This window comes from Thalassophryne amazonica, chromosome 3, assembly GCF_902500255.1.
Source record: "Thalassophryne amazonica chromosome 3, fThaAma1.1, whole genome shotgun sequence".
Classification (NCBI taxonomy): Eukaryota; Metazoa; Chordata; class Actinopteri; order Batrachoidiformes; family Batrachoididae; genus Thalassophryne; species Thalassophryne amazonica.
Window position 1 is genome coordinate 96,505,982 of NC_047105.1, and position 144,179 is coordinate 96,650,160.

At 41.8% G+C, this 144,179-nt stretch overlaps 2 protein-coding genes across 2 annotated transcripts; both read left to right on the forward strand.

Moving 5' to 3' along the window:
- The first annotated feature begins 21,833 nt into the window (after positions 1-21,833).
- On the forward strand, positions 21,834-84,593 carry LOC117507304 (synaptoporin-like). Its single transcript, XM_034167148.1, is given in 8 exon segments — positions 21,834-21,903; positions 22,049-22,114; positions 79,610-79,734; positions 82,434-82,612; positions 82,615-82,631; positions 84,018-84,209; positions 84,308-84,338; positions 84,341-84,593. Coding segments are annotated over 8 exon segments (846 nt in total). The 5' UTR covers positions 21,834-21,885; the 3' UTR covers positions 84,559-84,593.
- A 36,053-nt stretch (positions 84,594-120,646) lies between these two features.
- LOC117507305 (synaptoporin-like) lies at positions 120,647-125,977 on the forward strand. The gene is made up of 4 exons (XM_034167149.1): positions 120,647-121,064; positions 123,770-123,968; positions 125,355-125,546; positions 125,645-125,977. The coding sequence occupies exons 1-4, from the start codon at positions 120,883-120,885 to the stop codon at positions 125,894-125,896; spliced, it is 825 nt and encodes a 274-aa protein (XP_034023040.1). The 5' UTR covers positions 120,647-120,882; the 3' UTR covers positions 125,897-125,977.
- The last annotated feature ends 18,202 nt before the right edge of the window (positions 125,978-144,179 follow it).

Genomic DNA, 144,179 nt, shown 5'->3' on the forward strand with positions numbered 1-144,179 from the left:
ATAGCCTAAACTCACCTGTTTGAGAAGAACTAGGATTGTATGCTGCAATCTCCACGCTCGCTTTGGATTGCATCACGTACCAGCACTTCTCACACTCGTCGCTTGTGTGCAGTTACCAGCATGGAGAATAAACATAACAATAAGCCAGTCAACATAATAATCGGCATGTGAAGGAGGCACATTCAAACATTTTGGAAGCTGTGTAACAATTCTTTTTTTTTTTTTTTTTTTTTTGCTGAGTTTCATCATCATGATATTACATTTTTTTTCACAATTACACCTTTCTTAATACAGTTCAGGTTGTATGATCGGTTGATTTTACTGTCCATTCATAACTGGGAGCGCGGAATGCATTTGTTTTTTCTCCTTCCCTTTTTGTGACAACTAATGAGCAACAGGGTCAACCCCGCCTCCTCACAAAGATAAAAGTTTTTTATAACGGCTGAGTGGATCCTTGTCATTTGATTGGTTTTGTATGTCATGTAACAGATTTTTCATCCCATTTGTGTTGCGTTGCATTTAACATGCAAATATGGTTCCATTTACCATGCAGATTTGGTTACATACGTTTTGTACCATTGCCTGCTGCAAACCCTGCCCACGCTAAACATGGCGGAGTTTGTTTTCTGGACTGACGACGATTTGAATGAGCTAATTGACGGTGATAATTCCACTAACACACACACAAACAAATCCACTATGCCATAAGCCATCTGGAGGCACGAAAAGCTGTTAGGATGAAAATCTGGGCAAAATTCTGACGTGATTTTTTGTTGGATTGAGAAGTACACAAAGTCTTTTTTTTTTTTTTTTTTTGGAAGTATCACGGACTATCTAACTTTTTTCAAGTTGACTGAGAACAATTTTGGACTCCTATTTAAAGTTTGTGTTGGACTGTTGATCTCAAAGCACCACACCAAAATGTAAGTCTCTTTTCTGTTGTTTATAAATTAATATAATATCAAATAACAAGGATCAATTTTAGCCGTTATATAAAACAAATAATGAATGTTTTTACATTCATTATTTCCATCCATTTTCTTCCGCTTTATCCGGAGTCAGGTCGCGGGGGCAGCAGCTCAAGCAAAGCCACCCAGACCTCCCAATCCACACACACCTCCCCCAGCTCAGTGGTATGAATATTTCATGCAGTGAAAGCTGGAACATAACATTCAACTAGGAGAAGCCGAAGCCATTCTATAAAACAAATAATGAATGTTCCCATAGAAATAAGAAATGGGAACATTCATTATTTGTTTTATATAATGGCTTCGGCTTCTCCTAGTTGAATGTTATGTTCCAGCTTTCACTGCATGAAATATTCGTACCACTGAACTCATAAACATTCATTATTTGTATACGAGGTCTGTTAGAAAAGTAATGGACCTTTTTATTTTTTGCAAAAACCATATGGATTTGAATCACGTGTGATTGCATCAGCCAAGCTTGAACCTTCATGCGCATGCGTGAGTTTTTTCACGCCTGTCGGTTGCATCATTCGCCTGTGAGCACGCTTTGTGGGAGGAGTGGTCCAGCCCCCTCGGTGGATTTTTATTGTCAGGAAAATGGCTGAGCAACTGCTGCTTTGCTGCATCAAAATTTTTTCAGAAACTGTGAGAGACAGCCAGGTGGAAACCATTCGGAAAATTCAGATGGCTTTCGGTGAAGATCTTGTGGGTATCACGCAGATTAAGGAGCATTACAACCGGATTAAAGACGGCCCACAGCGGCTGAGGGCGCGCCGCGCTTCGAGCGGCCATCGACAGGCTGAAACAACCAGATCATTTCCAAAGTGAAGGCTGTGTTGATCCGGGACGTCGTCTGACTACCAGCGAAATGGCAAGAGAGGTGGACATAGCACTTTTTCAGCACATTACACTGTTACAGGAGATTTTGTAATGAAAGACGTTCAGCGGAATTCGCGCATCAGGACGGAACCGCTAATGGCGCAGAACAAAAAGCACCTCCGTGTTGGAAGTCTCACGGGACATGCCCAGCTCTTCCACCATTCAGAAGATTCAGATGGCTTTGGGTGGCTTTTCAGTCGAGTGAGTATCCAAGAAATTGTTGAAGAGCTGAGCATGTCACATGTCCTGTGAGACCAACACGGAGGTGCTTTCGTTCCGCGCCATTAGCGGCTCCGTGGCGAATTCCTCCGCTCCTGTTTTCATGACAAGATCTCCTTTAACAGTGGAATGTGCCGGGAAAGTGCTATGTCCACCTTTTCTGCCATTTCTCTGATAGTCAGACGTCCCGGATCAACACAGCATTCAGTTTAAGCTAAGTTGGGAGCTCTCTGAGATGGCTCTGAGATTGGTTGTGAATATGGGCCCTATGGCACAAATTCTGCACCTTCACCATGGCATTCCAACTACAGTGTGCTTGACCGCACCTCATTTTAGATAAATGCCCATGGGTGCACAGACAATGCTTGCTATTTAAAAGAGCGTAGTCGACACACATGAAACTCATAACTGCTTCAGCTGGAGACTAGAAATGATGATTGTTACACTGTGCATTCCTTTGCTGCAGGTAGAAGAGACTAGGGCCAATTGTGTTTTGTTCCATATAAGTACGACAGTGTTTGTGTCACCATGATGAGTGACTTTTGAGGTTGCATTCTCGCTTTACAAGGTCCTCCATCTCACTCCCTTTCACTCACTCACTCACTCACTCACTCACACACACAAACACACTGTCTCTCCCCATAAAGCTACAGTTAATCCTGATTATGCACGCTGTCGTACTGCAGCAGAATGAGACCAGGGCTAATGGCGTTTTACCCCAAAACATGTCCAAAGCTCGTCTTTTGTTTTGGTATCTAACAATGTTTCTTTGCTTTATTCACTCACATGAATGGAAGGATAGCTTTAATAATGTAAGTGTGAAATATATGAATGCAACCAAAGTCAGTCATATTGCTGTTTTATTAGGGCTCTGAGACCTTAATAAATCAATGCATCCCTCCATGATCCTGTCATACCTTTAACAAAATGCTCTCCTTGATATTGATGAATTGGATTCAATTCTGTAGGATTTTTATTAGATTTTTTTTAAAGGTGAAATCACCCCACATGATGTGGATGTGTCGTGGCAGTGTTTCCAGCCAATCAGCAATTGCTTTGGAGTTGTGGTGAGTTTCTGTGTTGGTGAGATGAATGTGGCTGACCTAGTCTGTGTTCTATAATTCCTTTTGTGTGTTGCAGTATGAAAGAGGCTTAAACGGAGGAGAAGAATGGTGATTCTTCCGACTGTTGCTTTGCTGTCTTTTTTCTACTCCCTCTCTAATCCCCCTTCTCTTTCCACAGATTGTACCTGCTGAGGCCCCACTGGTGATAATTCCCCTGAAGATACCGCATACACAGCAAACAACCACATGGTGTCACCAAATTAAAGTCTTTGCCACCCTTTGCAAAGGTGTTTTATCACACCGATCTGAGTGTTGAGCAGAGACTAGCTGCAATGCTAAAATAAAATGCATGTTGGGTAAACAGCGGAATTGCTCTTGGGTATGTTACATGTGCACAATGTGAACACTGGCTCTCAGCTGCTGTACCCAGGTGTGCTGTTCTCTTGCTCTGCAGTACTCGTTCAGCTTCTTGAAATGCGTTCAGACACCTGTCAGTATTGGTGACAGTGTTGGGAAGGTGTCGTAGCACGGACCCACAACAGGGGGCGCAAATGAACAGACAATGAGTAAGCCAAAAAGTAACAATTTAATGTTGTCATAATACACAACTAAATGTACAGAAATTTGCACAGTCAATAAACACCAGGTTATGTGTGGGCAGGCTCAAAGATAGAAGACCCCCGACGAGAGAGAAGCCGCGTCCCACACGGCCTCCACCACCAACGGTCTGAAGAACACCTGAGCCGCCAAGTCCCGAGTCCCCAGGTGGCCTCTGTCTTCGGCTGTCGACCCTGGTACTGCTGGCAGAAAGCAGAGATAAGATGTATGAGTGTGAGTCCGCACACTCAGTAATCCACAGTCCAAACACAGTTAGGAGGGAGCACCTCCACCTCCAATCACACACTCGTACAGCTCCTGGTTTAACCACTTATCTGAGTTGGGATGTGAGGCGAAGCCGTCGCTGTCACACCAAACGCCAATCCCTCAGACAAGGAAACACTCCAGGAAAATGGCTGTAACAGAAGTTCAGGTTAAACACTCAAAGTGTCTGTCAGCAGAGAAATTACGTTTTTAATGGTAGTCGATTTCTCGGCGGGGAGGTGGAGTTGCAGTCCGGCTTAAGTAGTGGTGTAGATGAGTGACAGCTGGTGTGATGAGTGACAGCTGTCACTTCCTCTGGGTCTGGCACCCTCTCGTGCTTGGAGCCCGCACTCCAAGCAGGGCGCCCTCTGGTGGTAGTGGGCCAGCAGTACCTCCTCTTCAGCGGCCCACATAACAGGACCCCCCCCTCAACGGGCGCCTCCTGGCTTGTCCGGGTGTCTTCTGTAGAAATCGACCAGGAGGGCCGGGTCCAGGATGAAGCTCCTCTTCACCCAGGAGCGTTCTTCAGGTCCATACCCCTCCCAGTCCACCAGATATTGGAACCCCCGGCCCTTACGACGGACGTCCAGGAGCCTGCGGACTGTCCAAGCAGGCTCCCCGTCGATGAGCCGGGCAGGAGGCGGCGTAGGTCCAGGTGCACAGAGAGGCGAGGTGTGGTGTGGCTTGATACGGGACACGTGGAATACAGGGTGGATCCGCAGTGAAGCTGGGAGTTGGAGCTTCACTGCGGCCGGGTTGATGATTTTGAGGATTGTGAATGGTCCGATGTATCTGTCTTTTAACTTGGGGGAGTCCACACAGAGGGGGATGTCCTTTGTTGAGAGCCACACCTCCTGCCCGGGCTGGTATGTGGGGGCCGGGGAACGCCGGCGGTCCGCATGGGTCTTGGCCCTCGCCCGGGCCTTCAACAGGGCAGAGCGGGCGGCCTGCCACACCCGGCGGCACCTCCTGAGGTGGGCCTGGACCGAGGGCACACCGACCTCTCCCTCCACCAGCGGGAACAATGGGGGCTGGTACCCCAAACATGCCTCAAAAGGGGAGAGGCCGGTAGCAGACGAAACTTGGCTGTTATGGGCATACTCGATCCAGGCCAGATGGTGACTCCAGGCCGCCGGGTGCACGGAGGTGACGCATCGAAGGACCTGCTCCAGCTCCTGGTTGGCCCGCTCTGCCTGGCCGTTTGTCTGGGGGTGGTACCCAGACGAGAGACTCACGGTGGCCCCCAGCTCCTTACAGAAACTCTTCCACACCTGCGAAGAGAACTGGGGACCACGATCTGAAACGATGTCCGATGGTATCCCATGCAGCCGCATGACGTGGTGGACCAGGAGGTCTGCCGTCTCCTGGGCCGTCGGGAGCTTTGGGAGGGCCACGAAGTGGGCCGCCTTGGAGAACCGGTCCACTACCGTGAGAATTACAGTGTTGCCCTGGGACGGCGGGAGGCCCGTGATGAAGTCCAGGCCGATGTGAGACCAGGGGCGATGAGGCACCGGCAGGGGTTGGAGGAGTCCCGAAGTCCCCCGATGGTCTGCCTTGCCCCTGGCGCAGATGGTACAGGCCTGGACGTAGTCCCGGACGTCGGTTTCCAGGGACGCCCACCAGAAGTGCTGCTGGACTACTGCCACGGTCCTACGCACTCCGTGATGACAGGAGAGCTTGGACCCGTGACAGAAGTCCAATACGGCAGCTCTTGCCTCTGGTGGGACGTACAGTCTGTTCTTGGGGCCGGTCCCCGGGTCCGGGCTCCTTGTCAGGGCCTCCCGGACGGCCTTCTCCACGTCCCAGGTGAGGGTGGCCACGACAGTGGACTCGCGGATGATGGTCTCGATGGGGTTCGACAGCCCCGCTTTGGCTTCTTCTTCGTGCACCCGGGACAATGCATCTGATTTTTGGTTCTTGGTCCCGGGGCGGTACGTGATCTGGAAGTCAAAGCGCCCGAAGAACAGAGACCAGCGGGCTTGCCTGGGGTTCAGCCGCTTGGCGATCCGGATGTACTCCAGGTTCCGATGGTCCGTGAAAACCTTGAAGGGCAACGATGCCCCCTCCAGCAGGTGTCTCCACTCTTCAAGAGCCTCCTTCACCGCAAGGAGCTCCCGATTGCCGACGTCATAGTTCCGTTCAGCTGGGGTCAACCTGCGGGAAAACAAGGCACAAGGATGGAGAACTTTATCAGCCTCCATGCTCTGGGACAGCACGGCTCCTATCCCTGAGTCAGAGGCATCCACTTCTACTATGTACTGGCGATCAGGATCAGGCTGCACCAGAACTGGTGCAGTCGAGAACCGGCGTTTCAACTCCTGGAACGCGGCTTCGCACCGATCCGACCAGGCGAAGGGGACCTTGGTGGAGGTCAGGGCAGTCAGGGGGCTAACTACCTGACTGTAACCTTTAATGAACCTCCTGTAGAAATTTGCAAAGCTGAGGAACTGCTGTAGTTTCCTGCGGCTTGTTGGTTGGGGCCAATCTCTCACCGCCGCAACCTTGGCCGGATCAGGGGCGACGGAGTTGGAGGAGATGATGAACCCCAGGAAGGACAAAGAAGTGCGGTGGAACTCGCACTTCTCGCCCTTCACAAACAGCCGGTTCTCCAACAACCGCTGTAGGACCTGACGTACATGCTGGACATGGGTCTCAGGGTCCGGGGAAAAGATGAGTATATCGTCCAGATATACGAAGACGAACCGATGCAGGAAGTCCCGCAAGACGTCATTTACCAAAGCTTGGAACGTCGCGGGGGCGTTAGTGAGGCCGAACGGCATGACCAGGTACTCAAAGTGACCTAACGGGGTATTGAATGCCGTCTTCCATTCGTCTCCCTTCCGGATCCGAACCAGGTGTTACGCGTTTCTAAGATCCAATTTCGTGAAAATTTGGGCTCCATGCAGGGGCGTGAACACTGAATCCAACAGAGGTAACGGGTATCGGTTGCAAACCGTGATCTCGTTCAGCCCTCTGTAATCAATGCATGGACGGAGTCCGCCGTCCTTTTTACCCACAAAAAAGAAACTGTTAAGGATTTTATATATATATATATATATATATATGTTATCACTGTTAAACATTTGTAGCTTTGTCTTCTTTCTCATGAGAACGGTGTTGTGCTGTTTTGCACTTCACCCTGAGAACGTACGTGTTATTCAACCTTGTTTTAGCTTTGTCTTCTTTCTCATGAGAACGGAGATGTGCTGTTTTGCACCTGTCTTAATGCAATCCTGAGAATTCAATTTTGTTTTAGCACTCTGGGGTCAATCTGAACTGGGAATGAAGGACTGGATGTACTTATTGTTATAACATAACTTTGTTTTCGTAGCCGCTAACGACTGGGAGTAAAAGAACTGAAGGTTGAATTTTGACTGATTGTGATGCTTAGTGTTCCAGGCAGATGCAAAACAGCTGATAACTGCAACAGACGAACGAGATGTGCTGACCTGAAGTGTTCTTCCTTACAGCTGCACTTGACGTATGCGTTTATGTTATGGGAAGAAACTTGTCTTGCGTCATTACCCCCACCCTTAGGACAAGTTTCTTGTTTATGTGATGAGGGCGTCTCTTAATAAAAAGAGCGGAAAAGCAGGCCAGACTTTAGTGTAGCCTTGGTGTACAGCCTGGCCGCACTCCGCGCGTAATATTTGACTTTCTGTCTCACTGGTGTTTCTTGACTCTGTTTGTCTTGTTAAAGGTTTAAAAATGTTTGGAGGAGAAAATACCCAACAGAAACCAGCACCCATCGGGGAGGTGGAGTTCCGGATCAGCCCGGCAGCTAAGGAGTCCCGGATGTAGGTCTCCATTGATTCGCGTTCCGGACGTGAGAGGTTGTACAACCTACTGGACGGGTACTCAGCGCCCGGGACCAAATCGATGGCACAATCGTACGGTCGGTGCGGGGGAAGAGTGAGCGCCAGATCTTTGCTGAAAACGTCATCTAACCGAGCCGTGAAAGCGGTTAAGATCTGCTGCAGCTCACTCAACACGCCTCCCGCTGACGCCTGCGCTCCTGGCTCTTCCATTGGCCGTTCAAGCTCGGGTTGACGCCCCTCGGAATCCATGACGATGGCCGAGAAATCCTGTTGGGAAGGTGTCGTAGCACGGACCCACAACAGGGGGCGCAAATGAATGGAAAATGAGTAAGCCAAAAAGTAACAATTTAATGTTGTCATAATACACAACTAAATGTACAGAAATTTGCACAGTCAATAAACACCAGGTGACGTGTGGGCAGGCTCGAAGATAGAAGACCCCCGACGAGAGAGAAGCCGTGTCCCACACGGCCTCCACCACCAACGGTCTGAAGAACACCGGAGCCGCCAAGTCCCGAGTCCCCAGGTGGCCTCTGTCTTCGGCTGTCGACCCTGGTACTGCTGACAGAAAGCAGAGATAAGATGTATGAGTGTGAGTCCGCACACTCAGTAATCCACAGTCCAAACACAGTTAGGAGGGAGCACCTCCACCTCCAATCACACACTCGTACAGCTCCTGGTTTAACCACTTATCTGAGTTGGGATGTGAGGCGAAGCCGTCGCTGTCACACGCCAATCCCTCAGACAAGGAAACACTCCAGGAAAACGGCTGTAACAGAAGTTCAGGTTAAACACTCAAAGTGTCTGTCAGCAGAGAAATTACCTTTTTAATGGTAGTCGATTTCTCGGCGGGGAGGTGGAGTTGCAGTCCGGCTTAAGTAGTGGTGTAGATGAGTGACAGCTGGTGTGATGAGTGACAGCTGTCACTTCCTCTGGGTCTGGCGCCCTCTGGTGGTAGTGGGCCAGCAGTACCTCCTCTTCAGCGGCCCACATAACAGACAGGTTATATAGTCTGTTTCCCCCTCAAGCAGGGGAATGAGGTTGTTTCAGCACATACAGTAGTCTCAGGACAAGAAGGAACAGAGTGTGTCTCTGCTAAGGCTGCAGCAGGCTGTCCACATTTATGGAACTGGTTATGTTGTGAAATTGTGCTCTGACAGGGGATCACTTGGGTATGATTGGCTAATCTGTGATAGCATCAGGTATTTATTTCCGAGAATGCTTATAGATGGCCCCAAAGCATTGTAACTTCATAAGATTTAAAAGTATAAAAATAAGATATACTAAAAACCATAACAACTCAGAAAAAACAACCCATTAGTGAAACATCCATAAAACAATCCACATAAACCACATTCATTTAAGTGCCACTTCAAAAGTCTAAACTCCTGAGGGTAAAAACTGTCTGAGGTGGGAGGTCAGAGCTCTGATGTACAAAAAAAGCTTCCCTGTAGGGTGATATGAGAAAAGGCTATGTGCTAGGTGACTTGTGTCCTCCATAATGCACAGTGCTTTCATCCTGCAGCGGGTGGTGGAGATATCTGGTAGTGTCACAATGGTAATCCCATGACTTCATAAGCAATTTGTACTGTCCTCATCAGGAGCTTGTGGACATTTATGTTGCCAAATCACACCAGTATACATCCAGTATTGTGGACTGGTAAAAGTTGATGACTGTTTGAGTGGACACACCATGTTTCTTCAAACACCTTCATACAGTGGGATAAAAAAGTATTTAATCAGTCCTTGATTGTGCAAGTTCTCCTACTTAGAAAGATGAGAGCGGTCTGTAATTTTCATCATAGATACACTTCAACTGTGAGAGACAAAATGAGAAAAAAATTCCAGGAAATCACATTGTAGGATTTTTAAAGAATTTATTTGTAAATTATGGTGGAAAATAAGTATCTGGTCAATAACAACATTTCAACTCAGTATTTTGTAACATAATCTTTGTTGGTAATGACAGAGGTCAAACGTTTCCTGTAAGTCTTCACCAGGTTTGCACACACTGTAGCTGGTATTTTGGCCCATACCTCCACGCAGATCTCCTCTAGAGCAGTGATGTTTTGGGGCTGTCGCTGGGCAACATGGACTTTCAACTCCCTCCACAAATTTTCTATGGGGTTGAGGTCTGGAGACTGGCTTGGCCACTCCAGGACCTTGAAATGGTTTTTACGGAGCCACTCCTGAGCGGTGTGTTTGGGATTATTGTCATGCTGGAAGACCCAGACACATTGCATCTTCAATGCTCTCACTGATGGAAGGAGGTTTTGGCTTAAAATCTCATGATACATGGCCCTGTTCATTCTTCCCTTAACATGGATCAGTCGACCTGTCTTCTTTGCAGAAAAACAGCCCCAAAGCATGATGTTTCCACCCCCATGCTTCACAGTAGGTATGGTGTTCTTGGAATGCAACTCAGCATTCTTCTTCCCCCAAACACGATGAGTTGAGTTTTTACTAAAAAGTTCTATTTTGGGCTCATCTGACCACATGATATTCTCCCAATCCTCTTCTGGATCATCCATATGCTCTCTGGCAAACTTCAGATGGGCCTGGACATGTACTGGCTTAAGCAGGGGGACACGTCTGGCACTGCAGGATTTGAGTCCCTCTCTGCATAGTGTGTAGCCTTTGTTACTTTGGTCCCAGCTCTCTGCAGGTCATTCATCAAGTCCCTTCGTGTAGTTCTGGGATTTTTGTTCACTGTTCTCATGATCATTTTGACCCCACGGGATGACATCTTGCGTGGAGCCCCAGATCGAGGGAGATTATCAATGGTCTTGTATGTCTTCCATTTTCTTACAGTTGCTCCCACAGTTGATTTATTCGCACCAACCTGCTTGCCTATTGTAGATTCACTCTTCCCAGCCTGGTGCACATCTACAATTTTCTTCCTGGTGTCCTTCGACACCTCTTTGGTCTTGGCCATGGTTGAGTTTGGAGTCTGACTGTTTAAGGCTGTGGACAGGTGTCTTTTATACAGATAATGAGTTCCAACAGATGCCATTAATACAGGTAACAGGTGGAGAACAGAAGAGCTTCTTAAAGAAGTTGTTACAGGTTTGTGAGAGCCAGAAATCTTGCTTGTTTGTTATTGACCAAATACTTATTTTCCACCATAATTTACAAATAAATTCTTTAAAAATCCTACAATGTAATTTCCAAGATTTTTTTTCTCATTTTGTGTCTCACAATTGAAGTGTACTTATGTTGAAAATTACAGACCTCTCTTATCTTTCTGAGTAGGAGAACTTGCACAATTAGGGACTGACTAAATACTTTTTTACCCCACTGTAAATATAGTTGCTATTGTGTCCTTTTCCTAACATAAGACAGGCATGACCTGGGTGGGAAGCCTGAACACAAACCTATCACCAAGTTACCAAGCTAGCTAAGACTGACAGGTTAGATCATCTGGGTTTGGGTGATTGATTAATGCATGTTTTTGCAGGTGGGTGGTGTTTCTCATAACTGGTGGACTGTGGTAATAAAAACTATGATCAGCATGTCACCTCAATACCTGTGAGACCATCAGTAGGGTTGTCTACACCGATGTCACTGCTGATGTGAGGGGGGTACTACTGTATGTCTTTATGGCGAAAGCAAAAAAAACACATGTGCCACCATGTTCTGGAACATCGTGCACTGTGAAAAGAGCATTACAGTTATTGAGGCAAGAAATAACCATTGCCTGTCCCAGGACCAGGGTGCCAGACTGAGTTAGGTTAAAGCTAATTTTCCTTCTGCGAAACAGAGCAAACTGGAGCGACTGAGAAAAGAGGCCACGTGGTCAAAGGCTAGTTGGTCATCAACCATGACACAGGTCTCAGCAACAGAGGATGACATCTGGGTTCAATGACAAGCTGCCTGGGGAAACCATGAGTAGGTATGGCCCATACAATTTGAAACAGATCTTAAATAAAGGGATGACCTACACATATCACAGACTGTTCTTCAGATCCTTTCAAGTTGCCAGTGTTGAAAATATTAGCCAATTGGATCCAACAGTTTCCTAATCACATGGACAGAGGCCTTCAGGCAGTGAGAGTATGCGCACACACAGTGAGGGGAAAAGACAGAGCAAGAGAATAGCAAAGAGTAAAAGCAAAGGAATGATGGGAAGAGATGTAGGAAAAATTATCCACGCTGTCAGAGCAGTTATCATTTGGCTCTACAAGAAGTGTCAGCCCTCCCCAAACACACACACACACACACATACACACACACACACACCATCTCTGTCTGGGCTTGGACAGTTTAACAAACACATTTCTGCCATTCTTCCAGTAAGACTAAAACAAGCAACAAAACTGAGAGTTTTGGGAAATGTAAAATTACTTCTGTAAGCATGTACAGTAGTGTTCAGAAAAATAGTAGTGCTATGTGACTAAAAAGATTAATCCAGGTTTTGAGTATATTTCTTATTGTTACATGGGAAACAAGGTACCAGTAGATTGAGTAGATTCTCACACATCCAACAAGACCAAGCATTCATGATATGCACACTCTTAAGGCTATGAAATTGGGCTATTAGTAAAAAAAAGTAGAAAAGGGGGTGTTCACAGTAATAGTAGCATCTGCTGTTTACACTACAAACTCAAAACTATTACGTTCAAGCTGCTTTTTTTTAGCAATCCCGTGAATCACTAAACTAGTATTTAGTTGTATAACCACAGTTTTTCATGATTTCTTCACATCTGCGAGGCATTAATTTTGTTGGTTTGGAACCATGATTTTGCTCATTTACTAGTGTGTTTGGGGTCATTGTCTTGTTGAAACACCCATTTCAAGGGCATGTCCTCTTCAGTATAAGGCAACATGACCTCTTCAAGTATTTTGACATATCCAAACTGATCCATGATACCTGGTGTGCGATATATAGGCCCAACACCATAGTAGGAGAAACATGCCCATATCATGATGCTTGCACCACCATGTTTCACTGTCTTCACTGTGAACTGTGGCTTGAATTCAGAGTTTGGGGGTCGTCTCACAAACTGTCTGTGGCCCTTGGATCCAAAAAGAACAATTTTACTCTCATCAGTCTACAAAATATTCCTCCATTTCTCTTTAGGCCAGTTGATGTGTTCTTCAGCAAATTGTAACCTCTTCTGCACGTCTTTTATTTAACAGAGGGACTCTGCGGGAGATTCTTGCAAATAAATTAGCTTCACACAGGCGTCTTCTAACTGTCACAGCACTTACAGTTATCTCCAGACTGTCTTTGATCATCCTGGAGCTGATCAATGGGTGAGCCTTTGCCATTCTGGTTATTCTTCTATCCATTTTGATGGTTGTATTTTGTTTTCTTCCACCCATGTCTGTTTTGTTTTTGTCCATTTTAAAGCATTGGAGATCATTGTAGATGAACAGCCTGTAATGTTTTGCACCTGCATATAAGTTTTTCCCCTCTCCAATCAACTTTTTAATCAAACTACACTGTTCTTCTGAACAATGTCTTGAACGTCCCATTTTCCTCAGGCTTTCAAAGAGAAAAGCATGTTCAACAGGTGCTGGCTTCATCCTTACATAGGGGACACCTGATTCACACCTGTTTATTCCACAAAACTGACAAACTCACTGACTGAATGCCACACTACTATTATTGTGAACACCCCCTTTTCTACTTTTTTTTTTTTTTTTTTACTAATAGCCCAATTTCATAGCCTTAAGAGTGTGCATATCATGAATGCTTGGTCTTGTTGGATTTGTGAGAATCTACTGGTACCTTGTTTCCCATGTAACAATAAGAAATATACTCAAAACCTGGATTAATATTTTTAGTCACATAGCACTACTATTATTCTGAACACTACTGTATCTGAACACCTTTTGGATGCTGAGCTGCACAAGGTTTTTTGTTATTTTTAATAAATGTAGTACTGCTACTGCTGGGCCATCCCAGTGGGCTTCTTAGTCTCCATGTTTGGTGTTTCATTTCAAAGATCCTTAAAGTGCCACAATTTTATGGTTGCTGGAAGCAAAATTTAGTCATGAAATGGTTCTTTAGCACACAGGAAAGTCAACAGCAACACCCATGTTCAATCTGTGAAACATGCCCGCTGAGCTGCTCTGTGCTCTTTGGCGCACCCACATGCCTCCTGCTCCACTCTCACTTCAGTGCAAGGTATTACAAATAACAGTTCCTTTGCATTTAAAATGACAGGTACAAAAGAAAAAATTCTTAAAGAAATTTTAATTAATTGCCCAAGGATTAACCTCATTGTTTGTCATGGAGGGCAGCACAGTGGCTTAGTGGTTAGCACTATTGCCTCAGAGCGAGAAGGTCATGGGTTCGATTCCCACCTGTGGCCTTTCTGTGTGGAGTTTGCATGTTCTCCCCATGTTTGCGTGGATTCTCTTCCGGTGCTCTGGCTTCCTCCTACATCCAAAGACATGCAGGTTAGGTGTGAATGTGTTTTTTTTTTGGTCTATATGTGGCCCTGTGACAGACTGGCATGCCGTACAGGGTGTACCCTGCCTCGCATTCTATGACTGCTGGCATAGGCTCCAGCCCCCCACGACCCTTGATTGGACCAAGCAGTTGAACATGATTGTGTGTTTGTGTGTGTCTGTCATGGAATTTGAGTGCAGATGATTTGTAGGATATGAAGTGATGGTCAAGTGGTAGCCTTGAAACCAGAGGATCCTTTGTTCAAATCCCCTTTCAGACCAGAAAATCACACCTAACATGGCAGCACCATGACATCGGTGTATGGGTGAATGTGAGGCATCACTGTAAAGTGCTATATAAACAAAGTGCATTGTGGTCTATTTAAGTGTCATATAAAACAAATCATGGATGTTTTCCATTCCTGTAATGAAAACAATATTTTCCATTCATTGTAAAATAGATTTTACATTCACCTTATGAAAACATTCTCACCATTGTACTCATGAACATTCAATGTTCATGAACATTCAGTGTACATGTCTGTAAAACATCTGGGTAAAGGCAATAGAAGCCTTAATTTAAGGTGATGCTCTAGTGGGTAGGTGTTGGGCTTCAGACCCAGAGAATCCTTGAATCAAAACCCAGCCAGAATGGAAAATCAATAAGGGCCCTTGGGCAAAGTCCTTAATCTCTAGTTGCTCCCAGTGTGTAGTGAGTGCCTTGCATGGCAACACCCTGACATCGCTGTGTGAGTATGAATGAGTGAATGCTCGGCATAATTGTAGAACGCTTTGAGCTTCTGATGCAGATAAATGTAGTCCATTTTTACTATTTAAAATAACTATCTAAACTACATATAAGCTATATAATCCCATGCTGGTAGTTCATTGTTGCCGGATTCTTGGTTGGTTTTCCTGCCCAGAGGCCAGATTCTACGCGAACGATCCATGAGCCTTTCCAAATGCTTCCATGATCCCCGACCCATGATCCAGACGTCCTTGATCTGAGGACCAAGCCTGATTCCTCTCTGTGACCTTGACCGTGTCTTCCTGCTGCTTCCAAGCGCCTAAGGCGACAGAGCTTCCCGCAGCTAAACTCAAGATAACCTGGCCAACTTTCTAATTCCTGTATTAGAGTGAACTGTCTTTCCTGGTGTTCCAGATGCTATCCTGTGCGACTCCCATGCTGCCCTGGTCCCTGCACAGCAAGTCACTCTGGAACTCTACGGCTCTCAGCTCAGTGCGCAGCTCTGCTTCACACCAGTTAAGTTCCTTCTCATCTCAATGGGATTCTGCTCTCACTCATTCCTGCCTGTAACTGTGCTTGATAAAGAACTGTTTCAAGAACTCTTCTTAAGAACTGTATGAACTCTGATATTGAATCACTAAGAACTCTCCAAGTCATTTCTATGTCAAGTCCGGCTTAATTGGAACTGCGTCACAAGACTTGCAGCGCTTGACCATTGACCTCTGAAGATCACTCATGTACTGAGAACGATTCCTGAACAGCAGATCTTACACTCAACAAAAATATAAACGCAACACTTTTGTTTTTGCTCCCATTTTGTATGAGATGAACTCAAAGATCTAAAACTTTTTCCACATACACAATATCACCATTTCCCTCAAATATTGTTCACAAACCAGTCGAAATCTGTGATAGTGAGCACTTCTCCTTTGCTGAGATAATCCATCCCACCTCACAGGTGTGCCATACCAAGATGCTGATTAGACACCATGATTAGTGCACAGGTGTGCCGTAGACTGTCCACAATAAAAGGCCACTCTGAAAGGTGCAGTTTTAAAACACAGCACAATGCCACAGATGTCGCAAGATTTGAGGGAGCGTGCAATTGGCATGCTGACAGCAGGAATGTCAACCAGAGCTGTTGCTCGTGTATTGAATGTTCATTTCTCTACCATAAGCCGTCTCCAAAGGCGTTTCAGAGAATTTGGCAGTACATCCAACCAGCCTCACAACCGAAGACCACGTGTAACCACACCAGCCCAGGACCTCCACATCCAGCATGTTCACCTCCAAGATCGTCTGAGACCAGCCACTCGGACAGCTGCTGAAACAATCGGTTTGCATAACCAAAGAATTTCTGCACAAACTGTCAGAAATCGTCTCAGGGAAGCTCATCTGCATGCTCGTCGTCCTCATCGGGGTCTCGACCTGACTCCAGTTCATCGTCGGAACTTCGCACAGCCATTGAAGAGGAGTGGACCAACATTCCACAGGCCACAATTGACAACCTGATCAACTCTATGCGAAGGAGATGTGTTGCACTGCATGAGGCAAATGGTGGTCACACCAGATACTGACTGGTATCCCCCCCCCCCCAATAAAACAAAACTGTACCTTTCAGAGTGGCCTTTTATTGTGGACAGTCTAAGGCACACCTGTGCACTAATCATGGTGTCTAATCAGCATCTTGGTATGGCACACCTGTGAGGTGGGATGGATTATCTCAGCAAAGGAGAAGTGCTCACTATCACAGATTTAGACTGGTTTGTGAACAATATTTGAGGGAAATGGTGATATTGTGTATGTGGAAAAAGTTTTAGATGTTTGAGTTCATCTCATACAAAATGGGAGCAAAACCAAAAGTGTTGCGTTTATATTTTTGTTGAGTATATTTCCTAAACTGTAAACAATATTTCCAGAACTGTGAACATGCCTCTGTTGAGCCTTCAGTGAACTGTGAATTGTTTAAGGCTTTCGGTGTTGCCAGTGCAGTCACTCACCTCTCCTCTCTTTCGTCCCTCTAGCTCCTGTCCTTGGCTCTGTGCGTCCCCACCTGGTCCTGGTCCCAGAATCGTTCACAACAATGCAGAAGGCTCTGCGTGGCTATGGAGTTGCAGATACCGAATAGCATAAATTTGACTTTAGTGTCCACTGTTGCTTAATTCTTTTTGACTATGTGTATGACAAAGAAAAAATGATTTAAATTTAATTACATGTTGTCATCATGGCAATCCTTCTGTGGTGAGGAAGATGGTCTCTTGGTCGATTCCTTGAAGGGATGGTGAACACAGAGAAAACTGAACAGGCCCAGTCTTGACGTGCACTGTTTTGACAGGCGCAGGTTGCTGCAGGAAGATTCTGACTGTCTGGGTCTTGCTCTCTCTCCTTCCTTTCTCCTCTGTGTTGTTCGTTTGCATTTTTTTCAAAGACTTCCACTCCTGTGTGGATAATTGTTTGCTAGCTGGTCCGGTACCTTACTTGTTCTTCCCAGGTCTTCCAGTCCAGTTGATGGAGCAGCTCTTGATTTTGTTCTTCAGGAGGTCCTTGTAGTGTTTCTTCTACCCTCCTCTGGACCCAGGCCCACTGCAACAAGGCAAGCAAACCAATCAATTGCTTGGGACCCCGAACCTGGCCTGGGGCCCCCAGACAACGACTGGTTATGAATTTTATGCGACAAACTGTGTGAGCGCCCCTTTAAATTCTGTGACAGTCAGTGCAGGAAAGTGCAGCAACACTGTTATCGGAATCCCCCTTAAATGGTAAAATGGTAAATGGACTGCATTTATATAGCACTTTTCCATCTGCATCAGACACTCAAAGCACTTTACAATTATGTCTCACATTCACCCCGATGTCAGGGTGCTGCCATACAAGACGCTCACTACACACCGGGAGCAATAGGGGATTAAGGACCATGTCCAAGGGCCCTTAGTGATTTTCCAGTCAGGCGCAGATTTGAACCGAGGATCTTCTGGTCTCAAGCCCAACACCTTAACCACTAGACCATCACCTCACACCGTAGCCCCTTAAGTGGACCCCTCCCACAGTAGCCAGCCACGTGACATAGCTCAACTCGATGGGTGAGGTGTAATGTCTGGGGTAGAGTGAGATGCTCATGAGCAGTGCAGTTGTGCAGTAGCGCTCATCTCAACGGGTACTACAACCCCAATTCCAATTAAGTTGGGACGTTGTGTAAAATGTAAATAAAAACAGAATGCAATGATTTGCAAATCCTCTTCAACCTATATTCACTTGAATACACCACAAAGACAAGATATTTAATGTTCAAACTGATAGACGTTTTTGTTTTTGTGCAAATATTTGATCATTTTGCAATGAATGCCTGCCACACATTTCAAAAAAGTTGGGGTGGGGCAACAAAAGACTGGGAAAGTTGATGAATGCTCAAAGAACACCTAATTGGAAACAGGTGAGTGTCATGATTGGGTACAAAAGAAGCATCCCCAAAAGGCTCAGCCATTCACAAGCAAAGATGGGGTGAGGATCAGCACTTTGTGAACAACTGTGTGAAAAAATAGTCCAACAGTTTAAAAACAATGTTTCTCAACGTTCAATTGCAAGGAATTTAAGGATTCCATCATCTACAGTCCATGATATAATCTGAAGATTCAGAGAATCTGGAGAACTTTCTACACATAAGCGGCAAGGCTGAAAACTAACATTGAATGCCCGTGACCTTCGATCCCTCAGGTGGTACTGCATTAAAAACAGACATCATTGTGTAAAGGATCTTACTATGTGGGCTCAGGAACACTTCAGAAAACCATTGTCAGTTAACACAGTTCGTCGCTACATCGACAAGTGCAAGTTAAAACTCTACCATACAAAGCAAAAGCCATACATCAACAACATCCAGAAACACCACCACCTTCTCTGGGCCCGAGCTCATTTGAAATGGACAGATGCAAAGTGGAAAAGTGTGCTGTGGTCTGATGAGTCCATATTTCAAATTGTTTTTGGAAATCATGGACGTCATGTCCTCTGGACAAAAGAGGAAAAAGACGATCCAGATTTTTTCCAGTGCAAAGTTCAAAAGCCAGCATTTGTGATGGTATGGGGGTGTGTTAGTGCCCATGGCATTGGCAACTTACACATCTGTGATGGCACCATTAATGCTGAAAGGTACATCCAGATTTTGGAGCAACACATGCTGCCATCCAAGCAACATCTTTTTCAGGGACGTCCCTGCTTATTTCAGCAAGCCACATTCTGCACATGTTACAACAGCGTGGCTTTGTAGTAAAAGAGTGCAGGTACTAGACTGGCCTGCCTGCAGTCCAGACCTGTCACCCACTGAAAATGTGTTGCGCATTATGAAGCGTAAAATACGAGGTCTGTTAGAAAAGTATCCGACCTTATTATTTTTTTTGAAAACCATATGGATTTGAATCACGTGTGATTACATCAGCCAAGCTTGAACCCTCGTGGGCATGCGAGAGTTTTTTCACGCCTGTCGGTGACATCATTCGCCTGTGAGCACGCCTTGTGGAAGGAGTGGTCCAGCCCCCTCGTCGGAATTCCTTTGTCTGAGAAGTTGCTGAGAGACTGGCGCTGTGCTTGATCAAAATTTTTTCAAAAACTGTGAGGCACATCCGAGTGGACATCATTCGAGAAATTCAGCTGGTTTTCTGTGAAAATTTTAACGGCTGATGACAGATTTTGGATTGTTTCTATCGCTGTAAGGACTTTCCACGGAGCAGGACGTCGCACAGCGCTCCGAGGCGACGTCGTCACCTCCATTGGAAGCCTTAAGGACAAGTTGGAACATGCCCTGCTGTTAAACAATTTCTCACTCACTCAACTGAAAGCCACCAAAAGCCGCCTGGATTTTACAAATGGTTATCAACACGGAGTTATTTTTCCTGTAGCGGGCGCGCCGCGCCAGCTGCGAACCAATGCGCTAATCCGTCCGCACATCTTTCATTTAAAAAATCTCCTTTAACAGTGGAATGTCCGGATAAACTGCTGATTCCGACCTCTTCTGAAAGTTCTCTGTTCTCTCACGACGTCCTGGGTCTACAGAGCCTTAAATTTGGAGGTTTTCAGCTTGAAACAGGATGACGACATCACCTTGGAGTGCTGCGTGACGTCCCGCTCTGTGGGAAGTCCTTACAGCGATAGAAACAATCCAAAATCTCTCATCAGCCGTTAAAATTTTCACAGAAAACCAGCTTAATTTCTCGAATGGTGTCCACTCGGATGTGCCTCACAGTTTTTGAAAAAATTTAGATCAAGCACAGCGCCAGTCTCTCAGCAACTTCTCAGACAATGAAAATCTGACGAGGGGGCTGGACCACTCCTTCCACAAGGCATTCTCACAGGCGAATGACATCACCGACAGGCGTGAAAAAACTCACGCATGCGCACGAGGGTTCAAGTTTGGCTGATGTAATCACACGTGATTCAAATCCATATAGTTTTAAAAAAAAAATAAAACTGTCGGTTTCTTTTCTAATAGACCTCGTACGACGATGGAGACCCCGGACTGTTGAACAACTGAAGTCGTACATCAAGCAAGAATGCAAAAGAATTCCACCTACAAAGCTTCAACAATTAGTGTCCTCAGTTCCCAAACGCTAATTGAGTGTTGTTAGAAGGAAAGGTAATGTAACACAGTGGTAAACATACCACTGTCCCAGCTTTTTTTGAAACGTGTTGCAGGCATCCATTTCAAAATGAGCAAATATTTGCACAAAAAACAATAAAGTTTATCAGTTTGAACATTAAATATCTTGTCTTTGTGGTGTATTCAATTGAATATAGGTTGATGAAGATTTGCAAATCATTGTGTTCTGTTTTTATTTATATTTTACACGATGTCCCAACTTCATTGGAATTGGGGTTGTAGTTCATTTCGATGGGACTCGGGACACTGTCAAAATATAAAACTTCAGCAATCATGCAGCAGGGGTGTCTATCAGGAAGCCAGAAAAGAATGAAGAGAAAGGAAGAGGAAGAAAAGAAAAAACAGGACAGTGGTAAGTGATAGTTTACATTGCATAAATGTGGCCTCTGCGTCACCAAAATATTATCGCCTGGCTGTGTTATATTAACAGTGTTGCATCTTCATAAATGATTAATGTCCACTCTTGAATGAGAAAAAGTAATCTACTAAACCACACTCAGACAACTTCCTTGGTCTCACATCACCCTCTGTTGGACACCTGTGAGCATAACACCCAAGGACTCATATGTAGACATACAAACATAATATCTATGATACCACATCTCCTCTCCCTTAACAGCTTATACCTGTTCACATTTAAATATTACTTTTGTTAATAACTTATTTTTAATAACTTTTTAAAAGTATGTTTGATTTAGTTACTGTGCATATTTTTTGAAGTATTTTGGATTTTGTAGTTACTATACAATTTGCACTTTCTTTATATGTTAGTTATTATGAGATGGTGGTGGGGATTTTACAAATGTTCAATTGCACTGTCAAAGGTATATTTTATTGATATAAAGTGTGAGCTTAAATGGTGTGTCTATGCCGTGCTTCGTGTAGGCTTTGGGCAGATGGGGCGGGGTGGTGAGGCATAGGGGGGCATCCAAGTCCATTTTGCTTAGGGCTCCCAAATGCCTTGAAACGGCCCTGTCTGGACCATTTACCTTCGCTTAGCTGGGATAAAAATAAGAACTAAGAAGTTATACATTTGTCTCCCAGGGATTTTTTTCACCAATATAATTACGTTTTGTTTTACACCTATCAAACCGGTTCAGCGCATAACAGAGCCCGTGGTAAAAACGGGGGCGTGGCTCGCGAAGCCTAATTCGGCTTTTTCCGGCCAGAATCGGAAACAACAGCGAGCCGCTGAGACGCGCGCGACATCAGTCGCTTTATTTAGAGGTTGTTTGCAATCCACTGAAGAAGTCAAAAAGAAGAAAAGTACCTCACTGCAGAAATGGACACCGCTGACCAGGTTAGAAAAGAAAAAGCGACATTATTTAGAGCCGCAGACGTGAGTGAGCGTCTGTCAATATGTCGGTAATTGGTGACAGAGAACATTTTTGTTTTGATTTGTTTTTGTTTGTTTGTTTTTTAATTCTCTGTGTCCTTTTACACAGCTCACATCTACAGGGACATTTCAAGTACTCAAATTACCTCTGGGATTTATCCGGGTTCTGGAGTGGGTGAGTTGGAACTTTCATAATTGTGTATATTTTTTTCCACGCAACGTTATAGTAGCATAACCCATAAGGAGCGAACGAATTATATAATGTGTGTGTGTGTGTGTGTGTGTGTGTGTGCGCGCGCGCGTGTTATTTACAACACAGGTTCACTGTGAGGAAAAATCTGCTTTAAATTTAAAAATCCTCTGCTGAATCTTCAACTTTTTAATGTGTACTGTGTGTAAATGATTCAGCTTTTTTTGTGAAGCTGTGTATTTTTTGTAAGTCCTAAATGTACCATTTTATTACCCCAAGTCAGATGATATAACAGGAGACAGCAAAAACAAGTGGATGTCCTCAGTCATATTGCTTTGTTGCCTCTTTCATTCTGGGTGTTGGTTTGTAGTATATATTTATTTTACAGTGCAGAGGAGCCCAAAGGCAAAAAGATAATGATGAGTTTAGAGAAATTGCTGTAGCCCTGAGGGGATTCATCCCGTGCACGCGCGCGCGCGCGCGCGCACACACACACACACACAGAGAGAGAGGCTGTATGTGCACATCTGTGTAGGTTCTTGTGCTTCTTTTGCATCCAATATACAAAGAAACCTCAGCATCAATGCATGGATTTATGAGCCAGAAAATACCAAATCCAAAGAAGAGCTGATGTTTAAAGACTGAATCCACTTTCATCAGAAGGGTGACATTTTAGCTGAAATCAGACTGATGTTCAGGTGATGATCGGGTGTCACCATGAGCCTTTAAGGACCACCCACTTTCTCTGTACATTGTATGGACTGTCCCCCACCTGGGGCGTATTTTGTTTGTTTGTTTGGGATGGTTACTGTTGTCTCACAGTAAGAAGGTTCCATGTTTGCTACAGACCTGGTCCTTTCTGTATGGAGTTTGCATGTTCTGCCCATATTATGTAATTTTATTACATGACAAATTCCCATTTGCTTTTTTAGGTCATTTTAAATACAAACCTACCAAATAAACCTTACATGATGCATATTCATTACTGTAATAGAACCTATTTATTTGAAATGCATAATCCTTGCTTTATGTATTTAGTATTAATAAAATATAATTACTCTAAATCAATAATAATGACAGTATTTATTTAAAATACATAAAGTATATTGTTTGAATTGCATAATAATTATGTTACCTATACAAGATGAATGGCATAGGTAACATAATTATTAAGGTTAAATATTTGTGTGAGTGTGCATGGGTTGTCTCCAGGTGCTCTGGCTTCCTCCCACTTCCAAAGACATGCAGGTTAGGTGAATTGGTTACTCTGAATAGGCCATAGGTGTGAGGTGGTGCGTGAATGAGTTTGTCTGTCTACATTTGTCAGCCCTGCCAGTGGCCGGTCCAGAGTGTACCCCACCTCTCGTTCAATGTATGCTGAGATGGGCGTTAATAGGGACAGGGAGGAGGGGGCTTAAATGTCACTGGTTCCTGGGGTATGCCTACAAAGACTCATAGGTATATTGAGGGTGTATATCTGTGTATATGTGTTTAAGTGTACAGTTGTATGCAAAAGTTTGGGGCACCCCTGATAATTTTCATGATTTTCCTTTATAAATCATTGGTTGTTTGGATCAGCAGTTTCAGTTTTATATCATATAGCAGACAAACATAGTGGTATTTGAGAAGTGAAATGAAGTTTATAGGATTTACAGAAAGTGTGCAATAATTCTTGAAACAAAATTAGGCAGGTGCATAAATTTGGCCACCCCAACAGAAAACAATACATTAATATTTAGTAGATCCTCCTCTTGCAGAAATAACAGCCTCTAACACTTCCTATAGCTTCCAGTGAGAGTCTGGATTCTGGTTGAAGGTATTTTGGACCATTCTTCTCTACAAAAACATCTCAGGTTTGTTGGTATCTGAGCACAGACAACCCACTTAAAATCACACCACAGATTTCAATAATATTCAGGTCTGGGGACTGAGATGGCCATTCCAGAATGTTGTACTTGTTCTTCTGCATGAATGCCTTAGTAGAATTTGAGCAGTGTTTAAGGTCGTTGTCTTGTTGAAAGATCCAGCCCCGGTGCAACTTCAACTTTGTCACTGATTCATGAACACTGTTCTCAAGAATCTGCTGATATTGACTGGAATCTATGTGACCCTCAACTTTAACAAGATTCCCAGTACCTGCACTGGCCACACAGCCCCACAGCATGATGGATCAACCCAGTCTCACGGCAAGTCGTGATTCAGCAGCATGAAATATACATTAATCTGTTGGTTCATGATATTATGATGAAAAGCGCCTCATTTTCGTCACGGCAGCACAAATTCATTCTAATTCATTCCGTGATGGCTGCACAAAATTAAAAGTGAAGCAGGGGGGTCGATGGTCGTTATGGTTAGGGTGGGGGTATAAAAATACACACACACACTCGTGCACTTGTGTGTGTGTGTGTGTGTGTATATATATATATATATATATATATATATATATATATACATGCATATATGCACACCTACATACACATCACTGAAATGGAGCACGAAGCATGCACGATGATGATGTACTCATTGTGATTTTTATCACAACTGCATCCAAATAAACACAACTATCACAAGTTGTCATCACACAAAATCACACTTATGTAAACTCTGTAATCAATCTGCAGTTCACGTGTTCTGAACCATGGGGGTGGTCCGTAGGGATTACGGATTAACTGTCAGCTGTTACACCACAGTTTGATATGCATTCATTCCTGCATTTCAGGCCTTCAATACATTCCAAAAAAAATTTAAATTTTAAATGTTATTATTTCAAATATATTATTTCAAAGAAGTGATCTTTTAATCATTAGATACAAGAGCATCCACAAAGGGCTGAGGCTTTGAGGAGCAAAGATTTTCAGAGGATATCAAGTATGCCATCAAATGCATGACAAACAAGACCAATCAGAGATTTCTGACGTCCGCCAATCCGGATCCGGATCTGAATCACTTCATGGAGTCTTCTGTTTATTTGTGTGTTTATCGATTTTGTTATTTTGTTTTCTTTGCTATTTGTTTTGGTATTAAGTACAACCCTAATTCCAATGAAGTTGGGACATTGTGTGAAATGTAAATAAAAACAGAATACAATGATTTGCAAATCCTCTTCAACCTATATTCAATTGAATACACCACAAAGACAAGATATTTAATTTTCAAACTGATAAACGTTTTTGTTTTTGTACAAATATTTGCTCATTTTGAAATGGATACTTGCAGCACATTTCAAAAAAGTTGGGACGGGGCACCAAAGACTGGGAAAGTTGATGAATGCTCAAAGAACACCTAATTGGAAACAGGTGATTGTCATGATTGGGTATAAAAGGAGCATCCCCAAAAGGCTCAGCCATTCACAAGCAAAGATGGGGTGAAGATCTCCACTTTGTAAACAACTGCTTGAAAAAAATTGTCCAACAGTTTAAGAACAATGTTTCTCAATGTTCAATTGCAAGGAATTTAGGGATTCCATCATCTACAGTCCATAATATAATCAGAAGATTCAGAAAATCTGGAGAACTTTATACATGTAAGTGGCAAGACCGAAAACCAACTTTGAATACCCGTGACCTTTGATCCCTCAGGCGGCACTGCATTAAAAAAACCGACATCATTGTGTAAAGGATCTTACCGCGTGGGCTCAGCAGCACTTCAGAAGACCATTGGCAGTTAACACAGTTCATCACTATATCTACAATTGTAAGTTAATACTCTATCATGCAAAGCGAAAGCCATACATCAACAACATCCAGAAACACCGCCGCCTTCTCTGGGCCCGAGCTCATTTGAAATGGACAAATGCAAAGTGGAAAAGTGTGCTGTGGTCTGATGAGTCCATATTTCAAATTGTTTTTGGAAATCATGGACGTCGTGTCCTCTGGACAAAAGAGGAAAAAGACGATCCAGATTTTTTCCAGTGCAAAGTTCAAAAGCCAGCATTTGTGATGGTATGGGGGTGTGTTAATGCCCATGGCATGGGCAACTTACACATCTGAGATGGCACCATCAATGCTGAAAGGTACATCCAGGTTTTGGAGCAACACATGCTGCCATCCAAGCAACATCTTTTTCAGGGACATCCCTGCTTATTTCAGCAAGACATTGCCAAGCCACATTCTGCATGTGTTACAACAGCGTGGCTTCGTAGTAAAACAGTGCAGGTGCTAGACTGGCCTGCCTGCAGTCCAGACTTGTTGGCCATTGAAAATGTGTGGTGCATTATGAAGCGAAAAATAAGACAATGGAGACACCGGACTGTTGAACAACTGAAGTCGTACATCAAGCAAGAATGGGAAAGAATTCTACCTACAAAGCTTCAACAGTTAGTGTCTTCAGTTCCCAAACGCTTATTGAGGTTTAAAAGGAAAGGTGATGGTTTTTGGCCTTATGTGTCGAAGCCACGACCCATCTGTAACCCATCTGCAATTCTCTTACTGATGGAAGGAGGTTGTTTTACAAAATCTTGCGATATATGACCCTATTCATCCTCCCTTCAGTACGGTGCAGTTGTCCTGTCCCCTTTGCGGAAAAGCAACCCCTAAAATGATGTTTTCACCCCCATGTTTCATGGTTGGGATGGTGTTCTTAGAGTTGTTCTCATCCTCCAAACACGATGAGTGGAGCTGATACCACGAAGCTCTATTTTAGTCTCATCTGACCACATCTTATCCTCTGGATAATCCAGATTGTCACTGGTGAACCTCGAACGGGCCTGGACATGTGTAAGCAGGGGGACCTTGCTGCCCTGCAGGATTTTAAACCATGATAGCGTAGTGTTTTACTAATGTAATATTTAAGACTGTGGCCCAAGCTCTGTTCAGGTCATTGACCAGGTCCTCCAGTGTAGTTGTGGGGTTTCTCCAGATCATCCTTACCCCATGAGGCGAGTACTTGCATGGAGCCCCAGATCAAGGAAGATTGACAGTCATCTTGTGTTTCTAATAATTATGCCAGCAGTTGTTGCCTTCACACCAAGCTGCTTGCCTGTTGTGCTATAGCCCATCCTAGCCTTGTGCAGTTCTACAATTTTGTCCCTGGTGTCCTTAGGCAGTTCTTTGGTCTTGGGCATGGTGGATAGGTTGGATTGTGATTGACTGAGTGTATGGACAGGTGTCTTTTATTTAGGTAACAAGTTCAGTCAGGTACACTTAATACAGGGCAAGAGTGCAGAATAGGAGCGCTTCTTAAAGAAAAACTAACAGGTCTGTGAGAGCCAGAATTCTTGCTGTTTGGTAGATGATCAAATACTTATTTCATGCAATAAAATGCAAATTAATTATTTAAAAAAATCATTCAACGTGATTTTCTGATTTTTTTTTTTTTTTTTTTTTTTTAGATTCTGTCTCTTACAGTTGAAGTGTACCTACGATAAAAATTGCAGACCTCTCCATTCTTTGTCGGTGAGTAAACTTGTAAAATCGACAGTGGATCAAATACTTATTTGCCTCCCTGTATCTTTGGTGCAAGTTTGGTGAGAATCCATGAAATAGTTTTGATTTAATCCTTCAAAGCCTATAAAGTGAAATCCTGAGCCAGAATCCGGATCCGGATCACCTCCAAAATTTAAGAGTCTTTCATGGCCTAATATGTATCTGTGGTGCAAATTTGGTGAGAATCCATGAAAAACTTTTGATGTAATCCTTCAAAGCCTATATAAAATAAAATTGGATCCAGAATCTAGATCCGGATCCAGATCACCTCCAAAATTTTATGGAGTCTTCCATGGCCTAATCTGCCCTTTTCAGGTTTCAAATCCCGCAAAACCTCGAAGAGGTCGCCATGCTGCGAGATCTCAGTAACATTGAGAACTGCATTGAGACGCTCTGATCACGCTGCACTTTAACTGCTGCACATAGACAACAGCATTAACATTGCAGCATAAAACTATTTTTATATTGTGCCTAAAACTCTCGTAAATATATCATGTCGTTCTGGGGGAAAGTGAAGTTTGCTCTTTAACGTCTTGATTATTGTTCTTTCCAACACTGTTTGTCCTCTTTGTTCCAGACTAATATATATAATATGTCTGAAATTTGGTTTGCGCTTATTAAATTCCACGCAGATTAAACGTAGCAGACACGGATTACTTGTTAGAATTGTTTTAGCAACTTTACAGGGTATCATGCATGCAGTCTCTTATTAACGTGATGAAAAGCATAAAAATACATTTTTGTAGTATAATATTCATTTACAATTGTCATGTGGATTCTCTATGTTGTTTTGACTGCAGCGACTCTCTGGCGCACAAGGGATTATGGGATACATGAAAACCCTGGATATGTACCTGTGGTGAAAATTGTGTTAAAATATGTGGAGTAGTTATGACGTAACCCTGCTAACAGACAGATGGACAGACAAATAAATAAATGCCAATGATTTTGTTACGTCCTTGGTGGACATAATTATAGAAATGTTTAAAAACAGTGTTCCTCAGAGAAAGACTGGAAGGGAATAATAGCATTAAATGATTCAAGGAATCTTTCATTGCTTAAATAGCAAGGGTGCAAGCCTAAGCTGAACACCTATGATCTCTGATCCCTCAGACAGCACTGCATCAAGAACCATCATTCATCAGTAGCTGATATAACTACATTGGCAAGGAATTACTTTTGGAAACTTTTGCCAAGCGCTAGAATGCAGAGTTACATTCAGCAATGCCTTTAAAACTTTCCTCTGAAAAAACAAAGCCTTATGTTCACGGTGCTGGAGCTGTTGCCCCCACGACCCGATCCTGGATAAGTGGTTGAAGATGAGTCAGTGAGTGATGTTCACTTTGTCCAGAAGAGGCTTCAAATTCTTTGGCTCAGAGTCATCTGGCTTGGACCATCACATAGTGGAAATGTGTATTGTGGTCAGGCCACTCAGTATTCCAGATCTTTTCTGGAAGAAATGGATGTCGTATCCTCTGGACCAAAGAGGAAAAGGACATCCAGACTATTTTTAGTAAAAACCCCAAAAGCCAGGGTCTGTCATGTCTTGGAGTTGTGCCAGTGCGCTCGGCAAAGGTAATTTACACTTATGTGATGGCAGCATTAATGTAGAAAAGTACATTGAGGTTTTAGAGCAACATATGCAGCTTTCAAGATGACATCTTTTTCCAGGCACATCCATTTGTTTTCAACAAGACAATGCAAAACCATATTCTGTACACATTATCAAGACTTGAGTACGGTTACTGGACTAACCTGCCTGCAGTCCTGACCTGTCCCCATTAGAGAATGTGGAGAATTTTGAAACATGCAACAATGGCGACCCCGTACTATTACATACCTAAAGATGTGTTTGTAGAAGGAACAGGAAAAAAAATCACGCCTGACACATTTCATGGCTTGGAATCCTCAATGCCAAAACATCTTTTAAGTATTGTGTGAACGAATGGAAGCATTACATTCTGGTAAATGCTTTAGCATCCCAGCCTTTTTTTTGTTATATATTCCAGGCCTGTAATGCAGGAATGGATGTATAATAATAACAAATTAAATTAAATTGGCCACACAAAACATCAAATATGTTTGGTTCATATTGTGAGCAATTAATTGAAATTCTAAGGATGTGGAAGAATCACTGCAGTGGTTGTTTATTGGTATGGTAAATGGATAACATTTATATAGTGCTTTTCCATCTGAATCAGAAGCTCAGTGGACTTTGCAATGATGCCTCGCATTCATCCATTCATTCACACACATTGATGTCAGGGTTCTACCATTCAAGGCACTCAATTGCATAATGTGAGGGGATTAAGGACATTGCCCAAGGGACCAAGTGGTTTTCTCGTCTGGGAGGGGTTTGAACTAAGGATTCTCTGGTCTCAAGCCCACCGTTTAACAACTAGACCATCACCTCCCCCACATGTTCAACGATTCTATTTCAGCTGTGCTTCAGTCTCAGACAGACACATTGATAGGTCGATCGTTTAATGTATTTTTCCAGAGCACTATAGAAAACAATTCTAGATTCATGTTGTAATGTGTAGGCATACATACCATGAATCCAGATTTGCATTTTTTTCATGTGCACATTATTGTAGTATTTCTTTTTATGTAATATTGCATGTTCCATCATTAATTTCTGTTTGTCACTAGTGAAAGTCAGAGTGAAATGATTTCCTGAACTTTGTGGATCACATACGGTTAAGTGTTGCATGTAGTTTACAAACTGATCTTCCCAATGAATCCACAAATGCACAAGACAAGAAACAGACATCAGACACAGATCTGACACGAGGAGGGTTTTATTAAAAAGAACACCGGAAAGTTCATGAGAGATCTCCTGTATTCACGTGAGATCTCCTCTTTCTCTTATTTTAAATTTTCTTTTTTAATTTGAGACAAACAAAAAGTTACACAAAAACCTTACAAAGGATAAACATAGCAGTGCAAAAACAACATAATGGAAAAACAGGTAAATATCCTCTGCTGTAACTCCAAGAAGTGTTCAACATTTGATATTTCCTGTTTCATAGTGGGCCCAAAATTTGGCCCTTTCTGTTTCAGTGTCATCTTGCCACTGAATTAACGTGAGATCCCACCAGATTTCACGTATTGTCAATCCAGGATTGTCGATCCAAGAAGTGTTCAGCATTTGACATTCCTGTTTCAGGGTGGACTCAAAATTTGGCTCTTCCTGTTTGTGACCCAGTGTACCATGAGTGAGCTTTTTGCCGCTTTGCTCATATTATTGTTTCAGAAAAGTTCAACATTGTTTGTCCACACAAAGATGTGAAAGTAGCTTTTTCAGATTTATCTACTCTGGGACCTGTTTTCAAAAAGTATAGCTTTCAGACCAGTTCCATGTTGACAAAACACCAATATGATACAAAACATATGCGGATACGCCTTAACCTGTCTCCGTGTGGATGAGGCCTAAAACAGTTCCATGACATGTTAGATGTGTCACTGCACTACACTCCAGGATTTAGTTGACCCCAGGAGTTTGTGGAATACCAGAATAGCCCAATCCCCATCCCCGCCCTATCCAGGAGGCCTTGCCCCTGATTTCAGGAACTTTTGCTAAAGACTGTTGGAAACAGATACCCCCTTGTTCATTCCAATACTGTGTAATAACCAGAAACTTCAAGCATTTGCTTACTAACGATAAGAAGTTGTAGATTTCCTCCATACAGTAAACACTGGACATTAAGCTAATTTGTAATCACACATGTTTGTGGGAGGTTCAAGAGGATGGTTTAGTAGCCATGTCTCTGTGTGCATATGTGTGCATGTGTGCAGTCTCTTGCCCTGTTTGGCACACTGTTAGCGGCTGGCATATTCTGCTCCAAACAGCTGTAAGGTCCTCTTGTCTCCTCCATGGAGCCACTCATGCAGAAGCTGTCCTTTGAGATGTGCCCAAACTCTTCACTGCCTTTGCATTTTCATCTTCAAAGAGCAAAGCTTTACAGCTGACTGAGCACATGATGCAAATAATATTCATGCATTTTTCTTCCAGTCATGATCATCAACACATGCAAGGCAGTTTGACACATATTGTATCATCTCTGTTGCAGAAATATTTGAGCTAATGAGTCACCAAAAAAAAAGTCTATAATGAGCCTCTTTATGACTAAGTCCTCCCCTCAACCCAGGTCAGACCCACTGTCTGATGATGTCATCCTCCGAACTGTATGTCTGCTGAACCTGCCCTGCAGCAGAGTACAGTGCATGTTGCCTGTGTTCTACTTAAACCTGAGTCACAATCAACCATTATTTGTGACAAGGGTTTTCAAATTTTGCCTGGAATTTCCCCATATGAAAAGCTTTTAAAACAATATATTTTGAATATTGTTAATTGGACTAAAGAAAAAGACAGTGTTTGTCATTGTTTGCATTTTCCCCTGTGTTGGATAAATTTGATTTGTGTAAATAATAATAACGTTGCCTGTGGGGATCCACAGTCTCCCGAGTGGGTAGTGTTTATTAAATAGGTAGCTGACATTTTTCAAGGGTGGTACTTAGACCTCAACAGTTTTTAGAAGAACTCATCCCTTTTATTTCCTGATAATTCCATCATTTTTTCATGATAATTTACTCTCTTAATGTATTTAGAAATTGTTAAGGCTCTTGTTATCATATGCACATTATTATAATGATTATTATCATCATTATTATTATTATATTATTATTACTTCTATTTTGTCATTTGATTTTTAAATGGACCACAATGGAAATAAGTGTTTTCACTTTCTGGTAAAGGTAAGTTGCATTTTCATTCCTTCTCATGCGTTAGATAATGTATCTGTAAAGTTATGTTTATTATAGATTTAACATCTCTTCATTTCAGGTTCAGATGCCCTGCGTGCAATGACACACAGTGACATAGTAGAGAAGCTTGAATCTTCGACTGGACTGGGTTTCTTGACGTGAGGACGTTTCGCTTCAAATCACAGAAGCTTCCTCAGCTAAAATTCTTACTCTGGTAGTCTGACTTCTGTCTTGACTCTTGTAGAGAAGAATAAACCAGAAGCCAACAAAAGCTGGAGTTTTTAACCTAACCAGACCCCTCCTACCGAGAGGCCGACTGCTATAGGCTAGTGACTAAACAATAGCTCTAATTAGCACCTATTGTGCTGTAGTTATCACTCTCCTAATGATGGGAGTACCATTTCTTCTTCTCTCTGGCTAAGATTTTAAAATCTTAGCCAGAGAGAAGAAATGGTTTGAGAGAGGTGTCAAGGAAGCATTCTTTGTAAAACAGTTGAAACCCAGCCTTAACCGGGGGGCGGGTCTCAGACACGCTTTGTCCCCTGTTTACAATGGGGTACTCAGGTCAAAGCAATTTCAGTCTTTTGTTCATGGTAATGAGTCATTCACGTCATCAGGAGAGTCGTCAAGGGAGCCATCAGGGGAGGCTTCCATCCCATCATTAGGAGAGTGCTAACTAGAGCACAATAGGTGCTAATTAGAGCTATTGTTTAGTCACTAGCCTATAGCAGTCGGCCTCTCGGTAGGAGGGGTCTGGTTAGGTTAAAAACTCCAGCTTTTTTTGGCTTCTGGTTTATTCTTCTCTACAAGAGTCAAGACAGAAGTCAGACTACCAGAGCAAGAATTTTAGCTGAGGAAGCTTTGTGATTTGAAGCAAAACGTCCTTACGTCAAGCAACCCAGTCCAGTCGAAGATTCAAGCTTCTCTACTATGGAAACCACCTGGACAACTGAGAGCCTACACAGAAACACAGTGACATGCAGTGTTTTTGAAAAGGTTGCGCAGTGATCATACTAGTTCACTCAAGTGGAATTAATGTATGCCAGAAATTTTTAACATTTCAAACTTTTGCTCACTGGCACGCAGCTGCGCACAATTCATGCACCATTTACAACAATTTGTGATGGGTTTACTCATTGGCGTGCAATATTGCATGCCAGTGCTGGGATCAAATTCATGCAAGTGTCAAGGTGGCTTAAGTCATGAAGTGGACTGTGACTGGATACAGGTGGAGTGACTTTCAGACAGTGAATATTCAGCTTCTGAGGTTACGTCACTTTTATGGCTAAAAATAGGTCTGAATCTGTGTGCATTTTTCACATGCTGTGTGGCTAATTTTAGTTTTATCAGCTATATCAGTTAAAGAGTGGGAAGTAATGATTCATAATCTAGTTTGTAATTTTTTTTAAAAGAAAGCATTGATTGGAATGAGATATGCCCTTTAAATTCCATTGTGGCAGGGTACATAGACAAAGCTAAAAAAACTCACTGTCCAAATGCTTATGTACCCAACTGTATTTATTTTGCAATAGTATTTCAAAATATAATTTAATTATATATTGCAGTTGTATAATAAATTATTAAGATCCTGTTGTCTTACGTACAATTTGTACATGTTCAATAAAGTCCCTCTATCAATCAGTCAATCAGAAACATTATCATATACCTATAAATGATACGCCAATAACACTAAAGAATAAATAGCAATACACCCTTTTTGCTGACGGGTAATAGAGGAACTGTGAAATACTGGTGAGTCACTATTAATAATTTCTTACGTGTCCGACCTCGTAGGTTGGTCGTTAAAATTAAATTCATTAGTTCTAAAAGCCATCATAATTATTTATAGGAAAACGTTCTATGTTTTTTCTATTAAGGTTTGAACTTTGAGTGTTTACACAGGAGAGAAAAGTGAGAAAATGTTAATGCCTGTTTGAGAAACGTGTATAAAGTGTGTAGTGAGGGGTTTTACAACTTTAAAACATGTATAATAATTGTAAAAAAAAACACTGACTACTTCGCGAATTTCGCCTATTGCAGGTTATTTTTAGAACATAACTCCCGGGATAAACGAGGGACCACTGTATATGATAAAATCGTTATCAAGTTGTTCACCAATGAATATGGGTTTTTACACCCTTCAGAAAACCATACAACATTTATCATTTATAGGTATATGATAAATGATAAATGCCTCAGGGTGTATGGTTTTCTTCAGGGTGTATAAAGCCATATTCATTGGTGAACAACTTCATAACTGATAATATTTATGTTTTAACAGCGTCTGTAGGACGGCGTGCATCTGCGTGTACATGAGCTTTTGACAAGAGTGTAAGTTAGTGTGCATGCTGATGTCCGCAAAATGTCTTGTAAATGACTCCAGAGGTGTTATCAAGTTACAGCGATCACGGAGAATCTGGCCTTAGGACAGGAAAACCAACCAATAATCCGATAAAGAATGAGCTAAAACACTGGATTTATATAGCCCACTCCTCATCAGCCGCTCATGCACGGCAGGTGAGTGGCCATGATGAGCGGTGAAGCGCAGCAGGTGTGATACGGCTCTGAGTGCGCCATCTGGGAGAAAAAACTCCATACTACAAACAGGGTTAAAAACAGAACAGGGAGGTAGACCATGACAAAAACAGTGTTTTCAGTTGTAGAAGTGTAGAAGTATTTCTCGCTAGCTTTTACATAATATATGACAGAGGTTATTTTTACACACAAACGAAACAGACTTTTGCAGCTAGCTAGACCAGCCTGTGACATCACCACACTAATGTCCGTGAAATGTCTTTTGGGCCAGCTGTTATGATTCTGGACCATTTTCCTCTTACGTGCTCTAAGCCTTTTTGTGTATTTTATTCATGTCATGTATTATAGTCATGCTTAGGTTATGTTTAGTCTCGTTTCATGCTCATGTCAGGTTACTATGCTAAGTTTATGATTAGTTCTGTTTCATTTATTTTTTGTGTTTCACTTGGTTGCCACGTATATAGTTTTGCTGTTTTATTTATTTTTTGCCTTCACTCTTCATCCCTTTTGTTGCTTTAGTCGTAGTTTAATTCTGCTCATCACATTTAACGTATTATGCTTTAGTCACAGGTTTTCGTTATTTTCAGTGTTGCTTATCTGATTTTGTTCCATTTGTTATTTATTGAATTCTGTTATCTTGTCTTATTTATTGCATTATTTTGTAGTCACTGGGTTTGTTTAGTCTCTACTGGCATATAGGTTGTTTTGCCACCTGGTTATCTTTTATTTCTTCCTTCAGTCATGATTTGTTTTTATTCTGATGATTCACTTTTCAGTTACTATGTTCATGCTTAGTTCGTTCCCGGTCATAGTTTTTTTGCATTCTGTCCTCGGTTTCTGATTTATCTTTGTTCTCAGTTTTTGCCCTTTTTATATGACTGCCCCTGCACCAGCCATTGTGTCTTTGTCTCTCTCTGTGACTCTTTGTACTCTGTGTTTTCATCCACCCCCGCTCTTGCACCTGCTCACGTGTCTTTGTCTATTACATCACTCCACTCTGTGTTTCCCTTCACTATCTTGCACTGTGCACAACCTTTGTCTTCCCCGGCCACGCCCCCTTCCAGAGACTTCCCCACACCTGCCTCACATCACCTTGATTTGTTTGCTCCTTATTTAACCCCTCACAGTCTCACTGCTCACTGCCAGATTGTTGATTTTGTGTCACTTTCCAGCCCTGTTCCTCGCTGCTTTTGCCTGTATGTATTTTGACTCTGCCTCATTTTTTGACCTTGATTTTGCCTTGCCTCTGATAGCCCTTACACCGTGTTTTTTGACCTGTGCCTGTTTATTGTGTCACGTCTCAGCCTCTCGCCTTTTTGCTACCTTTGCCTCGCTGCTGGACCACCTGTGTACTGAACCCCTGCCTGTTATTAAATCACTTGAACTTTATCAGTCGTGTGAGCTTGCATTTGTGTCCATCTGGTTTGTGCCACACCTGATAGTAAATAAGTTCAGAGGTGTTATTAGATTCCAAAAATAGAATTTTCAGTTTTAGAAGTGTTTATTTCTCGCTAGTTTTTACATAATATATGAGAAACATGTATATGTGACTTTTTAATGTTTTAAAACGTCCATGTTGGAAGTCTCACAGGACAAGTTGTGACATGCCCAGCTGTTACACAATTTCTCGGATACTCACTCGACTGAAAAGCCACCGAAAGCCATCTGAATCTTCCGAATGGTTTCCAACACGGATGTGCTTTTTGTTGAGCGCCATTGCGGCTCCGTCCCGACGCATGAATTCCTCCGCACGTCTTTCATTACAAAATCTCCTGTAACAGTGGAATGTGCCGCAAAAGTGCTGATGTCCAACTCTTCTGCAATTTCTCTGGTAGTCAGACGACGTCCCAGATCAACACAGCCTTCAATTTGGAAATGAACTGGTCGTTTCAGCCTGTCGATGGCCACTCGGAGTGCGGAGCGCCCTCCACCGCTGTGGGCCGTTTTTAATCCGGTTGTAATGATCCTTAATCTGTGTGACGCCCAGAGTATCCTCACCGAAAGCCGTCTGAATCTTCCGAATGGTTTCCACCTGGCTGTCTCTCACAGTTTCTGGAAAAATTTGATTCAGCGCTGCTCCAATCGCTCAGCCATTTCCCTGACAATGAAAATCCGACGAGGGGGGTGGACCAGTGCTCACTCAAAGCCTTCCCACAGGCGAATGACGCAACCGACAGGCGTGAAAAAACTCATGCATGCGCACGAAGGTTCAAGCTTGGCTGATGCAAGCGCACATGATTAAAATCCATATAGTTTTTTAAAAAAAATAAGGTTGGATAGTTTTGTAACAGACCTCGTATTACTGTCAATCTGTGACGGTAGCTGAGGAATCCCTTTTAAATCCTATTGTTTTCAGGAAATCTGAAACAAGTGTAGTTGCTTTATTGTGGTTTCTATTTATTGTGATGGTGTTGCATTTATTTTATACAATGGCATTTTTTGTCAATCAATCTGGTCTTAACATCTTATCTACAAAGCTGCCATAAGACAGACACACACATGGAGCTCCAGCTACTGTAGATCACCTGACTAAGTAGCCATTGAAACCCCATGAGGAGAAGACAAGCACGGACAAGTGACACAGTTACAAATATAAATGGAGTTTGCGGGGGCAGAGGGAGTCTGCCTGCTTGTGGTCAGCCATGCTTACAGAGCAGCGAGATGGAGGCTGAGATGAATCTGGGCACAGAGCACTCCCTACACGAAGAGGGATTAGCTCCTACTATATGCATTGCTGATACCAAAGCAAAGATCTGACTGCTTTCATATGAAGGCTTGTGATTGTAGCCTTTTTTTTTTATTTGCACATTAGTAAACAACATAGTTGGATTTTTACAGCAACCAAGTTCCTTATCAATGTGTCAATTTCACTGCACCTTTTGCAGATTAATCATGAAAACTGGAGTCAAACTTCCCACATCACACTGTCATTGTGCCTTTGAAGACAAAATTCCTCTTCACAGTTTGTAGTTTCCACCATGCTGCCGCTCCAACAGCACTGACACCCTGATGTGTAGCACCGATGTGCTTGGCGTTTTGTGTTGTTAAATGGCTGGCATAAAATTGCTCATGTTTGTGTGCTCGCGAGCCACAGCATGGGTGCATGCAAGACTGCGTATGAAGACTGTGTCTGATGTTTCTGTCTGAGTGGAGAGAGAGATATTTTTGCTGTAGTTGCACATGTCCTTAGCAACACGCACATCCACAAAGAGAAATTGCATTCTGAAGCACACATGCAATCAAGCATACAGGCGTGGACATGTGGGTAGTTGCTCATGCTGCACACACAACAATGAATGCACATAATCCATGCGCAAATAAATACCATTGTGTTGTATTATTATTCCTTCCCCCAAAGGAGGTTGTGCTTTCACCTGTGTTTGTCATTTTGCTTATTTGCCTCCATGATTACTCAAAAAAAAAAAGAAGCATATCTGGATTCAGTTGCAAAATGAGGAAATGCTGTTCACTTTTGTCAACACTGACAGTGTTTTCATTGATTTCTCATAAAAAGTAAAGCACAGTACCACTCAGAACAGTGCATACATCTGCTGAAGCAAAACAGGCCCTTCTAACACATCAATCACAATCTTTAAAGCTACAGTGTGTAGGATTTAGGGGCGTTTATAAGCAGAAATGGAATACTGCATTCATAACAATCTGTTCATTAGGGTATAATTACTTGCAACAACAAATCAGTCCTCAAAAGAGACATACGTACTCTGCCTTTCCATGGCCGAAGCACTGTAGAAAAAAGAATCAGTGGTTGCGCCACTGTGAACAGGTTATAAATATAAAGTTTGACAACCCCCATTTTTATGAAATGTACAAGTCATGGTTCATGTTCTGGTGTTAGCTATTTGATCTCTGGTTTTCTATTCCATCTAGTATGATGTCTTATGTGCTTTATTTCTCTTTCTCCTCTGCACTATTAACTCTCCCCATGCTTTTATTTTGGCAGTCCTGCTCCTAGTGTATGTCGTTGGCTTTACTTCCTGGACACTTGGGTTTCTGGGTTCACATGCATACTTATTTTCATGCACGTGAGGAAAACAGCAGTCCGGTCTGCCATCCAGGCATTTGGAGATCAGGCAGTCTGCAGTGCTTTTTATGGTAGTCTGATGGCAGTCTGTATTATCCACCTGCTGTCTACATATGCTTTGGATGCCATCATGCAGGTGTGGAAGAGGTACTCTGGATGTGTTCTGACAGAGCTGGCCACGCCGCTTTTCCTCCCAACTGCATCGGATTATGGCAATATTTGCTGTGTCGGGCATGCTTCCGGCACATTCTTGCTATGTGTGACGGGGGCTTTAACATCATCCCAACATAAAACTCTTTGTATCTTGTCCCTAAAACTCTCGTGAATATATGATCTGGGTTTATAGACATTGTTATTGTGTTTGTTTTATGTAAACCTCGGGTTGTTTCACTGTTATTTACATTGGGCAGGGAATCGCTGTGAGCCTTGATCGCTTCATGTTCATCTCATTCTGGAGGTAACTGAAGTTTGCTCTTTAACATCCTGCTTATTGTCCTTTACAGCACTGTTTGTTCCAAAGTAATATATATACTGTATAATGTTTGAAATTTGGTTTGTGTGTATGACGTTCCATGGAGGTTAAACGTAGCAGACACAGAATATCTGGAACATTTGTTTTAGCAAGTTTTCAGGGTCTCATCGAGCAGTCTCTTAAAAAATGTTATGAAAGGCATAAAAGTTATATTTTGGTGCACAGGGGATTATGGGATATCTCAATGGGGTGAATTGTGGTACTTTAAAATGATATACTGTCATGAAACTGAAATAAAAAAATGCCAATTTTGACAACCCCTGTAAAGTTACTGTAACTTGTGTGTTGGTTTTTACAATGCGTGTGATCTGTGATCCATTTATATTGAGATGTTCTGAGTATGTTTGTCTATTTACACTCCCATCAGTAGATGGCAGTGTTCTCTGCATTTTGATGGAGGGGAGAAGAGGAAGTGATGAGAGTAGGTCATTTGAATTTTCCCATAATGCCTTTTGGCACATTTGTTTGTTTAATGTCAAACCTTCAGAATTAGTGCATTACTTTCTACATTACTGTCCAGAATTAGTTGTTTTTAAATGAAACCATGAGTGAAAGGTGCTTTGCGCTTCAAGTTTCCTGCCCACTCCATGTCATTTTTTTTCTCTTTGCAATAACTGCTAGTCTGCACTTTTACTGGGGAAGGACTGAGCTTCTCATAGTGGTCTGTTTATTGCAAAGCACATGACAGGAATTAACATGTAATGCCGCGTTCACACCGGGCGCGATCAGACGCCACAAATTCGCGGGGGTTGCGTAGCGACGGACGTGCCACCATCGCCCGGTGTGTCACTCTGCTTTTGCTGTGAAAATTCGCCTCAGTGCATCATCAAATAGGACGAGCTTCCATTCCGTGCGCTGGCTCCCGTTGTCAGTCAAGTTAACATGACGGACTTTGATCACATGGAGCAAGTTGTTGTGGAAAGCTGACAAACGTCATGAGATGTTCCCAATTCGGCGAGTATCATTATTTGCTGCAGGAGCTGTGTCTGGACACAGTTTGAGGACCTCCTGTCCCGTTCATGCGCGCATATTTAAACAATTAAAAAAAAGAAACTCCGCTGCTTGCTGCGGGGCTGCAGCTCAATCTTCGCCAAAAAAGTTGCTGGATCTCAGTGCTGTGTTTGACACAGTTGATCATCATATTCTACTTGATAGGCTAGAAAACTATTTCGGGATTACTGGAACTGCTCTTGCGTGGTTGACGTCTTATCTGTCTGGTCATTCCCACTGTGTTTTGTGTAATGACACTACCTCTGATTTTAGGGGCATGAAGTTCAGGGTTCCGCAGGGATCCGTTCTGGGTCCCCTGCTTTTTTCCCTGTATATGACACCCCTTGGGAACATTTTGCAGCCTTTTGGGGTTGCTTTTCATTGCTATGCTGATGACACTCAGTTGTATATGCCGATAGCTGCTGGAAATCCTGTCCACATAAAATCTTTACAGGACTGTCTCGCAGCAGTGAGAAGTTGGATGTCTAGCAACTTTCTACTCTGATAAGACTGAAATGATGGTTCTTGGTCCAGCAAGACATCGGCATCAATTTGATCAGCTACATCATAATGACAAAGTGAGGAACCTTGGGGTAATTTTTGATCCTACATTGTCCTTTGACCTCCACATTAGGGACATTACGAGGACTGCTTTCTTTCATCTAAGAAATATAGCAAAGATTCGTCCCATCCTGTCTATGGCTGATGCTGAGACTCTGATTCATGCTTTTGTTTCTTCTAGATTGGACTATTGTAATGCTTTGTTTTCTGGTTTACCACAGTCCAGCATCAGGGGTCTTCAAGTGGTTAAAAATGCTGCTGCCAGACTTCTGAAACGAAGCAGAAGGTTTGACCGCATTACGCCAGGTCTGGCATCCCTTCACTGGCTTCCGGTCTCTTTGAGATCAGATTTTAAGGTGTTACTATTGGCCTATAAAATTGTTCATGGACTGGCACCCCCGTATCTGGCTGGCCTGGTTGAGTCCTATGTGCCGGCAAGGGCTCTGCGTTCACAGGGTGCAGGACTATTGTGTGTCCCGAGGGTGAAGAAAAGGTCAGCGGGTTACAGAGCTTTTTATCACCGCGCCCCAGCTCTGTGGAATGATCTGCCGCTGATAGTGGTCCCTGTCTACTTTTAAGATTAGGCTTAAAACTTTCCTTTTTGCTAAAGCTTATAGTTAGGGCTGGATCAGGTGACCCTGAACCATCCCTTAGTTATGCTGCTATAGACGTAGACTGCTGGGGGATCCCATGATGCACTGTTTCTTTCTCTTTTTGCTCTGTATGCACCACTCTGCATTTAATCATTAGTGATCGATCTCTGCTCCCCTCCACAGCATGTCTTTTTCCTGGTTCTCTCCCTCAGCCCCAACCAGTCCCAGCAGAAGACTGCCCCTCCCTGAGCCTGGTTCTGCTGGAGGTTTCTTCCTGTTAAAAGGGAGTTTTTCCTTCCCACTGTAGCCAAGTGCTTGCTCACAGCGGGTCGTTTTGACCGTTGGGGTTTTACATAATTATTGTATGGCCTTGCCTTACAATATAAAGCGCCTTGGGGCAACTGTTTGTTGTGATTTGGTGCTATATAAAAAAATTGATTGAATTGATTGATTGATATGACAGTCGGACTATGTGGAGACTTTTAAAGCCAGGCTGAAGACACATTTGTTCTCCCTGTTTTATCATTAGTATTTTATGATTGTGTCTTTTTTTATTCGTTCTATTTGTTTTACTTCTTTTACCTTTTTATGGTTAAATTTTTTTATTGTGTTTTAATCTTATTTCATTTTATTCTGCTTTTAAATGTTTGTGAAGTGCCTTGAGGCGATTACTTAAAATATTCTCCACAGACGATTCGCTTGCGCGCGCACGTAAGAAAAAAGAATGAAACTCCGCTCCCCCTCCTGTGGGGCTGCTGCTCGCTCCAAAAACTCTGTCATAATTGTGTTTAGAAACCAGTCACCATTTGTTTTATTATACATCTGTGTAGTTAACAAGTAAAATAATCTCCACGGACAATTCGCTCGCGCGCGCACGTTACATTAAGAGAAAGAAACTCCACTCCCACTGCTGTGGGACTGCTGCTCGCTCCAAAAACTCTGTCATAATTGTGAAATAAAGGACAAAAGAGACATAAGTCCTGCTCACAGACTGGCTACCAGAGACAGGACATATTCACATCTTCAGTCAAACTCCAGACATCTCCACGTCACTACATATTCAGTCCCTGATTGGTCATCGCGGCGCGACAAGACGAAAAAGTTCAGATTTTTCAACTTGGGGAGGAGGGCAACGTGACGTGATGCGATGCAATATCGCGCCACATACGCGCCAATCGCTCAAAATCGCTTCACTCGCGTCGCTTCATTCGTGTCCATTGCATTGCGCTGCGTGACTTGGTGCCAAAACGTGTCCTTACATAGGGATTACATGGCAACCTGTCGCTGCTGTCGCTCGCGTCACGCCCGGTGTGAACGCAGCTTAAGATTTTAGGTTTTACATATGTTTCTGACCGTTCAGTTTTATTTCTGTGCCAGCAAAAAAAAAAAAAAAAAAAGTTAGCGGACTGAATGTTACCGGAACTAAAATTAGTGAAAGCTAATTGGTCCGCTGATGGTTTTCAAAGTTAGCTGAAAAGCTAATCCACTAACAAAAATGTTAGCTTTGCTAATTAGCGGAACTGTGCCCACCACTGCTACCAACCAACAGTTGGACTATCAGTGTAGTATTGCATTTGATTCCGAATCACACTACCTGTCTGTGTCCTTGGATAAGACACTCCACCTGCTTTGTCCCAGTCCGCACAGCTGTAAATAGGTACTGGCCTTGGTTGGAGAAGCAACCTGTGATAGACTGGCTTCCCACCTAGAGGGAGTTGCACACTCTTGTCCACTAAACGCTTCAGTATCCAGGAATACATGTCAGCACCACTGGGTCTTGGAACCTCTAGGAATGCCCTTTACATTTCAAATAGCATGCTGGGAAACTGAATTTCTCATTGTGTTATTGGCATTTTGGATTAATTTTTACTTGCATGGTTCAAAATTCAGTTTTTTTTTCAAAGGTGAATTTTCATCATACTGTCAGTACAAGACTGTGGATCCCTTATTTGAAAGCTATGTAACAACACTGCAGTCCTTCATAAATGTCCTTATTTGTTTGTTTATTGATGAAGGGTGGGGTTACCTGTGTTTAATTTTGGATAATGACTTAAAATAGTTTTAAATTATTTTTATGAACATTTTTCACTCTCTATTAACAGGCTGCCTTCCATACAATTTAGTTTTCATGTTAGGGTTTTTCATCATTTTGGAAATTAGCTTGGCAGACAATCAAATTGAGAGAGAGGTCTGTTTTTTTCTTACACTCTTTGTTTCATCTTTCTCTTTATTTCTGTCTTAACAACTGTCTTCCCAGTTTTTCTACCAGCCAGGCAGAATTTCTGAGGCTTTTTTAAACTCCTCTTGCAGCTACTTGACACAGCAGCAATTGCTATCAGTGTGAATGGAGCAGGAGGATGATGTGCATGTGGTATCTATGAGGAGTTATCTGAAAATGTCAAGTATATCTTATCTGTAGACGCAGAACACTCAGTGTGATCCTCACCTCCTCTCCTCCTCCTTTAACACTCTGCCTGCCGCTTCCTTGACTGCTCTTACTGCGTGTTCTTGCTGAAACAGCCCCACTCTTTCTCTCTCATGTTTTCTTGTATTTATTTAAAGATCTGGGTCAGGTGCCAGAACCTATGTTTGAGCTTTGGTTTTTAAAATTTTTTTTTTTAAATCCTGACCCTGTCTTTTGCATTTGATCTTTAATTTGGGTCCTGCCTTTGATCATTATTACAGGATCAGAACAACCAGAATTTGTCCTTTGATCTTGATACTTTGGATCCTGGTTACAAAATCAATTATTAACTGAGCTGTTAATTTTGCCACCTGTTTTTAATTTAGTCTTAGTCTTTTGTCAAATGCCCTTTTTAGTTTTAGTCATTCACATACCATTTTTATTTAGTCATGTTTTAGTGACTAAAAGTCTGTTAATTAACACTCTGGGGTCCGAAGGCATTTTTTTGACAGTTCACTCGCCTGGCATAAATGTTTTATTATTGCTGATGCTCACCCTGCATCCCACAATCAAGTGGTATGTCTCTTTTTTTTAGGACAACCTGTGTGTGAATCATTTGTTCCAGCGACACTCTTTGGTCCACCATGTGAGGTTGTATGAGTCCTTCTCACACTGATCACTTCCACTCATATGCACAACGCTGCGTTTTTACGCATGGAGCCAGCAGCCAGAGAGCTATTCATGCCAAAGAGTAACACATCGCTGCTCCTAACAATCTTTGGCCATACCATGTGAGACTGCTCTGCCCTACGATTGGATATTGGAAAACCATGTGACTTTATCCAATTCTGATTGGACACTCACATTGCGCACGTCATCACACAGCTTCTATTAGGACTACAAGCATGGTGGACAGCTGAACGGAAAGTCAGAGGAGTGTACTTTTCAGCAAAAAAGTAAGTTTCTATCTAATGTCATTAAAGAACGGTGTATCATTTAATAAAACCTGCAACGGCGCCGTGTAACCAGAGGGTTGCAACCAGGGGGTTGGTCTAGTTTTAGTCAAAAGAGAACTGAATGTATTTGAAGGCCCAGTCACACAGCACTTAATGAAGGGCAACGAAGCCCTGACGAAACAAGAAATCTGGACTTTTGTTGACTTTCGTTGGCATTGTTTAACCTTCGCGCAGCTTCATTCCTGCAGCTGGCGTTTTTAAACTGTTGAAAAATTTGAAAGAAGGGCAACGAAAACCTCAATTCATCTGTTTCGTTTTGCTGTCGTTCTTGACTTTTTAATCATTTGTTTAGTTTTTATAATGTTATTGTTTAATTTGACTTCGTTGGAACAGCTGAATGTTTTCAGACAGTGCAGAAGCTGGTATCTGAGCGCTGAAGCTTCTGCTGCTTTATGTACCGTTGGAAATTACACGACAAACTCAGCCTGCTTGCTTGGATTTTTTTTTTTATCTGTGTGGGGGGTCAGCTTCAATGGGCTCAGGCACCTTACATAGGCCAGAATTAATCTTTTATGTGGATATAATTAATTATTTTGCCACAAGCAACTGTTGAATTTGAAACAACAAAAAAGTTGTGTAATTTCCGGCGGTACTTGAATGCAGCATTAGCAGCAGCAGCAGCTGCTGCGTGCGCTGATTATTTTGTATTAAATATAACAATATGAGTGTAGGAATGATAATCCAGTCCTTCTGTACATGTGGATGAATCAAAATGATGATATAAAGAGCTGTTCTGGAAGGAAGAATTCACGTTGTGAATCAGTGATCAGCTGGTGGAAATAACTGCACATGTGAGTCAATGCTTGTTCACACGCACTGATTAATTTACTGTTCTGATATAGTCAATCATCTTTACACTTATATTTATATTTATTCCCCCTTTTGACAGTTTTCTGTTATAAATCAATATATATGGCTTAGAACATAATACAGTGATACAGCTGTGACCACAGCACACCTTTTTTTTTTTTAATTGGAGCAAGACGGTGCGTGCAGCGTGTCGACAGACGGTGAGGATTCTGATGGTGAGGAGGAGATCCCTCTTTTTTCTGGACGAGAAACCAGAGCAGGTGGTCCACCGACGTGCACACAGATCTCCACAGCTTCTGTTTGCAGTTTCTCCAAGACTCAGGTGCTATGAGCTCCGTCCCAGCGCTGAGTCCTGGAACTCAGAGATGCAGACACACACACTGGTCCAGCTGTGAATCCAGGCGTGTTTCGTTAAAGCGTCGAGATCGTGAGCTTCGGTTTTGTTAAGTTCCTCTTTCGTCCCTTTTGCGCTCTTGCTTCGCAGACTGTTTGGTGATAAAGCTTTTTTGTCCACCTTTTAACGAATTGTGACTTTTTTAACTTTTCCCCTTCGTTCAGGAATCGTCGTGTGCCGTGTGACTGGGCCATGAGTCTCGTTTCAATTGAAGACATTTTAGTCTTTTTGATAAAAAAATCATTACATTATTTCTGTTTATCATTTCAGTCAATATGGTGTTTCACACATCTAAAATACTGAATTACCTGATAAAATACATTTGTTGAATGATTGAAGGTTTGTGATATTTTTCCCCAATATTTTAAATCTGCAAGGCTTCCTTTAAGACACAATTAGACATTCAATTTTCTTGTAAACCTGTGATGCTGTACAGCCGCAGGTTTTTTGAATTGAAACATTTGTTGGATCTAGTTATTCTGTTTACATGTTCAGAATTGGCTGGAAATTTGTTAAAGCAAAGCAGAATAAAATAAAATAACACTGGTCAACACAGTTTTACTTGCATGGAGTTTTTCAGTGGACTTTGGGTAATTTGGGGGTGCTGAATCGGAATCTGCTGTTAGTTTTTGCTCATCGCATCACATTTTTAAGATATGAAAACATATTTCTCATATCAACCATTGAAGCAAAAGCTGCAGTCACACACCTCTTCAGCGCCATAAACGATATTACGGCTCTTTTTTTTACATTTTGCGAACCTGGTTTAAAAACTATGCTTTGAAACTGCTTTTGTCCATGATTAGTGGCGTCAAACTCATGAGTGAATGAGCAACTTTTGCGTAATCCATCAATACGGAACATGCAGATTGCAAAAAAACATGATGTGATAGAGGAACTCTGAGCTCAAATTCGGATTCAGCACCCCAAAATTACCTTATATCAGTCCTCAAAGTCCATGCAAGAATTATTATTTTTTTTTGACCAGTGTAAGAGCCACAACATGAGCCAATGTAATTTAAATATGATGCACACTTCATATTTCATTATTTTGTTATATTTCATGTTATTTGTTATATATTAGTCATAAATAACATTAAAAACAAATTGATATTGGATGGATATAATGTTTGGTGCTGTGTTAAAAAAATCTACACACAGTGTACGATTTTAACAGTATCGTATTTAACCTGAGCCACAGAGAGCTAATTAGAAGTTGTAAATTCCCCTTAGTTGTATATCTGTATTATGTTATTTAAGTCAGGCACCAGTTTGGGCACCCTAATGCACTGTTAGGCTCAGTCACTTTAGCGGACGATGAGAGTTATTTTAAGCACCAACAATGCTGCATTTAAAGTAGAATGTGTTGTTGAAGAGGGTGAGTTATTTGCAGAAGGTTTTCTGTTTTATCAGTGATGGATGTTGCATGGGATTGATAGTGATTCCTGCCGAGTGGGGATGTTTTCAGTTATTTGACATTATTAGGTTATTAGGCAAAGGCTAGCTACCTAGCTGCTATGTGGTCTGCTTAGACAATAGAGTAAGTTCGGCCAGCTACTGTTATGCATATTATACTTGCATAGAACTGCAGTTATTGGTGTTTTTCTGATATTGCTGTATTAATAAGCACCGTGTGTTTAGGATTTGTAACGGCTGCTTTAGCAAACAAGTTTGGCCGCAGACGTGGACCCGCAGCAATTCACATGGCACTTGACTGGGCACTCCAGGGCCCTGATGGACTTGCACCCAGTGCTGCCTCATGCTACTCACCTGCTTCAAGTTACAGCCAGATGACCTCTATCAACATGTAGAACGTCTATGGCAGCTCGACATTCTCCCATTCCGAAGAGAACAGCTGGCATTGCAAACATGTCTGGACCAAGACGCTGTGACTATCCTGGACACTCGCACAGAGAGCATGCGTTGGTATTCCACACCTCTGCTGCGTGTCACCACTGAATGCCACAACTGAAGCAGTCACACCAATGCTCCGCAGTACAGAACGACGATTGTCAAGGCTAGTATATGCGAAGTGGAGATCCAGAAGCTTGTCGATGGAGGATGTGTCACCAAGCTCAGGGCAGAGGAGGTGAGTAATTCCAGTGAGTCATGGTTTATTTTCCCCAACGTCTCGTCCACCACAATGCCAAGAACCGTCTAGTGTTTCACTGATCCTTTACCCATGGAGGCCTGTCCCTCAATGAGCAACTCCTCCCAGGGCCTCACTTATCGGGGTCCACCTCCAGTTCCAGCAATATGCTGTTGCCTCAGTGGAGATGCAGGAACTATGTTCCACCAAGGTTGTTTCCTGCCTGAGGATCATCCACTGCTGAGGTTTATATGGAGGCATTTTCAAATGCCTCACACGACAGTCTTGACCTGACTGCCTTTGGAGTCCTGCAGATTTAGACTTTGTGGGGGCCAGGGTGTCCAAGACCCAAGACCTGATGGCTCAGCACACTTGGCAGTACGTGGACACAACTAATAATCCCTCTGATGACCTCACACGTGGTAAGACCGTAGCTGAGCTGCCAGTCCCACACCGATGGATCCAGAGTCCACCATTCCTTCTTGATCAACCTGATGAATGGCCATCACTCCCTGCCTCCATAGAGCCAGAGGATGATGACAAAATCTGCGGCCTTACTCAGACGTGTGTGGCACCTAAACCACCCGATGTCTCCCAGTTCAACAGCTGAAATGACCTCCTTGAAGCCACCCAGCAGTTCCTTCACAGGGCAGCGGATGACCCCACTCTACCTCAGCCTGACCCTCGTTATACTGAAGTTTACTTACTGAAGGCAAGCCAAGCAGACTGCTTCCCAGAGAAGTTCAAGTGTCTCAAGACTAGAAAACCATTGCTTGCTAGCGGTAGGCTCAGTACGCTAGCACAATAAATATACCAGATAAGTCTCATTTGCATTGGTGGATGCCTTCGCCACGTGGATAAATTCTGTCCTGGTGATATCCACCCAAGTGTCCTCAATTCACACCACGCCATGACTAAACTACTCATCTAGGATGTGGATGCACACCTGCTTCACCCAGGGCCGTACTGGGTCTTCACCGAGATCAGGCGCCAGTTCTGGGTTCTGCGGGGGAGACAGGCCATTAAACACCATCGGAGGATTTGCGCCAAGAGCAGGAAGTGGAGAGGGAACACAGTTGTTCTGATGATGGCAGACTTACCACATGCTCGTCTTCGGCTCCTCAAGCCCACATTCTTCTCAACAGAAGTGGGCTGCTTTGGACCATACAAAGTTAAAGTTGGGCAGCACGGCAAGAAATGCTGGGGAGTCATTTTCAAATGCCTAACAACTCATTGTTTCCACCTGGATCTGCTGGTCTTGATGCAGACACCCTCCTTGTAGCACTGAGGCGGTTTATTGCCCAGAGAGGCACCCCTTCAGAGATTTGGTTCGATTGAGGGACAAAAGTTCCAGGGGCAGAGAGAGAGCTGAAGGAAGCATTTGCTGCCATGGAGGCAGAGCTGCAGGAGAGCCTTAAATGGTAAATGGACTGCATTTACTGTATATATAGCGCTTTTCCATCTGCATCAGATGCTCAAAGCGCTTTACACATCAATGCCTCACATTCACCCCGATGTCAGGCTGCTGCCATGCAAAGCGCCCACTATACACCAGGAGCAACTAGGAGATTAAGGACCTTGTCCAACGGCCCTTAGTGATTTTCCGGTCAGGCTGGGATTTGAACCGAGGATCCTCTGGTCTCAAGCCCAACGCTTAACCACTAAATCATCACCTCCCCTAGTGTTGCCAAGAAACGCATTAAGTTTCAGTTCAGCCCACCAGCCATGCCCCATTTCGAGGGACAGTCTGTCAAGAAAGATCTGCAGGTTGTCATAGGAGGTCACTCCATCCCAGAATAAATCCTCCTTATTGTCCTGATTGAAGTGAAGGGCATTTTAAATGCCAAACCTTTGGGATATGTGTCGTTGGATGTGGAAGACCCAGATCCTGTGACGGCGAACATGTTGCTGATGGGGCGGCAAGACTCCTTTCTGCCACAGGTGTCGTACACTCTGGACCCAGTCACCAGATGAAGATGACACCACTGTCAGATGGTGGTGGATCATTTCTGGGTGCAATTTCTCAGAAGCTACCTACCAACCCTTCAGATCCATCAGAAGTGGTGAAAGTATGCTGACTATCTCCTCCAGAACACTGTTCTGATGATTGTCAATCCTCAGCTGTCACATGCCCATTAGACTATCGGGAAGGTAGTCAAGCTGAATGCAAGTGCAGATGCATGCATTCGATCGGCAGAGGTCAAGGTTGGAGACAAGACTTATCTCAGAGCAGTAGCACGCCTTGTCCAGCTGCCAGTGCTTCCAGATGATCATGCTCCTTCAGAGAATGCTGATACTGGGACTTCAGTGCCATGATAGAGAATTTATTCTGTTTGCATAATAGCCATGCTATTCTGGGGGCGGCTGTTGTAAATGCCCCTTAGCTGTGTATCTGTATTTTGCTAGTTAAGTCAGGCACCAGTTTGGGCACCCCCAATGCACTGTTAGGATTTGTGAGAATCTACTGAATTCTGGCTAGCAGCGTCATGACTGCAGCAATTAAGAGATTATCGCCCCGTTTGCGCTTAAACTGCCTTGTTTCTGCTTACAATCAACTTTAGAATGATTAAGAGGTTTTACATTGTCATCTGACAGTTAATAATCACATTATTAGTGTGAAGTTCGCTGATCCACAGCAGGATTGTTTTTCACCGGCACGGCTCCACCGAGGCCCGAGGCGCCAGCGCACATCCACCGGCGCGGCTCCACGTGAAGCCCGAGGCGTCAGCGCAGTTCCACCGTTGCGGCTTTACCGAGGCCCGAGGCGCCAGCGCGGAGTTATCTGACCATGGGTCTGAAGAAGGCACTGACAGCGGAGGAGGGAGACGATATCAAGAAGTCCCTGGACTTTTTGTCTGAGGAAATCTCTGTTGTTAAAATGCAGCAGAAATCCATTATGGAGCTGGTGGAAGAAGTGAAGGCTCTCCGGATCCAGAATGCCGAGAAAGACCGGCGTCTGGTGTACCTGGAGAACCGTGTTGCGGAGTTGGAACAGTACACAAGGATGAACGACGTTATTATTACAGGAATTCATATTAAACCTCGATCCTACGCACGGGCGGTGTCAGAAGACAGCGGAGGGGAGGCCAGTGAGCAGGAGGCCAGCTCAGTGGAACAACAGGTGGCTGACTTCCTGCAATCTAAAGGTATTCAAATGGACTGTAATAACATTGAAGCGTGCCACCCCCCTGCCCAGGAGAGAGGATGGAGACAAGCGAGCAGTTATAATGAGGTTTGTCAACAGAAAACATAAAATGGCATTGTTAAAACAGGGACGGAAACTTAAAGGAACAAACGTATTCATCAATGAACATCTGACCAAAAGAAACGCAGACATCGTCAGGAAAGCTCGTTTCTTAAAAAAGCAGGGAAAAATTCAACAGACATGGACATCCAACTGCAAAACATTTATCAAATTGAATGGAACACCAGAACAAGCGAAGGTTATGGTAATCAGGAACATCGAGGAACTGGACAAATACGACCAATAAGGTATGAGGACACAAACACATCACAACACCATGACACAGACCAGAGGAACCTATTCATCTACTACATCATCTACATCTGGAGACAAGAAGGATATAACTCAAAGGATTGCTGATCATGGAAAAGTAGAACTGAGAACATTTAAATACACAGACCACAATGTACTGGACTTGGAGCACGATATACTCGTAGACCCGGACAATAATTTCTTCTCAAATATCAATGACAGTTGTTGCTATTATACAGATCAACAGTTTAATCAGATCATTAAAACGGATAACAAATTATCAATAATCCATTTCAACAGCAGAAGTCTATATGCAAACTTTAACAACATTAAAGAATATTTAAGTCAATTTAAAAAAATATTTAACATAATTGCTATATCAGAAACATGGATCAATGAAGATAAAGGAATGGCTTTTGAACTGGATGGATATGAATTTAACTGTGTAAACAGAATAAGAGTGGAGGAGGAGTGGCTGTGTATGTGGATAAGAACATGGATTATAAATAGTAGACAATATGACAACTGTGATTGATAACTTATTAGAATGTATAACTATTGAAATATGTGAAGAAAAAAGCAAAAATGTATTAGTCAGCTGTATATATAGAGCACCAGGATCTAGTATTGAAACATTCACTGACTGTATGGGAAAAATGTTCTCAAAAACTAATCAAAAAACTGTGTTCATTTGTGGTGACTTAAATATTGATCTGCTCAATCCAAATAAGCATAAAATAACAGATGAATTTATCAGTATAATGTACAGTATGAGTTTATATCCAAAAATCACCAGGCCAAGCAGAATTACATCCCATAGTGCTACCTTAATTGATAATATATTCAGCAATGATATTGAGAATAACACTGTGAGTGGATTATTATCTACCAGTTTTCATCGTTTATAATAGAAACCATCGGCGGAATCAGCCAGAGGAGAAAATAAAATACAGGCGAGTGCGGACAGAGGAAAACATGAACACTAAAGAAGGATTTACAGGAGCAAAACTGGGAAAAGGTATACAGTGAAAGTGATGTTGATAGTGCATATGAAACTTTTTTACAAATATTTACATCATTATATGATAAAAATTGTCCAATTAAACAAGACTACAGAAAACAAAAAATCCAAGCTCGACCATGGATGACGAAAGGGTTACGAAATGCATGTAATAAGAAAAATACACTGTATAGAGAATTCATAAAACTAAAGACTAAAGAGGTAGAAAATAGATATAAGAAATACAAAAATAGATTAACTAATATTATACGGGTATGTAGGAAGGAATATTATAGTAACATATTATATAATAACAAAAACAATATTAAAGGAATATGGGATATATTAAATAGCATTATCAAAAATGGTAATAAAAACAGAGTTACCCTCAGTATTTCATTGATAATAATGTCAAGAAGGAAAATAAGGATGAGGTAGTCAACGGTTTTAATAATTTTTTTGTAAATATTGGACCAAGCTTGGCAGAAAAAATTCCCGATTCCCAACCTGAGGATTGGGATAATAATCTCATAGAAAGAAATCCCTGTTCAATGTTCCTCACAGCAGTGGATGGAAAAGAAATTATAGAAATTATTGTGAATAATTGTAAATATAAAACATCTACCGATTTAAATGAAATTGATATGGTGGTGGTAAAACAGGTCATTGAATGGATTGTAGAACCATTAACATACATCTGTAACTTATCATTTCAAACCGGTAAATTTCCCAATCAAATGAAAATAGCTAAGGTTGTGCTGCTTTATAAGACTGGGGATAGACACCACTTCACAAATTATAGACCTGTTTCTTTGCTTCCACAATTTTCCAAATTATTAGAAAAGTTATTCAATAATAGATTAGACAAATTCATAAATAAACATAAATTACTTACTGATAGTCAATATGAATTCAGAGCACATAGTTCAACATCACTTGCATTAATAGAATCAGTTGAGGAGATTACAAACGCCATAGACCACAAATTACATTCAGTTGGAATATTTATAGACCTTAAAAAGGCTTTTGATACAATCAATCATGACATATTAATCAATAAACTTGAACAGTATGGGATTAGGGGGTTGGTGTTGCACTGGGTGAGAAGCTACTTAAGTAACAGAAAACAGTTTGTGAAGTTGGGGGAATATACATCATCATGCTTGGACAATGCTTGTGGCATCCCACAGGGGGCAGTATTGGGTCCAAAACTGTTTCTAATTTATATAAATGATATTGTCAATGTTTCCAAAATATTAAAATTAGTATTATTTGCAGATGACACAAGCATTTTTTGTTCAGGGGGGATTTGCAGGAGTTACTGAGGAGGATCAGTATAGAAATGGGAAAATTAAAAATATGGTTTGACAGAAACAAATTATCATTAAACTTAAGTAAAACAAAATACATGATATTTGGCTATTGTAATACAGACATACAGGTTCAGTTACAAGTCGAGGGGGTAGATATTGAAAGGGTACATGAAAATAAGTTTCTGGGGGTGATAATAGATAAGATAAACTGGAAGACTCATATAAAACATATACAAAGTAAACTGTCAAGAAGCATTTCAGTTCCAAACAAAGCAAAACATATTCTGGACCACAACTCACTCTGCATTCTTTACTGCTCACTGGTTTTACCATATTTACAATACTGTGCAGAGGTATGGGGTAATACTTATAAAGGTACAACACAATCACTATCAGTAATGCAGAAAAGAGCTATAAGAATTATTCATAATACTGGCTATAGAGATCATACAAATCCACTATTTTTACAATCCAAATTCTTAAAATTCAAAGACTTGGTTCATTTTCAAACAGTACAAATCGTGTATAAAGCAATAAACAATTTACTTCCAGCAAATATTAAAAATATGTTTTTTAACAGATCAGGGGATTGCAGTCTGAGGGGGAAATTTAATTTAAAGCATCAGTGGGCACGAAGAACATTAAAAGGTTTCTGTATTTCTGTCTGTGGGGTGAGGATGTGGAACAGATTGGGAGTGGGGCTTAAGCAATGTCCAAGCATGAACCAGTTCAAACAGCGGTACAAAAATATGTTTTTTTTTTACGTATAGGGAGGAGGAAGGGTAATGAGGGTTAGGGTGTTTTTGTTTTTTGCTTCGGCTTGTAAATATATAGTATTTTGTATGTAAGTAGGTATGTGTAGGTGTGTGTATATATATATATATATATATATATATATATATATATATATATATATATATATATATATATATATATATATATATAATATATAGATATAGATAGATAGATATATATAGATATAGATATAGATAGATATATATAGATATAGATATAGATAGATATATATATATATATCGGTTTAGGTGTGTAGGAATCTATGTGTATATGTGGCAAAGGGTATCACTGGTTGTGGGGAAGAAGGGGTAGGGAAAAATAAGCTGATGCTTCACCCTACCCCTTTTCGGACATGTTGGGTACACAGTAGGAACTTTTTTGTTGTTGTCTTCACTGATCTATCTTGTAATTGTTGTTGTATCAGATGTTCGAAATAAACAGTTTTCATTCATTCATTCATTCATTTAGGTTCGGTCACATTAGTGGATGACCAGAGTTATTTTTAGAACCAACGTTGCATTTAAAGTAGAATGCGTTTATGAAGAGGGTGAGTTACCTATTCCTGCTGAGTGGGGATGTTTTAAGTAGCGTTATTTGCATTATTAGGTTATTGAGCAAAGGCTAGCTATCTAGCCGCTATGTTGTCTGCTTAGACAACGTTTGCTCATGTTAAGTAAGTTCGGCCAACTACTGTTATGCATATTATACTTACATAGCACTGCATTAATAAGCATCGTCTGATAAGATTTGTAACGAATCCTGTAGCAAATATTTGCAGCGACCCTTAATTGGAGTAAGTGCACTGTAAAAAAAAAAAAAAAAAAAAAGTTGAGAATACTTCAAATTTGCAGGCAACCGTCTGCACTAAGACTTTTATGTTGTGCCGATGATGAAATATATGTTATAGTATATAGTTCATCATCAGCACAACATAAAAGTCTTAGTGCAGACTGTTGCCTGCAAATTTGAAGTATTCTCAACTATTTCTTTTACAGTGTGGTTGAAGATGAGTGAGTGAGTGATGCGCTGCAAAAAATTATTTGACACTATTGTGTGTGGGGGGTTGGTAAGGTTAGACCTTACCCATGTGAAGCGCCTTGGGGTGACTGTTGTGATTTGGTACTACAACCCCCGGCAATAATTATGGAATCACCGGCCTCGGAGGATGTTCATTCAGTTGTTTAATTTTGTAGGAAAAAAGCATATCACAGACATGACACAAAACTAAAGTCATTTCAAATGGCAACTTTCTGGCTTTAAGAAACACTATAAGAAATCAGGAAAAATAATTGTGGCAGTCAGTAACGGTTACTTTTTTAGACCAAGCAGAGGGAAAAAAATATGGACTCACTCAATTCTGAGGAATAAATTATGGAATCATCCTGTAAATTTTCATCCCCAAAACTAACACCTGCATCAAATCAGATCTGCTCGTTAGTCTGCATCTAAAAAGGAGTGATCACACCTTGGAGAGCTGTTGCACGAAGTGGACTGACATGAATCATGGCTCCAACACGAGAGATGTCAATTGAAACAAAGGAGAGGATTATCAAACTCTTAAAAGAGGGTAAATCATCACGCAATGTTGCAAAAGATGTTGGTTGTTCACAGTCAGCTGTGTCTAAACTCTGGACCAAATACAAACAACATGGGAAGGTTGTTAAAGGCAAACATACTGGTAGACCAAGGAAGACGTCAAAGCGTCAAGACAGAAAACTTAAAGCAATATGTCTCAAAAATCAAAAATGCACACAAAACAATGGGAGGAAACTGGAGTCAACGTCTGTGACCGAACTGTAAGAAACCTCCTAAAGGAAATGGGATTTACATACAGAAAAGCTAAACGAAAGCCATCATTAACACCTAAACAGAAAAAAACAAGGTTACAATGGGCTAAGGAAAAGCAATCGTGGACTGTGGATGACTGGATGAAAGTCATATTCAGTGATGACTCTCGAATCTGCATTGGGCAAGGTGATGATGCTGAACTTTTGTTTGGTGCTGTTCCAATGAGATTTATAAAGATGACTGCCTGAAGAGAACATGTAAATTTCCACAGTAATTGATGATATGGGGCTGCATGTCAGGTAAAGGCACTGGGGAGATGGCTGTCATTACATCATCAATAAATGCACAAGTTTACATTGATATTTTGGACACTTTTCTATCCCATCAATTGAAAGGATGTTTGGGGATGATGAAATCATTTTTCAAGATGATAATGCATCTTGCCATAGAGCAAAACTGTGAAACATTCCTTGCAAAAAGACACATAGGGTCAATGTCATGGCCTGCAAATAGTCCGGATCTTAATCCAATTGCAAATCTTTGGTGGAAGTTGAAGAAAATGGTCCAAGACAAGGCTCCAACCTGCAAAGCTGATCTGGCAACAGCAATCAAAGAAAGTTGGAGCCAGACTGATGAAGAGTACTGTTTGTCACTCATTAAGTCCATGCCTCAGAGACTGCAAGCTGTTATAAAAGCCAGAGGTGGTGCAACAAAATACTAGTGATGTGTTGGAGCGTTCTTTTGTTTTTCATGATTCCATAATTTTTTCCTCAGAATTGAGTGATTCCATATTTTTTTTTTCCTGATTTCTTATAGTGTTTCTTAAAGAAATGGCAACTTTCAGAAAGTTGCCATTTGAAATGACTTTAGTTTTGTGTCATGTCTGTGATCTGCTTTTTTCCTACAAAATTAAACAACTGAATGAACATCTTCCGAGGCTGGTGATTCCATAATTTTTGCCAGGAGTTGTATATAAATAGATTGCATTGAATAAGTTGAATGATGTCCATACATGTAAAAATCTCCATTTCATTCCGTTATAGTATAGTTTAATGTACTCTCCTGTGCCATGTAGGTCAGATTAGAAAAGGGACAAATGTGTTTTAGAGCTTTGTTTACATTGCAGATGGGTTTCATTGCTGTATTCTGTCTCTCACTCTCCCTCCCTATCTTTAGCTCCCTGAGGAGCCCAGCTGACAGAGGCAGATAACCACATGGGGGGCGCAGAGCTTAGCACCTACCCTCCTTCCACAATGCCATGCTGTCTCATTCAAGGCCCCAGCCAGACACGAGAGGGGTTAAACCCAAGCTGAAAATCACAGGAAGAGGAGGCAAGCTGCAGGAGAGAGAGATCTTGCAAGCAGAGAGCAAGAGAGATAATTATCTGTGGGTGGTTTTGACAGTTAAAAGGGAACATTTATCCTCTCATTCTGGTCACTCGCCCTGTCCAATTCCAAAAAGTGCTTGGGCATGTAGTGTGTAGTGTGATGAATTTGTAAACAGTGTGAGAAAACCATTTCTGTGAAATCTTTCCTTGCAGTGTTTAGACCAGTGATTTTCAACCTTTTTTGAGCCGCGGCACCCTTTTATATATTACAAAATCCTGCGGCACACCACCAACCAAAATAATAATATAATTCTATACCTCTGGTTTTGCACAAAACCCAATTATCGCAATAGAAAATCGATACAGAAAACACCCGCATTTCGAAAATCCTCAAGCATTTGTGCTCTAATCTCAAAGTAGGGCTGTCACGATTAGGAATTTCTGGAGACGATTAATTGTCAGACAAATAATTGCGATGACGAATATATTGTCTATTTTTTTTTTCTTTTTTCTTTCCCCTTCTTTATATTCTACTATTGTAGTATAATTACACATACTCTGGGAAGAACATTTGGCTTCTGTGAGTGGAGAAACTGGGAATGGTGCAACATTTTTATTTTTATCTTCATTTTACATACAGTCCCAACTTTTTCTGAATGATGGTTGTTTCTGTTGCATTTCTGAAATTGTTTCTCCTCATCAGTCACGTTTTGTGCTTAAACACTGCATTAAGCCCATATTGAACAAATAAATACCTTTGGAAAGTAACAGCTGTTAAGTTCAGAGTTTCTCACCTGCTTTTTGTGATCTGTGCATCTGAACATCACCACAGCTTCTCCATGTCAGGGGTTTTTGTGTTTTTTCTTTGTGGCTCAGTTCATTCATATATTCTCATTTTTTAAATATGTTTTAAGCTATTTGACCGTTTATTTCATCTCATGATCTCATAAAATTCAGCATATGACGCGCACATGGTGTGAACAGGATGGTAACGGCAGAATCACACCTTTAGAGAAAGTTCAGAGAGAAGTAAAAGCAGCTTCACGTTTGGTTTTGTTTTTTAAAATGTTCACTCGGGTTAAAATCCTCTCTCTGCTCCGCGCTCGCTGCGCACTGATGATCTCAGACTGTAACGTGTCGCGCCTGCATTCAGGAACCTCCCTCACGCACCCCCTCCCTCGCAGTCTGCAGCCTGTTGACCTCCGGGCGCGCACACACACACACACACAACACATACCCCGACAGCCTCCGCATTTTAGACGGCTTTGAAGAAGACGGCCACTGTTTAATCGGCCGTCTTATCCAAACGGCAGGACGGATCGTTCTTCAGCCTCCATGTTATTGTCCCGCCTTAAGACGAGAGCGAGGCTGCAGCACAATGACGTCAGATTCTGAGTCGTTTTATGCTTTGTGGATAAAATAAATAATTCACAGTAATCGCAAATATCAAAAATAATTGCGAATATGAAAATAATCGCGATTGACGAATATTGTAGTAATTGTGACAGCCCTAATCTCCAGTGTTTTTTTTTAGACGTGTGACACTTTTATTCACAATAATCTGCCACTCTAATATTCATGGAGCGCATAGGCCGCCTTCAGTGAACCCAGTTGTGAGCGAGAAGGCCCAAGTCTGACCATGGTGACTCAACGGAGGTCAGGCTGCCTTCCCCGCACACCTCCACAGCCAGCGCGGTTTTCTCCTTCCCCAGAGCGGCCATGCTTTGTGAGCAGCTGAGATTCACGCTGTAGTCAGCAACCCATAACCATGGAGACGCACAACTCTATATGCGCAAGTATGTCTATACAGCGCTCTTTGCTGCCATCTACAGGAAATAAAAGAGCATTACATCATCTGCCACACTATTACAGCACATACACCCGATAATGGTGATATTTGATAATTGCCCACGGCACCCCTGACGATCGATCACGGCACCCTAGGGTGCCGCGGCACCCCGGTTGAGAATCACTGGTTTAGACAATGATGCACTGTGAAACAAGTAAGCAGCATTTAGTGCTCACGATGATCGGGCATTGTTTGGACTTGATTTTAGTCTTCCTGCCATAGACTAGCAGCCTGTCTAGGGTGTACCACACCTCTCTCCCAATGACTGACTGGGATAGGCTCTTCCCCATGACCCTTAATTAGAATAAATGGGTATAGAAAATTAATATTGTAAAGAATTTTTAAATATCTGTCAAAATGGGTTAGGAATAAAGTTGTTGTTATTAAGGTAGTTACACTTACTGTTCAAGTTCCACAAATGACACTATGCACTTGGGAGCACATTAAAATCATTAAACTGTGTGGGTGAGGCTGAACAGGGCTATCCCATCAACGGGTCCTCTATAACCCAACCAGATACAGTAATTGATGCTCGCCATTCAAAATCTTTCATGACACCTTAGTAGTTGTTGCTGTTTTTTCTTTTTTTTGGTGTTTTCTATCCCCTTCAACCAGTGGCGATTTCCATCTGTCCCAAAAAAGGAGTAAGCGTTCTGAAATCAACTCCTCTCACATTTTTAGGAGGAATTTTGGTGAAACTTTGCACAAGTCCTTGTTATAGGTTGGTAATACGCATATTATCATATCATTTAAGCTGGGCCCAGTCGACCAGAGTTATGCCCTTGATTAATAATCTAGACTCCATCAGTTTCATCAGTGGGGCCTGCATTCTGAATCAACTCCTCTCACATTTTTAGGAAGAATTTCATGAAACTTGGTACAAATCCTTGTTATAGGTTGGTAATATGCATACAGTGAGGAAAATAAGTATTTGAACACCCTGCGATTTTGCAAGTTCTCCCACTTAGAATCATGGGGGGGTGTCTGAAATTTTCATCTTAGGTACATGTCCACTGTGAGAGACATAATGTAAAAAAAAAGTCCAGAAATCACAATGTATGATTTTTTAAAGAATTTATTTGTATGTTACTGCTGCAATAAGTATTTGAACACCTACCAACCAGCAAGAATTCTGGCTAACACAGACCTGTTAATTTTTCTTTAAGAAGCCCTCATATTCTGCACATTTACCTGTATTAATTGCACCTGTTTGAACTTGTTACCTATATAAAAGACACCTGCTCACACACTCAGTCAATCACACTCCAACCTGTCCACTATAGCCAAGACCAAAGAGCTGCCTAAGGACACCAGGGACAAACTGTAGACCTGCCAAAGGCTGGGATGGACTACAGGACAACAGGCAAGCAGCTTGGTAGAAGACAAACACACTGTTATGATTATTTATTAGAAAATGGAGAAACACAAGATGGACTGTCAATCCCCTGGTCTGGGATTCCCATGCAAGATCTCACTTTGTGGGTAAGGATGATTCTGAGAAAGCTCAGAACTACACAGGAGGACCTGGTCAATGACTTGAAGAGAGCTGGGACCACAGTCACAAAGATTACATTAATAACACATGATGCTGTCATGGTTTAAAATCCTGCAGGGCAGCAAGGTCCCCCTGCTCAAGCCAGCACATGTCCAGGCCCGTTTGAAGTTCACCAGTGACCATCTGGATGATCCAGAGGCGGCATGGGAGAAGGTCATGCGGTCAGATGAGACCAGAATAGAGCCTTTTGGAATCAACTCCACTTACCATGTTTAGATGAGAACAACCCCAAGAAAACCATCCCAACTGTGAAGCATACATTGTAATTTCTGGATTTTTTTTTTTAGATTATATCTCTCACAGTGAAAATTTCAGATCCCTCCATGATTTCTAAGTGGGAGAACTTGCAAAATCGCAGGGTGTTCAAATACTTATTTTCCTCACTGTATTTTCATATTGTTTGAGTTGGACGCATTTTACCAGATTTATGGTCATTGATTAACAAATCTAGACTCCGTCAGTTTCATGAGTGTGTGCCTGCATTCTGAAATCATCTATAACATACCTTAAAATGTTATCAGAATGTACCAAACACTTGTTACCAAAGCAGCATTTGCCAGTGGGGATATTGTGCTCACAGAGCACTCTTTTCATTCTTGGACTGACCTGGACCCTACAATACCCCCCAGTTTGCATAGCACCAATGTGTTATTGTCTGTTCACTCTACTTCGCCACTGAGACACCCCCTAGCTATGTGCTAACTGCATAACAATGAATTGTGACAGCGTAACCCGGTACCTTTTTGTAAGACATTTGTGTCTACATATATTTCTTTTCCATTCAAACAATGTGGAGAATCTAAATCTAAATTACTTGTGGATGGATTCTTGTCTGTTTGTGGTAGACTGCCAACTCAGGTAGCAATGTGAAATCCAAACTGAAATACACTCAGTGACAACTTTATTAGGCACACTGTGCTAGTACCAAGTTGGGCCCCCTTTTGACTTCAGAACTACCTTATTTCTTCATGGCACAGATTCAACAGAGTGTTGGAATCACTTCTCAGAGATGTTGGTCCATATTGGCATGATAACATCACACAGTCACCCATTCAATCAGTCTGCCCATTCTCCTCTCATCTCTGACATCAACAAGGCCTTTTCCTTCACACAACTACCACTCACTGGATATCTTCTCTTTTTCGGACAACTCTCACTCACTCATCTTCTACCACTTACTCCAATTAAGGGTTACGGGGGGGTGGGGGGGGGAAGCTGGAGCCTATCCCTATTGGGCGTGAGGCAGGGTACATACCAGACAGGATGCCAGTCTGTTACAGGGCCACACATTGACAAACACATTCACACCTGCACGCACACCTACGAACAATTTAAAGTTTCCAATCCACCTACAGTAACTTGCATGTCTTTGGATGTGTGAGGAAGCCAGAGCACCCGGGGCGAACCCACACAAATATGGGGAGAACATGCAAACTCCACACAGAAAGGCCACAAGTGAGAATCAATCCCATGACTTTCTTGCTGTGAGGCCATAGTGCTAACCACTAATCTATCATCTTCTTTCAGCTGCTCCCTTTGGGAGTCACCACAGCAGATCAGTCGTTTCCATCTCACTCTGTCCTCTGTAACTTCCTCTGTCACACCAACCACCTGCATGTCCTCCCACAGCACATCTATAAACCTCCTCTTTGACCTCCATCTTCTCCTCCTGCCTGGTGGCTCCATCCTCAGCATCCTTCTCCCTATATACTCTGGGTCTCTCCTCTGCACATGTCCAAACCATCTCAGTCTCGCGTCTCTGATTTTGTCTCCAAACCATCCCACCTGAGCTATCCCTCTGATATGTTCATTCCTAATCCTGTCCATTCTCGTCATTCCCAGAGAATCGCAACATCTTCAGATCTGCCACCTCAAGCTCTGCCTTCTGTCTTTTTGTTCGTGCCACCGTCTCTAATCGTACAACATAGCTGGTCTCACTACTGTCTTGTAAACTTTCCCCTTCACACTTGCAGATATTCTTCGGTCACAAATCACTCCTGCAACCTTTTTCCACCCACTCCACCCTGCCTGCACTCTCACCTTCACCTCTCTACCACACTCTCCATTACTTTGGACAGTTGACCCCAAGTATTTAAACTCATCTACTTTCACCACCTCTACTCCTTATAACTGCACTATTCCACCAGGCTCCCTCTCATTCACACACATGTACTCAGTCTTGCTCCTACTTACCTCTACTGGTGGTTGGCTCTCACTGCGGTATTGTATCACTTCCTGTTCCGGAGCACAGCAGTGTTTTGCTGTATCTGTTAGCTGTTTAATCTGCGCAGTTAGATTGATCTAGATAACGATTTGTTTCACAGTGTAATCTTCACGTGCCTTAACTAAAGCACTCCCTCTGCTGAATCACCTCTAAATTATTTACACATTATTCACTTTGTGTGTTTTTAGGAATCCGCTAGCTTAGCGCAGCTACTAGCTCTTAGCTGGCTTAGCATGGCGGCTTCTCCTGTCTCTCCCTTACTTTTCTGCTCTGGGTATGAAATGTTTAGTTATTCCTCGGCCTCCTTTAGCAGTAATGGTACTTGTAATAAGTGTAGCTTATTCGTAGCTTTGGAGGCCAGGCTGGGCAAATTGGAGACTCGGCTCAGCACCTTGGAAAATCCTACAGCTAGCCAGGCCCCTGTAGTTGGTGTGGACTAAGGTAGCTTAGCCGCCGTTAGTTACCCTCCAGCAGATCCCGAGCAGCCGGGAAAGCAGGCCGACTGGGTGACTGTGAGGAGGAAGCGTAGTCCTAAACAGAAGCCCCGTGTACACCGCCAACCCGTTCACATCTCTAACCGTTTTTCCCCACTCGGCAACACACCCGCCCGAACAAACTTTGGTTATTGGCGACTCTGTTTTGAGAAATGTGAAGTTAGCGACACCAGCAACCATAGTCAATTGTCTTCCGGGGGCCAGAGCAGGCGACATTGAAGGAAATTTGAAACTGCTGGCTAAGGCTAAGCGTAAATTTGGTAAGATTGTAATTCACGTCGGCACTAATGACACCCACCCGGTTACGCCAATCGGTCACTAAAATTAATATTGAATCAGTGTGTAACTTTGCAAAAACAGTGTCGGACTCTGTAGTTTTCTCTGGGCCCCTCCCCAATCGGACCGGGAGTGACATGTTTAGCCGCATGTTCTCCCTAAATTGCTGGCTGTCTGAGTGGTGTCCAAAAAATGAGGTGGGCTTCATAGATAATTGGCAAAGCTTCTGGGGAAAAGCTGGTCTTGTTAGGAGAGACGGCATCCATCCCACTTTGGATGGAGCAGCTCTCATTTCTAGAAATCTGGCCAATTTCTTAAATCCTCCAAACCGTGGACTATCCCGTGTTGGGACCAGGAAGCAGAGTTGTAGTCTTACACACCTCTCTGCAGCTTCTCTCCCCCTGCCATCCCCCCAATACCCCATCCCCGTAGAGACGGTGCCTGCTCCCAGACCACCAATAACCAGCAAAAATCTATTTAAGCATAAAAATTCAAAAAGAAAAAATAATATAGCACCTTCAACTGCACCACAGACTAAAACAGTTAAATGTGGTCTATTAAACATTAGATCTCTCTCTTCTAAGTCCCTGTTAGTAAATGATATAATAATTGATCAACATATTGATTTATTCTGCCTTACAGAAACCTGGTTACAGCAGGATGAATATGTTAGTTTAAATGAGTCAACACCCCTGAGTCACACTAACTGCCAGAATGGTCGTAGCATGGGCCGAGGGGGAGGATTAGCAGCAATCTTCCACTTATTACTTGTTATCTATCGTCCACCTGGTCGTTACTGTGAGTTTCTCTGTGAATTTTCGGACCTTTTGTCTGACTTAGTGCTTAGCTCAGATAAGATAATTATAGTGGGTGATTTTAACATCCACACAGATGCTGAGAATGACAGCCTCAACACTGCATTTAATCTATTGTTAGACTCGATTGGCTTTGCTCAAAATGTGAATGAGTCCACCCACCACTTTAATCATACCTTAGATGTTGTACTGACTTATGGTATGGAAATTGAAGTCTTAACAGTATTCCCTGAAAACCCCCTTCTGTCTGATCATTTCTTAATAACATTTACATTTACTCTGATGGACTACCCAGCAGTGGGGAATAAGTTTCATTACAGCAGAAGTCTTTCAGAAAGCGCTGTAACTAGGTTTAAGGATATGATTCCTTCTTTATGTTCTCCAGTGCCATATACCAACACAGGGCAGAGTAGCTACCTAAACTCTGTGAGTGAGATAGATTATCTCGTCAATAGTTTTATATCCTCATTGAGGACAACTTTGGATGCTGTAGCTCCTCTGAAAAAGAGAGCCTTAAATCAGAAGTGCCTGACTCTGTGGTATAACTCACAGACTCGCAGCTTAAAGCAGATAACCCGTAAGTTGGAGAGGAAATGGTGTCTCACTAATTTAGAAGATCTTCACTCTTCACTGGAAAAAGAGTCTGTTGCTCTATAAAAAAAAGCCCTCCATAAAGCTAGGACATCTTACTACTCATCACTAATTGAAGAAAATAAGAACAACCCCAGGTTTCTTTTCAGCACTGTAGCCAGGCTGACAAAGAGTCAGAGCTCTATTGAGCCGAGTATTCCTTTAACTAATAATGACTTCATGACTTTCTTTGCTAATAAAATTTTAACTATTAGAGAAAAAATTACTCTTAACCATCCCAAAGACATATCGTTCTCTTTGGCTGCTTTCAGTGATGCCGGTATTTGGTTAGACTCTTTCTCTCCGATTGTTCTGTCTGAGTTATTTTCATTAGTTACTTCCTCCAAACCATCAACATGTCTATTAGACCCCATTCCTACCAGGCTGCTCAAGGAAGCCCTACCATTAATTAATGCTTCGATCTTAAATATGATCAATCTATCTTTATTAGTTGGCTGTGTACCACAGGCTTTTAAGGTGGCAGTAATTAAACCATTACTTACGCAGATGATACCCAGCTTTATCTATCCATGAAGCCAGAGGACACACACCAATTAGCTAAACTGCAGGATTGTCTTACAGACATAAAGACATGGATGACCTCTAATTTCCTGCTTTCAAACTCAGATAAAACTGAAGTTATTGTACTTGGCCCCACAAATCTTAGAAACATGGTGTCTAACCAGATCCTTACTCTGGATGGCATTACGCTGACCTCTAGTAATACTGTGAGAAATCTTGGAGTCATTTTTGATCAGGATATGTCATTCAATGTGCATATTAAACAAATATGTAGGACTGCTTTTTTGCATTTGCGCAATATCTCTAAAATTAGAAAGGTCTTGTCTCAGAGTGATGCTGAAAAACTAATTCATGCATTTATTTCCTCTAGGCTGGACTATTGTAATTAATTATTATCAGGTTGTCCTAAAAGTTCCCTGAAAAGCCTTCAGTTAATTCAAAATGCTGCAGCTAGAGTACTGACAGGGACTAGAAGGAGAGAGCATATCTCACCCATATCGGCCTCTCTTCATTGGCTTCCTGTTAATTCTAGAATAGAATTTAAAATTCTTCTTCTTACTTATAAGGTTTTGAATAATCAGGTCCCATCTTATCTTAGGGACCTCATAGTACCATATCACCCCAATAGAGCGCTTCGCTCTCAGACTGCAGGCTTACTTGTGGTTCCTAGGGTTTGTAAGTGTTGTATGGCTGGGGGGGCCTGGCTGCCTTTTTGTTTCTGTCTTTTGGTTTTCCTTCCAGGTGGCTTGCATTTGGGACTGAGTGGCTGTGTAGCTGAGGTTATCAGGACCTCACCCTGATCACCTGCGGCTCGTCAGGACTCACAGCTGTGGTGCATCTATATGGATTGGAACATGGTGGCATTTAAGACTGGAGTATACAGTGTGTATTTGCCAGAGACCCGACCTTGTGACCAGACGGGTGAGATCGTCGTCTCGGGAGCCATCTCATCATCAGTGGATGCAGAGAACGTCCAGGGTTTGATGCACGGTCTGTGAAAGAGGAGGGGGGTGAGGTCTCACGCTCGTCAGCACACTTCCTGAGGTACGTTAGATTTTGTGACTAACATTTATACAGTCAGTAAATGTGGTGTCCCTCACACCTTATTATATTGAGCTGTACGTTAGTCATGTATCGGCTTCCACTGCAGTGGAGTTTTGTGAACTGGATGTTCCATGCCTGCAGGTTGGGAAGCTGATTAGTAATTAAGCCAGGAAGTGTTTGCTGTTTATGTACACCTTTGAGTGGTCTCTCTGTGTGTAGAGTGTGGACTCACATAATGGTTCCTTCTTTCACAGACTCGGTTTGTTGCGGCCACCTGGGGGGTGTCGGCGGGGTCCTTGGGTCCGAACGGCTTCTGGCTCCGGACCGTTAGCGCTGCTGGGAGCGCACCGTATCACCACCACGCCAGACCGCACACTCTTTTTTTGTTTTGTATCACATCACTGTTATGTATTAAATTCAGTTAGCCTTTGTACCGTGCTCTGCTTATTTCATACTGGATCCTTCAAACGCTGGTCGGTTCTCCGAGCTGCGTCCGACACATAACAGTAAGAGTAGAATGGGAGGCAGAGCCTTCAGCTTTCAGGCTCCTCTCCTCTGGAACCAGCTCCCAGTTCAGATCAGGGAGACAGACACCCTTTCTGCTTTTAAGATTAGGCTTAAAACTTTCCTTTTTGCTAAAGCTTATAGTTAGGGCTGGATCAGGTGACCCTGAACCATCCCTTAGTTATGCTGCTATAGACTTAGACTGCTGGGGGGTCCCATGATGCACTGAGTGTTTCTTTCTCTTTTTGCTCTGTATGCACCACTCTGCATTTAATCATTAGTGATTGATCTCTGCTCCCCTCCACAGCATGTCTTTTTCCTGATTCTCTCCCCTCAGCCCCAACCAGTCCCAGCAGAAGACTGTCCCTCCCTGAGCCTGGTTCTGCTGGAGGTTTCTTCCTGTTAAAAGGGAGTTTTTCCTTCCCACTGTCGTCAAGTGCTTGATCACAGGGGGTCGTTTTGACCGTTGGGGTTTTTCCGTAATTATTGTATGGCTTTGCCTTGCAATATAAAGTGCCTTGGGGCAACCGTTTGTTGTGATTTGGCGCTATATAAATAAAATTGATTTGATTTGATTTACTTTCATTGTATCTGGAGTTCTCTATCTCGGCATGAAACCACATTGCTGCTCATAGAGCTTCACCTGTTTTCTAAGCGTAGCTTCTACTACTCTCTCCCATATCTTCATGCTGTGGCTGATAAACATTATGTCTCTGTAGTTACTGCAGCTCTGTACATCACGTTGTTCTTAAAATAGGAACCAGCACACTGTCTCCACTCCTCAGGCCTCATCTCACTTTCCAAGATTTTATTAAATAATCTGGTTAGAAACTCTATTGGCGACTAAATTAAAGAGGGGTACAGTGTCACAAGTGTTCCATTCTGAACTTAACTCAAAGCATTGAGGTGCAGCTATTTTGATAGGTAAAAATGTACAGTTTACACACACAAATGTTATAGGAGACAAAAATGGGCGTTATATTTTAGTACAGGGTAAGCCTTATAACAAACGAGTTGTCCTAGTTACTGTATATGCTCCTAACTGGGACAATACAAATTTTTTTAAAGATCTGTTCAGCTGTATACTGGAGATGGGAACACACCATCTGATACTTGGAGGGGACCTTAACACAGTCCTTAAACTTATGCTTGATTGTTCAAGAATTTCAAATTCCACACCTTCCAAATCAGTTCATGTCATAAATACTTTTTGTCAGTCCAGTGGCATAGTAGACCCATGGCGATTTAAAAAATCCTTCCTCCAAAATGTTCTCTTTTTTCTCTGCAGTCCACCAAACATATTCAAGAATAGATTTCTTTTCATTAAATCAAAGCATGCTTCAATGAGTTAAGTCATGCTCGTATGAAAGCATAGTTATTTCTGATCATTCTCCGGCAGTTTAGAGCTTTGGCTTCAAAATAGAGTACAGTTTCAATGGAATTGGTGATTTAACTCTTCCTATCTGATGAACACTTTGTGGAATTTATTGATTCTCAAATTGATTTCTTTCTTGAAACAAATTGACTGTCAGGTACCAATATTTGAACACTTTGGGAAACTCAAAGTTTTTATCAGGGGTCATATAATTGAATACACCGCTTGTCTCAATAAAAACAGATAAAAAAAATTAATGAGCTGATTAAATTTATTCAGGACGTTGATCAGCAACACTCTTCCGCGCCCACGGTGGACCTTCGTAAAAAGTGAATAGCACTACAAACTGAATTTGATCTTCTTGTCTCTGAAGAAGCAAGTGAGAAATTTTTAAGATCCAGACAAAATTACTATGAACATGGGGATCGGGCAAGTAGGCTGCTCTCTCATCAGCTCTGCCAATATTCAGCCAATATGGCAGTCCTTTCTAGATTATTATGAAAATGTGTTTGATACAAACTCTTTAGATTAGCAAATTAGCTCTAATCACCATTATCTGAAAACCACTGGCCTCCTAATTTTCTTTTTCTTCTTTTTCTGTGTTCTCAATATTTTCTTGTTCTTTTTCATTATGTTAAAATACGACACTTTGTTTTCTTCTCTATTATTTGTTCAACGCAATTTTTGTTACTCATGTGAATTGAATTTATTTATTTATCCGGCACACAGCTGAGCAACAACAAAGGCAATAACAAAACATAAAAGAAACAATGTATGAAGAACACGTGTGGCCGAAAGGGTGAAGGCAGAAGCAAAGCTTATAAACACCCTCCGCTTTTGCCATTAAAAATAAAGAATGTATATATACATATATACACACACACACATATATATATATATATATATATATATATATATATATATATATATATATATATATATATATATATATATATATATACATATACACACACACCTACACATATGGTCATAATAATTGTACAAGAAAAGAGAGAGAAAAAAAAGGTACATAAACAATTTAACTAAATCACAAAATTTCAAAACACAACCAAACAACTAAGAGTGAACAGTGACAAAATGGCAAACCTAATCCTTCAACCTATAATGGGTAAATATATTCTTTTTGTAAAGCCTTTTAAAACCAACCAGTGTACTTTACAGTATTTTAATATTATCAGGACAATTATTCCAAATATTAACACCCCTGATGGAAACACAATGACTTTTAATAGTAGTACGGATCTTCAATTTCTCAAATAATAATGTTCCTCTCAAACTGTAGCTGGATTCTCTCATTTTAAACAGATTTTGGACATGTAGCGGCAAAAGCTTATTCTTAACTTTATACATAATCTGTATTGTACTATAATCAACCAAGTCCCAGAATTTAAAAATTTGCAGACAAGCAAATAACAAATTTGTTGGCTCTCGATATGGTTTATTACTGATAATTCTTATAGCTTTCTTTTGCAACAGAAAAACTGGTTTAGTATTAGTTCTGTATGTATTTCCCCAAACCTCGACACAATATGTCATATATGGAACAAGTAATGCATGATATAAAGTGGTCAATGCATGTTGGGTGAGGAAGTCCTGGGCTTTGTGCAGAATTGCAATGGCTTTTGACATTTTAATTTTAACATAGTTAATGTGTTTTCTGTTGTGTGGGCCGCTGAAGAGGAGGTACTGCTGGCCCACCACCACCAGTCGGCGCCCTGCTTGGAGTGCGGGCTTCAAGCATGAGAGGGCGCCGAGACAACAGAGAGTGACAGCTGTCACTCATTTACACCAGCTGTCACCAATCACCACCTTCCCTACAAAAGCCGGATTATTACTCCACCTCCTCGCCGAGAAATCAGCTACCGTTAAGGTAATTCTCTGCAATTCATACTTTCTGAGACTAATTATTGTTCTGTGTGCAGCCGTATTCCTGAAGTCTGTAATAATTGGATTGGCGTGCAGTGAGAGTCTGCGACGTCTTCGCCTCTCACTCCATCCAAGGAGCAACTGTCAGGAGCTGCACGGGTGATTCTGTATCGGAGGTGGAGGTTTTCCCTCCCTGAAGACCTGTGGGTGAAGGATTACTGGGTGTGTGGATACACACTCACCATTAACTGTTTTCATCTTCTGTCAGCAGTACCAGGGTCTGCAACAGAAGACGGTGACCACCTGGGGACTCAGGACTTGGCGGCTCCGGTGTTCTTTAGGCCGTTGGTGGTGGAAGCTGTGTGGGTCCCGGCTCTTCAATCGCCAGAGGTCTCCTATCTTCGAGCCTGCCTGCACGTCACCTTGTGTTTAATTGGCATTATATATTTTTGTCTGTATCCAGTTGTGCGTTTCACAACATTAAATTGTTACTCTTTGTCTTATCCATTGTCCGTTCATTTGCGCCCCCTGTTGCGGGTCCGTGTTACGACACCTTCCCAACAGTTTTCCAGCTTAATATATCATCAATATGAATACCAAGAAATTTTGTATCTGTTACAATTTCAGTATCATGTAGTAATAGTTTTTTTGTTAAATTCCTGGACTTATTCCCAAATATGATACACTTAGTTTTACCAAAATGGAGCGATAATTTATTTAAATCAAACCATTTTTTAAATTTATCTAATTCGTTCTCCATCTTGTCCAGGAGCTGTCCTAAATGATCCCCACTACAAAACACAGTCGTATCATCCGCAAATAAAATACAACTTACATACTTAGAAACCAAACATATATCATTAATATACAAAAGGAACAACAGTGGCCCAAGGACTGAACCCTGGGGCACCCCACAAGTAATCTTCAAAAACTCAGAATTTGTCCCACCAAAGTGGACACACTGATACCTACTGTCTAAGTAGCTCGCTATCCAGTTATGTGCCAATCCCCTGATACCATACTTCTGTAATTTGTCCAATAGTAAGGTATGATCTATAGTATCAAATGCTTTCTGTAAATAAAAAAAAACATACAGTATATTGCTTATTTTCAATCGCGTTGGTAATTTTGTCAACGAAATCCATCACAGCCAGTGAAGTAGTGCGATTCTTTCTAAAACCGTATTGCTGCTCGCTAAGGATATGATGTTTAGTTAAAAAATCATTTAACCTAATATTTACATGTTCCACATGGGTGGAGATAATGTTATGATGGTAATGAGCAGAGTAAGTGTCTGACAGAGCAGAGCCCTGTCAGACACTCAATCTCAACACACTCTTAAGATACTCTTCCTTTAAAATGACCCCAACACTGTTTCTCTTCCTATCCACACCATGATGCAACTTGAATCCACCGCCTGTGCTCCTGCTCTTACTTCCACTTGGTCTCTTGCACACACAATATGTCTACCTTTCTCCTCTCCATCATATCAGCCAGCCCTCTCCCTTTACCAGTAATACTGCCAACATTCAAAGTCCTGACTCTCACTTCCACCCTTCTAATTTTGCTCTTCTGTCACTGTCTGTGAACACGTTCTCCTCCTGTTCTTCTTTTTTGCCCAGCACTAAGCCACCATGCTGACACTTTTTTGGACCATTCTCTGGAAATCCTAGCAATGGTTGTGTGTGAAAATCCCAGTAGATGAGCAGAATCTGAAATACTCAGAACAGCCTGTCTGGCACTAACAACCATGCCATGTTTAAAGTCACTTAAATCCCTTTTTTTCCCCATTCTGATGCTTGGTTTGAACTTCAGCAAGTTGTCTTCAACACGACTAGATGCCTAAATGCATTGAGTTGCTGCCATATGAGTGGTTGATTAGCTATTTGTGTTAAACAATTGAGGGCCCAAGCAGAGGATCACCCCTTTGAGTCTGGTCTGCTTGAGGTTTCTTCCTCAAATCATCAGAGAGCGTTTTTCCTTACCACTGTTGCCTGTGTGCTTGCTCTGGGGGTTGGTAAGGTTAGACCTTACTTGTGTGAAGTGGGGCAACTTTGTTGTGATTTGGCTTTATATAAATGAAATAAATAAAAAACATTGAGCAAGTGTACCTAATAAAGTGGCTGATGAATGTATGTTCCTACTACGTTGGCTAGTGGAAATTTCCCTTTCGCTGACCTGGTAGTACATTGATCCCACTGGAGCCACAAAGATATATGTCGTTCGGTTCCACAACATCTCTGATATTTGCCATTTATTGGTCAGTGTTCCAGGATTGACTCTACCCCTTCAGACACTGATCCTCTCATGTTGTACTAGTTGTTTGCCTTTTGGCTGCTCTTGTGTGTTCATATTTACCACAATTCATCCAACACAGATCTACTTCGGATGTGGCACAAGTTTTATGCCCTTCCTGGTGTGACTCCAGTTTTATCTGGACACAGTCCTCTGGTCTTCCAAAGAGGTCCCCATCCAAGTACTAAGCAGTACCCGCTCGACATAGCTACTGAGATCTGACTGGATCAGGCCTACAAAGAGCAGACTGTATTTCCATGATAAATGTTGGTGGATAGTATATTAAATAGCACCCTCTAGTGTTTAAGGAGACTTAAGATGAGAGAAGCTCCTCTTGTGCTGCTGGCAAGCTGCTTGTCCAGCTGCCTGTAATGTGAGCGAGAGGAGGTTTGCGCTAACCAGATGTCATGTCTGATTATGGTGATCATGGTTCTGACGACCTTTGAGTCTATAGGAGCTTTATATGGAAAATTGTGTTGAAAAATGGAGAGTGAGCACAGTCAGGGCAGAGAGTGCGTGGTGGAGACTGGATGGTTGCTTGTGTGTTTTTGATCATGTCGTATGTTCGTGTTTGTTGATGATTACTAGAAGACTGATTAAACTTCCAATATTTTCCCACAGTCTTACAAGTTTTCTTCATTGTTCTTGTACTAATGAATCCAGAGAATTTTGATTGATTTGATTAATTAATTTTGTCATTGTAACACTGAACTGACCTTTATTTCTTGATATTGATTGATCAATATAAAACATTTTATACTCGCATTTCAGTGAACATCTTTGCTATTCTTTCTAACATTTTCTGCCCTGTTTTGCACAGCACCCACAATATTTACAGGCTGGCTATGATGTTCAGCCACTTTGAGATCCCATAAATTCTCAGGATGTCCGAGAGAGCAACCCAGTCAACTAAATCAAACACTTTTTGAAAATCAACAGGGGCTGCAAAGAAGCACTGCTGATTTTTGTTGCTGAACTGAAAGAATATAGCTCTGATACAGATGATGATGATCAGCAAATCACTGGAAATGGATATGATTAAGAATAAACCTTGCAAGCACCTTACCTGGCACAGAAAGCAGTCTAATTCCCCTATAGGAGGGGTGGCCAAGTTCGGTCCTCGAGAGCTACCTTCCTGACACTATTAGTTGTCTCCCTGCTCCAACACACCTGAATCCAATGAAAGGCTCATTAAAAGTCTGCTAACGAGTCTTTCATTGGATTCAGGTGTGTTGGAGCAGGGAGACAACTAAGAGTGTCAGGAAGGTAGCTCTTGAGGACCAAAACTGGCCACCCCTGCCTTATAGTATTATGTATTGCAGTGTTGAAATGAACCCTGAAATGCAGGCAGCAACCAAACGTGAGGTACGTTGCTAACAATGGTGATTTAATGTCCAAAAACAAGAGAACTAAGTCCATCAAATAAAGTGAATACACAGGCATTAACAAATCAGAATCAAACACAAGATGTAATCCAAAAATAGTAGCAGCACAAATGGAGTTACCAAGGTCATAAACTAAACTAATAAACAGGGCACAGCTACACACAGGAGGTTATAAAGATAATCCAAAAACCCATGGTACAAGAACAGAAGGAGACAAAAATAATCAGAATACTCACAAAGATCACGGGCAGAACCAAAGAGAAGAAATCAGCAACTACACATAGAAATAGTGCAGGCTTAAATACACAAATGAACAAATGAGCAGCAGGTGTGGGAATTATGGGAGGGACATGGTGCTGAACTTATACATACAAGCTGACTAAAAACTCAGTAGAAAGCCAGGGATGTGTAGAACCAAAACATAATGATAGCAATAATTGAACTAAAAGAGAACCACAAAATAACCAAATACCAAACCAAGAAAACACAGCGGAAAACTAAAATGAAGCTCACAAGTGTACTGAGTGCAAACAGGGGAAACACAACATGATTAACAGGTGACCACAGGACTGAAACATAGTGATAAAACACACAGAGCCACAGCAGAGGGGGTTTCTGTAAGACTGCAAGAGAAGCTCAGCTTCCCCTAAAATGTCAATAAATTAAATGGTCAAATATGTCCAGTTTGTTATCATTTTATTGACTACAAATGCGGTAGAACACGTTCATCTTGAAGGTGAGTTTGTTCAGAATCAGCTACTTATCACAAATTGATTGACTGTATTTTGTTAACATCTCATGAATCTTTTTTCTCATACGGTCTGTGGTCAATGCATTTTCCTGTAGAAGCCGAGCGTCCGTTCACTTCAATGGAACTACCTAGAAAGGTTTTTTTCATTGCTACGAAATGCGACAGTCATTGAATAAAGCCACGATTTTGTCCCACCCCCGGACGCTGAGCATCTCTAGGTGTGATTGGAGTTGTGGGCAGGCCTGGACGCTGGAGTTCTGCACAATGATTGGATGATCAGTCAAAAGGCTGAATCCTTTTTAGATTGACAGCTATAGAAATGTGAGAATTAGTTTGCACATTTTTTGCGTATTTATGCATTTTTAAATTTATGCCAAAGTGTTTTGCGTGCACTATAAATCAGTCTGTTTTAAAGGCACACAGAGAAGCACACTGGATTAGACGCTATGTGAGAAGATCTAGCCGGTGAGTTACTCTCTGCTTCATTCTTCAGTAAGTGTTTAAAAATTGTCGCACGTTAATTAACATCCCATTTCACAACACAACATCAAAATATTCATAATAATGAATCTATCTGGGCATATGTGGTAAAAAATTAGTGGTTACTGATGAATTTTATTCATGAAAATTAGTGACGGAGAAAACAAGGTGTTTTGAACCACTGAACCAATATGAAGTAATGGTTCAGTTTTGAACCTTTTGATACAATTAGATATGGCGACATCTGCTGGCCAATCTTTAACCTTTGTATGGAACAATGTCATGAAGCAGTCAGACACTGTTATATATGTTTAATAATAAAGGTTCTTTGTCAGAGGTCTCAAACCGGTTCCAGAAAGGGCCAAGAAGGTGCAGGCTTTGTGTGCAGCCACCTACTCCAGCAGGTGATTTCACTGATTAACTGATTCCACCTGCTCAAAGTGATGTTAATCAGTGAAATCACCTGCTGCAGTGGGTGGTTGCACAGAAAGCCTGCACCCTCTCAGCCCTTTCTGGAACCGTTTGAGACCTCTGTTCTATGTGCTTCTTGAAATTTTTGATGATATTTTTGTTTAACCTGTTAATATCCACTTGTTTACTTGTAAAAGTAAGCCCCTTCGGCTGCTCCCTTGTTTTCACTCATGGTTACCACAGCAGATCCAAGGTGGACCTGCATGTTGATTCTGGCACAAGTTTTATGCCAGATGCCCTTCCTGACTCCACTCCAGCCAGAGACGTGCCTCATAGAGTTTATGTCCTTCAAAACACGGTAGGTGTTTTCCACCTGGGACGTTCAGGAGCAGAGATCTAACAGCAGCCACTGTGAGCAGATACACCTCCCTGTCCGTTCAGTGCCTAGATCGGGTCTCTGTTATGTGGTCAGGCATCTCCCCGTGCTTTGTGCGCTCACACCTGGCTGTCCAGCCCCAATGTGTCCCCCTGCTTAAGCCAGTACATGTCCAGGCCCATCTGAAGTTTGCCAGAGAGCATATGGATGATCCAGAAGAGGATTGGGAGAATATCATGTCAGATGAAACCAAAATAGAAGATTTTGGTAAAAACTCAACTCGTCGTGTTTGGAGGAAGAAGAATGCTGAGTTGCATTCCAAAAACACCATACCTACTGTGAAGAATGGGGGTGGAAACATCATGCTTTGGGGCTGTTTTTCTGCAAAGGGGACAGGACGACTGATCCGTGTTAAGGGAAGAATGAAAGTAGCCATGTATCGTGAGATTTTAAGCCAAAACCTTCTTCCATCAGTGAGCGCATTGAAGATGCAACGTGGCTGGGTCTTCCAGCATGACAGTGATCCCAAACACACCGTTCAGGCAACAAAGGAGTGGCTCCATAAAAAGGATTTCAAGGTCCTGGTTAGGTCCTGTCCTAACCAATCTCCAGAACTCAACCCCATAGAAAATTTGTGGAGGGAGTTGAAAGTCCATGTTGCCCAGTGACAGCCCCAAAACATCACTGGTTTAGAGGAGATCTGCGTGGAGGAATGGGCCAAAATACCAGCTACAGTGTGTGCAAACCTGGTGAAGACTTACAGGAGACATTTGACCTCTGTCATGACCAACAAAGGATATGTTACAAAGTATTGAGTTGAATTTTTGTTATTGACCTAATATTTATTTTCCACCATAATTTACAAATAAATTCTTTAAAAATCCTACAATGTGATTTCCTGGATTTTTTTTTCTCATTTTGTCTCTCACAGTTGAAGTGTACCTATGTTGAAAATTACACACCTCTGTCATCTTCCTAAGTAGGAGAACTTGCACAATGAGGGACTGACTGAATACTTTTTGGCCCCGCTGTATATACTGTATCAGCATTTTATGCAAGTGAGCCCCCCCCCGCATGACACATGTGTTGGGGGGGAGCGGGGGAGGAGCAGGGGGAGACACACCTGCACACGTGTGAGACACATGCACCACGTGTGTTGTTTTCACGCCACACTTGTGGGGCACTTAGACAAATTTCACATCCAGCTTGACAGTGATCATCTGCTGACTGTTTTCGTGATGATAGTACAAATGGCCACAAATTTTCAAAGTGCCAAATGAGTGGTGTTAGATGTGCGTGCGTGTCACCTGGAATTTGGCCGACACCTGATGCGAGAGGTGTTGTGGGCTGGGGTGTTTGGCTGGTTTGGTTTTTGTTTTCTGTTTCTCCCACCAGGTGGTATGCATTCAGGACTGAGTGGCTGAGCATCAGGACCTCACCCTGAACACCTGAGGCTTGTTATCACGTGCAGGTCATCAGGACTCACAGCTGTGGTGTATTTTGTCTTAATCAGAGATTGCTGCATTTAAACCTTGAATGCACAGTGTGTGATTGCCAGAGACTCGACCTTGTGAGCAGACGTGTGAGATCGACGTCAGGAGAACAATCTCACCATCACGGACGCAGAGACCACTCCAGGTTTGACGCCACAATCTGTGAAGGAGGATTGGGTGAGGTCTCACGCTCTTCAGCACACTTCCTGAGGTAATTTGGTTTTGGTGACTTTTATGAAGTAATGACAGTGGATTAGGTGTCCCTCACACCTTGTGTTAGTGAGCTGTCACATTATGCTAATTGTCTAATCAGCTTCTGCTGCAGTGGAGATTTGAACTGAGTTGTTCCGTGCCTGCAGGGTAAGAAGCTGATGTATAGATTTAAGCCAGGAAGTGTTTGCTGATTGCGTGCACCTTTGAGTTGTGTCTCTCTGTGTGGAGTTGGACTCACCTCATGTTTTCTTTCTTCACAGACTCGGTTTGTCGCGGCCACCTGGGGGGTGTTGGCAGGGTCCCTGGGTCCGAACTGCTGTGGCTCCGGACCGTTTGCGCTGCTGAGAGCGCGCCGTGTTTTCACCTCACCAGACCACGGACTGTTTAGTTGTTTAGCATCACTCACTGTTATGTTTATTAAATTCTGTTATCCTTTGAACCGTGCTCTGCTTATTTTATGCTGGGTCCTTCAAACGCTGGGTCGGTGGTCCGACCGCGTCCGAAACATAACAAGAGGGCTCGAATGGGCTCTCACAGCCACACTCTGTCTTTCAGCCACTGGTGTGCGCAAATAGTTGTAGCAACAGGTGTACGAGGCATTAGAGGCAGCTACGAATTTACACGTATTGCATATGATTCCTGCTTCATGCACAATTCATGCGCAATTCAACCAAATTCACAGTATGTGCGAAGGGGCCCTAACACTTGCAAATGTGCAAGAAGCTTCAGTGACTTGTAGAGTCAGCTTTTATATGCCTGTTTTTCCATAAATATTTTGAGATGTATATCTTCAGAAATGTATGAATATATCTGCATTTTTCCAATCTTTATCAGTAGTTATTTCAGTCACTGTGGCAATGAGCTAATATTCAGGAGTGATCCCTACTACGTTAGAGTCATGATGTTCTCTATAAGGTCTCATAATGTCCTTCAACAGTCACAGGTGTCCTCTCAGCAAAAGCATATAGTATGCAATGTGATGATAACATGCTCATATGGTGTTTTGTGTTTTCAATCACTTTGCAGCTCTTTGCCATTTTTGCATTTGCAACATGTGGAGCCTACACTGGACAGCTGAGGGTCAGCGTGGACTGCATGGAAAAGGCCAGCAGCAATCTCAGTATCAGCATCGACTTTGCCTATCCTTTCAGGTGATTTGAGATTTTCCCACCCTGTATTCATTGTTTTCCCTCTCACTCTGCCTGTATTATTGTCAAGTCTGTCTGGTCTGACTTCTGCATTTTCTCCCTTATTTTCAAGGGAACTTAAATATTTCCAAATGCAGTTGGCTATTTACAGATTCAGGACTGACATAGCAAGACAAATTTCTGACAACATGGAAGATAACATGGTAACCCAGTGTTACATCCAAGTTTTACCTCCATATTTTTAAATGTATGGATGTTCATGCATGAGAAGTGTGCGCACAACAACATGTCAACATCCATGCAATGTTGTTGGCATCTGGAACTTATCCTTTTGGGGAGTTGATGGCCTAAAGGATAATATGGTGGGCTTAAGACCAGAGGATCTTTAGTTCAATCCCCAGCAGATCAGAAAATCACGAAAGGTAGCTTGGGCAAGGTCCACAATCCTTAAACTGCTCTTGAGATGTTAGAGAGTGAGTGAATGGCTGGTTGTGAACTATCATTGTTAAGCACTTTGAGAGACTGTTTCAATAGAAAACAGTGACTGTTTGGTCAAGCTTCATCTGATTTATGTCAAAATTAAGGTCCTCTTCACACATACTACGAATGTGTAAAATCGTAGCTGCTTCCAACACCTCGTACACCTGTTGCTACAACTGTTTGCGCACACCAGCGGCTGAAACACAGAGTGTGCGCTGTGAGAGCCCATCAAACCCTCTTGCGGCAGCTGTGGGCCAAATTCCAGCTGACACACATGAACATCTAACACCGCTCGCTTGGCACTTCGAAAATGTGTAACCATTCGCACTGTTAACCACGACAACAGTCAGCAGATGATCACTATCGAGCTGGATGTGAAATTTGTCTAAGTGCCCCACAAGTGTGGCTTTTCAAACAGACACACTTACATGTTGGTGTGTGCGCTGAACTGACGTGGTTGTGTCCGCCGACAGGAGTGGCTGTGGAAATCTCTGGTTCTGGACATCCCAGCTGGAGAACACAATTTGTGTTTGGACGGACATGAACTAACAACTGCCCACTGTGACGTGCATGTGTCTGCTTGCTGTCATGGGCATACATAAAACATATATCACTGTTGCAGTGGGCTGCAGCAAGTGCGTGCACGGCGTGCACATTGACAGGCTACCCCAGGTGAAACGGGAAGTCAAATCATAACACGCTGCAGCGAGCTGAATGTCACGTCACCCACGTGAGCTCTGTTCCACATGACACGGTGTCTGTCCTGTGGCACGCTGTCCACAAGACATGCGTGTCAGACAGGACATGTGTGTGGGGCGGCTGGACATGCTGCCAGCAGATGTGGACATGATGAGAGCGCCCTGCTTCATCATTCATGTCATTTCATGACTGTACGTCTGTGACCATGGGTCATCTACAGAGGAACAAATGGATCATACTTGTATTGTCTGTTTGAGAAGAGGGATTCAATAAATGCAGTGTTTTATATGGTGTGTGGTTGTATTATTTTTAAATACGTCCATGTCCTTCTTGATATCAGGCATTTTCCCGCACCTTTTACAGGACAGTGATGGTAGCTCAGTGGTAAAGTTTCTGGCTGGCAATCAGAGCTTTTGGAAAGTGCAGGTTCAAATCCCATGGGTGGCATGTATTCTTATTTTTTTATTTTCACGTGCAGCTGATCGCACTGTGTTCCCGAATGCACGAAACCGTCACAGCGGCATCGTTCACACCTGCCCAACGGCTCGATATTTTCGTGGTTTGCTCATACGAGCTGTTCTGCTGTGATTCGTCCTGAGTTGTACTTATTCATACTATGTGTGAAGGGGCCCTAAGGATGTAATCATTATGATGATTTAAGGAAGATCACCAATGTTGTAGTGGACACCATTCCATATGGGAGTCTTTTGTTCGGTCAAGTCAGGTCTGGGCTGTGCCCCACTACATCTACCACACTATGAAACTATCTTGGTTCCTGGATGTCAACCATTCAGGAGGACAACCAGTTCATCCCCACCTCTAGAAAGTAACCATTTTTCTGCAGCACCCAGGTGAAATGTGGGTGTCCTCTTGACTTACTCCAACAGCTGGGGTCCTCAACACTCATGCTGGATCATGCACAGAGATATATGTGACATGGTCAAAATGTCATAGCTGATGTTCCTTCACAATGCAAGTGACACTCCTCAGCAACCGTTCATTTGACACAAAGTTATTGCAGCAGTATCCAAGGATCCTTCGATGAAACCTAGTACTAAAAACATCCAGTCATCACCTTAGGTCACTGGTTAGCATCTAAGTCTCACAACCGTATAGCAAGACAGGCAGCACCTGAACCCTAAAGATTGGACCTTCCTTCTGCTGCAAAAGTCTTGACATCACCAAACACCTCTGTCCAGCAGCAACATGACTCCAAAAGCTCTTCTGAGGTGTCTCCTGATCTCATCTGCCGAGGACCCAGAGACATGAATGTCATTACCGAGATAAGCGGTAATGCCACATTCACAACACACTTCTGATGGCTGAGTCCAGGAAGTCATTGAAAGCCTGGAAACAAAAACAGTCTCATAATAAACCTTACTAATGACCTTAAGTATTTATTTGTGGCATATCACCTCCTTGAATAAAAGAAGCCCCATCAGTGTTGTGCTTTAAGCATCATTTTGGAATTATATCAGACATAGTGGTGTTTGTTTTAACACCTGTACCTCCCTGTGTTTCAGGTTGCACCAGGTTTCCTTTGAGGCTCCTCTGTGTGAGGGCATGAGGAGAGAACGCCTTTTCCTCACTGGAGACTACTCATCTTCTGCAGAGTTCTTTGTCATTATAGCTGTCTTTGCTTTCCTCTTTTCTCTCATGGCCACTATTGTCTACATCTTCTTTCAAAAGAAGTATCATGAAAACAGCGAGGTCCGCTCATTGTAAGTGCAGAGGATTTGATCCTGTTTCTGTATGCTTTTATGCAAATGCTAAACTTTAAAGCATGAAATCAGAGAAAGGATAAATAATATGGTTTGAAATTTGGCCACTTTATGGTTCATATGTCTGTTCAAGTTCTCATTAAAACAAAGACCTTTCCATGTAGACATTGTCAAGAGGGTTTGCTGACATTCAAACCAAGCATCTGAATAGGGAAGAAAGTTGATTTAACTGATAAAGCTTTTCTGGATGAAGTGCTAACATCTTCAAGGAACTAAAGCAAACAAGTCTAGTTGACCTCACTCAGCCTACTTGGATACCATGACCTGGATGACTGAGAATTTCCACAGATCACAATTTAAGTCTCTCAGCAACTGATGATCTACTAGGATTTTCACACACAACTGTCTCTTAGTCTACTGTACAGAAAATGTTTTTCCAGTGAGCAGTTGAGAAAATGCCTTGTTAAGGGTAGAGGCCGGAGAAGAATGGCCAGACTGCTTCATCGTTTACAACCAGGGTCTGCTGAAGAGAAGCTCTGAATGCACAATGCTTTGAACCTTGAAGCAGATTTTCTACAGTGCCAGAAGACCACACTGGGTGCCACTCCAGTCAGCTAAGAACTGGAAAGTGAAGCCTCATTGCACATGAGCTCACCAATATCGGACAATGGAAGGTTGTTAAAATGTTGCCTGGTCTGATAAGTCTTGACATTCAGATGGTAGTCCCAATTTGGCGTAAACAATATGAAAGCATGGATCCATTCTGCTTTGTATCAACAAACCAGGCTGATGGTGGTGTGACAGTGTAGCAACTTTGTGATGGTATCATGTCAGAATTGACCAAAATCTGAGGAATGTTTCCACCTTGATAAATCTAGGGCCCCAAGAGTTAAACTAAGTCCTGAAGGAAAAACTGGGTCCAATCACAGGGACGTGTCTAACTTTAGGTGAAGGGGGAGAGGGGCACAACTTGGTAGGGTGTGCTGACAACATTACCTACTAGGGTATATAAAATAAATGGTAAATGGACTGCATTTATATAGTGTTTTTCCATCTGCTGGGGGCAAGGTAAATACTAAATACTCATGCTCATTGTTCTTAATACATCATTTTTATTTTAAACACTGGAATTGTTCTGAAGACAGTAACTTCAGTCAAATGAGCTGAGCTTGGCACTGCAGTAAATAATTCTGCATGCTTCTAATTCTTCCTCAACCAACCTTTGTTTATTCTGCATCCGATGCTTGCAAACTGTATCCATTGTTGTTGCCAGGGAGTACATAAAAGACTATCAATTTTTCTGTTTAAAACCACACATATTACTGTTCAACAAGCATGCATTCTGCTATAATCAACTTCTATGTTTTGTCTTTAACATGTCTTCAGGACTTTGTGGTGACAGTCATATTCTCCTTCATGTGGCTGGTCAGTTCTTCTGCATGGGCTAAAGCACTGTCTGATGTCAAAATAGCCACTGATCCAGACGAGGTACAGCTCCTCATCTCTGCCTGCAAAGATCAGACCAATAAATGTGGTTCTGTGCTTGGGCCGCGCTGGTCTGGACTCAACACCTCAGTGGTAGGTCACCCAAGACATGCCTCTCCAGCACAGCAGTAGGAAGAAATAAATTACAATTTAGAATCTGAATTTGTACCTCTGTCTGTTTCTGCCTGCAGGTTTTTGGGTTTCTTAACTTTGTTTTATGGGCTGGAACATCTGGTTTGTCTTTAAGGAGACAGGTTGGCACAGAGGTGGTTCAAGGTACGCAGGCAGGGCATCTGGGAAACAAGGTGGCACATTTACCCAGCAGCCCTACAACCAGAGCAGCTTTGAGCAGTCAGGAAACTACAACACACAGGGGAACCTCGATCAGCTGTCTGAGTATAGGCAGGTGGGAGGACCAACGTCTTACTCCAATCAGATGTAGTTTTTTGGACGCCATCCGTAAATGGCGATATAAGTGAGGGGTTGTAAAGTAACTGCTTATTTGTCATAAATGTGTGTGTGTGTGGTGGTGTGTGTGTGTGTGTGGTGTGTGTGTTGTGTGTGTGTGTGTGTGTGTGTGTGTGTGTGTGTGTGTGTGTGTGTGTGTGTGTGTGTAACAAAAAGGCCATTAAAAATTTTTGTCAAAGAAAGGATTTTAGTTGTGAAATGACAAGTTAAACTTAGATATTGTAGATATTGTTGGGTATTGTACAAAACTATTAGTCTTTTACTCCTGCTCTCAGAGGTGGTGTTTGTGGAATGTGTGGAATGTCTGTTTATTCGTGTTTACTAGATTTGACACTCTCCATTTTCCAAACTGGTTTGCACTGTGTTGTGGAAAGCGGGAAAAAAATGTTTTTAGTAACTATACAACTTTCCAAAAACGGTTAACTATGTGCATGATGTCATGTGTCATATCTGTGAAACAATGTTTTTGAGGAGTTATTTCTGAAGATTTAAAAGTTTACATACATTACCTGGACTTATTTATTTATTTATTACTGTAACAGGAAAGATATTTTGTTACTTGATATTTGTAATTGAGATTTGAAGTGAATTTTCATATTTGATTACATCAATGATTCAACTCTTGAATACAAGTTCATAATGTAATTTAAAGCAATAACTGCATGCTGCACATCACAGAGTTTATGTCAGATTAATAACAGTATGCAGCGTGTTTCTCTTCCCATTTCTTTCATGTAGTTGCAGAGGTGTTAGTTTTATTTTAATAGTGTTAAGAAGAAGATTGTGTCTCTCCTTCTTTAAAAATGCCTGCTCCTGTTGCAAATATACTCAATTGTTTTCTATGTTATCCTCAGATTACTGGGAAGTACAAGCCTGAGTCATGTACTATCAAGCACATCCACCGAATCCACTTACAACTTTGAAGCCCAGCAAAAAAGAAAAAAGATGACAGTCTCACAGTGCTAGTTGTAGAATAGTAAGCAGATGGATTAACCAGTCTATATCGGTGCATACTGAGCATCTACAGGAGCTGTTGTTGACCCTTGCCCCTTTGGGAGAGGTCATGTGGCATGTCTTGCTTTGTCTATCTGCTTACAAAACAATACAATAACTGACATGGGGCAGAGGGCTTTTTTTGTGTTAGATGTAGGTTTTGGGACTCAGAACAAATGATTACAGGAAAAATGTTTTCTTCCTTGTGACTTGTGATTAGTCGGGCCTGCGTAGGATTAATGGAGTCAGTCAGTGAGTGGGTCCGTAAAGTTTCCATAACTAAATAAAATAGTAAATGGACTGCATTTATATAGCGCTATGCATCTGCATCAGATGCTCAAAGTGCTTTACAATAATGCCTCACATTCACCCTCGATGTCAGGGTGCTGCCATACAAGGTGCCCCACTACACACCGGGAGCAACTAGGGGATCTCCGGTCAGGCTGAGATTGAACCAAGGATCCTTCTGGTCTCAAGCCCAAGGCTTACCACTAGACCATCACCTCCCCTAACTAACTAATATTGGATATTCATTTCTGAAATTTTGGATTCTGCCTGGGGTTGGGCCATCTCAACTGAACTGGAAAATTATCTCTTCTCCAGTAAAGCATTTCAATGGTTGACAAAATCCATTGGGGGGGGGGTGAGTTCTGTACTTTTAGATGTGCAAATCTGAATTGTACATTCTATGGACATGTTGAACTTCCAGAATAAATAAAATCAAATAAAAACACAGGTGAACTCTTGATACAGCAGATTCATTTTTCCTGATAGTGTCTTGTAGTGTTTTGGTGACATTTCAATTTAAAGAACTAATGGATGGGGTGAGGTCCTACAATCTCTGATTGCTGCTGTTTACAATTAAATATATATTTCAAGTATGTAAATCTTAAAAGGAATAATTTAAAGAAAAAAGTGTTCCATTATAATAATCAAAAAGACAATGCTCAGTTGCTGTTACAATGACTTGTGAAACCATTTGTGCATGTAGCTTGCATCAGTGTAACTAAGCAAACTGATGATTCATGTGTGTATATGAGTAGTGTTCTGTTGTCCATGATAATGTATATAGGTCTACAGCCATGTACATTTGAGATGGTATGGAAAATGGATTTTTTTAAAAATCGCGATTATGTTTACTTTGACTTCCACTTCACTGCAGTCAGTATAAAATCAAGATATTTCATGTTTTGTGTGGTTAACTTAATTTCATTTGTTAATTTACATCCATTCTCGCATTTAAGGTCTGCATGACATTCCAAAATAAGTTGGGACAAGGGCAAGTTAGGGCAAGTAATGACCTTAAAAAAAAAAAAAAAAAATATATATATATATATATATATATATATATATATATATATATATATATATATATATATATATATATATATATAACTTTAGACAGGTGATGTCAACAGGTGACTGTAATCATGATTTAGTACAAATCAGAGTCCATGAAAGGGAGACTTTTTGTGAAGAAAAGATGCAGTTAATCTCCAGTTTTCTCACACATCTGTGAGATGTGTGAGAAAATTACTAAAAACTCTAAAAACAATGTTCCTCGAAGATTGGAAGGGATATCATTAAATTATTCAAGGAAGCCAGAGGAATTTCAGTGCATAAAGGGCACGGGAGCAAGCCTAAACTGAAGACCAGTGTTCACCAATCCCTCAGATGACACTGCATTAAGAACAGTTATTCATCAATAGCTGATAACCACATGGGCAAGGAATTACTTTTGGAAACCTTTGTCAAGCATTACAATCAGGACTTACAGTGGGGCTAAAAAGTATTTAGTCAGTCCCTGATTGTGCAAGTTCATCTACTTAGAAAGATGAGAGAGGTCTGTAATTTTCATCATAGGTACACTTCAACTGTGAGAAGCAAAATGAGAAAAAATTCCTGGAAATCACATTGTGGGATTTTTAAAGAATTTATTTGTAAATTATGGTGGAAAATAAGTATTTGGTCAATAACAAAAGTTCAGCTCAAAACTTTGTAACATAATGGTTCCTCTAATTCTTCACCAGGTTTGCACACACTGTAGCTGGTATTTTGGCCCATTCCTCCATGCAGATCTCCTCTAGAGCAGTGATGTTTTGGGGCTGTTGCTGGGCAACACGGATATTCAACTCCCTCAACAAATTTTCTATGGGGTTGACGTCTGGAGACTGGCTTGGCCACTCCAGGACCTTGAAATGCTTTTTACGGAGCCACTCCTTTGTTGCCTGAATGATGTGTTTGGGATCATTGTCATGCTGGAAGAGCCATCCACATTGCATCTTCAATACTCTCACTAATGGAAGGAGGTTTTGGCTTAAAATCTCATGATACATGGCCATGTTCATTCTTCCCTTAACACGGATCAGTCGTCCTGTCCCCTTTGCAGAAAAACAGCCCAAAAGCATGATGTTTCCACCCCCCCTTGCTTCACAGTAGATATGGTGTTCTTGGAATGGAACTCATTCCATTTAGCATTCTTCTTCCTCCAAACACGACGAGTTGAGTTTTTACCAAAATGTTCTATTTTGGTTTCATTTGACTACATGATATTCTCCCAGTCCTCTTCTGGATCATCCATATGCTCTCTGGAAAACTTCAGACAGGCCTGGACATGTACTGGCTTAAGCAGAGGGACACATCTGGCACTGCAGGATTTCAGTCCCTCTCTGCATAGTGTGTAGCCTTTGTTACTTGGGTCCCAGCTCTCTGCATGTTATTCATCAGGTCCCTCCATGTAGTTCTGAGATTTTTGTTCACCATTTTCATGATCATTTTGACCCCACAGGATGAGATCTTACGTGGAGCCCCAAATTGAGGGAGATTATCAATGGTCTTGTATGTCTTCCATTTTCTTACAATTGCTCCCACAGTTGATTTATTCACACCAACCTGCTTGACTACTGGAGATTCACTCTTCTCAGCCTGGTGCACATGTACAATTTTCTTCCTGGTGTCCTTCGACAGCTCTTTGGTCTTGACCATGGTTGAGTTTGGAATCTGACTGTTTGAGGCTGTGGATAGGTGTTTTTATACAGCAGATAACGAGTTCCAACAGATGCCATTAATACAGGTAACAGGTGGAGGACAGAAGAGCTTCTTAAAGAAGTTACAGGTCTGTGAGAGCCAGAAATCTTGTTTGTGGATGACCAAATACTTATTTTCCACCATAATTTACAAATAAATTCTTTAAAAATCCTACAATGTGATTTCCTGGATTTTTTTTTCTCATTTTGTCTCTACAGTTGAAGTGTACCTATGTTGAAAATTACAGACCTCATTGTTCTAAGTAGGAGAACTTGCACAATCAGGGACTGACTAAATACTTTTTGGCCTCACTGTACGAGGTCTGTTAGAAAAGTATAGGACCTTTTTATTTTTTTCAAAAACATGTTGCATGGGATTGATAGTGATTCCTGCCGAGTGGGGATGTTTTCAGTTATTTGACATTATTAGGTTATTAGGCAAAGGCTAGCTACCTAGCTGCTATGTGGTCTGCTTAGACAATAGAGTAAGTTCGGCCAGCTACTGTTATGCATTATACTTGCATAGAACTGCAGTTATTGGTGTTTTTCTGATATTGCTGTATTAATAAGCACGTGTGTTAGGATTTGTAACGGCTGCTTTAGCAAACAAGTTTGGCCGCAGACGTGGACCCGCAGCAATTCACATGGCACTTGACTGGGCACTCCAGGGCCCTGATGGACTTGCACCCAGTGCTGCCTCATGCTACTCACCTGCTTCAAGTTACAGCCAGATGACCTCTATCAACATGTAGAACGTCTATGGCAGCTCGACATTCTCCCATTCCGAAGAGAACAGCTGGCATTGCAAACATGTCTGGACCAAGACGCTGTGACTATCCTGGACACTCGCACAGAGAGCATGCGTTGGTATTCCACACCTCTGCTGCGTGTCACCACTGAATGCCACAACTGAAGCAGTCACACCAATGCTCCGCAGTACAGAACGACGATTGTCAAGGCTAGTATATGCGAAGTGGAGATCCAGAAGCTTGTCGATGGAGGATGTGTCACCAAGCTCAGGGCAGAGGAGGTGAGTAATTCCAGTGAGTCATGGTTTATTTTCCCCAACGTCTCGTCCACCACAATGCCAAGAACCGTCTAGTGTTTCACTGATCCTTTACCCATGGAGGCCTGTCCCTCAATGAGCAACTCCTCCCAGGGCCTCACTTATCGGGGTCCACCTCCAGTTCCAGCAATATGCTGTTGCCTCAGTGGAGATGCAGGAACTATGTTCCACCAAGGTTGTTTCCTGCCTGAGGATCATCCACTGCTGAGGTTTATATGGAGGCATTTTCAAATGCCTCACACGACAGTCTTGACCTGACTGCCTTTGGAGTCCTGCAGATTTAGACTTTGTGGGGGCCAGGGTGTCCAAGACCCAAGACCTGATGGCTCAGCACACTTGGCAGTACGTGGACACAACTAATAATCCCTCTGATGACCTCACACGTGGTAAGACCGTAGCTGAGCTGCCAGTCCCACACCGATGGATCCAGAGTCCACCATTCCTTCTTGATCAACCTGATGAATGGCCATCACTCCCTGCCTCCATAGAGCCAGAGGATGATGACAAAATCTGCGGCCTTACTCAGACGTGTGTGGCACCTAAACCACCCGATGTCTCCCAGTTCAACAGCTGAAATGACCTCCTTGAAGCCACCCAGCAGTTCCTTCACAGGGCAGCGGATGACCCCACTCTACCTCAGCCTGACCCTCGTTATACTGAAGTTTACTTACTGAAGGCAAGCCAAGCAGACTGCTTCCCAGAGAAGTTCAAGTGTCTCAAGACTAGAAAACCATTGCTTGCTAGCGGTAGGCTCAGTACGCTAGCACAAAAATATACCAGATAAGTCTCATTTGCATTGGTGGATGCCTTCGCCACGTGGATAAATTCTGTCCTGGTGATATCCACCCAAGTGTCCTCAATTCACACCACGCCATGACTAAACTACTCATCTAGGATGTGGATGCACACCTGCTTCACCCAGGGCCGTACTGGGTCTTCACCGAGATCAGGGCCAGTTCTGGGTTCTGCGGGGGAGACAGGCCATTAAACACCATCGGAGGATTTGCGCCAAGAGCAGGAAGTGGAGAGGGAACACAGTTGTTCTGATGATGGCAGACTTACCACATGCTCGTCTTCGGCTCCTCAAGCCCACATTCTTCTCAACAGAAGTGGGCTGCTTTGGACCATACAAAGTTAAAGTTGGGCAGCACGGCAAGAAATGCTGGGGAGTCATTTTCAAATGCCTAACAACTCATTGTTTCCACCTGGATCTGCTGGTCTTGATGCAGACACCCTCCTTGTAGCACTGAGGCGGTTTATTGCCCAGAGAGGCACCCCTTCAGAGATTTGGTTCGATTGAGGGACAAAAGTTCCAGGGGCAGAGAGAGAGCTGAAGGAAGCATTTGCTGCCATGGAGGCAGAGCTGCAGGAGAGCCTTAAATGGTAAATGGACTGCATTTACTGTATATATAGCGCTTTTCCATCTGCATCAGATGCTCAAAGCGCTTTACACATCAATGCCTCACATTCACCCCGATGTCAGGCTGCTGCCATGCAAAGCGCCCACTATACACCAGGAGCAACTAGGAGATTAAGGACCTTGTCCAACGGCCCTTAGTGATTTTCCGGTCAGCTGGGATTTGAACCGAGGATCCTCTGGTCTCAAGCCCAACGCTTAACCACTAAATCATCACCTCCCCTAGTGTTGCCAAGAAACGCATTAAGTTTCAGTTCAGCCCACCAGCCATGCCCCATTTCGAGGGACAGTCTGTCAAGAAAGATCTGCAGGTTGTCATAGGAGGTCACTCCATCCCAGAATAAATCCTCCTTATTGTCCTGATTGAAGTGAAGGGCATTTTAAATGCCAAACCTTTGGGATATGTGTCGTTGGATGTGGAAGACCCAGATCCTGTGACGGCGAACATGTTGCTGATGGGGCGGCAAGACTCCTTTCTGCCACAGGTGTCGTACACTCTGGACCCAGTCACCAGATGAAGATGACACCACTGTCAGATGGTGGTGGATCATTTCTGGGTGCAATTTCTCAGAAGCTACCTACCAACCCTTCAGATCCATCAGAAGTGGTGAAAGTATGCTGACTATCTCCTCCAGAACACTGTTCTGATGATTGTCAATCCTCAGCTGTCACATGCCCATTAGACTATCGGGAAGGTAGTCAAGCTGAATGCAAGTGCAGATGCATGCATTCGATCGGCAGAGGTCAAGGTTGGAGACAAGACTTATCTCAGAGCAGTAGCACGCCTTGTCCAGCTGCCAGTGCTTCCAGATGATCATGCTCCTTCAGAGAATGCTGATACTGGGACTTCAGTGCCATGATAGAGAATTTATTCTGTTTGCATAATAGCCATGCTATTCTGGGGGCGGCTGTTGTAAATGCCCCTTAGCTGTGTATCTGTATTTTGCTAGTTAAGGTCAGGCACCAGTTTGGGCACCCCCAATGCACTGTTAGGATTTGTGAGAATCTACTGAATTCTGGCTAGCAGCGTCATGACTGCAGCAATTAAGAGATTATCGCCCCGTTTGCGCTTAAACTGCCTTGTTTCTGCTTACAATCAACTTTAGAATGATTAAGAGGTTTTACATTGTCATCTGACAGTTAATAATCACATTATTAGTGTGAAGTTCGCTGATCCACAGCAGGATTGTTTTTCACCGGCACGGCTCCACCGAGGCCCGAGGCGCCAGCGCACATCCACCGGCGCGGCTCCACGTGAAGCCCGAGGCGTCAGCGCAGTTCCACCGTTGCGGCTTTACCGAGGCCCGAGGCGCCAGCGCGGAGTTATCTGACCATGGGTCTGAAGAAGGCACTGACAGCGGAGGAGGGAGACGATATCAAGAAGTCCCTGGACTTTTTGTCTGAGGAAATCTCTGTTGTTAAAATGCAGCAGAAATCCATTATGGAGCTGGTTGGGAAGAAGTGAAGGCTCTCCGGATCAGAATGCCGAGAAAGACCGGCGTTCTGGTGTACCTGGAGAACCGTGTTGCGGAGTTGGAACAGTACACAAGGATGAACGACGTTATATTACAGGAATTCATATTAAACCTCGATCCTACGCACGGGCGGTGTCAGAAGACAGCGGAGGGGAGGCCAGTGAGCAGGAGGCCGCTCAGTGGAACAACAGGTGGCTGACTTCCTGCAATCTAAGGTATTCAAATGGACTGTAATAACATTGAAGCGTGCCACCACCCCTGCCCAGTGAGAGAGGATGGAGACAAGCGAGCAGTATAATGAGGTTTGTCAACAGAAAACATATAAATGGCATTGTTAAAACAGGGACGGAAACTTAAAGGAACAAACGTATTCATCAATGAACATCTGACCAAAAGAAACGCAGACATCGTCAGGAAAGCTCGTTTCTTAAAAAAGCAGGGAAAAATTCAACAGCCATGGACATCCACTGCAAAACATTTATCAAATGAATGGAACACCAGAACAAGCGAAGGTATGGTATCAGGAACATCGAGGAACTGGACAATACGACAATAAGGTATGAGGACACAAACACATCACAACACCATGACACAGACCAGAGGAACCTATTCATCTACTACATCATCTACATCTGGAGACAAGAAGGATATAACTCAAAGGATTGCTGATCATGGAAAAGTAGAACTCGATAACATTTAAATACACAGACCACAATGTACTGGACTTGGAGCACGATATACTCGTAGACCCGGACAATAATTTTTCTCAATATCAATGACAGTTGTTGCTATTATACAGATCAACAGTTTAATCAGATCATTAAAACGGATAACAAATTATTCAATAATCCATTTCAACAGCAGAAGTCTATATGCAAACTTTAACAACATTAAAGAATATTTAAGTCAATTTAAAAAAATATTTAACATAATTGCTATATCAGAAACATGGATCAATGAAGATAAAGGAATGGCTTTTGAACTGGATGGATATGAATTTAACTGGTAAACAGAATAAGAGTGGAGGAGGAGTGGCTGTGTATGTGGATAAGAACATGGATTATAAAATAGTAGACAATATGACAACTGTGATTGATAACTTATTAGAATGTATAACTATTGAAATATGTGAAGAAAAAAGCAAAAATGTATTAGTCAGCTGTATATATAGAGCACCAGGATCTAGTATTGAAACATTCACTGACTGTATGGGAAAAATGTTCTCAAAAACTAATCAAAAAACTGTGTTCATTTGTGGTGACTTAAATATTGATCTGCTCAATCCAAATAAGCATAAAATAACAGATGAATTTATCAGTATAATGTTACAGTATGAGTTTATATCCAAAAATCACCAGGCCAAGCAGAATTACATCCCATAGTGCTACCTTAATTGATAATATATTCAGCAATGATATTGAGAATAACACTGTGAGTGGATTATTATCTACCAGTTTTCATCGTTTATAATAGAAACCATCGGCGGAATCAGCCAGAGGAGAAAATAAAATACAGGCGAGTGCGGACAGAGGAAAACATGAACACTAAAGAAGGATTTACAGGAGCAAAACTGGGAAAAGGTATACAGTGAAAGTGATGTTGATAGTGCATATGAAACTTTTTTACAAATATTTACATCATTATATGATAAAATTGTCCAATTAAACAAGACTACAGAAAACAAAAAATCCAAGCTCGACCATGGATGACGAAAGGGTTACGAAATGCATGTAATAAGAAAAATACACTGTATAGAGAATTCATAAAACTAAAGACTAAAGAGGTAGAAATAGATATAAGAAATACAAAAATAGATTAACTAATATTATACGGGTATGTAGGAAGGAATATTATAGTAACATATTATATAATAACAAAAACAATATTAAAGGAATATGGGATATATTAAATAGCATTATCAAAAATGGTAATAAAAACAGAGTTACCCTCAGTATTTCATTGATAATAATGTCAAGAAGGAAAATAAGGATGAGGTAGTCAACGGTTTTAATAATTTTTTGTAAATATTGGACCAAGCTTGGCAAGAAAAAAATTCCCGATTCCCAACCTGAGGATTGGGATAATAATCTCATAGAAAGAAATCCCTGTTCAATGTTCCTCACAGCAGTGGATGGAAAAGAAATTATAGAAATTATTGTGAATAATTGTAAATATAAAACATCTACCGATTTAAATGAAATTGATATGGTGGTGGTAAAACAGGTCATTGAATGGATTGTAGAACCATTAACATACATCTGTAACTTATCATTTCAAACCGGTAAATTTCCCAATCAAATGAAAATAGCTAAGGTTGTGCTGCTTTATAAGACTGGGATAGACACCACTTCACAAATTATAGACCTGTTTCTTTGCTTCCACAATTTTCCAAATTATTAGAAAAGTTATTCAATACTAGATTAGACAAATTCATAAATAAACATAAATTACTTACTGATAGTCAATATGAATTCAGAGCACATAGTTCAACATCACTTGCATTAATAGAATCAGTTGAGGAGATTACAAACGCCATAGACCACAAATTACATTCAGTTGGAATATTTATAGACCTTAAAAAGGCTTTTGATACAATCAATCATGACATATTAATCAATAAACTTGAACAGTATGGGATTAGGGGGTTGGTGTTGCACTGGGTGAGAAGCTACTTAAGTAACAGAAAACAGTTTGTGAAGTTGGGGGAATATACATCATCATGCTTGGACAATGCTTGTGGCATCCCACAGGGGGCAGTATTGGGTCCAAAACTGTTTCTAATTTATATAAATGATATTGTCAATGTTTCCAAAATATTAAAATTAGTATTATTTGCAGATGACACAAGCATTTTTTTGTTCAGGGGGGATTTGCAGGAGTTACTGAGGAGGATCAGTATAGAAATGGGAAAATTAAAAATATGGTTTGACAGAAACAAATTATCATTAAACTTAAGTAAAACAAAATACATGATATTTGGCTATTGTAATACAGACATACAGGTTCAGTTACAAGTCGAGGGGGTAGATATTGAAAGGGTACATGAAAATAAGTTTCTGGGGGTGATAATAGATAAGATAAACTGGAAGACTCATATAAAACATATACAAAGTAAACTGTCAAGAAGCATTTCAGTTCCAAACAAAGCAAAACATATTCTGGACCACAACTCACTCTGCATTCTTTACTGCTCACTGGTTTTACCATATTTACAATACTGTGCAGAGGTATGGGGTAATACTTATAAAGGTACAACACAATCACTATCAGTAATGCAGAAAAGAGCTATAAGAATTATTCATAATACTGGCTATAGAGATCATACAAATCCACTATTTTTACAATCCAAATTCTTAAAATTCAAAGACTTGGTTCATTTTCAAACAGTACAAATCGTGTATAAAGCAATAAACAATTTACTTCCAGCAAATATTAAAAATATGTTTTTTAACAGATCAGGGGATTGCAGTCTGAGGGGGAAATTTAATTTAAAGCATCAGTGGGCACGAAGAACATTAAAAGGTTTCTGTATTTCTGTCTGTGGGGTGAGGATGTGGAACAGATTGGGAGTGGGGCTTAAGCAATGTCCAAGCATGAACCAGTTCAACAGCGGTACAAAAATATGTTTTTTTTTTACGTATAGGGAGGAGGAAGGGTAATGAGGGTTAGGGTGTTTTTGTTTTTTTGCTTCGGCTTGTAAATATATAGTATTTTGTATGTAAGTAGGTATGTGTAGGTGTGTGTATATATATATATATATATATATATATATATATATATATATATATATATATATATATATATATATATATATATATATATATATATATAGATATAGATAGATAGATATATATAGATATAGATATATATAGATATATATAGATATAGATAGATAGTATATATATATATATCGGTTAGGTGTGTAGGAATCTATGTGTATATGTGGCAAAGGGTATCACTGGTTGTGGGGAAGAAGGGGTAGGGAAAAATAAGCTGATGCTTCACCCTACCCCTTTTCGGACATGTTGGGTACACAGTAGGAACTTTTTTGTTGTTGTCTTCACTGATCTATCTTGTAATTGTTGTTGTATCAGATGTTCGAAATAAACAGTTTTCATTCATTCATTCATTCATTTAGGTTCGGTCACATTAGTGGATGACCAGAGTTATTTTTAGAACCAACGTTGCATTTAAAGTAGAATGCGTTTATGAAGAGGGTGAGTTACCTATTCCTGCTGAGTGGGGATGTTTTAAGTAGCGTTATTTGCATTATTAGGTTATTGAGCAAAGGCTAGCTATCTAGCCGCTATTGTTGTCTGCTAGACAACGTTTGCTCATGTTAAGTAAGTTCGGCCAACTACTGTTATGCATATTATACTTACATAGCACTGCATTAATAAGCATCGTCTGATAAGATTTGTAACGAATCCTGTAGCAAATATTTGCAGCGACCCTTAATTGGAGTAAGTGCACTGTAAAAAAAAAAAAAAAAAAAAGTTGAGAATACTTCAAATTTGCAGGCAACCGTCTGCACTAAGACTTTTATGTTGTGCCGATGATGAAATATATGTTATAGTATATAGTTCATCATCAGCACAACATAAAAGTCTTAGTGCAGACTGTGCCTGCAAATTTGAAGTATTCTCAACTATTCTTTACAGTGTGGTGAAGATGAGTGAGTGAGTGATGCGCTGCAAAAAATTATTTGACACTATTGTGTGTGGGGGGTTGGTAAGGTTAGACCTTACCCATGTGAAGCGCCTTGGGGTGACTGTTGTGATTTGGTACTACAACCCCCGGCAATAATTATGGAATCACCGGCCCTCGGAGGATGTTCATTCAGTTGTTTAATTTTGTAGGAAAAAAGCATATCACAGACATGACACAAAACTAAAGTCATTTCAAATGGCAACTTTCTGGCTTTAAGAAACACTATAAGAAATCAGGAAAAATAATTGTGGCAGTCAGTAACGGTTACTTTTTTAGACCAAGCAGAGGGAAAAAAATATGGACTCACTCAATTCTGAGGAATAAATTATGGAATCATCCTGTAAATTTTCATCCCCAAAACTAACACCTGCATCAAATCAGATCTGCTCGTTAGTCTGCATCTAAAAAGGAGTGATCACACCTTGGAGAGCTGTTGCACGAAGTGGACTGACATGAATCATGGCTCCAACACGAGAGATGTCAATTGAAACAAAGGAGAGGATTATCAAACTCTTAAAAGAGGGTAAATCATCACGCAATGTTGCAAAAGATGTTGGTTGTTCACAGTCAGCTGTGTCTAAACTCTGGACCAAATACAAACAACATGGGAAGGTTGTTAAAGGCAAACATACTGGTAGACCAAGGAAGACGTCAAAGCGTCAAGACAGAAAACTTAAAGCAATATGTCTCAAAAATCAAAAATGCACAACAAAACAAATGGGAGGAAACTGGAGTCAACGTCTGTGACCGAACTGTAAGAAACCTCCTAAAGGAAATGGGATTTACATACAGAAAAGCTAACGAAAGCCATCATTAACACCTAAACAGAAAAAAACAAGGTTACAATGGGCTAAGGAAAAGCAATCGTGGACTGTGGATGACTGGATGAAAGTCATATTCAGTGATGACTCTCGAATCTGCATTGGGCAAGGTGATGATGCTGAACTTTTGTTTGGTGCTGTTCCAATGAGATTTATAAAGATGACTGCCTGAAGAGAACATGTAAATTTCCACAGTAATTGATGATATGGGGCTGCATGTCAGGTAAAGGCACTGGGGAGATGGCTGTCATTACATCATCAATAAATGCACAAGTTTACATTGATATTTTGGACACTTTTCTTATCCCATCAATTGAAAGGATGTTTGGGGATGATGAAATCATTTTTCAAGATGATAATGCATCTTGCCATAGAGCAAAAACTGTGAAAACATTCCTTGCAAAAAGACACATAGGGTCAATGTCATGGCCTGCAAATAGTCCGGATCTTAATCCAATTGCAAATCTTTGGTGGAAGTTGAAGAAAATGGTCCAAGACAAGGCTCCAACCTGCAAAGCTGATCTGGCAACAGCAATCAAAGAAAGTTGGAGCCAGACTGATGAAGAGTACTGTTTGTCACTCATTAAGTCCATGCCTCAGAGACTGCAAGCTGTTATAAAAGCCAGAGGTGGTGCAACAAAATACTAGTGATGTGTTGGAGCGTTCTTTTGTTTTTCATGATTCCATAATTTTTTCCTCAGAATTGAGTGATTCCATATTTTTTTTTCCTGATTTCTTATAGTGTTTCTTAAAGAAATGGCAACTTTCAGAAAGTTGCCATTTGAAATGACTTTAGTTTTGTGTCATGTCTGTGATCTGCTTTTTTCCTACAAAATTAAACAACTGAATGAACATCTTCCGAGGCTGGTGATTCCATAATTTTTGCCAGGAGTTGTATATAAATAGATTGCATTGAATAAGTTGAATGATGTCCATACATGTAAAAATCTCCATTTTCATTCCCTTATAGTATAGTTTAATGTACTTCTCCTGTGCCATGTAGGTCAGATTAGAAAAGGACAAATGTGTTTTAGAGCTTTGTTTACATTGCAGATGGGTTTCATTGCTGTATTCTGTCTCTCACTCTCCCTCCCTATCTTTAGCTCCCTGAGGAGCCCAGCTGACAGAGGCAGATAAACACATGGGGGCGCAGAGCTTAGCACCTACCCTCCTTCCACAATGCCATGCTGTCTCATTCAAAGGCCCCAGCCAGACACGAGAGGGGTTAAACCCAAGCTGAAAATCACAGGAAGAGGAGGCAGCTGCAGGAGAGAGAGATCTTGCAAGCAGAGAGCAAGAGAGATAATTATCTGTGGGTGTTTTGACAGTTAAAAGGGAACATTTATCCTCTCATTCTGGTCACTCGCCCTGTCCAATTCCAAAAAGTGCTTGGGCATGTAGTGTGTAGTGTGATGAATTTGTAAACAGTGTGAGAAAACCATTTCTGTTGAAATCTTCCTTGCAGTGGTTTAGACCAGTGATTTTCAACCTTTTTTGAGCCGCGGCACCCTTTTTATATTTACAAAATCCTGCGGCACACCACCAACCAAAATAATAATATAATTCTATTACCTCTGGTTTTGCACAAAACCCAATTATCGCAATAGAAAATCGATACAGAAAACACCGCATTTCGAAAATCCTCAAGCATTTTGTGCTCTAATCTCAAGTAGGGCTGTCACGATTAGGAATTTCTGGAGACGATTAATTGTCAGACAAATAATTGCGATTGACGAATATATTGTCTATTTTTTTTTCTTTTTTTCTTTCCCCTTCTTTATATTCTACTATTGTAGTATAATTACACAACTCTGGAAGAACATTTGGCTTCTGTGAGTGGAGAAACTGGGAATGGTGCAACATTTTTATTTTTATCTTCATTTTACATACAGTCCCAACTTTTTCTGAATGATGGTTGTTTCTGTTGCATTTCTGAAATTGTTTCTCCTCATCAGTCACGTTTTGTGCTTAAACACTGCATTAAGCCCATATTGAACAAATAAATACCTTTGGAAAGTAACAGCTGTTAAAGTTCAGAGTTCTCACCTGCTTTTTGTGATCTGTGCATCTGAACATCACCACAGCTTCTCCATGTCAGGGGTTTTTGTTTTTTTCTTTGTGGCTCAGTTCATTCATATATTCTCATTTTTTAAATATGTTTTTAAAGCTATTTGACCGTTTATTTCATCTCATGATCTCATAAATTCAGCATATGACGCGCACATGGTGTGAACAGGATGGTAACGGCAGAATCACACCTTTAGAGAAAGTTCAGAGAGAAGTAAAAGCAGCTTCACGTTTTGGTTTTGTTTTTTAAAATGTTCACTCGGGTTAAAATCCTCTCTCTGCTCCGCGCTCGCTGCGCACTGATGATTCTCAGACTGTAACGTGTCGCGCCTGCATTCAGGAACCTCCCTCACGCACCCCCTCCCTCGCAGTCTGCAGCCTGTTGACTCCGGGCGCGCACACACACACACACACACACACATACCCCGACAGCTCCGCATTTTAGACGGCTTTTGAAGAAGACGGCCACTGTTTTAATCGGCCGTCTTATCCAAACGGCAGGACGGATCGTTCTTCAGCCTCCATGTTATTGTCCCGCCTTAAGACGAGAGCGAGGCTGCAGCACAATGACGTCAGATTCTGAGTCGTTTTATGCTTTGTGGATAAAATAAATAATTCACAGTAATCGCAAATATCAAAAATAATTGCGAATATGAAAAATAATCGCGATTGACGAATATTGTAGTAATTGTGACAGCCCTAATCTCAAGTGTTTTTTTTAGACGTGTTGACACTTTTATTCACAATAATCTGCCACTCTAATATTCATGGAGCGCATAGGCTGCCTTCAGTGAACCCAGTTGTGAGCGAGAAGGCCCAAGTCTGACCATGGTGACATCAACGGAGGTCAGGCTGCCTTCCCCGCACACCTCCACAGCCAGCGCGGTTTCTCCTTCCCCAGAGCGGCCATGCTTTGTGAGCAGCTGAGATTCACGCTGTAGTCAGCAACCCATAACCATGGAGACGCACAACTCTATATGCGCAAGTATGTCTAGTACAGCGCTTTGCTGCCATCTACAGGAATAAAAGAGCATTACATCATCTGCCACACTATTACAGCACATACACCCGATAATGGTGATATTTGATAATTGCCCACGGCACCCCTGACGATCGATCACGGCACCCTAGGGTGCCGCGGCACCCCGGTTGAGAATCACTGGTTTAGACAATGATGCACTGTGAAACAAGTAAGCAGCATTTAGTGCTCACGATGATCGGGCATTGTTTGGACTTGATTTTAGTCTTCCTGCCATAGACTAGCAGCCTGTCTAGGGTGTACCACACCTCTCTCCCAATGACTGCTGGGATAGGCTCTTCCCCATGACCCTTAATTAGAATAAATGGGTATAGAAAATTAATATTGTAAAGAATTTTTAAATATCTGTCAAAATGGGTTAGGAATAAAGTTGTTGTTATTAAGAGTAGTTACACTTACTGTTCAAAGTTCCACAAATGACACTATGCACTTGGGAGCACATTAAAATCATTAAACTGTGTGGGTGAGGCTGAACAGGGCTATCCCATCAAACGGGTCCTCTATAACCCAACCAGATACAGTAATTGATGCTCGCCATTCAAAATCTTTCATGACACCTTAGTAGTTGTTGCTGTTTTTTCTTTTTTTTTGGTGTTTTCTATCCCCTTCAACCAGTGGCGATTTCCATCTGTCCCAAAAAAGGAGTAAGCGTTCTGAAATCAACTCCTCTCACATTTTTAGGAGGAATTTTGTGAAACTTTGCACAAGTCCTTGTTATAGGTTGGTAATACGCATATTATCATATCATTTAAGCTGGGCCCCAGTCGACCAGAGTTATGGCCCTTGATTAATAAATCTAGACTCCATCAGTTTCATCAGTGGGTGCCTGCATTCTGAAATCAACTCCTCTCACATTTTAGGAAGAATTTCATGAAACTTGGTACAAATCCTTGTTATAGGTTGGTAATATGCATACAGTGAGGAAAATAAGTATTTGAACACCCTGCGATTTTGCAAGTTCTCCCACTTAGAAATCATGGGGGGGTGTCTGAAATTTTCATCTTAGGTACATGTCCACTGTGAGAGACATAATGTAAAAAAAAAGTCCAGAAATCACAATGTATGATTTTTTAAAGAATTTATTTGTATGTTACTGCTGCAAATAAGTATTTGAACACCTACCAACCAGCAAGAATTCTGGCTAACACAGACCTGTTAATTTTTCTTTAAGAAGCCCTCATATTCTGCACATTTACCTGTATTAATTGCACCTGTTTGAACTTGTTACCTATATAAAAGACACCTGCTCACACACTCAGTCAATCACACTCCAACCTGTCCACTATAGCCAAGACCAAAGAGCTGCCTAAGGACACCAGGGACAAAACTGTAGACCTGCACAAGGCTGGGATGGACTACAGGACAACAGGCAAGCAGCTTGGTAGAAGACAACAACTGTTATGATTATTTATTAGAAAATGGAAGAAACACAAGATGACTGTCAATCTCCCTTGGTCTGGGATTCCATGCAAGATCTCACTTTGTGGGGTAAGGATGATTCTGAGAAAGCTCAGAACTACACAGGAGGACCTGGTCAATGACTTGAAGAGAGCTGGGACCACAGTCACAAAGATTACATTAATAACACATGATGCTGTCATGGTTTAAAATCCTGCAGGGCAGCAAGGTCCCCCTGCTCAAGCCAGCACATGTCCAGGCCCGTTTGAAGTTCACCAGTGACCATCTGGATGATCCAGAGGCGGCATGGGAGAAGGTCATGCGGTCAGATGAGACCAGAATAGAGCCTTTTGGAATCAACTCCACTTACCATGTTTAGATGAGAACAACCCCAAGAAAACCATCCCAACTGTGAAGCATACATTGTAATTTCTGGATTTTTTTTTTTTAGATTATATCTCTCACAGTGAAAATTTCAGATCCCTCCATGATTTCTAAGTGGGAGAACTTGCAAAATCGCAGGGTGTTCAAATACTTATTTTCCTCACTGTATTTTCATATTGTTTGAGTTGGACGCATTTTACCAGATTTATGGTCATTGATTAACAAATCTAGACTCCGTCAGTTTCATGAGTGTGTGCCTGCATTCTGAAATCATCTATAACATACCTTAAAATGTTATCAGAATGTACCAAACACTTGTTACCAAAGCAGCATTTGCCAGTGGGGATATTGTGCTCACAGAGCACTCTTTTCATTCTTGGACTGACCTGGACCCTACAATACCCCCAGTTTGCATAGCACCAATGTGTTATTGTCTGTTCACTCTACTTCGCCACTGAGACACCCCCTAGCTATGTGCTAACTGCATAACAATGAATTGTGACAGCGTAACCCGGTACCTTTTTGTAAGACATTTGTGTCTACATATATTTTCTTTTCCATTCAAACAATGTGGAGAATCTAAATCTAAATTACTTGTGGATGGATTCTTGTCTGTTTGTGGTAGACTGCCAACTCAGGTAGCAATGTGAAATCCAAACTGAAATACACTCAGTGACAACTTTATTAGGCACACTGTGCTAGTACCAAGTTGGGCCCCCTTTTGACTTCAGAACTACCTTATTTCTTCATGGCACAGATTCAACAGAGTGTTGGAATCACTTCTCAGAGATGTTGGTCCATATTGGCATGATAACATCACACAGTCACCCATTCAATCAGTCTGCCCATTCTCCTCTCATCTCTGACATCAACAAGGCCTTTTCCTTCACACAACTACCACTCACTGGATATCTTCTCTTTTTCGGACAACTCTCACTCACTCATCTTCTACCACTTACTCCAATTAAGGGTTACGGGGGGGTGGGGGGGGGAAGCTGGAGCCTATCCCTATTGGGCGTGAGGCAGGGTACATACCAGACAGGATGCCAGTCTGTTACAGGGCCACACATTGACAAACACATTCACACCTGCACGCACACCTACGAACAATTTAAAGTTTCCAATCCACCTACAGTAACTTGCATGTCTTTGGATGTGTGAGGAAGCCAGAGCACCCGGGGCGAACCCACACAAATATGGGGAGAACATGCAAACTCCACACAGAAAGGCCACAAGTGAGAATCAATCCCATGACTTTCTTGCTGTGAGGCCATAGTGCTAACCACTAATCTATCATCTTCTTTCAGCTGCTCCCTTTGGGAGTCACCACAGCAGATCAGTCGTTTCCATCTCACTCTGTCCTCTGTAACTTCCTCTGTCACACCAACCACCTGCATGTCCTCCCACAGCACATCTATAAACCTCCTCTTTGACCTCCATCTTCTCCTCCTGCCTGGTGGCTCCATCCTCAGCATCCTTCTCCCTATATACTCTGGGTCTCTCCTCTGCACATGTCCAAACCATCTCAGTCTCGCGTCTCTGATTTTGTCTCCAAACCATCCCACCTGAGCTATCCCTCTGATATGTTCATTCCTAATCCTGTCCATTCTCGTCATTCCCAGAGAATCGCAACATCTTCAGATCTGCCACCTCAAGCTCTGCCTTCTGTCTTTTTGTTCGTGCCACCGTCTCTAAATCGTACAACATAGCTGGTCTCACTACTGTCTTGTAAACTTTCCCCTTCACACTTGCAGATATTCTTCGGTCACAAATCACTCCTGCAACCTTTTTCCACCCACTCCACCCTGCCTGCACTCTCACCTTCACCTCTCTACCACACTCTCCATTACTTTGGACAGTTGACCCCAAGTATTTAAACTCATCTACTTTCACCACCTCTACTCCTTATAACTGCACTATTCCACCAGGCTCCCTCTCATTCACACACATGTACTCAGTCTTGCTCCTACTTACCTCTACTGGTGGTTGGCTCTCACTGCGGTATTGTATCACTTCCTGTTCCGGAGCACAGCAGTGTTTTGCTGTATCTGTTAGCTGTTTAATCTGCGCAGTTAGATTGATCTAGATAACGATTTGTTTCACAGTGTAATCTTCACGTGCCTTAACTAAAGCACTCCCTCTGCTGAATCACCTCTAAATTATTTACACATTATTCACTTTGTGTGTTTTTAGGAATCCGCTAGCTTAGCGCAGCTACTAGCTCTTAGCTGGCTTAGCATGGCGGCTTCTCCTGTCTCTCCCTTACTTTTCTGCTCTGGGTATGAAATGTTTAGTTATTCCTCGGCCTCCTTTAGCAGTAATGGTACTTGTAATAAGTGTAGCTTATTCGTAGCTTTGGAGGCCAGGCTGGGCAAATTGGAGACTCGGCTCAGCACCTTGGAAAATCCTACAGCTAGCCAGGCCCCTGTAGTTGGTGTGGACTAAGGTAGCTTAGCCGCCGTTAGTTACCCTCCAGCAGATCCCGAGCAGCCGGGAAAGCAGGCCGACTGGGTGACTGTGAGGAGGAAGCGTAGTCCTGAACAGAAGCCCCGTGTACACCGCCAACCCGTTCACATCTCTAACCGTTTTTCCCCACTCGGCAACACACCCGCCCGAACAAACTTTGGTTATTGGCGACTCTGTTTTGAGAAATGTGAAGTTAGCGACACCAGCAACCATAGTCAATTGTCTTCCGGGGGCCAGAGCAGGCGACATTGAAGGAAATTTGAAACTGCTGGCTAAGGCTAAGCGTAAATTTGGTAAGATTGTAATTCACGTCGGCACTAATGACACCCACCCGGTTACGCCAATCGGTCACTAAAATTAATATTGAATCAGTGTGTAACTTTGCAAAAACAGTGTCGGACTCTGTAGTTTTCTCTGGGCCCCTCCCCAATCGGACCGGGAGTGACATGTTTAGCCGCATGTTCTCCCTAAATTGCTGGCTGTCTGAGTGGTGTCCAAAAAATGAGGTGGGCTTCATAGATAATTGGCAAAGCTTCTGGGGAAAAGCTGGTCTTGTTAGGAGAGACGGCATCCATCCCACTTTGGATGGAGCAGCTCTCATTTCTAGAAATCTGGCCAATTTTCTTAAATCCTCCAAACCGTGACTATCCCGTGTTGGGACCAGGAAGCAGAGTTGTAGTCTTACACACCTCTCTGCAGCTTCTCTCCCCCTGCCATCCCCCCAATACCCCATCCCCGTAGAGACGGTGCCTGCTCCCAGACCACCAATAACCAGCAAAAATCTATTTAAGCATAAAAATTCAAAAAGAAAAATAATATAGCACCTTCAACTGCACCACAGACTAAAACAGTTAAATGTGGTCTATTAAACATTAGATCTCTCTCTTCTAAGTCCCTGTTAGTAAATGATATAATAATTGATCAACATATTGATTTATTCTGCCTTACAGAAACCTGGTTACAGCAGGATGAATATGTTAGTTTAAATGAGTCAACACCCCTGAGTCACACTAACTGCCAGAATGGTCGTAGCATGGGCCGAGGGGGAGGATTAGCAGCAATCTTCCACTTATTACTTGTTATCTATCGTCCACCTGGTCGTTACTGTGAGTTTCTCTGTGAATTTTCGGACCTTTTGTCTGACTTAGTGCTTAGCTCAGATAAGATAATTATAGTGGGTGATTTTAACATCCACACAGATGCTGAGAATGACAGCCTCAAACACTGCATTTAATCTATTGTTAGACTCGATTGGCTTTGCTCAAAATGTGAATGAGTCCACCCACCACTTTAATCATACCTTAGATGTTGTACTGACTTATGGTATGGAAATTGAAGTCTTAACAGTATTCCCTGAAAACCCCCTTCTGTCTGATCATTTCTTAATAACATTTACATTTACTCTGATGGACTACCCAGCAGTGGGGAATAAGTTTCATTACAGCAGAAGTCTTTCAGAAAGCGCTGTAACTAGGTTTAAGGATATGATTCCTTCTTTATGTTCTCCAGTGCCATATACCAACACAGGGCAGAGTAGCTACCTAAACTCTGTGAGTGAGATAGATTATCTCGTCAATAGTTTTATATCCTCATTGAGGACAACTTTGGATGCTGTAGCTCCTCTGAAAAAGAGAGCCTTAAATCAGAAGTGCCTGACTCTGTGGTATAACTCACAGACTCGCAGCTTAAAGCAGATAACCCGTAAGTTGGAGAGGAAATGGTGTCTCACTAATTTAGAAGATCTTCACTCTTCACTGGAAAAAGAGTCTGTTGCTCTATAAAAAAAAGCCCTCCATAAAGCTAGGACATCTTACTACTCATCACTAATTGAAGAAAATAAGAACAACCCCAGGTTTCTTTTCAGCACTGTAGCCAGGCTGACAAAGAGTCAGAGCTCTATTGAGCCGAGTATTCCTTTAACTAATAATGACTTCATGACTTTCTTTGCTAATAAAATTTTAACTATTAGAGAAAAATTACTGTTAACCATCCCAAAGACATATCGTTCTCTTTGGCTGCTTTCAGTGATGCCGGTATTTGGTTAGACTCTTTCTCTCCGATTGTTCTGTCTGAGTTATTTTCATTAGTTACTTCCTCCAAACCATCAACATGTCTATTAGACCCCATTCCTACCAGGCTGCTCAAGGAAGCCCTACCATTAATTAATGCTTCGATCTTAATATGATCAATCTATCTTTATTAGTTGGCTGTGTACCACAGGCTTTTAAGGTGGCAGTAATTAAACCATTACTTACGCAGATGATACCCAGCTTATCTATCCATGAAGCCAGAGGACACACACCAATTAGCTAAACTGCAGGATTGTCTTACAGACATAAAGACATGGATGACCTCTAATTTCCTGCTTTCAAACTCAGATAAAACTGAAGTTATTGTACTTGGCCCCACAAATCTTAGAAACATGGTGTCTAACCAGATCCTTACTCTGGATGGCATTACGCTGACCTCTAGTAATACTGTGAGAAATCTTGGAGTCATTTTTGATCAGGATATGTCATTCAATGTGCATATTAAACAAATATGTAGGACTGCTTTTTTGCATTTGCGCAATATCTCTAAAATTAGAAAGGTCTTGTCTCAGAGTGATGCTGAAAAACTAATTCATGCATTTATTTCCTCTAGGCTGGACTATTGTAATTAATTATTATCAGGTTGTCCTAAAAGTTCCCTGAAAAGCCTTCAGTTAATTCAAAATGCTGCAGCTAGAGTACTGACAGGGACTAGAAGGAGAGAGCATATCTCACCCATATCGGCCTCTCTTCATTGGCTTCCTGTTAATTCTAGAATAGAATTTAAATTCTTCTTCTTACTTATAAGGTTTTGAATAATCAGGTCCCATCTTATCTTAGGGACCTCATAGTACCATATCACCCCAATAGAGCGCTTCGCTCTCAGACTGCAGGCTTACTTGTGGTTCCTAGGGTTTGTAAGTGTTGTATGGCTGGGGGGGCCTGGCTGCCTTTTTGTTTCTGTCTTTGGTTTTCCTTCCAGGTGGCTTGCATTTGGGACTGAGTGGCTGTGTAGCTGAGGTTATCAGGACCTCACCCTGATCACCTGCGGCTCGTCAGGACTCACAGCTGTGGTGCATCTATATGGATTGGAACATGGTGGCATTTAAGACTGGAGTATACAGTGTGTATTTGCCAGAGACCCGACCTTGTGACCAGACGGTGAGATCGTCGTCTCGGGAGCCATCTCATCATCAGTGGATGCAGAGAACGTCCAGGGTTTGATGCACGGTCTGTGAAAGAGGAGGGGGTGAGGTCTCACGCTCGTCAGCACACTTCCTGAGGTACGTTAGATTTTGTGACTAACATTTATACAGTCAGTAAATGTGGTGTCCCTCACACCTTATTATATTGAGCTGTACGTTAGTCATGTATCGGCTTCCACTGCAGTGGGTTTTGTGAACTGGATGTTCCATGCCTGCAGGTTGGGAAGCTGATTAGTAATTAAGCCAGGAAGTGTTTGCTGTTTATGTACACCTTTGAGTGGTCTCTCTGTGTGTAGAGTGTGGACTCACATAATGGTTCCTTCTTTCACAGGACTCGGTTTGTTGCGGCCACCTGGGGGGTGTCGGCGGGGTCCTTGGGTCCGAACGGCTTCTGGCTCCGGACCGTTAGCGCTGCTGGGAGCGCACCGTATCACCACCACGCCAGACCGCACACTCTTTTTTTGTTTTGTATCACATCACTGTATGTATAAATTCAGTTAGCCTTTGTACCGTGCTCTGCTTATTTCATACGGATCCTTTCAAACGCTGGTCGGTTCTCCGAGCTGCGTCCGACACATAACAGTAAGAGTAGAATGGGAGGCAGAGCCTTCAGCTTTCAGGCTCCTCTCCTCTGGAACCAGCTCCCAGTTCAGATCAGGGAGACAGACACCTTTCTGCTTTTAAGATTAGGCTTAAAACTTTCCTTTTTGCTAAAGCTTATAGTTAGGGCTGGATCAGGTGACCTGAACCAATCCCTTAGTTATGCTGCTATAGACTTAGACTGCTGGGGGGTCCATGATGCACTGAGTGTTTCTTTCTCTTTTTGCTCTGTATGCACCACTCTGCATTTAATCATTAGTGATTGATCTCTGCTCCCCTCCACAGCATGTCTTTTTCCTGATTCTCTCCCCTCAGCCCCAACCAGTCCCAGCAGAAGACTGTCCCTCCCTGAGCCTGGTTCTGCTGGAGGTTTCTTCCTGTTAAAGGGAGTTTTTCCTTCCCACTGTCGTCAAGTGCTGATCACAGGGGGTCGTTTTGACCGTTGGGGTTTTTCCGTAATTATTGTATGGCTTTGCCTTGCAATATAAGTGCCTTGGGGCAACCGTTTGTTGTGATTTGGCGCTATATAATAAAATTGATTTGATTGATTTACTTTCATTGTATCTGGAGTTCTCTATCTCGGCATGAAACCACATTGCTGCTCATAGAGCTTCACCTGTTTTCTAAGCGTAGCTTCTACTACTCTCTCCCATATCTTCATGCTGTGGCTGATAAACATTATGTCTCTGTAGTTACTGCAGCTCTGTACATCACGTTGTTCTTAAAATAGGAACCAGCACACTGTCTCCACTCCTCAGGCCTCATCTCACTTTCCAAGATTTTATTAAATACTCTGGTTAGAAACTCTATTGGCGACTAAATTAAAGAGGGGTACAGTGTCACAAGTGTTCCATTCTGAACTTAACTCAAGCATTGAGGTGCAGCTATTTGATAGGTAAAAATGTACAGTTTACACACACCAAATGTTATAGGAGACAAAACTGGGCGTATATTTTAGTACAGGGTAAGCCTTATAACAAACGAGTTGTCCTAGTTACTGTATATGCTCCGAACTGGGGACAATACAAATTTTTTTTAAAGATCTGTTCAGCTGTATACTGGAGATGGGAACACACCATCTGATACTTGGAGGGGACCTTAACACAGTCCTTAACTTATGCTTGATTGTTCAAGAATTTCAAATTCCACACCTTCCAAATCAGTTCATGTCATAAATACTTTTTGTCAGTCCAGTGGCATAGTAGACCCATGGCGATTTAAAAATCCTTCCTCCAAAATGTTCTCTTTTTTCTCTGCAGTCCACCAAACATATTCAAGAATAGATTTCTTTTCATTAAATCAAAGCATGCTTCAATGAGTTAAGTCATGCTCGTATGAAAGCATAGTTATTTCTGATCATTCTCCGGCAGTTTAGAGCTTTGGCTTCAAAATAGAGTACAGTTTCAATGGAATTGGTGATTTAACTCTTCCTATCTGATGAACACTTTGTGGAATTTATTGATTCTCAAATTGATTTCTTTCTTGAAACAAATTGACTGTCAGGTACCAATATTTGAACACTTTGGGAAACTCAAAGTTTTTATCAGGGTCATATAATTGAATACACCGCTTGTCTCAATAAAACAGATAAAAAAAATTAATGAGCTGATTAAATTTATTCAGGACGTTGATCAGCAACACTCTTCCGCGCCCACGGGGGACCTTCGTAAAAAGTGAATAGCACTACAAACTGAATTTGATCTTCTTGTCTCTGAAGAAGCAACGTGAGAAATTTTTAAGATCCAGACAAAATTACTATGAACATGGGGATCGGGCAAGTAGGCTGCTCTCTCATCAGCTCTGCCAATATTCCAGCCAATATGGCAGTCCTTTCTAGATTATTATGAAAATGTGTTGATACAAACTCTTTAGATTAGCAAATTAGCTCTAATCACCATTATCTGAAAACCACTGGCCTCCTAATTTTCTTTTTCTTCTTTTTCTGTGTTCTCAATATTTTCTTGTTCTTTTTCATTATGTTAAATACGACCACTTTGTTTTCTTCTCTATTATTTGTTCAACGCCAATTTTTGTTACTCATGTGAATTGAATTTATTTATTTATCCGGCACACAGCTGAGCAACAACAAAGGCAATAACAAAACATAAAAGAAACAATGTATGAAGAACACGTGTGGCCGAAAGGGTGAAGGCAGAAGCAAAGCTTATAAACACCCTCCCCTTTTGCCATTAAAAATAAAGAATGTATATATACATATATACACACACACACACATATATACAATATATATATATATATATATATATATATATATATATATATATATATATATATATATGTATATATATATATATATACACACACACCTACACATATGGTCATAATAATTGTACAAGAAAAGAGAGAGAAAAAAAAGGTACATAAACAATTTAACTAAATCACAAAATTTCAAAACACAACCAAACAACTAAGAGTGAACAGTGACAAAATGGCAAACCTATCCTTCACCTATAATGGGTAATATATTCTTTTTGTAAGCCTTTTAAAACCAACCAGTGTACTTTACAGTATTTTAATATTATCAGGACAATTATTCCAAATATTAACACCCCTGATGGAAACACAATGACTTTTAATAGTAGTACGGATCTCAATTTCTCAAATAATAATGTCCTCTCAAACTGTAGCTGGATTCTCTCATTTTAAACAGATTTGGACAATGTAGCGGCAAAAGCTTATTCTTAACTTATACATAATCTGTATTGTACTATAATCAACCAAGTCCCAGAATTTAAAAATTTGCAGACAAGCAAATAACAAATTTGTGGCTCTCGATATGGTTTATTACTGATAATTCTTATAGCTTTCTTTTGCAACAGAAAAACTGGTTTAGTATTAGTTCTGTATGTATTTCCCCAAACCTCGACACAATATGTCATATATGGAACAAGTAATGCATGATATAAAGGTGGTCAATGCATGTTGGGTGAGGAAGTCCTGGGCTTTGTGCAGAATTGCAATGGCTTTTGACATTTTAATTTTAACATAGTTAATGTGTTTTCTGTTGTGTGGGCCGCTGAAGAGGAGGTACTGCTGGCCCACCACCACCAGTCGGCGCCCTGCTTGGAGTGCGGGCTTCAAGCATGAGAGGGCGCCGAGACAACAGAGAGTGACAGCTGTCACTCATTTACACCAGCTGTCACCAATCACCACCTTCCCTACAAAAGCCGGATTATTACTCCACCTCCTCGCCGAGAAATCAGCTACCGTTAAGGTAATTCTCTGCAATTCATACTTTCTGAGACTAATTATTGTTCTGTGTGCAGCCGTATTCCTGAAGTCTGTAATAATTGGATTGGCGTGCAGTGAGAGTCTGCGACGTCTTCGCCTCTCACTCCATCCAAGGAGCAACTGTCAGGAGCTGCACGGGTGATTCTGTATCGGAGGTGGAGGTTTTCCCTCCCTGAAGACCTGTGGGTGAAGGATTACTGGGTGTGTGGATACACACTCACCATTAACTGTTTTCATCTTCTGCAGCAGTACCAGGGTCTGCAACAGAAGACGGTGACCACCTGGGGACTCAGGACTTGGCGGCTCCGGGTTCTTTAGGCCGTTGGTGGTGGAAGCTGTGTGGGTCCCGGCTCTTCAATCGCCAGAGGTCTCCTATCTTCGAGCCTGCCTGCACGTCACCTTGTGTTTAATTGGCATTATATATTTTGTCTGTATCCAGTTGTGCGTTTCACAACATTAAATTGTTACTCTTTGTCTTATCCATTGTCTGTTCATTTGCGCCCCCCTGTTGCGGGTCCGTGTTACGACACCTTCCCAACAGTTTTCCAGCTTAATATATCATCAATATGAATACCAAGAAATTTTGTATCTGTTACAATTTCAGTATCATGTAGTAATAGTTTTTTTGTTAAATTCCTGGACTTATTCCCAAATATGATACACTTAGTTTTACCAAAATGGAGCGATAATTTATTTAAATCAAACCATTTTTTAAATTTATCTAATTCGTTCTCCATCTTGTCCAGGAGCTGTCCTAAATGATCCCCACTACAAAACACAGTCGTATCATCCGCAAATAAAATACAACTTACATACTTAGAACCAAACATATATCATTAATATACAAAAGGAACAACAGTGGCCCAAGGACTGAACCCTGGGGCACCCCACAAGTAATCTTCAAAAACTCAGAATTTGTCCCACCAAAGTGGACACACGGATACCTACTGTCTAAGTAGCTCGCTATCCAGTTATGTGCCAATCCCCTGATACCATACTTCTGTAATTTGTCCAATAGTAAGGTATGATCTATAGTATCAAATGCTTTCTGTAAATAAAAAAAAACATACAGTATATTGCTTATTTTCAATCGCGTTGGTAATTTTGTCAACGAAATCCATCACAGCCAGTGAAGTAGTGCGATTCTTTCTAAAACCGTATGCTGCTCGCTAAGGATATGATGTTTAGTTAAAAAAATCATTTAACCTAATATTTACATGTTCCACATGGGTGGAGATAATGTTATGATGGTAATGAGCAGAGTAAGTGTCTGACAGAGCAGAGCCCTGTCAGACACTCAATCTCAACACACTCTTAAGATACTCTTCCTTTAAAATGACCCCAACACTGTTTCTCTTCCTATCCACACCATGATGCAACTTGAATCCACCGCCTGTGCTCCTGCTCTTACTTCCACTTGGTCTCTTGCACACACAATATGTCTACCTTTCTCCTCTCCATCATATCAGCCAGCCCTCTCCCTTTACCAGTAATACTGCCAACATTCAAAGTCCTGACTCTCACTTCCACCCTTCTAATTTTGCTCTTCTGTCACTGTCTGTGAACACGTTCTCCTCCTGTTCTTCTTTTTTGCCCAGCACTAAGCCACCATGCTGACACTTTTTTGGACCATTCTCTGGAAATCCTAGCAATGGTTGTGTGTGAAAATCCCAGTAGATGAGCAGAATCTGAATACTCAGAACAGCCTGTCTGGCACTAACAACCATGCCATGTTTAAAGTCACTTAAATCCCTTTTTTTCCCCATTCTGATGCTTGGTTTGAACTTCAGCAAGTTGTCTTCAACACGACTAGATGCCTAAATGCATTGAGTTGCTGCCATATGAGTGGTTGATTAGCTATTTGTGTTAAACAATTGAGGGCCCAAGCAGAGGATCACCCCTTTGAGTCTGGTCTGCTTGAGGTTTCTTCCTCAAATCATCAGAGAGCGTTTTTCCTTACCACTGTTGCCTGTGTGCTTGCTCTGGGGGTTGGTAAGGTTAGACCTTACTTGTGTGAAGTGGGGCAACTTTGTTGTGATTTGGCTTTATATAAATGAAATAAATAAAAAACATTGAGCAAGTGTACCTAATAAAGTGGCTGATGAATGTATGTTCCTACTACGTTGGCTAGTGGAAATTTCCCTTTCGCTGACCTGGTAGTACATTGATCCCACTGGAGCACAAAGATATATGTCGTTCGGTTCCACAACATCTCTGATATTTGCCATTTATTGGTCAGTGTTCCAGGATTGACTCTACCCCTTCAGACACTGATCCTCTCATGTTGTACTAGTTGTTTGCCTTTTGGCTGCTCTTGTGTGTTCATATTTACCACAATTCATCCAACACAGATCTACTTCGGGATGTGGCACAAGTTTTATGCCCTTCCTGGTGTGACTCCAGTTTTATCTGGACACAGTCCTCTGGTCTTCCAAAGAGGTCCCCATCCAAGTACTAAGCAGTACCCGCTCGACATAGCTACTGAGATCTGACTGGATCAGGCCTACAAAGAGCAGACTGTATTTCCATGATAAATGTTGGTGGATAGTATATTAAATAGCACCCTCTAGTGTTTAAGGAGACTTAAGATGAGAGAAGCTCCTCTTGTGCTGCTGGCAAGCTGCTTGTCCAGCTGCCTGTAATGTGAGCGAGAGGAGGTTTGCGCTAACCAGATGTCATGTCTGATTATGGTGATCATGGTTCTGACGACCTTTGAGTCTATAGGAGCTTTATATGGAAAATTGTGTTGAAAAATGGAGAGTGAGCACAGTCAGGGCAGAGAGTGCGTGGTGGAGACTGGATGGTTGCTTGTGTGTTTTTGATCATGTCGTATGTTCGTGTTTGTTGATGATTACTAGAAGACTGATTAAACTTCCAATATTTTCCCACAGTCTTACAAGTTTTCTTCATTGTTCTTGTACTAATGAATCCAGAGAATTTTGATTGATTTGATTAATTAATTTTGTCATTGTAACACTGAACTGACCTTTATTTCTTGATATTGATTGATCAATATAAAACATTTTATACTCGCATTTCAGTGAACATCTTTGCTATTCTTTCTAACATTTTCTGCCCTGTTTTGCACAGCACCCACAATATTTACAGGCTGGCTATGATGTTCAGCCACTTTGAGATCCCATAAATTCTCAGGATGTCCGAGAGAGCAACCCAGTCAACTAAATCAAACACTTTTTGAAAATCAACAGGGGCTGCAAAGAAGCACTGCTGATTTTTGTTGCTGAACTGAAAGAATATAGCTCTGATACAGATGATGATGATCAGCAAATCACTGGAAATGGATATGATTAAGAATAAACCTTGCAAGCACCTTACCTGGCACAGAAAGCAGTCTAATTCCCCTATAGGAGGGGTGGCCAAGTTCGGTCCTCGAGAGCTACCTTCCTGACACTATTAGTTGTCTCCCTGCTCCAACACACCTGAATCCAATGAAAGGCTCATTAAAAGTCTGCTAACGAGTCTTTCATTGGATTCAGGTGTGTTGGAGCAGGGAGACAACTAAGAGTGTCAGGAAGGTAGCTCTTGAGGACCAAAACTGGCCACCCCTGCCTTATAGTATTATGTATTGCAGTGTTGAAATGAACCCTGAAATGCAGGCAGCAACCAAACGTGAGGTACGTTGCTAACAATGGTGATTTAATGTCCAAAAACAAGAGAACTAAGTCCATCAAATAAAGTGAATACACAGGCATTAACAAATCAGAATCAAACACAAGATGTAATCCAAAAATAGTAGCAGCACAAATGGAGTTACCAAGGTCATAAACTAAACTAATAAACAGGGCACAGCTACACACAGGAGGTTATAAAGATAATCCAAAAACCCATGGTACAAGAACAGAAGGAGACAAAAATAATCAGAATACTCACAAAGATCACGGGCAGAACCAAAGAGAAGAAATCAGCAACTACACATAGAAATAGTGCAGGCTTAAATACACAAATGAACAAATGAGCAGCAGGTGTGGGAATTATGGGAGGGACATGGTGCTGAACTTATACATACAAGCTGACTAAAAACTCAGTAGAAAGCCAGGGATGTGTAGAACCAAAACATAATGATAGCAATAATTGAACTAAAAAGAGAACCACAAAATAACCAAATACCAAACCAAGAAAACACAGCGGAAAACTAAAATGAAGCTCACAAGTGTACTGAGTGCAAACAGGGGAAACACAACATGATTAACAGGTGACCACAGGACTGAAACATAGTGATAAAACACACAGAGCCACAGCAGAGGGGGTTTCTGTAAGACTGCAAGAGAAGCTCAGCTTCCCCTAAAATGTCAATAAATTAAATGGTCAAATATGTCCAGTTTGTTATCATTTCATTGACTACAAATGCGGTAGAACACGTTCATCTTGAAGGTGAGTTTGTTCAGAATCAGCTACTTATCACAAATTGATTGACTGTATTTTGTTAACATCTCATGAATCTTTTTTCTCATACGGTCTGTGGTCAATGCATTTTCCTGTAGAAGCCGAGCGTCCGTTCACTTCAATGGAACTACCTAGAAAGGTTTTTTTCATTGCTACGAAATGCGACAGTCATTGAATAAAGCCACGATTTTGTCCCACCCCCGGACGCTGAGCATCTCTAGGTGTGATTGGAGTTGTGGGCAGGCCTGGACGCTGGAGTTCTGCACAATGATTGGATGATCAGTCAAAAGGCTGAATCCTTTTTAGATTGACAGCTATAGAAATGTGAGAATTAGTTTGCACATTTTTTGCGTATTTATGCATTTTTAAATTTATGCCAAAGTGTTTTGCGTGCACTATAAATCAGTCTGTTTTAAAGGCACACAGAGAAGCACACTGGATTAGACGCTATGTGAGAAGATCTAGCCGGTGAGTTACTCTCTGCTTCATTCTTCAGTAAGTGTTTAAAAATTGTCGCACGTTAATTAACATCCCATTTCACAACACAACATCAAAATATTCATAATAATGAATCTATCTGGGCATATGTGGTAAAAAATTAGTGGTTACTGATGAATTTTATTCATGAAAATTAGTGACGGAGAAAACAAGGTGTTTTGAACCACTGAACCAATATGAAGTAATGGTTCAGTTTTGAACCTTTTGATACAATTAGATATGGCGACATCTGCTGGCCAATCTTTAACCTTTGTATGGAACAATGTCATGAAGCAGTCAGACACTGTTATATATGTTTAATAATAAAGGTTCTTTGTCAGAGGTCTCAAACCGGTTCCAGAAAGGGCCAAGAAGGTGCAGGCTTTGTGTGCAGCCACCTACTCCAGCAGGTGATTTCACTGATTAACTGATTCCACCTGCTCAAAGTGATGTTAATCAGTGAAATCACCTGCTGCAGTGGGTGGTTGCACAGAAAGCCTGCACCCTCTCAGCCCTTTCTGGAACCGTTTGAGACCTCTGTTCTATGTGCTTCTTGAAATTTTTGATGATATTTTTGTTTAACCTGTTAATATCCACTTGTTTACTTGTAAAAGTAAGCCCCTTCGGCTGCTCCCTTGTTTTCACTCATGGTTACCACAGCAGATCCAAGGTGGACCTGCATGTTGATTCTGGCACAAGTTTTATGCCAGATGCCCTTCCTGACTCCACTCCAGCCAGAGACGTGCCTCATAGAGTTTATGTCCTTCAAAACACGGTAGGTGTTTTCCACCTGGGACGTTCAGGAGCAGAGATCTAACAGCAGCCACTGTGAGCAGATACACCTCCCTGTCCGTTCAGTGCCTAGATCGGGTCTCTGTTATGTGGTCAGGCATCTCCCCGTGCTTTGTGCGCTCACACCTGGCTGTCCAGCCCCAATGTGTCCCCCTGCTTAAGCCAGTACATGTCCAGGCCCATCTGAAGTTTGCCAGAGAGCATATGGATGATCCAGAAGAGGATTGGGAGAATATCATGTCAGATGAAACCAAAATAGAAGATTTTGGTAAAAACTCAACTCGTCGTGTTTGGAGGAAGAAGAATGCTGAGTTGCATTCCAAAAACACCATACCTACTGTGAAGAATGGGGGTGGAAACATCATGCTTTGGGGCTGTTTTTCTGCAAAGGGGACAGGACGACTGATCCGTGTTAAGGGAAGAATGAAAGTAGCCATGTATCGTGAGATTTTAAGCCAAAACCTTCTTCCATCAGTGAGCGCATTGAAGATGCAACGTGGCTGGGTCTTCCAGCATGACAGTGATCCCAAACACACCGTTCAGGCAACAAAGGAGTGGCTCCATAAAAAGGATTTCAAGGTCCTGGTTAGGTCCTGTCCTAACCAATCTCCAGAACTCAACCCCATAGAAAATTTGTGGAGGGAGTTGAAAGTCCATGTTGCCCAGTGACAGCCCCAAAACATCACTGGTTTAGAGGAGATCTGCGTGGAGGAATGGGCCAAAATACCAGCTACAGTGTGTGCAAACCTGGTGAAGACTTACAGGAGACATTTGACCTCTGTCATGACCAACAAAGGATATGTTACAAAGTATTGAGTTGAATTTTTGTTATTGACCTAATATTTATTTTCCACCATAATTTACAAATAAATTCTTTAAAAATCCTACAATGTGATTTCCTGGATTTTTTTTTCTCATTTTGTCTCTCACAGTTGAAGTGTACCTATGTTGAAAATTACACACCTCTGTCATCTTCCTAAGTAGGAGAACTTGCACAATGAGGGACTGACTGAATACTTTTTGGCCCCGCTGTATATACTGTATCAGCATTTTATGCAAGTGAGCCCCCCCCCGCATGACACATGTGTTGGGGGGGAGCGGGGGAGGAGCAGGGGGAGACACACCTGCACACGTGTGAGACACATGCACCACGTGTGTTGTTTTCACGCCACACTTGTGGGGCACTTAGACAAATTTCACATCCAGCTTGACAGTGATCATCTGCTGACTGTTTTCGTGATGATAGTACAAATGGCCACAAATTTTCAAAGTGCCAAATGAGTGGTGTTAGATGTGCGTGCGTGTCACCTGGAATTTGGCCGACACCTGATGCGAGAGGTGTTGTGGGCTGGGGTGTTTGGCTGGTTTGGTTTTTGTTTTCTGTTTCTCCCACCAGGTGGTATGCATTCAGGACTGAGTGGCTGAGCATCAGGACCTCACCCTGAACACCTGAGGCTTGTTATCACGTGCAGGTCATCAGGACTCACAGCTGTGGTGTATTTTGTCTTAATCAGAGATTGCTGCATTTAAACCTTGAATGCACAGTGTGTGATTGCCAGAGACTCGACCTTGTGAGCAGACGTGTGAGATCGACGTCAGGAGAACAATCTCACCATCACGGACGCAGAGACCACTCCAGGTTTGACGCCACAATCTGTGAAGGAGGATTGGGTGAGGTCTCACGCTCTTCAGCACACTTCCTGAGGTAATTTGGTTTTGGTGACTTTTATGAAGTAATGACAGTGGATTAGGTGTCCCTCACACCTTGTGTTAGTGAGCTGTCACATTATGCTAATTGTCTAATCAGCTTCTGCTGCAGTGGAGATTTGAACTGAGTTGTTCCGTGCCTGCAGGGTAAGAAGCTGATGTATAGATTTAAGCCAGGAAGTGTTTGCTGATTGCGTGCACCTTTGAGTTGTGTCTCTCTGTGTGGAGTTGGACTCACCTCATGTTTTCTTTCTTCACAGACTCGGTTTGTCGCGGCCACCTGGGGGGTGTTGGCAGGGTCCCTGGGTCCGAACTGCTGTGGCTCCGGACCGTTTGCGCTGCTGAGAGCGCGCCGTGTTTTCACCTCACCAGACCACGGACTGTTTAGTTGTTTAGCATCACTCACTGTTATGTTTATTAAATTCTGTTATCCTTTGAACCGTGCTCTGCTTATTTTATGCTGGGTCCTTCAAACGCTGGGTCGGTGGTCCGACCGCGTCCGAAACATAACAAGAGGGCTCGAATGGGCTCTCACAGCCACACTCTGTCTTTCAGCCACTGGTGTGCGCAAATAGTTGTAGCAACAGGTGTACGAGGCATTAGAGGCAGCTACGAATTTACACGTATTGCATATGATTCCTGCTTCATGCACAATTCATGCGCAATTCAACCAAATTCACAGTATGTGCGAAGGGGCCCTAACACTTGCAAATGTGCAAGAAGCTTCAGTGACTTGTAGAGTCAGCTTTTATATGCCTGTTTTTCCATAAATATTTTGAGATGTATATCTTCAGAAATGTATGAATATATCTGCATTTTTCCAATCTTTATCAGTAGTTATTTCAGTCACTGTGGCAATGAGCTAATATTCAGGAGTGATCCCTACTACGTTAGAGTCATGATGTTCTCTATAAGGTCTCATAATGTCCTTCAACAGTCACAGGTGTCCTCTCAGCAAAAGCATATAGTATGCAATGTGATGATAACATGCTCATATGGTGTTTTGTGTTTTCAATCACTTTGCAGCTCTTTGCCATTTTTGCATTTGCAACATGTGGAGCCTACACTGGACAGCTGAGGGTCAGCGTGGACTGCATGGAAAAGGCCAGCAGCAATCTCAGTATCAGCATCGACTTTGCCTATCCTTTCAGGTGATTTGAGATTTTCCCACCCTGTATTCATTGTTTTCCCTCTCACTCTGCCTGTATTATTGTCAAGTCTGTCTGGTCTGACTTCTGCATTTTCTCCCTTATTTTCAAGGGAACTTAAATATTTCCAAATGCAGTTGGCTATTTACAGATTCAGGACTGACATAGCAAGACAAATTTCTGACAACATGGAAGATAACATGGTAACCCAGTGTTACATCCAAGTTTTACCTCCATATTTTTAAATGTATGGATGTTCATGCATGAGAAGTGTGCGCACAACAACATGTCAACATCCATGCAATGTTGTTGGCATCTGGAACTTATCCTTTTGGGGAGTTGATGGCCTAAAGGATAATATGGTGGGCTTAAGACCAGAGGATCTTTAGTTCAATCCCCAGCAGATCAGAAAATCACGAAAGGTAGCTTGGGCAAGGTCCACAATCCTTAAACTGCTCTTGAGATGTTAGAGAGTGAGTGAATGGCTGGTTGTGAACTATCATTGTTAAGCACTTTGAGAGACTGTTTCAATAGAAAACAGTGACTGTTTGGTCAAGCTTCATCTGATTTATGTCAAAATTAAGGTCCTCTTCACACATACTACGAATGTGTAAAATCGTAGCTGCTTCCAACACCTCGTACACCTGTTGCTACAACTGTTTGCGCACACCAGCGGCTGAAACACAGAGTGTGCGCTGTGAGAGCCCATCAAACCCTCTTGCGGCAGCTGTGGGCCAAATTCCAGCTGACACACATGAACATCTAACACCGCTCGCTTGGCACTTCGAAAATGTGTAACCATTCGCACTGTTAACACGACAACAGTCAGCAGATGATCACTATCGAGCTGGATGTGAAATTTGTCTAAGTGCCCCACAAGTGTGGCTTTTCAAACAGACACACTTACATGTTGGTGTGTGCGCTGAACTGACGTGGTTGTGTCCGCCGACAGGAGTGGCTGTGGAAATCTCTGGTTCTGGACATCCCAGCTGGAGAACACAATTTGTGTTTGGACGGACATGAACTAACAACTGCCCACTGTGACGTGCATGTGTCTGCTTGCTGTCATGGGCATACATAAAACATATATCACTGTTGCAGTGGGCTGCAGCAAGTGCGTGCACGGCGTGCACATTGACAGGCTACCCCAGGTGAAACGGGAAGTCAAATCATAACACGCTGCAGCGAGCTGAATGTCACGTCACCCACGTGAGCTCTGTTCCACATGACACGGTGTCTGTCCTGTGGCACGCTGTCCACAAGACATGCGTGTCAGACAGGACATGTGTGTGGGGCGGCTGGACATGCTGCCAGCAGATGTGGACATGATGAGAGCGCCCTGCTTCATCATTCATGTCATTTCATGACTGTACGTCTGTGACCATGGGTCATCTACAGAGGAACAAATGGATCATACTTGTATTGTCTGTTTGAGAAGAGGGATTCAATAAAATGCAGTGTTTTATATGGTGTGTGGTTTTATTTTTTTTTTAAATACGTCCATGTCCTTCTTGATAACAGGCATTTTCCCGCACCTTTTACAGGACAGTGATGGTAGCTCAGTGGTAAAGTTTCTGACTGGCAATCAGAGCTTTTGGAAAGTGCAGGTTCAAATCCCATGGGTGGCATGTATTTCTTATTTTTTTATTTTCACGTGCAGCTGATCGCACTGTGTTCCCGAATGCACGAAACCGTCACAGCGGCATCGTTCACACCTGCCCAACGGCTCGATATTTTCGTGGTTTGCTCATACGAGCTGTTCTGCTGTGATTCGTCCTGAGTTGTACTTATTCATACTATGTGTGAAGGGGCCCTAAGGATGTAATCATTATGATGATTTAAGGAAGATCACCAATGTTGTAGTGGACACCATTCCATATGGGAGTCTTTTGTTCGGTCAAGTCAGGTCTGGGCTGTGCCCCACTACATCTACCACACTATGAAACTATCTTGGTTCCTGGATGTCAACCATTCAGGAGGACAACCAGTTCATCCCCACCTCTAGAAAGTAACCATTTTTCTGCAGCACCCAGGTGAAATGTGGGTGTCCTCTTGACTTACTCCAACAGCTGGGGTCCTCAACACTCATGCTGGATCATGCACAGAGATATATGTGACATGGTCAAAATGTCATAGCTGATGTTCCTTCACAATGCAAGTGACACTCCTCAGCAACCGTTCATTTGACACAAAGTTATTGCAGCAGTATCCAAGGATCCTTCGATGAAACCTAGTACTAAAAACATCCAGTCATCACCTTAGGTCACTGGTTAGCATCTAAGTCTCACAACCGTATAGCAAGACAGGCAGCACCTGAACCCTAAAGATTTGGACCTTCATTCTGCTGCAAAAGTCTTGACATCACCAAACACCTCTGTCCAGCAGCAACATGACTCCAAAAGCTCTTCTGAGGTGTCTCCTGATCTCATCTGCCGAGGACCCAGAGACATGAATGTCATTACCGAGATAAGCGGTAATGCCACATTCACAACACACTTCTGATGGCTGAGTCCAGGAAGTCATTGAAAGCCTGGAAACAAAAAACAGTCTCATAATAAAACCTTACTAATGACCTTAAGTATTTATTTGTGGCATATCACCTCCTTGAATAAAAGAAGCCCCATCAGTGTTGTGCTTTAAGCATCATTTTGGAATTATATCAGACATAGTGGTGTTTGTTTTAACACCTGTACCTCCCTGTGTTTCAGGTTGCACCAGGTTTCCTTTGAGGCTCCTCTGTGTGAGGGCATGAGGAGAGAACGCCTTTTCCTCACTGGAGACTACTCATCTTCTGCAGAGTTCTTTGTCATTATAGCTGTCTTTGCTTTCCTCTTTTCTCTCATGGCCACTATTGTCTACATCTTCTTTCAAAAGAAGTATCATGAAAACAGCCGAGGTCCGCTCATTGTAAGTGCAGAGGATTTGATCCTGTTTCTGTATGCTTTTATGCAAATGCTAAACTTTAAAGCATGAAATCAGAGAAAGGATAAATAATATGGTTTGAAATTTGGCCACTTTATGGTTCATATGTCTGTTCAAGTTCTCATTAAAACAAAGACCTTTCCATGTAGACATTGTCAAGAGGGTTTGCTGACATTCAAACCAAGCATCTGAATAGGGAAGAAAGTTGATTTAACTGATAAAGCTTTTCTGGATGAAGTGCTAAACATCTTCAAGGAACTAAAGCAAACAAGTCTAGTTGACCTCACTCAGCCTACTTGGATACCATGACCTGGATGACTGAGAATTTCCACAGATCACAATTTAAGTCTCTCAGCAACTGATGATCTACTAGGATTTTCACACACAACTGTCTCTTAGTCTACTGTACAGAAAATGTTTTTCCAGTGAGCAGTTGAGAAAATGCCTTGTTAAGGGTAGAGGCCGGAGAAGAATGGCCAGACTGCTTCATCGTTTACAACCAGGGTCTGCTGAAGAGAAGCTCTGAATGCACAATGCTTTGAACCTTGAAGCAGATTTTCTACAGTGCCAGAAGACCACACTGGGTGCCACTCCAGTCAGCTAAGAACTGGAAAGTGAAGCCTCATTGCACATGAGCTCACCAATATCGGACAATGGAAGGTTGTTAAAATGTTGCCTGGTCTGATAAGTCTTGACATTCAGATGGTAGTCCCAATTTGGCGTAAACAATATGAAAGCATGGATCCATTCTGCTTTGTATCAACAAACCAGGCTGATGGTGGTGTGACAGTGTAGCAACTTTGTGATGGTATCATGTCAGAATTGACCAAAATCTGAGGAATGTTTCCACCTTGATAAATCTAGGGCCCCAAGAGTTAAACTAAGTCCTGAAGGAAAAACTGGGTCCAATCACAGGGACGTGTCTAACTTTAGGTGAAGGGGGAGAGGGGCACAACTTGGTAGGGTGTGCTGACAACATTAACCTACTAGGGTATATAAAATAAATGGTAAATGGACTGCATTTATATAGTGTTTTTCCATCTGCTGGGGGCAGTAAATACTAAATACTCATGCTCATTGTTCTTAATACATCATTTTTATTTTAAACACTGGAATTGTTCTGAAGACAGTAACTTCAGTCAAATGAGCTGAGCTTGGCACTGCAGTAAATAATTCTGCATGCTTCTAATTCTTCCTCAACCAACCTTTGTTTATTCTGCATCCGATGCTTGCAAACTGTATCCATTGTTGTTGCCAGGGAGTACATAAAAGACTATCAATTTTTCTGTTTAAAACCACACATATTACTGTTCAACAAGCATGCATTCTGCTATAATCAACTTCTATGTTTTGTCTTTAACATGTCTTCAGGACTTTGTGGTGACAGTCATATTCTCCTTCATGTGGCTGGTCAGTTCTTCTGCATGGGCTAAAGCACTGTCTGATGTCAAAATAGCCACTGATCCAGACGAGGTACAGCTCCTCATCTCTGCCTGCAAAGATCAGACCAATAAATGTGGTTCTGTGCTTGGGCCGCGCTGGTCTGGACTCAACACCTCAGTGGTAGGTCACCCAAGACATGCCTCTCCAGCACAGCAGTAGGAAGAAATAAATTACAATTTAGAATCTGAATTTGTACCTCTGTCTGTTTCTGCCTGCAGGTTTTTGGGTTTCTTAACTTTGTTTTATGGGCTGGAAACATCTGGTTTGTCTTTAAGGAGACAGGTTGGCACAGAGGTGGTTCAAGGTACGCAGGCAGGGCATCTGGGAAACAAGGTGGCACATTTACCCAGCAGCCCTACAACCAGAGCAGCTTTGAGCAGTCAGGAAACTACAACACACAGGGGAACCTCGATCAGCTGTCTGAGTATAGGCAGGTGGGAGGACCAACGTCTTACTCCAATCAGATGTAGTTTTTTGGACGCCATCCGTAAATGGCGATATAAGTGAGGGGTTGTAAAAGTAACTGCTTAATTTGTCATAAATGTGTGTGTGTGTGTGTGTGTGTGTGTGTGTGTGTGTGTGTGTGTGTGTGTGTGTGTGTGTGTGTGTGTGTGTGTGTGTGTGTGTGTGTGTGTGTGTGACAAAAAAGGCCATAAAAAATTTTTGTCAAAGAAAGGATTTTAGTTGTGAAATGACAAGTAAACTTAGATATTGTAGATATTGTTGGGTATTGTACAAAACTATTAGTCTTTTACTCCTGCTCTCTCAGAGGTGGTGTTTGTGGAATGTTGTGGAATGTCTGTTTATTCGTGTTTACTAGATTTGACACTCTCCATTTTCCAAACTGGTTTGCACTGTGTTGTGGAAAGCGGGAAAAAATGTTTTTAGTAACTATACAACTTTCCAAAAACGGTAACTATGTGCATGATGTCATGTGTCAATATCTGTGAAACAATGTTTTTGAGGAGTTATTTCTGAAGATTTAAAAGTTTACATACATTACCCTGGACTTATTTATTTATTTATTACTGTAACAGGGAAAGATATTTTGTTACTTGATATTTGTAATTGAGATTTGAAGTGAATTTTCATATTTGATTACATCAACTGATTCAAACTCTTGAATACAAGTTCATAATGTAATTTAAAGCAATAACTGCATGCTGCACATCACAGAGTTTATGTCAGATTAATAACAGTATGCAGCGTGTTTTCTCTTCCCATTTCTTTCATGTAGTTGCAGAGGTGTTAGTTTTATTTTAATAGTGTTAAGAAGAAGATTGTGTCTCTCCTTCTTTAAAAATGCCTGCTCCTGTTGCAAATATACTCAATTGTTTTCTATGTTATCCTCAGATTACTGGGGAAGTACAAGCCTGAGTCATGTACTATCAAGCACATCCACCGAATCCACTTACAACTTTGAAGCCCAGCAAAAAAGAAAAAAGATGACAGTCTCACAGTGCTAGTTGTAGAATAGTAAGCAGATGGATTAACCAGTCTATATCGGTGCATACTGAGCATCTACAGGAGCTGTTGTTGACCCTTGCCCCTTTGGGAGAGGTCATGTGGCATGTCTTTGCTTTGTCTATCTGCTTACAAAACAATACAATAACTGACATGGGCAGAGGGCTTTTTTGTGTAGATGTAGGTTTTGGGACTCAGAACAAATGATTACAGGAAAAATGTTTTCTTCCTTGTGACTTGTGATTAGTCGGGCATGCGTAGGATTAATGGAGTCAGTCAGTGAGTGGGTCCGTAAAGTTTCCATAACTAAATAAAATAGTAAATGGACTGCATTTATATAGCGCTATGCATCTGCATCAGATGCTCAAAGTGCTTTACAATAATGCCTCACATTCACCCTCGATGTCAGGGTGCTGCCATACAAGGTGCCCACTACACACCGGGAGCAACTAGGGGATCTCCGGTCAGGCTGAGATTTGAACCAAGGATCCTCTGGTCTCAAGCCCAATGCTTAACCACTAGACCATCACCTCCCCTAACTAACTAATATTGGATATTCATTTCTGAAATTTTGGATTCTGCCTGGGGTTGGGCCATCTCAACTGAACTGGAAAATTATCTCTTCTCCAGTAAAGCATTTCAATGGTTGACAAAATCCATTGGGGGTGGGGGGTGAGTTCTGTACTTTTAGATGTGCAAATCTGAATTGTACATTCTATGGACATGTTGAACTTCCAGAATAAATAAAATCAAATAAAAACACAGGTGAACTCTTGATACAGCAGATTCATTTTTCCTGATAGTGTCTTGTAGTGTTTTGGTGACATTTCAATTTAAAGAACTAATGGATGGGGTGAGGTCCTACAATCTCTGATTGCTGCTGTTTACAATTAAATATATATTTCAAGTATGTAAATCTTAAAAGGAATAATTTAAAGAAAAAAGTGTTCCATTATAATAATCAAAAAGACAATGCTCAGTTGCTGTTACAATGACTTGTGAAACCATTTGTGCATGTAGCTTGCATCAGTGTAACTAAGCAAACTGATGATTCATGTGTGTATATGAGTAGTGTTCTGTTGTCCATGATAATGTATATAGGTCTACAGCCATGTACATTTGAGATGGTATGGAAAATGGATTTTTTTAAAAATCGCAATGATTATGTTTACTTTGACTTCCACTTCACTGCAGTCAGTATAAAATCAAGATATTTCATGTTTTGTGTGGTTAACTTAATTTCATTTGTTAATTTACATCCATTCTCGCATTTAAGGTCTGCATGACATTCCAAAATAAGTTGGGACAAGGGCAAGTTAGGGCAAGTAATGACCTTAAAAAAAAAAAAAAAATATATATATATATATATATATATATATATATATATATATATATATATATATATATATATATATATATATATATATATATATATAACTTTAGACAGGTGATGTCAACAGGTGACTGTAATCATGATTTAGTACAAATCAGAGTCCATGAAAGGGAGACTTTTTGTGAAGAAAAGATGCAGTTAATCTCCAGTTTTCTCACACATCTGTGAGATGTGTGAGAAAATTACTAAAAACTCTAAAAACAATGTTCCTCGAAGATTGGAAGGGATATCATTAAATTATTCAAGGAAGCCAGAGGAATTTCAGTGCATAAAGGGCACGGGAGCAAGCCTAAACTGAAGACCAGTGTTCACCAATCCCTCAGATGACACTGCATTAAGAACAGTTATTCATCAATAGCTGATAACCACATGGGCAAGGAATTACTTTTGGAAACCTTTGTCAAGCATTACAATCAGGACTTACAGTGGGGCTAAAAAGTATTTAGTCAGTCCCTGATTGTGCAAGTTCATCTACTTAGAAAGATGAGAGAGGTCTGTAATTTTCATCATAGGTACACTTCAACTGTGAGAAGCAAAATGAGAAAAAATTCCTGGAAATCACATTGTGGGATTTTTAAAGAATTTATTTGTAAATTATGGTGGAAAATAAGTATTTGGTCAATAACAAAAGTTCAGCTCAAAACTTTGTAACATAATGGTTCCTCTAATTCTTCACCAGGTTTGCACACACTGTAGCTGGTATTTTGGCCCATTCCTCCATGCAGATCTCCTCTAGAGCAGTGATGTTTTGGGGCTGTTGCTGGGCAACACGGATATTCAACTCCCTCAACAAATTTTCTATGGGGTTGACGTCTGGAGACTGGCTTGGCCACTCCAGGACCTTGAAATGCTTTTTACGGAGCCACTCCTTTGTTGCCTGAATGATGTGTTTGGGATCATTGTCATGCTGGAAGAGCCATCCACATTGCATCTTCAATACTCTCACTAATGGAAGGAGGTTTTGGCTTAAAATCTCATGATACATGGCCATGTTCATTCTTCCCTTAACACGGATCAGTCGTCCTGTCCCCTTTGCAGAAAAACAGCCCAAAAGCATGATGTTTCCACCCCCCCTTGCTTCACAGTAGATATGGTGTTCTTGGAATGGAACTCATTCCATTTAGCATTCTTCTTCCTCCAAACACGACGAGTTGAGTTTTTACCAAAATGTTCTATTTTGGTTTCATTTGACTACATGATATTCTCCCAGTCCTCTTCTGGATCATCCATATGCTCTCTGGAAAACTTCAGACAGGCCTGGACATGTACTGGCTTAAGCAGAGGGACACATCTGGCACTGCAGGATTTCAGTCCCTCTCTGCATAGTGTGTAGCCTTTGTTACTTGGGTCCCAGCTCTCTGCATGTTATTCATCAGGTCCCTCCATGTAGTTCTGAGATTTTTGTTCACCATTTTCATGATCATTTTGACCCCACAGGATGAGATCTTACGTGGAGCCCCAAATTGAGGGAGATTATCAATGGTCTTGTATGTCTTCCATTTTCTTACAATTGCTCCCACAGTTGATTTATTCACACCAACCTGCTTGACTACTGGAGATTCACTCTTCTCAGCCTGGTGCACATGTACAATTTTCTTCCTGGTGTCCTTCGACAGCTCTTTGGTCTTGACCATGGTTGAGTTTGGAATCTGACTGTTTGAGGCTGTGGATAGGTGTTTTTATACAGCAGATAACGAGTTCCAACAGATGCCATTAATACAGGTAACAGGTGGAGGACAGAAGAGCTTCTTAAAGAAGTTACAGGTCTGTGAGAGCCAGAAATCTTGTTTGTGGATGACCAAATACTTATTTTCCACCATAATTTACAAATAAATTCTTTAAAAATCCTACAATGTGATTTCCTGGATTTTTTTTTTCTCATTTTGTCTCTACAGTTGAAGTGTACCTATGTTGAAAATTACAGACCTCATTGTTCTAAGTAGGAGAACTTGCACAATCAGGGACTGACTAAATACTTTTTGGCCTCACTGTACGAGGTCTGTTAGAAAAGTATAGGACCTTTTTATTTTTTTCAAAAACCTGATGGATTTGAATCACGTGTGCTTGCATGAGCAAACCTTGAACCTTCGTGCGCATGCGTGAACTTTTTCACGCCTGTCGATTGCATCATTTTCTGGTAAGCAGCCTTTGTGTGAGGTGTGTGTCATGCACTCGGCGGATTTTCATTATAAGGAAAAAGACGGAACGACTGGAGCAGGGCCGCATCAAATTTTGCCAGAAACTGGGTGACAGCCAGGTGGAAACCATTCGGATGATTCAGACGGCTTTCGGTGACTTGTCAGTCGTGTGCCTATCCGAGAAATTGTGGAAGAGGTGGGCATGTCACAGCATGTCCTGTGAGACTTCAACATGAAGACGCTTTTGCTGCGCCATCAGCAGCAGCATGAATATCACCGCCACTCTTTTCATGCCCAAATCATCTGTCAGAAGATTTGGGCATTCTGGAGAATTTAGAAAAGATAAACACAATGACACAGACCCCATAGTGTTGCACATCTTAAGACTGGTTTGTAGCGGAATTGGACAAAATATCATGTCACACACTTCACTGCTTGATATCACCGTGTCCTCATTGTCAAAATGTCTGTTAAGTGCTGTGAGAAGTAAGGGCGACATTACAAACTGCTAAATGCTTTAGGGTCCCAATTTATTTTGGAAAGTGTCACAGGCCTTAAATCCAGGAATGGATGTATATTAACAAATGAAATGAAGTTAATCAGAAAAAGGTTCACACTATCTGCAATAAAATAAAAGTCACAGTAAATGTAATAATCGTAGCTTTTGTTTGCATTTTACATACCATCCCAACATTTTCTGATGAGCGGTTGTAAGGTGTATTTGTGGGTGTAGATGATATTTTAAAGGAATACATGCAAATAAAACTGCAGATATTCCTCCAAAAATTGTGTATTCATGTATCTGTTGTGATATTTTAGTGTAAAATGTTGCCAACAGGTTCAGAGTACCACTAACAGTGACTGTCAGATGTCAATGTTAGTGCTTGTCACCTTTTTGTTTTGCATTTTTGGATTTAGTTTGAGTGTAGGGGGCTTGTGCTCACTGTTCCTTTGTTTTATTCTTTAGCTGTTTATGAGTTCTGCCATGGCTTCAGTGCAGTGCACTGTTGTTGTCTTTGTGTCGGTTGTTTTTGCTTTTTTCCTTGTGTTTGATTTAATGTGTTGTGCTTCTGTTCACTGTTCATACAAACTGCTGTAACAGTTTCACCTTTTACTCATTCTGTCAGTGGGCAAATTCTCTATCGATTTGATTAGAGCCTCTCCCAAGGATTTCTCAGCTGTTTCTAGGGCACTTTTTTCTGTAGAATTGATTAAAACCAGGGCCATTTTTGTATCTTGTATACATAATGAGCTAATTTGCATATTTTACATAATTAGCATAACATTGTGATATTTTACCTTTTTACGTTGATGATTTCTTTTCAGGTGGACCCAATTCCACATATTCATTGTATATTAACTCTACATTGTCAAAAATATCATTTAAATGCTTTGTGAGTGATGTAAGATTCTCTAATTTGCATATTCAAGATGGCCACCAACCACCAATAGAGTAATGAGAAAATTCTGAATCTACTGTAAGTTAGGAAATTTTTTCAGGCATGAAGTGTGTCTAGAATGACTTTTCTGAGTATTTTGATGTAAAATCTCATTGTATGGGGTCACAATGAGGTCATGGTCAACCCCATTCTATTGACGGCCAATTCATGAATTCGGGAAATTACCTCTGTGGTAACATTTCAGATTATTGAAATTTAGTATGGATGATGTTTTTTGTTTTGTCTCATGTCTGAGCAGGTATTTGAAAAGTTCCTGCAAATGGGGACTCATGAAGCCCCCAAATCTACAGAAAAACAAAATGGCATAACTATTCACACCCTTTGTTCAGTTCTTTGTTGATGCACCTTTGGCAACAGTTACAGCCTCAAGTCTTCTTGAATAGATGCCACAAGCTTGGTGTGCCGATCTTTGGGCAGTTTTTCCATTCCATTTTGCAGCACTTGTCAAGCTCCATCAGGTTGGATGGGGAGCATCAGTGCACAGCCATTTCCAGATCTCTCCAGTGTTGTTCAATCGGATTCAGGTCTGGGCTCTGACTGGGCCACTCAAGGACATTGACAGAGTTGTCCTGAAGCCACTCCTTTGATATCTTGGCTGTGTGCTTAGGGTCATTGTTCTGCTGAAAGAAGAACAATCACCCCCAGTCCAGGTCAAGAGCGCTCCGGAGCAGGTTTTCATCCATGATGTCTCTGTACATTGCTGCATTCATCTTTCCCTCAATCCTAACTAGTCTCCCAGTTCCTGCCACTGAAAAACATCCCCACAGCATGATGCTGCCACCACCATCACCATACTTCACTGTATGGATGGTGCCTGGTTTCCTCCAAACATGACACTTGGCATTCACTCCAAAGAGTTCAATCAGAGAATTTTGCTTCTCATGGTCTGAGAGTCCTTCAGGTGCCGTTTGGCAAACGCCAGGCTGGCTGCCATGAGCCTTTTACTAAGGAGTGGCTTGCGTCTGGCCACTCTACCATACAGGCGTGATTGGTGCATTGCTGCAGAGATGGTTGTCCTTCTGGGAGGTTCTCCTCACTCCACAGAGGAATGCTGGAGCTCTGACAGAACACTGGGTTCTTTGTCACCTCCCTGACTAAGGTCCTTCTCCCCCAATTGCTCAGTTTAGATGGGCAGCCAGCTCTAGCAAGATTCCTCCTGGTGCATCTGAACATCTATTTATGGATGATGGAGGCCACTGTGCTCATTGGGACCTTCAAAGCAGCAGAAATGTTTCTGTACCCTTCCCCAGATTTGTGCCTCGAGACAATCCTGTCTCAGAGGTCTTCTACACACGATTCCTTTGACTTCATGTTTGGTTTGTGCTCTGACTGTCAACTGTGGGACCTCATAGGCAGACAGGTGTGTGCCTTTTTCCAAATCATGTCCAATCAACTGAATTTACTCCAGGTGGACTCCAGTTAAGCTGTAGAACATCTCAAGGATGTTCAGTGCAAACAAGATGCACCTGTACTCAATTTTGAGCTTCATGGTAAAGGCTGTGAATACTAATGTACATGTGATTTCTTAGTTTTTTATTTTCAATAAATTTGCAAAGATCTAAAAGACAAACAAACAAAAAAAAAAAACATTCACATTGTCATTATGTGGTATTGTGTGTAGAATTTTGAGGAAACAAAATTAATTTAATCCATTTTGGAATAAGGCTGTATGTAACAAAATGTGGAAAAAGTGAAGGTCTGTGAATACTATCCAGATGCACTGTATGAAAGCATATTCATGGAAAGTTAACTGGAAAGGAAAAGGGTGGTAAGAAAAGATGCACAAGCAACAGGCACAACCACAGTGTTGAGAAGATTGTCAAGCAAAGCCCATTCAAGAACTTGGGGGAGCTTCAGAATGCATGAAGAGCCAGGAAATGGGCCACAAGAGTTACATTTCTCATGTCAAGCCACTCCTGAGAATGTCAGATGTGTCTTAAGCCCCTTTCACACCAGGCCTGCTTCGAGTTGCTTCCTGTGGTGACATGACGATGCAGAAAAGTCTGCGTGTGCATGCAGCAGGGGGTAGAGAGGAGGTGACAGCGCAGTCTGCCTGCAGGTTCTCTGCACAGAGAAATCAGAGTGCGCAGTTTGACTGCAGTCAGGACTTTTATGGACTTTATTTAAACACAGTTGTGAAAGAATTTAAGACAAAGGAGTCACGCTGCAATCAGCATTCTTTTTCTGTGCTCTTTTTGAGCATGTATTTTACTGTATTGTGTACACGGTATAAAACAATCCTGTGTAATTTATGCTTCGGGAACAATGGAACACAGCAGGAATCATAAATTGGCATTGGGCAATGTTGTATTGTGAGGGTATGGCTTCCAGTCACGTTGAGTACCATTGTGTTCCTCTGACTTGCACTGAAACCACAAGAGATCCATGTTGGACTGATTCAGTCTGCTCATCTTGATCAGCAACTGGACACAAACACTTCAAGTTCAGTGGCTGAGAGAAAAGGAGGCTGGAGATAATTATCATACTGCACAAACGGCATTTTTTACACGCATCGTGAAGTGCACAGATGAGCGTATTTTACACGCGCTGTGGGCATCTGAACGGCGATTTTAAGGGTTCCATTGCGGTGTGAAAAGCTACTTATTTTTTGATACATTATGGCGCATTTAACGGCGTCGTCTTTAATTATAGCATAAAAAGCACTGTAATAACTGACAAAACAGCATTTTTTACTGCATATTTTTGGTGAAACGAGTCTGAAAGTGTCATATTTGTGGCACTCTTGGGTGCAATGAACACGTTTTCACTATTATTTGATTTCTTTGTGTGACTGACATCGTTATTCAAGCATTCAAAAGGCTATTCCTGTCGCCACACAACTCCAACCACACACAAGAAAGTTTTTTTGACAGTTCTTGTTATTGTCTCCCTAACAGGATAGAGTTGTGATGTCATCACGCGTGCGCTTAGGCGCTGTCTAGCGGGATCTTGAAAATTTCTTTCTTTTTTTTTTTTTACAAATGAAAAACATGACATATTTTACACATGCTACATTGATTCACTTGTGTTGGTATTTACACAGAATGATTGAATCAACCAATCAGTATGAGCGGAGGCTAAATTTACCCAGAATCCCTTTGGGCATCTGTGTGTTAATGTTCAAATCTTCAGAATTACGGCATTATTTTAAAATTAACACATATGTGTTATATATCACTTTGTACCTTTTAAGAGTTGCATTAATGTAGTTATTCTATCCGAATTAATTTAATTTATAATCAAAAACCATAAGTCAAACTTGCTTTCCATTTCAAGACCTCTGCCTCATGGGTGGACCACTGTGTTCTATCAAGGTAAATTATGCTTTCCTACAACAGTGAGCAGAGTGCACAAAGATAGAAGCACTGACTCATTTGCTGTGTTTGGGTTTGTGATCGCTTTTGGTTCTATTAGAAACTTTGGCGGTATTTAATCTCAAAATCGGCTTGTTAGTAGCTGAGTGCCTATGGGAGACAAAATTGAAAGCTATTGGCTTTAGTTTAGCATTATAAGAGGTAACCTTTTAGTTAGCTGATTACCAGTTATGAAAGCTAACTTTTTGGTTAGCTGTGCCCACCATTGTGTGTGTGGGTGTATATATATATATAAAACAAAAATAAGGAAATGAGAGAATCAGCTCAGTTATTACTTGAAATTGTTGATGTTCTAATAAGCTGTCTATGCGCGGTCTGCATAAATTGGGAGTGGTAAGATGGCCGCCAGTTTGCTTCAGCAGATTGTACGGAGTGTGTGGGCCAATGAGCTATCCAGCAGTATATACAGATCAGTGCTACAGACACAATACTCATCTGTAACATGCCACATTATTTCGATACAACATTGTTCCCATACACCACAGTGCTCCCCTGTAAATATATTCTTCACTTGATTCTTCTTTTGAGATATATATATATATATATATATATATTTACATACACATTCATACATACATACATATATACACGTGCAGTATTCACTCCCCTCATAAGTCTAACTGTTGTGGAGGGCGTACGCTCTTTTTAGAATGTTCCATCCTTGGTGTCGACATCTCAGTATGTGTCACTTCCGTAGGAACATCCAGTCTCTTCCTCACACGGTTCCACGCGTTCTTTCTCTGACTCCTTCAGTCCAGTCATGTTCAAATGATCAAACACATCAGTGACCATGCTCTCTGAGTTTGCATGCTTTTCCTGTTCCCCAACAACTGATTTACATGTTGTTTGCTACATGTTCCATTTGTAGATACCATGTATTGCACTGGACCCAGAACTTTGGTAATTTCCCCATTCATCCATTTCTCTCCTTCCCTATAACTTCTGACAAGTACTGCTTGACCACAGAGAAGTTTCTGAGACTCCCCTTTGCATGTGTGCTTCTGAGCAAGTCAATCCTGAACCTTTTCAGTGATTTTTGGCTTCAACAAAGACAACTTGTCTATTTAAGAACAGTTCTGCTGGTGTTGTCCCAGTTGTAACGTGGCATATTTTGATACCCAAACAAGAATTTTGCAGTTACATACCACCAAGTGCTTGACGTTTGACTAAGGACATCTTAAACTTTTGTACCAGCCTCTCAGAACAATCCATTCAAAGCTGGGTGGTAGGTCGGAGTTTCGATGTGCAACATTCAACCTAAAAAAGGTCTTGAATTCACTTGCAGTGAATTGTGGTCCGTTATCATTTACCATCTCCTTGTGCAACCCATAAGCAGAAAATAAGATTTTCCATTTCTGGCCATTTGGCATAATGCAACGATCAGTACCAGGAACATTTGACCTTTGGATTCAGCAAAATGAAGCTGAATCCTTTCCCATGGACCTGAAGCCCATTTCCACATATCCCACTAAACATTAAATGTCTTATGAATGTTCTATTGTCCCTACGGATGCAATATAGATATGATCTGCATGCCAGTGGGATGTACTGTAGCTGTAGCTGGTACAATATGCTGATGTTTACAGATTTCACACTGATTTGCCTCAGTTTCAATGTCTTCATCCAATGCTGGCCACTATAATAATCTTCTTGCTAAAGACTACATCTTCACCATGCCCCAGTGACTATCATGTAGCTCTGCAAGCAACCTGTTTTTCAGATTTTCTGGAATGATTACTTAGAATCCCCAAAGTAACAATCATCTTCCACACAAATTTTCATCTCAAATATGGCTGAATGGTCTCATCAGCTACATGTTTATGTAACGGAGGCCAGCAAGTGTCGCTGTGCATATGTAGTTAGTAAACCTCACTCTCAACAGCTCAAAAGTATTCTCTGGTCACAAGGCCAGAGCCCTGGGTTGTAGCCTTCTGGTTAGAGAATCCGACTTCCATGCCGAGGAGCGTGAGTATATGTCCCGAGGGGAGTCATAACAACACAACGCACATTTAGACCATCCCGACAAATATTATTTTACTTACTTTTTCAGTTTCACATGAAGTCTGCTTCACAACTGATGGGCAACTCCTCCACGTATGAAACTCGAAATATCGGATTTGATCTTGGAAAATCATCATCTGCCATAGGCTGTTTGGATAAGGCATCTGCATTCACACGTTCTGATGGTTTGTGTTGTGTGGGCCGCCAGAAGAGGAGGTACTGCTGGCCCACCACCAGAGGGCGCCCTGCCTGAAGTGTGGGCTTCAGGCACGAGAGGGCGCTGCCGCCTTCAGGAACTGCCGAGGTGACAGCTGTCACCCATCAACCATGACAGCTGTCACTGATCATCTACATCACATCTGGAATAAAAGCAGGAAGACACCTCCACCACATCGCCGAGATATCATCTTCATCGAGAGGTAATATCCTCAGCCTTTGTGGTAATCTACTAATCTGTCTATTGTGAGTGTTTGCAGGAGTACCGGTCCTTAGTTTGTGGAGGCTGAGTGAGTGCAGACGGCACTCTTTTCCTCTGAGGGATCACTGCTTACACATATTGAGTGAGAGGTGGAGGTGGAATTCCCACCATAATTGTTACTGGGTGTACACCCACACTTGACTGTTTTTGTTTTCTGCCAGCAGTACCAGATCCGACACGCCGAGACGGTGGCCACCTGGGGACTTCGGGACTTGGCGGCTCCAGTATCCCTCGGGTTCGGTGGCGGTGGAAATCGTGTGGTTCCGGTTCGTCTCCAGACGGGCGTCTCCTATCGTCGAGCCTGCCCACACGACACCTTTATTGATTGACTTGTATACATTCTGTAATCTGCTGTGTTTGGTTGTGGCATTCACAACAGTAAAGTGTTCTAATTTAACTTCTTCTATTGTCCGTTCATTTACGCCCCCTGTTGTGGGTCCGTGTCACTACACTTTCCCAACAGTTTGCATCTGATCTCGTATGAATAGGCAGCTAAAATTAAGGACCATCTTTGCATCCTTGCTGTTCCTAAAGGACGAACTCCTGTTTTAGGACCTAAAATTTTCAGCAACGGTTTGTGATCTGTGATCAGAGTGAACTTCCATCCGAAACAAATACTCATTAAACTTCAGTGACTTGCGGTCGGGGGAGGCTGGTGAGGCACCATGTAAAGAAAAAAAATGTAAAATGAAAAAATAAATGGTTATATTTATCCAGTGATTTGCACCCTCCCCACTGCTGAAAGCTCCTGTTTACTACATATTTTGCAGCAGTGAAGCAATTGAGAGAATATAAGTTGACGCACGCACGCAGAATACAGCAGTGCCCCAGTGAGGCAGAGGTTTTGGGAAATAAAGCAGTTTTGACTTATGGTTTTGATTTAAAATCAAATTAATGCAGATAGAATAACTACATTAATGTCAATTCTGTCATTTTTACAAAGTTAAAATATAACACATATCTTTTAATTTTAAATAATGCACTAATTCTGATGTTTTGTAACAAACACAGACAGATGCCAAAGGGATTGTGGGTAAATGAGAGTAACACTGATTGGTTGACTAATTAATTCTATGTAAAAATAAAAAAAAAAACACATTAATGTGACGTGACATGTGTGTTGATATTTACATATAAATGTGCTTTTGTCAAATATGCTATTTCATTCATATGTAAAAAAAAAAAAAAAAAAAAGCCATTTGCAAAAGCCAAAAGTGTTGTGTGGGCCGTTGAAGAGGAGGTACTGCTGGCCCACCACCACCAGATGGCGCCCTGCTTGAAGTGCGGGCTTCAAGCACGAGAGGGTGTCGGAGCAACCGGGAGTGACAGCTGTCACTCATCATCAGCACCAGCTGTCACTCATCCACAGTTCATCACCACCACCATAAAGGCCGGACTACAACTCCACCTCCCCGCCGAGAAATCAGCCACTAGAGAGGTAATTTCTCTGCTACACTTAACTCTGACTTAGAGTCTGAACTTCTTTGCAGCCGTTTTCCTGTGGTGTGCCTTATCTGAGGGATTGGCGTTTGGTGTGATCAGCGACGGCTTCGCTTCACACTCCAACCAGATAAGTGGTTAGACAGGAGCTGCACGAGTGTGTGATTGGAGGTGGAGGTGCTCCCTCCCAAAAGAACACAGACTGTGGGATTACTGAGTGTGCGAACTCACACTCATCAATACTGTTTCTGTTCTCTGTCAGCAGTACCAGTTCTGACAGCTGGAGACGGTGGCCACCTGGGGATCCAGGACTTGGCGGCTCCGGTGTTCTTCAGATCCGTTGGCGGTGAAGGCCGTGTGGGATCCGGCTCGGTTCGGGACGGACGTCTCCTATCCTCAAGCCTGCCTACACGTCACGCTACATATAATTGTCTGTGGTACCAAAACTGTTTGTCTGTATTCCGTTGTGCACTTCACAACATTAAATTGTTACTCTTTGGCTTATCCATTGTCCGTTCATTTAACGCCCCCTGTTGTGGGTCCGTGTTCCTACACCTTCACAACAAAAAGTCAAGTTGTGATGAGACAACCTTTGATATAACCGGGGTCAAAATGCATAGAACACTGCCATCTACTGGCGCCCAGATGCTCAGACCCTTACCCATAATCCTTTGCATACCAGTTTTTTTTCACGCCAGAGTTATTGCAGTTTAAACAACAGAATCCACAACGACAATTGTAAATTAGCATTATACAACCAAAATGTACATTTTTTATTTCTTTAGCTGCAGCAAGAGGCTGCCACAACTCTCGGGCACACAAAGGATTATGGGATATCTCAATACTTAGGATGAATACTGCCATGAACACTACTGGCCAGTAGATGGCAGCAGAGACCATAAAAACTTGCCAAAATGAATATTCCAAATAATCCGTGTCTGCTATGTTTAATCTGCGTGGAATTTAATAAACGCAAACTAAATTTCAGACATCTTATATGTATTACTCTGGAACAAACAGTGTTGTAAAGGACAATAAGCACGACGTCAAAGAGCAAACAGGAAGCGATTGCCACTCACAGTGATTCCAACTGAAAACAATGGAGAAGCAACCTGAGCTTCTGGCATTTTTACATAAAACAAACACAATAACAATGTCTCTAAACCCAGAGAATATATTCACGAGAGTTTTAGGCACAATATACAAAGAGTCTAATGCTGTTGTCTGTGTGAAGCCTGATCAGAGCTTCTCAAATGCATTTCTCCTGTCGTGAACTTTTAGCCATAATGCACGAGCACTGCCGAGGCATGTCCACACTAAAACCTTCAAAAGTAGTGCAATACTTTAAAAGTAAAACATATAGCTGATATTTTCACTATATAAAACTTCAGAAGTAACGTTAATTTAAATAACATGTTCAAAATTAGTTTGGTTAAATTTTAACCATAAATCAAAACTGTATGCTTCTGGATGACTTGGGTGATATTGCTGGTAAGTTAGTATGGTGTCAAAACCAATTATCTTGTGATCAGTTTTTATCTGATTTAAGAGAATACAGTGATTTCTCCTGAATCCAGGTGTTCTGTGTTTACAGAGAATTTTGCTGTCTATCTGCTACAAAACATTTAAGAGGTAAGTGCTCAAATCTTTGATATTAGACTGAAAAAAGGTTTTTAACTGTTAAAGCTTTATTCACTTCACCTGCAAAAACATATTAGGATCTAAAAATTATCGGACCAAAATTTATTGAAAGATAATTGGTCCGATGATGGTTTTCAAAGTTATCTGAAAAGCTAATCCGGTAATGAAAACATTAGCTTCAATAATTAGCAGATTAGCAAAACTGTGCCCACCACTGTGTATGTAACGTGTTTCGTGTGCTGAGCAATCATAAAATGGCTGCAAAAAGGCACTAGGTCAGATACACAGTTCTCCTGCCTCATGGTAGGGGCACTAGTGATCCCAGGCATTCTTCTTGCAGCAACTCCTCAGCTGCAGAACAAGTGACAGCAAGCAATCAATCAATCAATCAATCAATCAATTTTTTTTTTATATAGCGCCAAATCACAACAAACAGTTGCCCCAAGGCGCTTTATATTGTAAGGCAAGGCCATACAATAATTATGTAAAACCCCAACGGTCAAAACGACCCCCTGTGAGCAAGCACTTGGCAACAGTGGGAAGGAAAAACTCCCTTTTAACAGGAAGAAACCTCCAGCAGAACCAGGCTCAGGGAGTGGCAGTCTTCTGCTGGGACTGGTTGGGGCTGAGGGAGAGAACCAGGAAAAAGACATGCTGTGGAGGGGAGCAGAGATCGATCACTAATGATTAAATGCAGAGTGGTGCATACAGAGCAAAAAGAGAAAGAAACAGTGCATCATGGGAACCCCCCAGCAGTCTACGTCTATAGCAGCATAACTAAGGGATGGTTCAGGGTCACCTGATCCAGCCCTAACTATAAGCTTTAGCAAAAAGGAAAGTTTTAAGCCTAATCTTAAAAGTAGAGAGGGTGTCTGTCTCCCTGATCTGAATTGGGAGCTGGTTCCACAGGAGAGGAGCCTGAAAGCTGAAGGCTCTGCCTCCCATTCTACTCTTACAAACCCTAGGAACTACAAGTAAGCCTGCAGTCTGAGAGCGAAGCGCTCTATTGGGGTGATATGGTACTACGAGGTCCCTAAGATAAGATGGGACCTGATTATTCAAAACCTTATAAGTAAGAAGAAGAATTTTAAATTCTATTCTAGAATTAACAGGAAGCCAATGAAGAGAGGCCAATATGGGTGAGATATGCTCTCTCCTTCTAGTCCCTGTTAGTACTCTAGCTGCAGCATTTTGAATTAACTGAAGGCTTTTTAGGGAACTTTTAGGACAACCTGATAATAATGAATTACAATAGTCCAGCCTAGAGGAAATAAATGCATGAATTAGTTTTTCAGCATCACTCTGAGAGAAGACCTTTCTAATTTTAGAGATATTGCGTAAATGCAAAAAAGCAGTCCTACATATTTGTTTAATATGCGCTTTGAATGACATATCCTGATCAAAAATGACTCCAAGATTTCTCACAGTATTACTAGAGGTCAGGGTAATGCCATCCAGAGTAAGGATCTGGTTAGACACCATGTTTCTAAGATTTGTGGGGCCAAGTACAATAACTTCAGTTTTATCTGAGTTTAAAAGCAGGAAATTAGAGGTCATCCATGTCTTTATGTCTGTAAGACAATCCTGCAGTTTAGCTAATTGGTGTGTGTCCTCTGGCTTCATGGATAGATAAAGCTGGGTATCATCTGCGTAACAATGAAAATTTAAGCAATACCGTCTAATAATACTGCCTAAGGGAAGCATGTATAAAGTGAATAAAATTGGTCCTAGCACAGAACCTTGTGGAACTCCATAATTAACTTTAGTCTGTGAAGAAGATTCCCCATTTACATGAACAAATTGTAATCTATTAGACAAATATGATTCAAACCACCGCAGCGCAGTGCCTTTAATACCTATGACATGCTCTAATCTCTGTAATAAAATTTTATGGTCAACAGTATCAAAAGCAGCACTGAGGTCTAACAGAACAAGCACAGAGATGAGTCCACTGTCCGAGGCCATAAGAAGATCATTTGTAACCTTCACTAATGCTGTTTCTGTACTATGATGAATTCTAAAACCTGACTGAAACTCTTCAAATAGACCATTCCTCTGCAGATGATCAGTTAGCTGTTTTACAACTACCCTTTCAAGAATTTTTGAGAGAAAAGGAAGGTTGGAGATTGGCCTATAATTAGCTAAGATAGCTGGGTCAAGTGATGGCTTTTTAAGTAATGGTTTAATTACTGCCACCTTAAAAGCCTGTGGTACATAGCCAACTAACAAAGATAGATTGATTATATTTAAGATCGAAGCATTAAATAATGGTAGGGCTTCCTTGAGCAGCCTGGTAGGAATGGGGTCTAATAGACATGTTGATGGTTTGGATGAAGTAACTAATGAAATAACTCAGACAGAACAATCGGAGAGAAAGAGTCTAACCAAATACCGGCATCACTGAAAGCAGCCAAAGATAATGATACGTCTTTGGGATGGTTATGAGTAATTTTTTCTCTAATAGTTAAAATTTTGTTAGCAAAGAAAGTCATGAAGTCATTACTAGTTAAAGTTAATGGAATACTCAGCTCAATAGAGCTTTGACTCTTTGTCAGGCTGGCTACAGTGCTGAAAAGAAACCTGGGGTTGTTCTTATTTTCTTCAATTAGTGATGAGTAGAAAGATGTCCTAGCTTTACGGAGGGCTTTTTTATAGAGCAACAGACTCTTTTTCCAGGCTAAGTGAAGATCTTCTAAATTAGTGAGACGCCATTTCCTCTCCAACTTACGGGTTATCTGCTTTAAGCTACGAGTTTGTGAGTTATACCACGGAGTCAGGCACTTCTGATTTAAGACTCTCTTTTTCAGAGGAGCTACAGCATCCAAAGTTGTCTTCAATGAGGATGTAAAACTATTGACGAGATACTCTATCTCACTTACAGAGTTTAGGTAGCTACTCTGCACTGTGTTGGTATATGGCATTAGAGAACATAAAGAAGGAATCATGTCCTTAAACCTAGTTACAGCGCTTTCTGAAAGACTTCTAGTGTAATGAAACTTATTCCCCACTGCTGGGTAGTCCATCAGAGTAAATGTAAATGTTATTAAGAAATGATCAGACAGAAGGGAGTTTTCAGGGAATACTGTTAAGTCTTCTATTTCCATACCATAAGTCAGAACAAGATCTAAGATATGATTAAAGTGGTGGGTGGACTCATTTACATTTTGAGCAAAGCCAATAGAGTCTAATAATAGATTAAATGCAGTGTTGAGGCTGTCATTCTCAGCATCTGTGTGGATGTTAAAATTGCCCACTATAATTATCTTATCTGAGCTAAGCACTAAGTCAGACAAAAGGTCTGAAAATTCACAGAGAAACTCACAGTAACGACCAGGTGGATGATAGATAATAACAAATAAAACTG

What these genes read in the sequence shown, in the direction of transcription:
- LOC117507305 (XM_034167149.1), top strand. Translation starts at nt 120,883, where the DNA reads ATGCAATGTGATGATAACATGCTCATATGGTGTTTTGTGTTTTCAATC. An exon ending in ACAGCCGAGGTCCGCTCATT is followed by an intron (nt 123,969 to 125,354) that starts GTAAGTGCAGAG and finishes ACATGTCTTCAG; the next exon opens with GACTTTGTGGTGACAGTCAT. An exon ending in CTGGACTCAACACCTCAGTG is followed by an intron (nt 125,547 to 125,644) that starts GTAGGTCACCCA and finishes TTCTGCCTGCAG; the next exon opens with GTTTTTGGGTTTCTTAACTT.